A 101,447-nucleotide genomic window follows, 5' to 3' on the forward strand; every position below is an offset into this window, starting at 1 on the left:
TGAGGTGAGAACCATTGGGTGGTTTTAACAGGCTGGAGAGGCATTCTTCAGGAACAATGATGGCTCTCTTCTGGCCTGTGGGGTCCAAACACTCTCATTGAAAGGTGGAACGATGTTGTGAACACCAGACCTAGCAGGACTTCAGCAGCCTTGCATAAATGCCAACACCTTTCACGATGCAGTGATGGTCTCAAATTAACTGTGAAAGCATCTGGAGATAAGACCATCCACAATGTTCATTTGTGTTAATTACAGACAGCATGGGCAAGTGGCCAGGTAACATGACAAAGGTGTCCTGTGTCTGGTGAAGCTTGTGCTACCTTGTCAATTGCACTGCAAGTTCTAAGTATCACTCAGCATAAAACAAAAAAAAAAGTAGGTAATAAGGTAAGGCTAAATAAAACAGTAAGGTGTAGGGAAATGGAAAAGGGTGCAGAAGATCAGCTCAGAGGCAGGAAAACTATGATTACAATGGACCTGTTGATAGCTATTGTGAAATAAATGCTGTCCTGATTGACGGACCTGTCACTAAACTGGTTGTTTTGTGTTTTTGTCATGAAGGCTGGTCATCTCTTGTTGTATTTTCTTGAAACCAGTTCTTATTTGTTGTTAGACTAACAGACTGTTATACAGAGCTCACAATTAAGATTTTGTGGTTTTATCCCTTTCACCAACGAGGAAGAAATCGATGAATCTAGCAGGTTGGGCAGGAACAACCAATAATAATAAACCTAATCTAAGTGAACTGAGGGGTCTTGATCAGTGGCTTTTGGTTGTGAATGGATTCAAACACAACTGGCACCTTAGCAGCTTCAAAATCAAACTGCTACAACTTTTCTTTAATCTCAGGTTGGAGTTCAGGCATGTTGTAAGAAGAGCTCATAGGATTAGGAGGGTGGTAGATGGTTTCTTTAAAAGTTATGAAAAAAAGTCTGTGGTTGCACCTCTAAATGACTGCTTCTTCATAGTCAATGATACAGTTTAAGTGAAGCAGCAACCCAAACATGAACAATTCCAAATTCAAACTAAGACAATAATCCACTTGTGACAACCCGGTCTCCACAAAATTAGGTTTCCATGCAACTAAACTGCATTCCTATACACATTTTGAAGGGAACCTAATTTTATCAAATGAAAACAATCACACCAGACCACACTTTGACCCAGAACACCAGAGTTTGCGTCCTGTAATGAACAAGAGTCTGCCGCTCTCAGAATTAAGTTTTGTTTCCAGTTGTTTACTAGAATCTTTCACTCACTTTGTGGTTTGTTTTGGGGAAAGTATAACTATTTTAGACGTGGATCCATGTTAGATTCTTGGTTTGGAAGCAAAATGAATTGGTTAGTTTGAAAAAAATATCATGGCTTCAGTTAAAATACGACTCTAGCACTACAAGTATTGGGTGACAGGTCCATTAGATATGTGATTGCTGAAAATGGGCAAAATGCATTGGTAATACGTTGCAAACACAATTCAGTGTTTTCTTTAAAAAAAAAACAAATTTGAGATTGCAGGAACCTAACCCATAATTTGTGGAGACTTGGTTGCTTGTTAAGTTTTTATCTGATTGGTTTTAATGGTGTAAATTGAACAAAGAGCTGCAAACTGTTATGAAGAAAGTCTACGGTTACACCTGTAAGTTTCTACTTCTTCATAGCAACAGCTGAGCATCATGTGTATGCTAGTATGTGTAACGCCATCTGCTACCCAAACTATGACGGTGAGAAAATACTGCCAGAAGCTACTATATTGGGGTTTTCTGGCTCCAGTAACTGAGATGTAACCACCCAAACAAATACAAATGCTCTGGAATATACTCATGATGTGTTTTCTTAGACATGTGAGCATCTGAGAAGATTAACATGATGAAGTAGATTCCTTCAGATCAAATCAGAGCAGATGTTGTAAAAATAGTAGTGAAACCCGGCTGAGACTCGTCTGGTCGGCAGCTCAAATCGACCTGCAGCAGTTTTCTGTCATCGGCAGAGGATTCGGTTACAGATGAGGGGATCTCCTGCTGCTCCGTGACCTCACCGAAAACTGACCCGTAAACAGCAGCAGTGTCGGCTCTGCCGCTTCTGTCCGTACGTAGAGTTCAGTAAGCCAGAGTTTACTCTGTAACGATGTGTAGGAAGCATGAATTGCATTATTTATAACTGCTGAAGGACGACTGAGAAGTTTATTCTGTTGAGTCATGGTGCATGTTCTGGAGTCTTGTGGTTTTATTTATCATCTACATTGGTCTTCAAATATAAATAGTTGTTTACAAGCATTATTAGTCCAGAATACACCTGGAAGTAACACGATCACATCACTAAAAAGATGTCAGACAGGACTGTAAACACCCAGATTATGTAAACTATCAAACCTGGGTGTCAAACTGAATATGAGGAGGATGGAAAAGGCTGATATTAGAGGTAGCCAACATGCTAAATATTTCAGATATTCCATTTTTGTGTGCAGAAGAACATTGTGAATCCAACACTCTATGGGTCTAAAACTGCAGAACATCCAGGAGTCCATGAGGGAAGCTGGGGAAAAAAAAATCTACATGGATGAAGCACCATCTTGTAACCCCATCAGTTCAGTTTCTTGTATCATCTACAGAAAGAGCAAGTTTCCTTCATTAGCTGAGCAGATGAACACATCCAGACTGCGTACACTGTAAAGTCTAGTTGAACTGTAGTACGTAAAGTGTTTTTTGTTTTTTTATGGAATCCCATTTGACTTTCTGATTATATCAACTTTAAATTACACTGTATCCCTTTTCAAGAGTGGTCCTAATTTAGGTGAAAGTGGGAAACTTAGCCCCCAAGAGGGCGTACCTAAAGGTTCAGATCCTCAGCTATAGGCAAACCTGTAGTCTGAAGAATTAATGAATCTTGACAACGATAATAAAAACTGTAGGGGAAAGTGGGATAAGATGAGCCCCCCCTCCCCCCTTGTTTCTAGAAAACCACATATGAAATTGGTCCAAAAATCTTTGAAGCAGTATCTATTGTGGATAGGAAGAAGTTAGCACAATTTAGTTAAAACCACTATCAGTGTCAGGATTAAGTTTTGTTTTCAGCCGTTTACTTCTGTTTTGCACTCGCTTTCTGGTCTTTCATGTTTTTAGACGCTTTTCCATGCTAGCTTCTTGGTTCGAAATAAAAATGTATTAGCTAGTTTGGAAAAATATCACGATTTGAGGTAAAGTTTGACTCTTACTACATGTTTGAAATATTTCCTCCATTTTCTGAGGTGACAAGTCCATCCAATATATGATTAGTTGGCTGAAAATGGGCGAAACGCATTTGTGTTTTGACATAATCCATTTAAAAAAAAATACATTTGAGAATGTAGGAACAAAATTTTGTGGAGCCTTGGTTGCTTGTTAAGTTTTCATCTGATGGTTTTAATGATGTGAATTCAAAGCGTTCAAACTCTGTAAGATCCATTCTCTCCTTCCAGTTATTTTCTTAAACAGCTGTGCAGATGTTTTTACATCCATCGGTCAGACAGCGTGACAATAAACTCACGTTTGTAATTCTATACCGAGGTGCTTCCCGGTCTTTGCATTATTTGGCCGACTGCCCGTCAGTGAGACTCGTGTCTGAAGGTGGAGCTTCCACTTGTTTAATGTATGTTTCAAGCTGCAGAAGGACTCAACACAGCGACCTGTAAGCTGGTTGTTTAGTGGTTGGCTCATGTGTTTACAGCCGTCCTATCTGTTGGTGCTGCTGCACCTGTTGAATGAGGATTAATTTCCCTTGAGTATTTTCACAATTCACTTCTTCTTCTGTGCATTTCCAGGCCGCCCTCTTCGTGTTTGCTTCTGCCTCACCCCCAGACTAAAATTAGAGCTGCAGCTCTGGATCTCCTAACGTGATGATGTAAAAATAGCAAAGGAGGAAAGCTGGCTGGTGGCTTAGCAGATATACAGGACACGCTGGGTGTAAGGTGGTGAAAGTTAACTGCAGAAACAGACTGAAGACAGACAAAGAAAGATAGGAAGGCTAGCTAGTAAAGGACAAACTTATGGTAGTTTACCTTTTTGTTTACTGTCTGTTACAACAAGGAATATAAACTAAAAGACAGACTGTGAGAGAAACACCAGGTAAGTCAGGATTAGTTCATTGTTTCTTTTAATTCACTGGAAAAAAAATCTGGTTGAAAGCATTAACAGTATTGAAGGCTGGGTTACATAGCTTTATGCTAAGCTAATGCTAGGCTAAATAACACGGAAGCTCTGGATCACGTGACCGGTGAAGACATCGATGGAGAGTAAACCAAGGATCTGTGAAAGTGCTGAAAACTGATTTAGAGATGAGACATTTGAAGGAAAGATGCTCAAACGGTGCATGAATCAAAGTGTTCCTGCTTTAAGTTTTGTCTTAACACAGTGGTGGAGTCAGATATTTATTATATTAGGAGCCAGGCTGAGACCATTACTCATGTTGGAGTGCCAAAATATAATATCTCATTTATCGCAAATTGTTGTCTGCTGAAAAGTAATTTTTTTTGGTCAGTTACTCCTTATAATTTGCTTCTGAAAGTTATACTGATATGTAGAAACTACATATCAAAAGATAGGGTTAAGGTTGGGTTAGGGCCAATTCTGACCAATTCTTTAGTTTTGGTTGATATATGTGTTCATCTGTCCATCGTTTGTCCATAACACTGTCTGTTTCTTTAAACTTTTTAACCACCTTCTCCGCTGTGGAAAAGTCAAGTGGAATCTTTCTTGGATGATAAAATTCATCTGCTGTCTTTTGATATGTCCATCCTTCACGTCCACTGAGAAGTACCAGTTCTACTCTTTCTTCTTTCGAGAAAGCCATATTTAGTCTGTGGATCCAAAACAATTATAATCAATGAGATTTCCTATGTGTCCCAACTTTAGAAACACCCTGTACTGGTAAAAAGCACCTGTATGGGATGAACATCTGTAAAGATATGGTTCCACAAAGAAGTTCTGCCAGAAAACCTTTAATTACTGGATGCAGCTCTTCTTCTATGATTATATCCTTCTAAGATGCTCAACTATTGGTTGTGTACCACCACTGCATTAGTGTTTTAGCAGTTTTTTATGCCTTCTTTTTCTAGTATTATGCTTTAAATTGGATTGACATCAAGAAAATAAAATGTTGGGGAGGCTTTAGAAATATGGAGCTTCCACTGGTTAACGATTCCTTTTATACAGAGTAAAACCAGAACATATTGGTGTCCTGTAAACAGTTCAGACATCTCTTTTTGTCGTGGTCTTTGCTTCTGTCCTTAATTTATTCACTATTTTACTTACAAAAAAACTTCATTCTCATGTGTCTGTAATTGTTTTACTCCCTTTGTTTGTTTTCCCTCCTCTTTTGATCACTCTCACTAGTTTCACATCCATCTCACATGTTACCTTTATTTTGTGTCTCTAATCATTTCTTCTTTGTGTTTAAATAATCTTTTGTTTCATTCTTTCCTTGCTGGTTTGTCTGACTACGTTGTCTCCAAATGCCTGAATCCTTCCTTAAGTTTGTTGTCTGATTCTGGTTTGGACATTTACTTTTTTAAATCCTGTTCGTCTGCTTCTTTTCCCTCGTGCTCTTGTTTGTTTGGTTTTTGTTGGTGACATTCTGTTTTCTCTGGACTAGTTTGTTAAAGTTTTCTTTTTGCTACAGAAAACTGCCTCTTTTTCCTGAGTTTCTGCGAACACCTAACTCCTTCTTAACACTTTTGTAATTGAGACTTTTTTGGACTGTAAGTTTTAGATTAAAATAGGCTACTTTAAATGAGCACTGGGACGCACTGTAGAGATACTTACTGTAGGGTTTTTTGGGTACTGTATTGACAAAATGCAATTTGTCCGCCATGCAGTGTGTATATATGTCAGGGTAGAGACTGCGATTTGGTAGAATTGGAGTTTCTACCAGTAGAGTTTGCGATTGTAATATCTACCAGTAGAAACTCCAATCCTACCAGTAGAGATGGAACTTTAAATCTGACCCCTGCCCTGACCCCTGACCCTAACCTTAAAAGTCTAACCTTAGCCCTGACAAATCTCTACTGGTAGGATTGGAGTTTCTACTGGTAGAGACTCCAATCGCAATCTCTACCGGTAGAAACTCCAATTCTACCAAATCGCAATCTCTACCCTGACATATATAATGCTTTTAGTTATCAGAATTTACTTTCCTCTGTAGAAATCAGTCCAGACAGTATATAGGCGTGATGGTGGCTATAAATTGTTTCCTGGTGCACACTGGTTCAGCTACAACTATAGACTCACTGCAAAATGGAAAGGTCTGACACCATAGGGCCACTTATTCTTAGAGCAAACTGTTTTAAAGGAGGCAGGATTGTAGTGGGAGCAGCAGGGTGTCAGGTGTAACAGCGCTAATGCAAATGGTTTAAATGGTTGCATGCTGGGTAGGAGAATTATGCTTTGGGCCCCAGAGAGGTCAGGACCAGCTCTGACAGTTATCCAGCCCTTTTAAAGGCTGACTAGTGGTGATTTTAGCTTTTACTGAGTCTAAATAGAAGCAGTGTGTGGACAAGAGTGGAGGGGGTGGAGCAAATTGTTGACCATAACTCAACTAAACCTCAGCCTAAGGTTGACAGTTAGGTTCCTATACAACTAAACTGCACACACTAGTGGCATTGCTGGTGGTGGATAAATCATCAGAAAATGCCATGAAATAATAAAAGCTCATCAGTGAGGAGTTTGTTCAGAAGAAGAACTTAATTTATTAGATTTTTGTGTTTGACGTTTACGAGACTTTCGACCTTGAGCTGCCCTGGCATGACGGTTAAACAGTTTGTCAAGTGGAATTAGAACAATATCTGTCATTTGTAGTCTAATTCAAAACCTCTGTAATGACATTTTGACAGGCAGAATGATGCTGTAGATATCCTGGAATGGCATTCTGATGAGTTCAAACTGAATTCAAGATTCACTATTGTTCAAAAGTTTGGGGTCACTAAGACATATCCTTATTTTTGAAAAAATAAAAAGCTTTTTTCAATGAAGATGACAATAAATGAATCATAAATCCAGTCTAGAGATTGTTAATGTGGTAAATGACTATTCTAGCTGAAAACAGCTGATTTTTAATGAATATCTCCATAGGGGTACAGAGGAACATTTCCAGCAACCATCACTCCTGTGTTCTAATGCTACATTGTGTTAGCTAATGGTGCTGAAAGGCTCATTGATGGTTAGAAAACCCTTGTGCAGTTATGTTAGCACATGGATAAAAGTATGGGAAGTCATGGAAAACATGGAATTGTCTGGGTGACCCCAAATTTTTGAACGGTAGTGTATGTAAAAAGGCTATGCAGATATCTGGAGTTGAGCCAAATTAAAGACATCTTGAGCTAGAGGTTTGATGAATGAGACTAGAACTTTGAAAGTGGAATTGCTAGTTGTAGATATCTTCAAGAATGGCAATATGCTCTTGGAAAAAAAGGAAAACACAACATGCTTAACACAGTGAATATACTTTTAGAGTAGAACTTTCGTGAACTTCTTGAACCATCCAAACTACTGGTTGGGTCTCAACATACTGAGTCTGACTTGATGTTTGCATGTTTAATCCTTTAATTATTCACATTTCAGGTGTTGACATTACTGTTATTTGATTCTCTATAGCTTCCATTGGGGACATTTAAAAATTCCAAACTGTGTAGAGAGGAGATGGAGAAGGTCTGAGCTCATTTCTTAACTTTACGTCACCATTTGTTGGTAAAGTCGGACTCATTTATCATCCGAGACGCTGTTAAGACGCCGGGTTCATCCTCCAGACAGATGAGGATTAAAGCCTCTGACTCACTCTGGTGCTTTATTCTAGCAGCTATTTAAAGAAACTACATCAACAGGGATAAAATACCAACCTTCACATGATTTTATTTATTACATTATTTGGAAAAACACAACTTAAAAACATTACAGACTGCTACTACATTTGCCGGCAGGAGTTATTCTGTTGTCGTGGTCAAAAGTGTTGTGAACTTACCAAATGCACATTATCAATATTATGTTCGAATATAAAGTGAACTCTGAATATTATCTCCATTTGTAAACTGATTTCAGGCTTGTGTTCTTGTTGTTGTTGCTTTTAGAAGCTGGTTTAATTATAGAGCGACACTGGTTGTCTCATGTCGCAGTCGGTCTTCAGGAAGACACTGAACGGAAAACTGGAGTAAAACTGGAATAATAGTCTTTAACTGTCTTGTGCTGTTGGTATGTAGGAATATAAATGAACAGAGAAGCTTAAAAATGCTGTATATATCTGTTTAATGTTTTGCATAACTGAAAACGACCAGGAAAATAATATTTAGTCCTCTCATAGTTCTTCCAGACAGTCAGAGGAGTGTTTCTAAATTAAAATCCTTAATATTAACAATGTGTAAGACATGCAAGCAAGTTGTTTGTGTCCTGTTGGTCATTGGCAGTCTGTGGAAGAATCTCACAAATTCACAACACGTGACTTTGTTTGCTTCCCTATTTTTGAAATTCTAACAGTGCAGCTTTTAAACATAAATATGAGATCAATGAATCAATCAACTTAAAGCTTAGTGCAATTCAAACTGATAATACAGCAGTTTAGATGTGAAACCAAAAGTTTGAAGCTGTGAGAAAGTAACAGTAAAAAGTACAATACTGAATGACAAAATAGATGATTAAAATAAGAGAAATATAGTAAGCATCAATACTATAAATAATTAAATAAAACACATACAAGCTTCTAATCGAAGACCCGTCGACTGTTTCAGAAGCAAACTGTAGATCTTTTTTGGTTTTATTATTTTGGAACAAAAACAAAAAAAGAAAAAAAGAAAAGTTCAATAATTGGAAGCATGTTGGACAAGTACGTTGGTGTAAGTTCATCCAGTGATTTAAAGAGAAGAACTTGAATACACCATTAAAAAAAGTCATATTTCCAACACCAGACTTTCCCTGGTGTTTAAAACCCTTTAAGGAACTCAGATGAACCAGATTTCCTTCTATTGATGACATAGATGGTCAAATAAACAATTTACAACTACCAGTTTTAAAGCTTGCTCTAGCTGCAAACAAGGACACTCAGTTTTTCTTCATTGTTCTTTAAGCTACAAAAGATATTCCAAAATATATGAACAGACGACAAAGTCCAGAAGTTGTTGAACACGGTTGAGTCTCCACAAAATTACGTTCCTTTTGCAACTAAAGTACATTCTCAACAACATTTAGAAAGAAACATGCTGAATATTTTGTTGGATTTTGTTCGTAAAGCATCACAAACACGTTTCTAATCAGCGTACCTTTGCTGTATAGTTTGGTGTGTAGCCAAGTCTCCAACAAGTAAAGGTGTCCAAAGTGTGATATTTCTTTAATCTAACCATTCTTGGTGCAGAAACCAAACCACAAAGTAAAAACCAGAAGTAAACAACAAGTTTTCTGGGTGAAAGTTCAGTTTTACAACCTCAACCGTTACTCCTGCCTTCTAATAATCACTTTTTCAAACTGACCAACTTTTTCCGATCTCGTCACACCTCACAAATTGTGTTCATAAATGTACTTGAGAATGCAGTATAGTTATGTAGAAAAGGGATTTGTAGACATTTTCTTCATGTGCACAAAAATGAGGCATTACATCTTGAAATCATGAGCACCTGAATTCACCTGATCATCATGGGAGTGTAGACTGTGGTGGGAAAGTAGATAAAGAGCTGAAAGAACCCTTAGTTCGCTGGAAAACTTAAAGTTCTGAGGACTGGATATATACTGGACAAATGTGACCCCTTTGTTGTCGTTACTGTTGTTTCTTGTCTTTTAGGCAACAAGATGCTTTCAAAGAAGGAGGAGACGAGGACTTTTGGTAACTGTCGTCTGAGAGACCAATGGGAACAAAGAGCTCAGAGCATCGCCGACCAGAACAAACAGCAGGCTGACTGGGACAAGAAGAGCTCCCTCAAAGTGTGAGGATGAAGGACGTTTGTTGTACCACTGCAGTATCACAATGAAACACTTTCTGAACACCAAAGTGTTTACTGTAGGGACTGACTGGATGTTTCCTTTTGTTTTTCAATCTGCAGCCTTTTCTCAAAATGGACCTACCACCATACGATCGTTTCCAATGGCGACCTTACCAAAGGTGACATATCTGAGTTCAGGAAGGTCACCAGGGGATTGGATGAGCAGAACAAGCCCAAAATTAAGTTCAAAGTAGTCCCTCCACCTCCGAAAGCCAAAGCTGAACCTCTACCACCTCCTACTCCTCCTCCCAGAAGGTCGGCTTCACCCAAACCCAAAAGGCCGAAGCGCAAAGTGGAGGTGGACATGTTCCGGTTGTGTTGGAAAGATTCCTGGATGAGCCTGAAGCCACCGAAGTACCTGTTCCTGAAAGCCAAGGAGTTGAAAACCAGAATCGCAGGTTTCACGACCATCGAGCTGACAAATGACAGGAAGTACAAAGCAGAGGGGGACGGATCGGAACCCCAATGGACATCTTCTGTTGAGAAATGGAGTCAGTCCTGGAAACAGGTAGAAGCTACTTTAAATTATACCAAAATCCACAGTTTGAAAGAGGTTTTAGCAAGGTTTTGGGTAAAGTCCTGGTTTGGTTTGACGAGACAGTAGGAGAATTTAGGTTCACTACAAAAGAATGTGGACACAGTGACAAGACATTCTTGTCTAATTTTGTATATCCTGCAAGATTAGACAACTCTGGGCTACTACAAAGTGATAAATTTACATTTTGTCTTCACTGCTCTTGGTTCCAGGTGAAGAGTCCAGCCCAATCGGAGCATATTGAGGTGGAACCTTTCCAGTGGGATGTTCTGTTTGAAAAACGGAAGGTTTTCAATATTAAAGTCGGAGAATACACTCTTCCTCGCTGGGCCGGAACCTGGAAGATCATGAACTTTGCCTTCAGGCAGCAGAAGAAGGACTGGGATCACCTCTGGGTGGATTATGAGCAAAACGTCAGCAACAAGTTGGAGGAACTGCAGCAGCTGGAGGAGCAGGTGGGGATCTTTACAGTTCCTGTATTTTTTCTTTCCAGATGCTAAGTGTCCACTGAACCTCAAGAACAAACATTTATATTATTATTACTATTATTACCATCAAACAGGATGAGCTCTTTGACTGGGAGGATTCATGGAAACTGTCTGAGGTAGAACTTGAAACTGAAGATGACGTAGACTACGAGACTCAAACCGAAGAATCAGATGATGAAGCACTCAGTGAATTCAGTGAATACACCGAAGACGATGAGTCAGAAAGCTGCTCTGGAATCAATGCTGAAACAGACAGTGAACTCATAATGAGGATAAATGACTTTTGGATGCCTGGATGGAGCAAATCCTGGCTGATCTCTGCGGCTCCTCCAGAGGAAAACGAAGAACGCCGGGAAAGCTGGAACTCCTGTTGGGGATACAAGCAGCAGATCAGGTGGGTTGGAACTGTTTGTCCGATGAATGATGCTAAATTCAAAGTTTTTTTTTTTTTTTGCGGCATGTTCTTGAATGACAAGACTGCTGATATTTAATATTTCCCCCCCTTTCCATGGCATAAACAGTGTGCAAAATTACTTAAATGTGCAATAACTTTCAATAAAGATGCTGCGAACACCGAACAACCAACACTGTCAAGATGTAGTGAAAATTAACAATCACATGTTACACATGACCAACTTATTGTGAAAGTTCAGTGAGGTCTAGAGAGGATAAGGAGGCAGACACAGAGAGACAAACTGGACACTCAGGTGACTTAGGTTGTGAGTAAAGTTTACTGATGTCAGGAGAAGTGACACCAATAGAGCAGCAGTTCATGCAAGCAATGCCAGCATCAGTTCTGAGGGTTCTCTCTGATCTTTAGGTTTATATTGTAGTTGGGAGGTCAGATTTAGATTCCAGAGTGATATGGAGAAAACTTGTCTGCTTAGTCACGTCAGAATAGAAAACATCTGCAATGCCTTAGGAAAGGGGGAAAGAATATTTTTTCCTTCATACAGCCCATAATATAACATACCAAACTGCAAATTCTGGGAATGACACAGCCACTTCACTAAACACTTCAGCCTAAAGCCAGCAAGAGGCTGAGGTCCCACAGTGCAATTAGAAAATGACAATAAAAACGTACTGTTATTATACACATTATGATAGTATGAAACTAGCTCTAAACATGTCTTTGCAATTCCTGCACTGCACTTAAACACCAAATTATCAAATTAAACAACAGAAAGTAGTTTGTTCCACGTTTCTTGTAATTTATCTTACTGCTGCAACTTTTAATTGAAAAGTAGTTCATGAGAGTGAAAAACTGTCTTCAAATTTGGATACATTCAAGGCCCCGCTACATTTCTTAGTCTTCACCAATGACGTCTTGAATCAGGAGGTTCTGATGAAGGTATAGACATGAAAGCTCAACACCCAGACTAAAAGAAATGCAAAACAATGACAAAAGACTCATTTTTGTGGTGGTTTTCCCACCCAAAAAATGACTGTTTTGCATCTCTTTAGGAGTCTTTAGGATCTAGAGTGAATCTGGTCGATGTGCTACATTTTCTTGCTCAATTTCACTTTTAATCATCAAACTGATCTGACTGATCTAAACCCAAACTACTGTTACATCTACAGGTGGCGCGAGGGTTCACTGAGGTCCCATCATCAACATGCGGACTTCCTGACAAAAAGACGTGAAACCACAAACCTTCTCCTCATGTCAGACCTGGATGAGGAGGAGATCGCTGATGCCACAGAGTGGATGGAGGCCTGGAAGGCTCCTAAAGGATGGGTCACCCTAGAGGAGGACGAAGAGGAGGAAGAGGAAGAGGAGGAGGAAGATGAAGAGATGATGGATGATACAAAGGAAGAGGAGGATGAAGGAGTAGATGATGATGAGGAGGAGGATGAGGGAGTGGAGGAGGAGGAAGCTGCTAACGAAAATGAAGAGGACAACGAAGTCTTTAGTAAGAAGACTGAGGAGGAGGAGGATGATGAAGGAGTAGATGAGGAGGAAGAGGAGGACAAAGAAATAAACAAGAAGGAAAAAGAAAAAGACAGCAAAAATGAAGATGAGGACAAAGATCGAGACGAGAATGAGGAGGAAGAGGAGGAGGAGGAGACTGATGAAGATGAAGAAGAGGAGAAGGACAAAGATGCACTTCAGGGAAAGGAAGAAAAAGACAATGAAGAAAAGGAGGACAATGAAGTAGAGGAAGAGGAGGAGGAAGAGGAAAAGGAGGAACAGGAAAAAGATGACATGAATGAAAATGAACATAAAACAAAGGAGGAGGAAGAAGAGGACAACAAATCAGATGAGAAGGATGAAGAAGAAGAAGAGGAGGAGGAGGAGGAGGAGGAAGAAAAAGAGATGAAGAAAGCAAACAAAGAGAAAGAAAACACAACAAGGAAGAAGAAGCAGATGCAGAAAATGAGGAAGAAGAAGAGGAGGAGGATGAAGACGATGAAGACGAAGAGGAAAACGAAAAAGATCTGGATAAGGAGCATGATGAAAAAGTAGGCAAGAGAGGAGAAAGGTTAAACAAAAAACTGAAAGAGGAGGAGGAAGAAGAGGAAGATGAAGAAGAAGAGGAGGAGGAGGATAAATGGGAAGATGCAAGAGAGCACACTGATGTGAAACATAAAGTAGATGAAAAGGACAAAAATGAGGAGGAGGAGGAGGAGGAGGAAGAGGAAGAGGAAGAGGAAGATGAAGCCAACAAAGAGAAAGAAGACGATGTTGAAGAAGCAGAGGAAGATGAGGAGAAAGATAAGGATGAGGATTCTAAAATAGACAATAAGGACAAAGAAGAAGACAGTAAAGAGAAGAAAAAGGTTGAAGATAAAAAGAAGAAGAAGAAGAAGAAGATGATGATGATGAAGATGTGGATGAGGAGGAAGAAGAAGAAGATGACAAAGTGGATGATGAAGAAGATAAAGAAAAATGGAAGAGCATAAAGAGGAAGACAAAGAAATAGATGACGATGAGGAGGAGGAGAATGAAGAAGAGGAAGAAGTAGACACAGACCAAAAGAAAGATAAAGATGGTGAGGAAGAAGAAGATGAGAATGAAGATGAGGAGGATGATGATGGAATACAAACAAAAGACAAAGAGGAAGATGATAAGAAGGACGACAAAAATGGTGGCGAGGAGGAAGAGGATGCTGAAGAAGAAGAAGCAGAAGAGGAGAAAGAGGCGACTGATGAAGACAAAAACAACACAAAGAAGATGACAGAAAACATGCGAGAAGAAGAAGAAGAACCAAAGACGGTAAAGAAGTTCCGAAAACGAGTGAAACGCAGACCGGACGCTCCGCTTCATCTGCAGTTCCACAAACTGAACTCATCCTTCGCTTCCTGGAAACAGGCGTGGAAGGTCACCGTGCCCCACCGGCTCGGAGACGTGTACGAGGATGACGAGGAGGACGGTGACGAGGTGGAGGAGTGGAGGGCCTGGAGGGAGTCATGGAGGATCTGTCGTGTGAAGAAGGTGGATGAAGACGGAGTGGTTTGTTTCTCTGACGAACACCGAAGTCAGAGATCCACGGGACTGAAGCACGAAGACGACGGGATGCCGGAGGACGAGTGGCGTCTGAGCTGGAAGATGAACAAGACAGAGGATGAGGAAGAAGAAGAAGAAGACGACGAGGAGGAGGAGGAGGACGACGATGATGAAGAAGATGATGATGATGAAGAGGAAAGTTGAAATCTTCCAATAGAAGTTCAGAAGGACACTTCAGATTGTTGGGGAAGGTCAAAGGGTATCATACTACTTACATGATACAAAAGCTACCATCAGTTTGTTTACACTGTGAGTAGATTTTTTAAAAAAAACAAACAAACTCAGATCCACTGTCTACCTGTGTTTACACCTGACTTTACTTTTATTATTGACAGAAATGCTATTTATTGGCAACGTAAACCAGCTTCTTTGTAATTAAAGGTCAACTTGTTACCCGAGTCACTAGAACTTTAGCACTACTGGCTAACTTTGGTGCCAAAACTTTGGCGAACATGGAAGAAATGCCAGAATCTCACTGGATGTTTTCCACCAGTAACCAACATTGGTGAACTTGCAGTAAAAATTTTTGGCAATCTAATGACAAATGTTTGCTGAAAATCAGACTCAAACCTGCTGCAAACACTTTGCCTGCCCCTCCAGCAGCTAGCTTAGCTATAGCATCCTACAGTTTTAAAGTGCATTAGCCAACATTGACGAACTTGCACCAACACTTTTTGTCAATTAAATGTCCAGTCTTTGCAGCAGGTTTGTGGTTAATTTGCAGCAAACACTTGACTTACTGACCTTTTAGCAGCTAGCTTAGGTTTGGCATTCTCCAATTCTAAACTAACGTGCAGACTCCTGAATGTAACTGTGGCTAATGCTAGCAAGCTAGCTAAGAACTTACAACATGTGTATCAGCAAATTGTGGTGCCAACCCTTCGATGAACATGGAAGAGTGGCAAACTCCAGCAGCTAGCTTAGCTTTAGCATACTTCAGCCTGCAATTCTAAACTAATGTGCAAACTCCTGAATGTAGACATCATTGTTGCAGCTTTAGCAAGCTGGCTAAGAACATGCAACTTGTGAACTGGCAAATTGTGGTGCCAACTCTTCGGTGAACATGGAAGAGTATCAAAGTTCTCAAAATTGCCAAGATCTTACAGGACATTTTACACCAGTAGCCAATTTTTGTAAACTTGCAGCAACATTTTTGGCAATCCAGTGTCAAATGTTTTCTGAAAATCAGCCACAAACCTGCTGCAAACACTTAATGACCATCCAGCAGCTAGCTTAGCTTTAGCATCCTACAACCTCCAACTCTAAACTAATGTGCAGACTCCTGAATGTAGATGTAACTGTAGCTAATGTTAGCAAGCCCAATAAGAACATACAACATGTGAAGTGAACTATCCTCAAACTAAAACTTCTGCACCAAATCAACACATAGCAGAACACTGTGACACATGCAACTTCATTTTTACCTTCAGTAACATAATATAATGAACTAGCTAAGTCAATTACTGAATTTACAGTAGTAATTACTTTTGCTACACATTAGCTTGAGGAGAATTAATAAGTACAATATCTATCTAGCGATGAAACACAAGTGGAAAAATATTCACACAATTTCACAGGGGTTTGATGGAGGTAGCAAAGCTAGCAATACTGCTAACAAGCTAATCTGCTGGGTTGTTTGTTGCCCCTAATGCGTGTTTATCCAGCTTGCAATTGCTTTGGTGACTACAGTTTATGGGACTGATGGAAGGAGTGAGTTATTTTGAGTTATTTCTTAAAGTCAGTAAGCATTGTGTTGGTACAAAAATGTTCATGCTAACGAAACATAGCCGTAGAAGTTTAGCATTTTTAACACCTGCACTGAAAAGCAGCAAACCCCAAATCTCAAGTGAAAATTTTTTATTTTTTATGTTTAAATGTTCAACTTTATGAGGTGAAACAGGAATACTTACAGGAATATTTCATTAACTGTGTAAAATAATAAATCAACAAGCTAATAGGACTGATTTATATATTTAAAAAAACAACTGCTAACACACAACAAGGTGTCCTGATGTCAGAATATGTTGTCATGTGTTTATGTTTTGTAGTAGACACTACAAAATGCTAATGTTAGCTAGCTACCTTTAGTTGCTAGAGTGAAACACATTGCATGTTTCTGAAGTTGAGAAATATCACCATCCAAGTAAAGCTGGACAATTTAGCTCACAGTTTTGTGTAATTTTTTGGAAAATATCAAGAAACTTTAGCCAAACCATGAGCTATAAACAACAAATATGAGCACAAAGGATCGACAGCCTGAAAATGCAAAGCACTTTAAGATATTACAGATGTAAATGAAGATTTTGTGACACTCTACTGAACGTGTATAGTATGAAAATGTTGTCTCTGGTGGTTTAAATGAGAAGGACGATGCAGGGATAAGTCTAAAAGTAGTAGTAAAATGAAATGTGTCTTTACTGCAATGTTTAACACATAAAGTGAAGAAATGTTAACTTTTATTAAATAAATTTGTCAAACAAAATGGTCTGTGTTTTATTTTGACACAAGGTGTGTATATTAGATGTAGTTTCATGTCACAGTACCAATTAAATGTATTTCAGTCAGTTTGATGTTGAATGTTTCATTAAACCACCACCAGATGGAGCCATTCTACCAGGTTAATGTTCTCAAGTCTTTTCTTTTCTCTTTTTGTTTCTCTCATTTAAAGTTCATAATAATATTTTACATACTCGTAGATAGAATTAAAGAGAAAATAATATTTTTTGTCTCCCATTCTAATCCAGAATCTCACTTCAGTGTTATTTGCATCCATCAATCCTTCCAGTTTTAAATATTTATACAGGTTATACTGTTTACTGTAATAGCGTTTTAGACCCAGCAGGGGGCGTTCATACCATGTTATACTCACACTAATCTCAGTTTGACAATAAAGAAATTAAACAAGTAAAATATGTTAAACTCTCCCTCTTTGGATATGATCACATAAATTCTGCTGATTTTTGAAGATGCTGGTTTTTAATAACTCAGAAGAAATAATCCTAAACAGCTGGAAGCGACGAACTAAACTGTGACTCTGTGACATTTAGGCTGACACAGTGCGACCTGCATGACCCGGATTGATCTGCTCTTCATGCTTTCTTGTTTAATTTCTTATTTTCTATATTTATTAGCAGAACTTCTTCAATTATTTCTGCTAGTTATGTCGGTTTGGATGTTTTTGTGTCTATTATCCATCATAATTTTGATCAGTTAGTGATTAATGAAAGTTACTGATTTTGAATGTATATCTAAACAACTTAATGTATGTATTTACTTGAACTTAAGCTTGTTTTTATTATTTGAGATGATTTTTATAGTCTTTTTCGTAATAAACTCAGAGAAAATAATCCTAAACAGCTCCTGTTAACGTCTTGTGAGATTTAAAATCTCTAATTGCATTCACAATTGGTGAATATTATCAATCCTATCTTGGCATAATTTCATTTTGTAGCCAAATAGATTTAAAATTGTAGTGCAATGTGAGTAATAAAGGGTTGATTTTGGCACAGAAACTCTGCATGAAGCGCTTGATGATGCACTGATGTTTTTGGATGATTATTGGTGCTGAAATGTGGAAACATTCGTCTTTGAATCACTTCACACAACTTTCTGTTAATGGAATATTGCAGCTCAGACTTGTGAAGTGTTGAAAGAGATGCAGGAATTATACACAGTGGAAAAGTTATAAAATGATAGAATAAGATTGAAGGTTAAATGACAGAAATTAAAAATCAAAAAAAGATTAGAGAATTCAAAATAAAAGGAACTGGAACTATAACTTCAAAAAAACATTCTTTGCACTGACAGATTGTCATTTAACCCTTTTAGATCTACCACTGTGCACCAGGACAGTTTCTTACATTTCTACATACTGTAGTACAATTTCTTTGGAGTATTTTTGTTTGAATCCATTCGATTCATTGTATCTGGTTTCAGATCTCCCACCAGTCACAAATGAATATGTGATTATAGCACCGGAGCTACACTGGGCACTATAGGGTTAATGAATTAAGGAAGTGAATATTTTAGGACAATTCCATCTTTTTCTCAAAAATCACAAGAGGAAAAATATCTAACAGTAATCTATAAATCAGTGGAGGTTGTAAGATCTCTGCTTACACTTTTATTCTCTACAGCAGAGGCCTGAACCAGTGGAGCTGCATTTCAGAAAAGCCCTCATTCAGAAGCTCAGTCTTCATTTAATCACAGACCTGCTTCCCCTCTGAGTCTTCCTGCAGAATCTGAGCTTTGACATGCAGATTTAGCTGCTGTGTTCAGACCCAGCCTCTCCCTCCTGCAGGTCAGACTCCATTGTTATGCAGCACAGATTAAAAAACACCCATTTCCACCTTCTGATTGTCCCCCAAAGCCCAGGCAGATTAACTGGAGGTGGCGGGTCGGGGGAGAGGTTCTGGTCGAGGGAGGGGACAAGATAAGATAAGACAGAACTTTTTCTTCAGCCAGATGATGCCCAGACGACAAAATAGGAAGTATATTTTAGAGCATGATGGAGTAAACACACTAATGCTGCATTTAAAATAGGATAAGATGATGATGGGAAACTTACAGGTTCATCGTGCACATTCAGCATCAGATTGATCAACATTCTCTCTGTTTAATGACAAAAAGAGAATGCAAACGGCAAGAAATATAGGATAGAACTACAACACTGTAGATAAAAACCAGCATTTGTGTTTGCTGAAAGTGTGTTTTTCTGTAAAATGCATGAAAAGGCTGAAGTTCCTGGTTGTTGTTCTGGAAGTTTCCTGTCAGCAGCAGCTTCATTAACATGAGAAGGTGAGACTGAAGTGAATTAACATGAGGGAGACGGAGGAGGGAGAAAGTGGAAGGAAGGAAGAAAGAAAGGAAGGAAGGAAGGAAGGAAGGAAGGAAGGAAGAAAGAAGAAAGAAAGAAAGAAAAGAAAGAAAGAAAGAAAGAAAGAAAGAAAGAAAGGAAGGAAGGAAGACAGAGAGAAAGAAAGGAAGGAAGGAAGGAAGACAGAGAGAAAGAAAGAAAGAAAGAAAGAAAGAAAGAAAGAAAGAAAGGAAGGAAGGAAGAAAGAAAGAAAGAAAGAAAGAAAGGAAGGAAGGAAGGAAGAAAGAAAGAAAGAAAGAAAGAAAGAAAGAAAGAAAGAAAGGAAGGAAGGAAGGAAGACAGAGAGAAAGAAAGAAAGAAAGAAAGAAAGAAAGAAAGAAAGAAAGAAAGAAAGAAAGAAAGAAAGAAAGGAAGGAAGGAAGGAAGGAAGGAAGACAGAGAGAAAGAAAGAAAGGAAGGAAGGAAGGAAGGAAGACAGAGAGAAAGAAAGAAAGAAAGAAAGAAAGAAAGAAAGAAAGAAAGGAAGGAAGGAAGGAAGACAGAGAGAAAGAAAGGAAGGAAGGAAGGAAGGAAGACAGAGAGAAAGAAAGAAAGAAAGAAAGAAAGAAAGAAAGAAAGAAAGAAAGAAAGAAAGAAAGGAAGGAAGGAAGGAAGGAAGGAAGACAGAGAGAAAGAAAGAAAGGAAGGAAGGAAGGAAGGAAGGAAGACAGAGAGAAAGAAAGAAAGAAAGAAAGAAAGAAAGAAAGAAAGAAAGGAAGGAAGGAAGGAAGGAAGGAAGACAGAGAGAAAGAAAGGAAGGAAGGAAGGAAGGAAGGAAGACAGAGAGAAAGAAAGAAAGAAAGAAAGAAAGAAAGAAAGAAAGAAAGAAAGGAAGGAAGGAAGGAAGGAAGGAAGGAAAGAAAGACAGAAAGAAAGAAAGAAAGAAAGAAAGAAAGAAAGAAAGAAAGAAAGGAAAGAAGGAAGGAAGGAAGGAAGGAAGGAAGGAAAGAAGGGAGGAAGGAAGGAAGGAAGGAAAGAAAGAAAGAAAGGAAGGAAGGAAGGAAGGAAGGAAGGAAAGAAAGAAAGAAAGAAAGAAAGAAAGAAAGGAAAGAAGGGAGGAAGGAAGGAAGGAAGGAAGACAGAGAGAAAGAAAGAAAGAAAGAAAGAAAGAAAGAAAGAAAGGAAGGAAGGAAGGAAGGAAAGAAAGACAGAAAGAAAGAAAGAAAGAAAGGAAAGAAGGAAGGAAGGAAGGAAGGAAGGAAGGAAGGAAAGAAGGGAGGAAGGAAGGAAGGAAGACAGAAAGAAAGGAAGGAAGGAAGGAAGGAAGGAAGGAAGACAGAGAGAAAGAAAGAAAGAAAGAAAGAAAGGAAAGAAGGAAAGAAGGAAGGAAGGAAGGAAGGAAAGAAGGGAGGAAGGAAGGAAGGAAGACAGAAAGAAAGAAAGGAAGGAAGGAAGGAAGGAAGGAAGGAAGGAAGGAAAGAAAGACAGAAAGAAAGAAAGAAAGAAAGAAAGGAAAGAAGGAAAGAAGGAAGGAAGGAAGGAAGGAAGGAAGGAAGAAAGGAAGGAAGCTTTTTTCCCATTTTTATGAGCAAATATTTCTTATTAAATGTATTTATTTTTTTAATTGTTAAAGCAAATATTACAATACATTTAAATCTGCTAAAAAAAATAACTTAAGTTCAATTTTCTCTGCAGAACATCTCAAGATATTTAGTCATTGAGTTTAAATTCTCTAAATGAAATTATTTAATTCTAAATTAATGTCTTCATTATTGTACTAAATGATTATTTAGTATTTTTATCTTTATTTTATTATAATTTCTTACTCGGCTACTGTGTAAATGAGGCCTTTATACCAGAATTGACTTTAAATACAAGTTAAATAAATGAAATCATCCAAAAACAGCAACTGTTTTACAAAATAAATTACATTTTTTGTCTCATTATTTCACAGAAAATGCACCTCAGTAAACCTAATAGACCAAAAAACATCTTGAAAAAGGAGAAAATCCTCTTTAAACTTGTTTATTTGTACATTTTTCTTCATGTCACATTCATTTATTGAAATCATTCGAGGAATCTGAGTACGTTTCTTTAGTTTTGTATTCCTGTGACCTGCAGCTACATGTGGTTCAGAAAATATCACGAGTTGACTTCTGGATTTTTAATATGAACCATAAAGAACTTTTTAATTATTTTTTTTTTATATCTGACCACTCGTCCAATATTACAGACGGTTACAGTCCAACGCTTTGTTGACCTCCTCCCTACACATTTTTTGTTTTAATTTCAGCTACTCCATAATCAGAGATTTTTTTGATCTTCTTGTCCAATATTACAGATTTTAAATCAATGACATGATGAGAAATAACAGAGAAAATGTCAGGCTTTTATCTTTAATAGTTCCTCAGGTGTTGTTGATCAAACAGATTCAAAATTTACGTGAGAAAAAATGTATTTTAAAAAAATAATAACTATATCTCTGAAAATACTTGATAAATGAAGCTAGAATTTCACAGATACCATCTTAAATATCCAAAGATTATGATAAAAAATGTCAGAAAATCACAGATGATCGAGCAGAAAAAAAGATTTAATGCTAAAGAACATTTTCAAAACTTAAAAACTTGAAATATGGCACCATTTATTTTTAACATGAGGTTTCTTTCAGGCTATTTCTTGGTAAATGAATCTTTTTTGAACTGTAAAATAGTCCGAAAACATCAAGATCTGCAGCCTTTAAACAGAGAAAGAAAATCCCATTTATTCATCTTGAAATATACCCTTTTGTTTAAATTCAGTGTTTATTTAAAAAAAAATTAAAGACTTTCTTCTCCTTTACAGGCGCCTGGATTGAAATATTTTCTTGCTTTTTATTTGAAAAAATAAATCCAGCAGTGTTGCACCTTCTATTTTTGCACAGTTTATCCAAACTTCACAGGGTTTCCATCCAGTTTCTGTTTTTAGCTGAACTTCCTCCAAGACAGACAGAGTGACGTCAGTGGGCGTGGCCTCTGGAAGCCCCGCGTCCTGAAAGGGTCTCACCTGGAGGTGAAGGAGAAAGTTTCAGATCAATGAGAGCAGAGCAGCAGCGGGAGAAGGAAGAAGAGGAGGAGGAGGAGAAGATTTACCGGTTTTATGAGGATTTTATCAAGTACCTGCTCAGAGAAGAACGTTTTTATTTCACTAAACTGCTGCTGGTGGGAAGACAAAAGGAGTTTAACTTTTTTCTGGAGAGTTTTGGGGATATTTTGTGTTTTCTGTTACTATTTTTTTTTATCAAGACTGTGAAGAAAACTCCAGGAGTTGTTTGAAATTTTTAGTTTTTATTTTAAAAGTTCCCCTCTCTGGTAAAATGAGCTGGAAGCAGCTGATCAGGTGAGTCCGTAGACCAAATTAATCCAAGAAACTGAGACTTCTTTATTCATTTTATGTGATGTAACTGCATGTTTAACTGGTTTTTGTGGCTGTTTGCAGGATTGTGCTGTGTTTGCTGAGTCTGCAGGCTGCTGGTACTCTGCCTGCTTCAGGTCGGTTCCACTTTTTCTGCTTTTTTTTAGTCACATTTAATGTCTAAAATGAGCAAAATATACGATGAAATGAATGTGGAAAAGGTCACAGTTCATTTTTAGAGCCTGCAAAGACAACATTTATTTTAAATAGTGCAACTAAAGCTTAAGTGATTTGCTAAAATTTAAATATAATGTGATAAACTACAAACATGGAGATTATTTGTAGGAGTTTGGCTTCCAGTGCACAAAAAACAAGCAGAACCCAAACAGGAGGTAAAAGTTTAGAGGTTTTTGCTGTTTTATCCCTTTAAGTCTTTATTCTGATGGAATTGTTTCAGCAAACAGACTTTCTGGTGTTTGTTTCTGACTTATTTTCATGCATGATTGTAGAAATCAGTGAGAAACTTCATTAAATTTAATATTTATTGACCATTTTTACTCTTAGAGAAATCATCAGCACCATTTGCAGTATTAGTTGTGTTTTTTTGAATACTGGTCGGCTCACTCCCCATATGCTTCGGTTACTTACCTATAGCTAGCTGACATCCATGGATGATATCCTTCTACACTGAAAGCTGAAATACGTCTGTGTTTCCATTGGCATGCAAAAAGCGAAATCGGCAAATATTTGAGGTAAACTGCTGGGCCCCTTAAGGCCTAAATCTTAAACAGTAGAAGGCTCCTTAGCTCACTTACATCCTCAATAAATGTCACTCCAGTTAACACACGTCACTGTTGGCAGTTAACATTTCAGTTAACACTAGCAAACCCAGGTTTTTTTGGCTATAAGGAAAACCCAGAAGGTGGTCAGAAAACCCCAATACCAACCTGACGACTCTGGATAGCTAGTTAGCATCTGAATATTTGCAAATGTGGCTGCAGGGCTGCTTTGTCAAACAATAGAGCACTCAAACACCCTCCCTCAAACACATCGGGGCCCAGCTTGAATCTCTATAAACTGATTAGTGTGCTGCATAAAGAAGCACAGACTGTCACTGCAAATGCAACCTGTTTGTATGAACAAACTGACAAGGATGATACAGGGCAAATACTTCAAGTTGTGGCAGCGCTACACGGAAATAACAGCAGGACAACTTCTGACAGAATGTGCAAGATTGAATAGCTCAGATCCAAATGATTGAGACTGACATTCAATGAAACATTAAAATACTGACAGTCAATGATAATATACTGTTAACATGCAAATGTCCTGGGAAAGCTGAATATTTAAATACAAAATCTGAAACTTCAAAACTGTTGTTACATCTTATGCCAATTGAATGTAATTCTATATATTATATAATCATAGTTCTATATATATATTCTGTATTATTTTATATATATATATATATATATATATATATATATATATGAGAGAGAGAGAGAGAGAGATTGGATTATATGGGGAGTGAGTTCACCAGGTACCATTAGTTGTGGGGTTTTTTGCTACAAAAAAAGAGTGAAATCTAAAGTAGTACTGCTTTAGGTGTTTAAGGGAAGCTAAGTTTGAGTTTTATTTTCACACAATGATGTATTTTTGCTTCAGTTTTGTAGATTTGTGTTAGAAGTTCACATCTGGGCAACATTCAGCCTGCAGTTTTTAGATAAAATGGTCAAAACGTGCCGCAAAATGTATCTATAAATCATAATAAACTGCAGAATAAATCGCATCGCAGCAATTTTATCATCCTTTTTATGTGATATAACATGTTTTTATTGATGACACAGTGGGGAAATCTGAAGGAAAGAGGAAAAATGAATAAATATTTATGGAATATCAGGAGAAAAATAAGCCAAAAACATGCATAAATAGTAGTTCAGATAGTCTAAATGTGGAAATAAACAGATCAGATTCATGTGTAGAAATATTTGCACAGGAATATGTATGCAGATACATTTTGAATTTTTAAATTTGCAAAATATTCAGAACTGACAGCTTTGAGTGTGTTCATGTTGCACCAAAAACAAGAAAACTGGTTTCAGTCAAATACAAACATCCAGAAATCACTGTTTCCACTAAAACTGAGGCTCGTATCAACATATCTGTCCAAAAAATGCAAAAATACAAGCAGTTTGTTGGAATTTCTGAGTTAAAATGTGACTTTTGTTTTTACAGACTGTAAAGGAGACGAGTGCAGCAGAAACCAGACCTCCTCTTCTTCTTCTTCTTCTTCTTCTTCATCTGTGTCTCCTCCTCCTTCTTCTTCTTCTCCTTCTTCTTCTTCTTCTTTGTCTGTGTCTTCTTCTTCTTCTTCTTCTTCTTCTTTGTCTGGTAAATCCTTGTTGAATCGGTTCATCCAGGTGAATTCTTCAAAAGGCGGCGAGCGAAAACACCGAGGCGCCTTCATTCCCTTCGTCGGCCTCACAGGCCGTAAGTTCTCACCAAACACCAACGAAGAAGAGAATTCAGTAGTTTACCTCCAGTAGACGTTGGAAGTTTCACACGGTGGAGATAAAAAAAAAAAACAACTCTGAGGTTTTAAACTCAAATTTCAGACAAAAAAATAAAATAAATACAACAAATTTAGCATTCAGATAGATTTGTCATCATGTAGAGAATTGTTTTTGAATAAATGAGGAAATTTTATTAAATTAACCAGAATTGTTTGTGAATTAAACCTTTTTTTGGTGAAAATTTTGTCAAACTTCAGCGACTAAATGATAGAAATAGCATCTCATCATCTGCAAACTCTAGTTAAATCTCCATTTATCTTAAAAAGTGTTTTGCAAAATTAAAACTTAACTAAATTATAGAATTAACTTGTAAATATCAAACTGTTTCTTGCGGGAGAGCACAAGTTTAATTCCTAGTTTCTGTTTTATGTTCTTATAGTGTTTAATTGAACCCTTTGCGCTTCAGTGCGTCGTAGGTGTACCGCCGGCGGTACACCTACTAATTTGCATAGGAATTTCAAGAATGTCCGACGGCTGCAAACCCGATTATACAAACACTATACGCCGATGGAAAGCTTAGATTCTCATGAATCCGCCGGTATAAACCACTTTCAGATGCGATTACTACAGCGGGTGAGAAAAACACATTTGTCCGACAAAAACAAATATTCATCCATCCGCTCTCTATACACGGCTTCAACGCACACAGCGCGACTCACATTTCCGGGTTCATTATTACACACAGAAAAAAAATATTCCACAAAAAACGGCCATAATCCAACCTTTTACATCCAGATGACACAAGCCAGTAAACTATTTTGTCCAAAACATGTCCTGAAGTCGGTATAAAATCCACGAATCGGTCATTTTCAAGGAAATGCACCTCGTGATGCCCGTCCAATATTCCCTGTATTTTTTGTAATTTTTTTATTTAAAAATAGAATATGAGCGATTTTTTTTTTTTTTGTACTGAAAATGGCTGGAATTGACTGAAGCTTAAAGGGTTAAGAATATAGAGTTAAATGAAGTGAGAAAACTTAATTTAATTATAGAAATTTGACGGTTTGTTTTGCTCAGACAGAAACTTGAGTATTAACCAGAAGAGCTTTTAGACATAAATCACAATTTTTACAACTGAAAAAACCTGAATTGCTCGAATTATTTCAATAAATGAATCTTACACGAAGAAAAATGTACAAAAAAACAAGTTTTTGCAGGATTTTGTGACGCTACAAAATGCTTTAACCTCTGTGATGTTTGCTGAGCTTCATGTTTCTGAAAGAATGAAACAAAAACTTCATTTAAATTTTACATTTTTTAAAAAAAGTTTGTGATTTCATGTATTTAACCTTTAAAGTCCTCACTTACACTGTATCCGAGTGAGAAAATACAGTAAAGATAAAAAATAAGTTAATACAGTAATAAAAAATGCTAATTTAAAAATTAAGTGGTTTACGTTAGAAAACAGACTAAATATCTTGAGATGTTCTGCAGACAAAAACTTCTTAAGCCAATTTTCAAGTGGATTATTATGTTTTATATGTATGTTTGCTTTAACGATTAGAAAGTAAAACACTTTTTAATTAATCTTGTAAAAATGCAGCAAATTTGATGATTCCTGAAAAACTGGAGCCTAAAGTTATTCAGATATAATAGATAGGTTTCACTGACGTCACACTTCGGGGTCAGGAAGTAGCTCAGCGCCATGTTGAGTGTTCAGCTTTGTTGAGTCCGTGACTGGAGTTTATCTTTTAGCCTAATATTTGTTGGCTATGGCTGCCACTCAGCTGATAAAGTATATTGACACACTTGATAGCACTTCAAAAGACCGATATCAGAGGAAGTTGGAGTTAATTGATGGAATCGATCCTTATCAAGTTACACAGAAGGACTGGGAACCCACAACAGCCTGCCTGAAGTGAAGTAATCTGAGTAAGTTTCCGCTCATAATATGAGGAAGAAGCACTTCAGACACAGATTTTTTAACCGAGATTTTGAACACAGTTTGGTGTAGAATTCGTCTGAAAACAGCATTAATTCAGGTCGCCGATTTAACTAACAATGATGGTGTCCTGTTGGGGCAACGCAAATCCTCGCTTTGAGAAGCAGCTATTTTGAAAAGATCTTTAGGTCAAAGCACATAAAACACCTAATTTCCACAATTGTCTAAGTTATACATTTGTTATCTTTCATTCGGCATACATTAAAACTCCCGAAATGTTTTTTTTTTTCAATAAAATAATCAAATTTGAGTAGGACCTTTGGCTGTTGGCGAGATTTCAATTGTGTTTTCAAAGCACTTCATGCACTAAAAGTTTATTTTACCACAATAAAGTGTATTTATGGAAGACGAATTGAATGATAGAATACAAAGTAAAAGTGAAAATGACAATTTCTTAATAATACAGGTTAAAAAACATGCTAACTGCCAAGTGTGGTGCCTCAGCCGGCTGAGTTTCCTTGTCTGTTCACCCTCAGCTCCGTTTAACTGGGCCTTCAGCCCTGTTGTGGCAGCCGTGGACACAACAGACGTGAACCATTCTTGTCCCCAGTCACTATATTTATCTTGTTCAACACTTATCTTGCTCGCTGACTCCTGACCACAACAATTTCAACACTGACCACACAATATGGCGGACCTGGAAGTGTGACGTCATGTGAAACCTATCTATTAAATCAAGAAACTGGATAAAAAAAACTATAAAACCAGTGTGTAAAATCTTTTTTCAAAATTAAAGCGCCAGTAAATGTGTTTTATTCCCTGTTTTTGTCGCCATATTAAGACTCCCGAAGTCTCTGTTTGCTGTCGGTTTGGTTTTAGTGTTTTTCTGCTACTTTCAGTCGTTTGCTGAGACTCTCAGAAGAACTGCAGGAATGTTTCCAGATGGAGACTCTGGTTTGTCTCACAGATCCAGAGGCTCAACCTGAGGTCTGAGGACCCTGCAGAGGTCCCAGCAGCCCCTAAAGAAGCACATAGAACGTAGGGTAGCAAAAGTAAACTGAAGTTTCAAGTCGTTTAATGACCAGTTTTGAGACAATCTGGGGATATTTTGACTACTTCTGGACAAATTTAAAGTCACGTTGAGTCGTCTTTGCAAGTTTCAAGACATTTGAAAGAATCTTCATGTAGTTTTGACACAGTTTTAGTCATTTGAACACATTTAATTTGAGTCGTCTTTGATGGGTTTTGAGTCATTTTGGACAAATTTGGAGGAATCTTAGACACGTTTTAGATGTGTTAGACAAGTATTGAGTAATATTTGACATGTTTTAGGTTATTTTTGGTAATCTTGGACAAATTTTGAAGACCATGGATCACTTTTCAAGTAGTTTTGGACAAAATTTAAGACATTTTGGACACATTTTTAGTCATTTTGGACAAGTTTAATGTAATTTTGGGAAGTCTTGGATGAGTTTTGACTCATTTTGGACAAAGAGTAATTCTGGACGCATTTCCAGTAGTTTGTGACAGGTTTTAAGAATGTCTTGGACAGGTTTTGAGCTATTTACCATCAAATTTCATGTAATTTTGACAGGAATTGATGCTTTGAGTCATTTAGAACATCTTTCAAGTATATCTTTGTATGTTTTGAGACATTTTGGACACGTACTGTTTATTTTTGGGGGTTTTTTGTTTGTTGTTTTGGCCCAGTTTGAAGTCGTTTTGATTTGCCATGGATGAATTTTGAATTATTTTGGAGGAATTTGAAGCAATCTATGTTTGAAGTAATTTTTGACAAGTTTTGAGTAAGTTTGGAGATGTTTTTAAGGTAATTGTGGGCAAATTTGAAGTCCTCTTGAGCAGTCTTTGAGAAGTTTTTGAATCATTTTAAACAAATTATTGCATAATTTTGAACAATCTTCAACAGGTATTATAAATAGATACTCAAAGTAATTCCACTTTTTAAAGTTTTCTGTCATTTTATCTGTCAGAATAGAAATTTGAGACCAATTTTAAGTCATTTTGGCAGGTTTGAAGACACTTGGGTCATAGTTTGAGTAATTCTGTTCATGTTTTAGGTCATTTTTGCAAGCTTCACAAAAAGAAAAGAACAATGCTAGGACAGAGAATCAGAATAAATAAGTTGATAAGAATGTCTTTTCTTTAAGGTTCAGAACAGAGTCGGAACTGCTGTAAAAATGGAGGAACTTGCATCCTGGGAACCTTCTGCGCTTGTCCTCCTTCTTTTACCGGCAGGAACTGTGAATACGACCAACGCATCAGGTAAAGACAAGAAAACCATCAGCTGCTGCCTCATCTGCTGTTACTTTCATTTTCCAAAGTGGTTGTCTGGTTCAAAGGTACCATTAAGTCCAGGTTTTATCCTCAAAATGCTGTTTAGAGTGACTCGGGGCTTTTTATTTGTCAGTAGGGTGATATTTTGGTAGTTTATGTTTCAAAACTCCTGATTTATCTTTTCAGAGTCACAGCACTGTCAAATAAGAAATTACTGACATTATACTTTGACTTTTGGAATCAATACAACTTACTGTTACCTTAAAATCACCCTCTGTAGACTCCCTTTTCCAATATCAAACTTAATCTACCAAAATATTAATAAATATAAGCTGCTAAAATGATGCTAGTCCGATCAACATGGTTCTTACACCACCTGACCAAAAGTATGTGGACAGCTGAAGGTTTCTCTTCATTGTAATTAATATAAAACTGAAACCAAGGTGTCCACATACTTATGGCACTTGTTCTTTTAACCTTTTAGTTAGATTAAATATACATTATGACAAAAAGTTTTTAATTAGCGTCCTTTAATCCCATCTGTCTGCAGGACCTGTGGTTTGATTCCTCACGGTGAATGGGTTCAGAAAGGCTGCTCCTACTGCCGCTGTGGTTATGGCGTCCTGCGCTGTTTCCCCAACGTCTTCCATAAAGACTGTGGTAAGAAACAGTTTTCAAACACTAGACATCATCCTCCATTTAAACCCTCCAGTGTGTTCTGATCCTGGTTCATACTGGAGGCATCTTGTGGTAACAGGAAATGTACCAGACCTACAAAGGTGTTGACGCCCAGCAGAAGACTCAAAAACCGAGTCGTTCACACCTTTTATCTTTGAGGCTAAAAGAAGCCCCTCTGAGTGTGAATGCACCTTTGATAGACCCCACCCCACCGACTCATTTACACTTTTAAACACATTTAACTCCTGCACAAACAGTCTCACAGCAATCCATTTAATTAGGAAGTCTCCACTAAAAAGATGTCTTCCAAAATAACCTCTAAAAGTGAAAAACTTTTGCCATATTTATTCAAGTTTTTGCCCCAGTTTTTTGATGTCAGGATAAGTTTCAGTAACTTGCGTGAAACTTCATTTCCTTCCTTGTAATTTGCATCTGAAATGGCTGACAGCCCAGCTTTGAAAATTCAAATGAGAAAAAAAGACATTCTTCCTTTGAAGCTTTAAATTCATGGTTTCCACATAAAACGTTCTCTTCTGCTGACTTCTGTCCATTTGAAGGCCAGAATTACTGACTGCATGTCCTTTATTTATTGGTTTATTGACTATATATAGTTTTTTTTTGTGGACTTCACAGCAGAAACAAATGTTTGTGGCCTTTTTGCCCTGGGTCTTGTCTCTCAGGTTACAGACGGACTCTATGCAGCTTGACAGGAAGTTTTGCAACCAATAATCAAAGCTGAAAACAAATATGGACATTAGCAAATCACCAAGTATTTTAAACTGTGTTATAAAGCAACATTTATCACGTGTTACTTACTGATTTCATAGAAATAACCTTGCAATGGATACTGCCTTTATAACTTGATACTACATATTGTTTTCCCCTGGTCATTTCCCAGTTCAAACTGTTTCTCACAAGGGACTAAAAAGTTGCAATAAGAGAAGATAAACCTGTAAAGTCGTGGAAGTACAAGAGCTGAGAAGGAACCGGTTAGGGTTCTTTAACCATTTTGAGCTCCAAATGGTCATTAATGTGAGAATTATGAGTTTTATTTTTAAGAGCTTCGGTAAAATGGAACTGGACTTCTCCTTTGGGATCTTGAAGATGTTTCAACTCTGATCCAAGATGCTTCTTCACACTAATTGGCTTATTGTCTACCATTATAGTGACTTTTTTTATGTTTTATACCCAAAACTTAAGCAAAATATGAATATATTTCTTTACATTTATGCAAATAAGGACGTTGGAAGTAATGTCAAGAGTCATTTGCACACAAATCTGTGTTGGCAGGAAGTCAGACAAGATCCCAATCTGCCCAAATGACCAAAAATGACTTTTTAAATGGGATTTGGGGATATCTCTAGTATTGTTCAAACAAGTTCTACATTTCAGTGCCTACGAGCTGTAACCTATAATCATTGTTTTAGTATATTTTTAATCCATAGCGATGAAAAACTAAAATAAAACAAAATAATACTATCGGCCATGTTATTCCTTTATCAAATAATGAACCAAAGTGATTATGTGATGTACATATTGATATATTTTAATGTACACAATTACAATAAAATAATAAAATAAATTAGACAAAGTGTAAAATGTCCGTTAGGTGGACACAAAACTCGACCAAAGGAAACTCCAAAAAGTCCTTTGACTTAATACAAATTCCTCCAGAACCCCACAAGCAAACAAGGTTCCTTCAACATTTCTGGAGTTTCTTAAGATTTAAGTTGTAGAAGAGTAGAGGAAAAGGAAAGTGGCATTACAGCAAAGGGAAATACAAGACAACGGCTTTAAAAAACACAATACTGCTGACTTTACACTTAATAGTATACTGAAAAATAAGGGGTGCTAACTGCTAAATAAGAATAAGAATTTTAATGTGTTGAGCTGGTAAAATGGTGCTTGAGTTCTGCTTGAAATGATGAAATCAGTTTTTTTCTCTTTCTCTACCTTCCAGATGACTCTGAGGAGGTTCGTTGGTATCGTTCATCAGCTGTCAACGTGATTCCAACCAGCTGCTTTCTGTTCCTGCTGCTTCCTCTGCTCCACTTCCTCTGAAAGATCTTAGAAAAAAAAAAGGATTTATGTGAAACACTGAGCTGTGGACTCCAAAAAATCTGTTTCTAAATTCATTCTCAGCCTGAATATTGTTGGGAAACTTGAAATCAGGAGTTTGTAAATGCAGCTTTTCTGAATATGTGGTTTATGGGGACCTTTAGTAAATTGCCCATGAGGACCTTAACTGAAGTTATGGTTTATGGGGACCTTGTGTTCTCTGCACAAAACTGAGTTATTTATAGCTGCTTTCCATTTGAAGCTGAAGTTTGTTTATTCAGCGCTGTATGATGCAAAAAAACAGACAACAAATAGCTTATTTCTGTGAAAATTCTGGAGGAAGCAAACCCAACCTGTGATAGTTTTTCACAAGATGGTATTATTATAATTTTGCCAGTTTGTATCCTGTCATTCCAGTCTCATAATTTGTGGTTTAGCAGTGACAGAAGTTCTTCTTGTTTAAACTGTGTGAGCCTGTTTGTCTGTGATGTGTCTGAAGGAAACTGTACATAAGATTTTTTTTTTTTCACGGTGAATGTTTTTTTTTCATCCGTAACTGAATACCAGCTGTTTTTTTTTCTTTGTGAAAGAAGACGCAGAGTTTTAAACTTTGCTGCTTCTGTCTGTTTGCACAAACTGAGCTGATGTGACTTTCTGTCCCTAAATGTAAACAAGTATGTCTTTATTAAAGATTTATGGTGCTGCTGAACTGTTTTCCTCTTTGGATAAATGGAATTTACTTTGCCTTTAGATAAATATCACAACAAAAAAGTCTAAATCTGGATGTAACAGCTAGAATGGTTTAGATTTGAGCACACCCACCAAACTCTGATTATTTGACTGTAGCTCTACTTGTCTTCCAACACTGACTCTGTTATCTGGAGGTATTTTCAGTGGGAGCTGCTCTCTCCTGGTCTGTTATCTCCAGACTTTATTGATGAGGCCTGAATTGATTATCTGCTGCTGTCTTATCTTAAACAAACACATCAGCTGTTGTTCTGCAGTCTGTCGCAGCTCTAAAATTAACAAGCAGAGTAAATGATATGTAAAGTTTAAATAACTTCAGTGAGATAGTTCAAGTTTTTTTTTTTGTCTCATCTTTGTATTTTGTGCAGTATTTTTGTTATTAACTATGGAATGAATCTAGAACCTAAAATTAAGTCTTACAGGTGGAGAAACACAAGCATTCAGATGGAAAAAAAACCAAGCTTTTGTTGGCAGATTTAGTGGAGATAATGAATAGTTCTGTGACAAACTGCAGTTATTAAGCCTCTCCCTAAAAACATACAAACAAAAACCGTATTGACAGGAAGTAAAAGAAACGGAAAACGTAGTCTACAAGATATTGAGTAATTTGTTGGTTCCTTGGATGAGTTTCGATCTGGATTTTGGTTCAACTTGGATTTCACATATCACTGCCATTTAATTAATCGCAAAACTTCTAAATAGTTGTGAAAAGGTTGTATTTTTAACCAGAACCTAGTTTCCTAAACCTAACCAAGTTGGTGTTTGAATTTAACCAAGCTTTGAATAAGGTGTTATGAAAATGGTGACCAAAGCATGATATTTTCTGAAACCCAACCAAACGATGAACAAAAATTTAAAATAAGTGAAAATAAAACTGAAGCCCAAGAATTAAGGCTCCATATTGGACGTGAACATCATTTCTTGTGTTGCTCTTTCAAAGAGAATGTCTTTCATATGATACCAGGGTCTTATATTTCAGTGAGTTATTTCAAAACAAAACATCTTTTGTAACTGTAAATGATCATAAAGTTTAGTCATTCATGAACAGACAGAAGAACTGGTTGGATTCTTGGATGTTGTGCAAAAGTGGTTCAAACCACAAATTTTGTTTACAGTACTTTACAAAAGATGAATATTGTTGACTGTTGGAGTACTGTTTCTCCTAGCATAATGTATACAGCCAAAATCATATGGAAATCCTTTGGGGACATTGTCATATCAATCATGTATTACCCTACGGTTTAGTTGTCCACATACGTTTCTGTGCAGCTTTCATGAGGCTTTGGACAACTGTGGAAATACAGAAGACGAAGAGCTGAAGGAACATTTGTTTTCCTGGAACTAAAAGTTTGGGGGACTTTTGGTGGAAACAGTTTGCAGTTTGGTGTTGGGGACCTCCAAGGCTCATTGAACTTCTATTTAACAAACAAACAAAATCATCAATCCAAGTTTACTTTGTTCTGTCACCAGATGACTACAGTCCCACTGATTCTCTCTGCAGAAAAAGTAAGACATTGGATCTGAAAGAAGTGTGTCTGTCTTCATCTTGACTTGACTCTCTCTGAAAGCCAGGAATAAAGTCCAACATCTTGCAATAATCTTGGACCTGGAGTTAAACTTTAACAGCTGCATAAAACCAGTTTCCATCTGGATCCTACATCTTAAAAATGTATCACAAGGTGAACTAATTTATGTCCGTTTATGCAGTAGGTCAATAAAAGTGATAATGTTAGTTTCTCACTGTTATACTGGGAGATCTTGACCTTAATATGTCATAGTTTGGCAAATAAGAACAAAAATAGCATTCATTTTAGTTAATTTCCAGTTTAACTAACAGCAACACAATACAAGAAGTGGCAAAAGGAAGAAGAGGAGGATGGTTGTCAGGTCTCTCTTAAAGAAGCTGTAGGAAGTTTTATAGTTTAATCCCAAAGTAATCTGAGTGTAATCTCTGCTTCTTATCCATTCAACTCAATACAGCAACTTGTTTAAAGTGAATCCTGTGACTGGACTGAAAACGTGCATAAAGGAGAACCAGAAAATGTGATTAAACCTCAGATCCTGTCCGAATTTGCTGCAGATCTCCACTAAAGGATGCCTTTCTCTGCAAGCTGAGACAATTAACGTTAACTTTATGTTTGTTGAAATCTCTGAATAGGAGGATAAAGGGATTGGAGGAGGTTTAAGGAAGTGGAGATGAATCTAAACAGGAGGAGCAGCAGGAGAGGATTCAGTTAAAGAAGACGTGAATGAGAAGAGGAATGACTTCATTCCTCATTTCCAGATCCAACTGTGACTTCAGTGACAAATTCCACCTCATATGCAAACAGCAAGACGTCTAAACTGCAGAGGAGTTCCTAGAGTTTATTTTCAGTGTTGAGTAAACTGCCAGAGAGAGTGTGAAGAGATAAATATAATGAGGAGGAAGCTGTGCTTGCTTCTTATCTCCTCAAACAGCAGCTTCATTTGCTGATAGCTGAAAGTCACTGTGGATATCTGACATAGTTTCTGTTTGTAGAGACTCTTGGCAACATTCTCAAACTTTAATCACAAACACAAAGGATTGTTTTATATGTTTGCTGTGTCAATAATGTAGAAACATGCAGAATAGAGAAGTTCTCTGCTGACACCTACAGGCAGAAACACAAACCTTCAGTGTGGAATCAAAATCAGATTGATTGATCAACATGGAACAAATCTGACTCCAGTCTCTAGTCTAGATTCTAGATCGGCAGCAGAACTGGTAAAAGACAAGCAAACCAAAACATATAGTGACTTTTCAAAGATATAAACAGATGCTTTAGTGTCAAGAATCTTTTAGGGTTCTTCATCATTTCTGCTTATCCTAAATACAACAAAGAGACTTGTTATTTTTGACCCTTTGAAAGTCAGACAAGATCCAATTTTGCCCAAGTATGCAAACCCAATCTCTACAACTTGCCTTTAGTGACATCTTCAATACAATAATGCCTCAGTATGTCTTTAAATGTTAGTGGATTATGCAAAACATTTCTTTAAAACATTTGACGATACACATGAATCTTTGTCACAACAAAACAATCATGAATTTAGGTTCTATCATAAATTTATGATACTGCCACCTCCATGCTTGACAGTATGTTTAGTGTTCTTGGGGTTAAAGGCCTCACTTGGGTCAAAAATATACAACAGTACTGCACGGTGGTGGCAGTATCATGCTCTGGGTACATATTTTTTGTGAATATTTGGTTAAATTTGGCGATTTTCACCTCATTTCAGCCCTTCTGATTTTAATCTTCTGATTTGTCTTTGATACCTCTGGACAGAATTGGTTCAGTCCAGCTAAATTCTTTCTGTCTCAGACTTGTTTCTTCATCAGTCCACAGGATCTTGATGGGTTTAAGTCAGGACTTTGGGGAGACCAGTCTAGAACTTTCATTTCAGCCTGATGGAACCATTTCTTTACCACGTCTGATGTGTGTTTGGGATCATTGTCTTGAAACATCCAACTGTGTCCAACATCAACCTTGTGCTGATGGTTTTAGGTTTTCCTGCAGAATGTGGAGGTAATCCTCCTCTATCATTGTTGCATTTACTTTGTGTAAAGCTCCAGTTCCACAGAGCATGATACTGCCACCACCATGCTTGGTGGTAGGTTTGGTGTTCTTGGGGTTAAAAAAAGAAGTCCCATCTTAAACTAGTCCTTGAAAGGTCTAAAACCAGGATCAAAATCAAACCTAAACCAGTCCAACAAATGTTCAGAACCAGTCAGAATACAGTCTAAAAAAAGTCCTAAAAAATATTTAAAAAAACAGTACAAAATCGGGACCAAAACCAAACCCAAACTACTCCTAAAATAGTGCAAGACAATCTGAAACCAGTCCTAAAATTTTAAAACCAGGACCAAAATCAAACTTAAACCAGACCAAAAAAAGTTCAGAACTAGTTAGAATAAAGTCTGAAACCAGTCCAAAACTGAAAGTGAAACCAGATTTTTGAAACAATATAAAAACAGTCTGAAAGAAAATCTTAAAACCAGTACAAAATAGGAACCAAACCAAACCAAAACTGCTCTGAAAAAAAAATCAAGACCCGCCCAAGAGAGTCCTAAACCAGTCCTCATCCAGGACCAGATCCAGAGTAAAATAAATCCTAAACCAACTTTAAATCACATCCAAAACCAGGAGAACCAAGACTGAAACCAAACATGAACCAACGGAGTCCAAAACCAGTCCAACATACAGTCTGAAACCAGTCCAGAGGCACTTCTAGAAAGCCCCAGAGCATGATACCGCCACCACCATGCTTGATGGTAGGTTTGGTGTTCTTGGGGTTAAACGCCTCACCTTCTCTCCTTCCATCTTTTGTCACTTGTTTCTGTCATTTCCAGTCAGAAGAAATCAGTTAATCAAATAAAAATTGACTATACAGCAAAATGTGGCATGACTGAATACGTTTGGGCTTTATGTGTTTAAAAACTCGTTTCTCCTGTCTGAAACCATGTTTTTATTGAAATCTGACATGATTCCACATTCTCAGGGGTTCTGATGTCATGAAACTCATAAAACCAGTGGAACGTTCCGTTAAGAACGTCCAGTTTTATTAAGTCACACATGCAGACGTGCTACCGTCAGCTGTTTTAATCCCAGCAGCCGATCTGACCCATGATCAGCTGTTTGGATGGATTTGAATGAAAGTCACTGGTGTGTGTCTGTGTGACATAATATTAAAGTTTTGTAATGCCTTCCATGTGACTCACCTGGTGACTGATCTAGTCAGCAGCAACAAGAGGCTTCACACACAGCAGATAGATAAAAAAAAAGGTCTAAGGGGTGAAAGAAAAGTATCAAGTAAGCAAAAGTCTAACATAATATCATGCATTTTTAAATAGTTTTGTTTCTTGTGACACTTTAAAGGACTAATCAGTAGTGGTTTGACCCCAAACTGGAGAAATACTTTAAGTTAAAATACAGGAAGGTGTATTGTTAAGTAGATTTTTGTTTGATGTTCCACAGAAGACATCAATTTTCTGTTCAATTTAATGTGTTATATCGGCATAACAGATTGAGATGATGATAAAACAATGTTTAAAAAGAGGTGTTTAGGTGGAATAAAGAAAATGAACAACATAGTGGTTAACAATGGTGGAGAACACTAAATATGTGTTTGTGCTGCATGTGATTTTTTAAAAATAAATGAACTAATGAAAAATTCCCCAAAACAAGATAGTATTTAATTTCAGTAATATGTCTTGTTTATGATAAGATACCATCTAAATTTTTATTTTGACTCTTTAAAATCAAAGTTTTTCTAAGCTTTAAGGATATTTCTAACATAACACTTGCCTGAAATTTCATTGTATATGAAAGTGTGCAATGACAAATAAAGTACCTGTGATCTGTGAACAGCATTGTAAAGTCTGCAGAATAATCCAAATTATGAATTATTCTTTGATTTTATTAGATTTCCTGATCACACATACCCTCAAACAGGTGTATTTGTAGTGTTTAAATGCAAATTAAACCACACTGATCTCCTGGAAACTCACTCTAACCTAAACCTAAATCTACATTTACCCAAGTTTACCGAAGTATGAACCTAACTCAGTAAAACTGAATATTTACATAACAAGGACTCTAGTTTTGTACCTAAAAGGAGGCAGATAAATTCACGATAGTGGATCACGTGTCCATCATGTCATTGTTTTGACATTAAACTGCTGTTAGACTATATTAGCAGCTCGGGGAACACTAACACTTGGTGCTTTTCATTATCATTGGATTAGCATCCGGCTAAAGTCCAACAGCTGTGGTGTTAATAAGAGTGGAGGACTGTCTTTATGAGGACCGTGGTGAGTTTAAAAACTTGGCAGTGACTGTTTCAGGGCTCAGATTTAGTTCAACCATCTCTGATTTGCTTAACGTTTCATAGCATAAAATACAGATGTTAGTAAAGATATGTGTGAAATATTACCTTTACATAACAACATACAAACAACATATTATCCCTATTCTTTAGCTTTGTCTTTCCATCTTTCATCCTAGTTTTCTTCTTTGTGAAAAACAGCAACAACCTCCGAGCAGCATCCTACCACGCTGAAAGTTTTGCTGACGATTTCGATCATGCATTCAGGCGGTCATGCTAGTTTTTTGTGCTGAATTATCCATTTTAAAGACGCCATTGGTCTCCCTGCATGGAAATCTTTCACTATTTTGAGCAAACATTGAAATATTCCTCACTCAGCTTCACTCTTATTGACTCTGATTGGTTAAAAGAAATACAAGCAAGACAGAGTGTTTGTTTTCCCTTTACAGCACAATAATAGTTTGGTGCAGTCAGACCATTCTACACTTCCCAATATTTGTTTAATATGCTGCAGGTGTAGCCACTAAAAGTACTAATCTGCTCCTCAAATAGTCCATGTATGTGACAGGGTGAGTGCATCTGGTCAAAGGCACATTGTATATTGTTGGGAGTTGCAACCTTTAGCCAAAAATACGAGAACCGCTCATCCAAATGGCTTCAAACTTAACACTGTGCTGCGTCAGATCTCCAACACTGAAAACCCGCCAGGTGTTTATTGACGGGTTGTCAATACAGGCAAAAGAGCAGACACATAAACACACACGTATACATGCACAAACACACACTGTGCTGCACTGGGAGTGTAAAGGCAGATAAGCTGTGGGTAAGATCCTGGTGCCTTTTGTTTAAGCCGTATGACATCTGTGACTGGATGTACAGTGATGTGTGCAGGTGTCAGTATGTATAGTGTGATAACACGACTGTGAACAGATGACAAGGACAAGAGAACGCCCATCCGGACAATCAAAACCTGGAAATACGTCTGTGAAGCCAAAACGAACGACCTTTGGAGGAGAGACACATTTAAAATCCAATAAGATGAGAGGAAAATGTGACAGTTTTCCTTCTACCAAAGTAAAACTGAGCATTATAAACACCAATATCACCAAAGCCTGTAGTAAAAACTCAGCAACATCCACTTTAGTCATCATAGCAACAAGTGGTGTCTTCACCAAACGTACCAGGAAATTGTAACCCCTAAAAATGGTATCTGGTTGTGGCTTGATAACAAAAAGACTACATTTCTCATCAGATGCTGCACTAGGAGTTGATGCCCCAAGCAAAGGAGTTGAAGTATCTCAGGATCTCGTTCGTATAAATGATGATTCGGATGACTTCTGCATATCTTGCTTTGGAGATTTTCTGGACAACTGATAGGAGACTATAAGGTAGACCTGGACCTATACAACCTTTGAATAAGAGACACATGAGAGACTTTTAAAATCCAATAAGTACAAGCAAGATCTGGAAAGTGTCTACAAAAGTTGATAGCTTTACTTCAACCAAAGCTAAACCAAGCTTCATAAGCACTAATACCACCAAAACCTGTAGTAAAAACTCAACAACATCCATTTTAATCTTGGTAGCAACAGGTGACGTCTCCATCGAATGTACCAGGAACTGCTATCTTTGAAAAATGGTATCTGGTTGAGAATTTCTGTATTTCTAGTTTGATGCTGCACTATGAGTTGATGTCTCAAGCAAAGAAGTGGAAGTTTCTCTGTATCTTGTTCACAATTTGGACAATTTCTGCACATCTTGCAGCTGGTATGAGACGATGAGGTAGACCTGGACTATAGATTTCAATTTGCTCAATAAAACTCAACTTTATTGCAGAGAAAAGGCTAACTCCCTTGATTCAGTGTAGTTTGTTGGTTGTTATAGCCCAAAAAGACTCATGTATCGGTGCATTATGTAGAGTAACTGTTCCTTTAATATACAATACATGATGATGACCAGCAGAGGTCGCCCTACTTTCATTTAGCAGAAAAGGAACACAAAAGAGAAAGTGGTAGAAGTGAAGAAAATGCAACATTAGATGATACAGTAGGATTTGAATTTACAAAGAAACTGGTGAAAAATAACAAAAAAATAAGATGTGAAAGGAATAAAGGCAGAAAAATGAAGAGAGGAAGATAGAGAGAGGAAGAAACAGAGATGGAAAAGAGGGGAGGAGTTAAAAGAGGAGATAAAGAGGATGGGAAAAGAGAAAGAAGAGGACAAGAGTGGGAACACAAAGAGATGTGAAAGAAAGAAAGAAAGAAATGATGAGGAATCAGTGATTAGAGAAGCAGACAGTAAAGAAAACAAGGAAGAAGAGAAACAGTAGTAAGTAAAAACCAGAAAAACTTTCCTCATCTTTTTTTTGGATGATATTCCTGCATCTAAGTCGTTCTTTTGTTGTTATTGATTATTACAGGAGATGAGCGCAGCTCGGATTTACGACAAACAGAAGCTGAAGACGTTTTGGGAGCAGAAGATCGTTGAACACAGCGAGCAGATGGATGAAGAGGAGGCTCGGAAAAGGAGCAGCGCTTTGGCTCGGTAGGAAAACAGAAACATCGGAGTTTAACTAGTAAGTCTGGAAGGTTGCTGCTGGAGGTTTGTAGTTTTATAGAGAAAAAAAACTCAAATTTATGAGATCAGAAACATGCAGAGCTGCAAACAAACTACAGTAAAGAGAAAACTGGTAAGTTGTATAGCATCAAAACTAAAGGATAGTTGGGATCTCCTGAGCAGCTTCAATGATACATTTTGGAAAAGTTTTAAGCCTGATAGCTTATTTCTGTTTCGGATTTTACAGGAAAGATGCAATAGAAAATGTTTTACAGCTGCTAAAGAGAAGCTAAAATGGGAGAAATATGGTTTCTCCTGCCACTCTTATTGATTACAATCACAGCTAAGAAGAAAATTAGTTTTCTGACGTCTAGAAGCAGATTTCCGCTTCAGGGTTTGATGTCAACTTTGGTAAAATACGAATGGCCCAGCGTTACAGATTACAACACATCGATGTTCTAAGGGAAGAGTCGGTTTGGAAGTGGTGGTGCTTTGGACAACAACCTGAAACCGAAAATGCTGTGAAGCGAGAAGAATCAGTGTTTTTAGTGTCGTTAAGGAGGATCTCTTTTAACCTGCTAGATCACCATGGTAACTGATGCTGCATGGCTAGATCACTGTAATAACTGACACTGAACAACTAACCTGAACAATATTTGGATTAAAGTCGGCTGCAAGAAGCGTCTCTTTTTCGATTTCCAGCTAATTTTCTGACTGTTCAGATTCAAACCTGTTGATCTGTATGCTAACAAAACCACTGAATGAAGCCGTGTAGTTACGACATTTGGTGATCAACCAAATACTAAGATTATTCATAATTTTAAGTTTTCACCAAATTGTCAAAATTGATCTGATTTGTTCTAAAACTTTTGTTGAATTTGAAATAAACAGAAGAATCTTTATTAGTAATTTCAGACATTTAGACTCAACTGTTGGAATAGATTTTGAGTTTTCTACTCATTTACCCAAAAGTGTATTAACAACAGAGCAGAATTTTGAGTTTTAGTTTCTTCAGGAGCTTTGACTGATAGAAGACTGTGATTCAATTAATGGAAAACTTGTGCAAAAATAGTTCTTTTCATCACAATAATTCAAACAGACAGAAGTTGTTACCCAATTTGGGTGTAACGTTTGCTGCATTCCAAGTCAACACTAGTTAATTTTAGACACTTCATGAGTTTCTCAACTATCAGAAGTTCGCCCACAAGGTCTTGACTCTGTTCCTACAGTTCAAAAACAACATTTTCATCTTTTTGAAACATAAAAAACATGCAGAGTTCACTTGAAAGTAAAGATGACTGTAGTTTCAGTTTGGCTTTAAGGTAAAAGAACAATGATATATGGATTAATCAAACTTGACGTAATCAAAGCTGTTGAAGCTGTGAGAACTGAGCTTCTGTGTTTTTGGAAAGTACTCTTTCTTGTTTTATGCATCATCTTGGAAACATTTATTCAAATTCAGGGTGACATTCAGATTCTGTGAGCTCTAATGAAATTCTAAGCAAAGTTTGTTCTTTGAGGAAACTTTTGATAAACAGTTTATGAAGACGGATGAAGGGTAAAAAGAAAAGAACATTAGGGACGAACTTCATTACCGTCCGTCTCTCTGCGTCGTAACTCGATTAGTTGGGAAAATGCCGGAGTCGTGTTTGCAGCTCGTCCGTCTGTCAGCACGTAGTAGCCTGAGAATGTTGATTAGAGCAGCTCGGCTTCACGTCTGAATCCCGGAGATCAGCGCGAATATCCGAGGACGGACAGGCAGATTAACGGACAGAACGTGCTGACAGACGGGCGCGAGCTAACACAGACACAACAACTTTAATCTTGCAGTTGAAACACTCTCACACAAACACACAACGTTCGACTTTTTCCGTAACATGATTATCCTCGACAATGACTGAAGATCGAGTTTCTCTGGATGTCTGCACGATTCATTTAAGCCCGGGAGTTCTGGTGTCGGGGGAAACACCGGCCTCAGAAACACTCTCAATGGTCTCTAAACGTCTTTAACTTTGTGCTTTAAACTAATACAGAGGTTTGTCTGCTGTAGTAGATGTACCAGGGAACGATGAGATATGCCCTACAGGAAAGTCTTTCTGCATCACCAGGTTTAGATCTGCTGCGAAACTGTTGTGCTTTAATGGGAATGAAAAGACTGTAATTTCCCTCCTGGGGCAAATGTTGTTGGCTTAAACGGTGCTTTAAATGTTTAATGAAAAATCTTTTAGCTCGTGTGAATCATTGTTTTGCAGCTATAAAATATCCATATTACTGTCTAAAGCAACTCCCAACTGCACCAAAATGTTCAAAAGCTCCATGTAAACTAAAGTCTAAAGAACATGTGGGGGTTCACATATGTTCATTTTCATATTGTAGCCTTTGACACTAACCAGATTTTACACATGTAACCCAACTAAAATGGGACACTGAAATAATTTTGTTGGCCATCAAGCTGTCAGTCAAAGTGAGCAAGCCAATGGCAGCACACCTTGGCCCCGCCCTTCACCTGTGCAGCTGAGCTGATGCATGCAGTCAGTCAGACCAAACCCTGGAGGAGCACATGGCCAAGCTGAAGCTCGCAGCAAACATTGTGTTTTCAGACCTGGAAAAGACTGGAACCTGGACTGACTGACAGACTGACCCCACTCAGGATGGGCTGCTCGGCCTTTTTTGAGGCTTGATGACGGTGAGCTACCAAACCCTGCAAATCCTGCTTGGTGCAGGCCTCAAAGCCTGGCTGCATGACTGCTTGGGTGGTAGGAACATACTGTGCCAACAGTTTGCCCTCTTTATTCTTTTTTTCCTTGAGATTTAGAGAATCTTCAATGGACTTAGTAATGTGAACTTTATGCATGGTCTGATTATTTTGTGAACTTAAAGGGTTGAAATGTGTTTGCGTAAAGCGGATACTTTCTGTTTTATTTTTATTCTCTAATCTTTTCGTTTAATTGACTGTATTTGCTGTTTTCCTTGATTTACGTCAAGTGTTTTTGTTGAGTAAAAAAAAAGAAATGTGTTGTTTCATTGGTTTTCCTCCAGTTCCAGAAGCCGTATCTAAGCAAACAAGTCCTGCTCTTAAAATGATTTATTGTGTTATGGGATAGTTGTATTAGCATATATGTAATGTACATTTTTGTTCTTAATTTTCATTATTAATTATTGAATCATACGTGTTACACAAACTATGCTGCTAAATCAAGAGTTTGAGCTCGATGTCTTTTCATACTTCATAAGTCAAACTTCGTCAATGAGTCAGTCGCCCTCAGATACCAGTGATCTGTTGTTTCTTCATTTGTGCTACTTTTCTCTTTAAAATACCCCAAACATGTTCTACTGGGTTCTGTTGGACTGGTGTGTTGTGGTTCTCATGCTCTGCTTCATCTTGTTGGCCAGTATTTTGGTTTATCCTCAGACATTCATCTATAAATATCATTTTTTGCACTCATTCAGCTCCGTATCATCACACTTTCACCTCTGTTCTTCACTGTCAGGTTTATGCATTCACTGTGGCAGTCCTAACCATGTTTATATCAAACATGCTGGACTTTATGATCAAATTAATTTCTGTCTCATTTGCCCCAGTTTTCCTGTTATTTAACAACTTTTCATCTTTTAGTTTTGTTCTGAAAACCAAGCAGGACTATTTTTCTTGGATGTTGCTCATAAAAGTTGATGTTCTGAAGTGTCCTACACACTTCTTTTTTCTCTCAAAAGAAACTCAGATTTCCACTGATAACCTCTATTTCAGTTCTCATACATCTGACGTCTGTTTTCCACAGCTAGATTGTGCAAATATGACAGTTTCCTGAGTCATTCTAGGAGGATGATCACTGTACTACAGCTCCTTCTATGCCTCCTGATTACTGCTGACGCTGTGGTTCACTGAGGTTTTACTTGATCTTCCTGTGTCGTTTGCACTGGCTTAAACTCGCTGTTGAGCGAACTTTGAAAGACCAGTTCATACAAAAGTGGTACAAAAGTGGTTCAGTGAATGTCAAACTATGTCTTCCTGTGATGTGTATGCGTCTTTCAAAACAGTGTTTAAGTTGGAGAAATATCTACTGTGTGAGAACGGACACTACAGGCAAGCCATTTACAAATTAAGAATCGGTAACAACAGACTTCAAAAAATTGTTGGACGTTATAAAGGAATAGATAAAAAATTTCGTTTGTGCAACCTTTGCGATGAAAGAAAATTTGGAGATGAATTTCATTTACTGTTTGAATGTGTGAACCCCGATGTTGTGCGTTACAGGACACAATACCTACCTAATTTTTATGTAAGGCATCCTTCTATGTTTAAATTTATATATTTAATGCAGAACGAAAATACAAATATTATCTGTAGGCTCGGTGCCTTTTTGAAAAATGTCCTACCTCTGTTAAAGTAATATACTTTGCCATGTTTTGTTTTGTTTTATGTAAATGTTTGTGCTCCAAACCAAAAATGGTCGTGAGCCTGAAATTAATAAATGAAATGAAATGAAATGCATCTTTGCGAAACCTCACAATCTGATTTTTCACTTGCTTTAGCAATTATTATATGGAGCCATGATGCGGACAAAGACAGACATGGTCCAAATGTCCAAAATGGAGAAAATTCTGGTGTTTATACGTCAGTTTATAGGAGTTTTCATTGCAGTTAGGTTGATTGGAAATCACAGTTGTACCTCATTTAGTTAATTTTCTGACTTTTGTTTCAGGGATTACATGTGTATTTTGTGGCATTGGGGGAAAATGGTCAATATAGTCTTTCTAAAGTATTTGTTTTTGATTCTTTCTAAGAGGAAATACTCCAGTGTTCTACTTAGAAGTGTAGAAGTGATATAAAATGATTGAATCATTGGACATTCACTCTGTTGCATACAGTTTGTAAATTATGCCAGTTCAGTTGGTTCCATATTTTGAGCATTTTACTCTCTTTTCTAAGTATTATCACTGTTCTACTTGGGTTGGCATTTTCCCCAAAGCTTTCTTTGGATTCCTACTTTGCATCAACATAACTCTGTAGTTGTGATTGTCTTGACAGAATCTTTTCTTATTGTATCATAAATCACAGTGTTGTGTTGCTAACCCTTGTTTATCTTTTTAGAGGGCTGTCTTCGTCCTGAAAAACACCTCCTAATTCTTTACCTCCCTCCTGTTTGTCTGTTTGTGCAGACTGAGGCAGCAGTGGGTGGTCCAGTTGGATCAGAGGAACCAGCACCAGCAGAGTTTCTTTGAGGAACGAATGAGACGAGCGCAGAAAACCCAGCAGAGCCTCAGAAAACTGGATTCAGTCTGAAATCGACGAGGAGAAGGTCACGAAAACCGACTTTCCCGCTCACCAGCCTGCAGGCGAAGTCAGTATAAGGTTAAAGAAAGATGTAAGGTCAAAGAAAATGTACAACTCTTGGATAAAATTGAGGAAACAGTGAAGTATCGAAGGTGAAAAAACATGTTGAAGAGGAGTAATGCTGCACTTCATTCCTGCCTGGTGCTGTTGTGTAATCAGTACTGCATGGTTTGTGTTGTTGTTAATTCTTACCATGTAATCAGTGATCTTTAGTAAATAATTTCTCCTTCAGATTTGGTGATATACATGCTGTTTTTGACATTTTAAAGAAATTCTGTCAAACTCAATTGATTGTGAAAACGGCTCTTTATTATTCTGTTAATGGTGGCCGCAGACCCACCTAGACGCCAATAATCATCCTCTACATCAAAGTTGGAACATTTAGTTGTTTTTTCTCTGTGAAAGTTTGAGATGCATGGAGAAATCACAATAGAGCACCATCTAGGAGATGTGAAATATAATATATGAAATTATATGCGATTTGATTGTGAAAATGTCTGTTTCTTCTGTTGGTCCTAGCAGCAGACCCACCTCTGGTTACCATGAGAATCCTCCAGATGAAACTTGGATTGTTTCATTGTTTTTTCTCTGTGAAAGTTTGAGATGCTTGGAGAAATCACAAAGGAGAATCTGCTAGTGGATGCAAAATATAGTATAAAAATCCCATGCAAGTTGATTGTGAAAACGGCTGTTTCTTCTGTTGATGGTGCAGACCCAAATCCAAAATGGAAGTTGGATTATTTAGTTGTTCTGTGCTTGTGAAAGTTTGAGACGCATAGAAAAATCAGAAAGGAGCACCTGCTAGTGGATGCGAAATATAATCTATAAAATCATATTCGATTTGACTGTGAAACGGCTGTTTCTTCTGTTGACGGTACTTGCACACACACCTCTTGTTACCATGAGGATCCTCCACATGAAAGTTGGATTGTTTGGTTGTTTTTGTTGTCTGTGAGAGTTTGAGATGCATGGAGAAATCACAAGGGAGCACTAGCTAGTAGATTTGAAGTACAATATTGAAAATCTCCTATTTTTTGACTGTAAAAACGGCTTTCTCTTGTTGATGGTAACTGCAGACCCACTTCTTGTTACCATGAGGATCCTCTACATCAAGGCTGGATTATTCAGTTGTTCTTTGTTCCCTGTGAAACTTTGAAACACTTGGAGAAATCACAAAGGAGCGCTGGCAAGTGGGCACAAAATATAATATATAAAGTCACGCATGATTTGATTGTGAAAACTGTTGTTTGTTCTTCTGATGGTAGCTGCTGACCCATCTTTTGTTACCAACGATGCTCCTTTACATAAAAGCTTGATTATTTATTTTGCTTTTTGCTCTCTGAAAGTTTCAAATGCATAGAAAAATCAGAAAGGAACAAATGCTAATGGATGAAAATGTAATGTGGAAAATCACGCACAATTTGATTTGACAATTGTTGTTTCTTCTGCTGATGGTAGCTGCATCCACTTCTTGTTACCATGAGGATCCTCCACATGAAAGTTGGATTTTTTTGGTTGTTTTTGTTGTCTGTGAGAGTTTGAGATGCATGGAGAAATCACAAGGGAGCACCTGCTAGTAGATTCAAAATATAACATTGAAAATCTCAAGCTTTTTGACTGTGAAAATGACTGTTTCTCCTGTTCATGGTACTTGCAGACCCACCTGGTTTCCATGATGAGGCTCAGCATAAAAGTGGATTATTTTGTTGTTTTTTTGTTCTCTGTGAAAGTTTGAGATGCATAGAAAATAATTAGAAAATATATAAAATCACACACGATTTGACTGAAAACGACTGTTTCTTCTGCTGATTGTAGCTCTAGACCTAAATCCAAAATGAAAGTTTGATTATTTAGTTGTTTTTTGCTCTGTGTGAAAGTTTAAGATGCATGAAGAAATCGCAATGGAGCATCTGCTAATAGATGTAAAATACGATGTATAAAATCACACACGATTTAAGTGTGAGAACGGCCGTTTCTTCTTTTGATTGTAGCTGCACATCCACTTCTTGTTACCATGAGGATCCTCTACATGAAGGCTGGATTATTCAGTTGTTTTTTGTTCCCTGTCAAAGTTTAAAACACTTGGAGAAATCACAAAGGAGCGCTGGCAAGTGGACGTGATTTGATTGCGAGGTCAATAAATTAATTAAAAGTCTGTAAAACCTTAATTAAAAAGAAAACAGCCTTATATTTTTAACATTTTCCAGGTTTGCCTGTGTTTTCGACAACAGATTGAATCTCGTCATATATGATTAGATAAGATGAAGTTTATTAATCCTGAATTTGTCAGATATTGCTCAGAAAACAAGATTCCAAGTCCGATACATGACTGCAAATAAAGATAGATAAGCTAAAATAGGACTTGAACAGAAACGTAAGAAATAATACTGGAAAGGATTCAGAGGAGGTAAACTAATGGTACACATTTTTATAAAATATTGTGTAAGAAATTGAAATATTACTGAAACTTGCTGCCCAGACTGTTGAGAAAAGTAATGTTGCTGTTCAGTTTTAAACGTTCGATGTTTCCGCTTTGATTCCTGCAGAAAGAACAGATAAAAACCAAGTGTTACAAATCTGCTCTGTCTTTCTTCACTCAGTTCTTTTCAATTTGCTGGAAGGGTTTTGTTCCACCTGAAAACACTCCACAGGTATTCTGTTGGATTAAAGCCAGGGGACATACTTGGCCGGATCGTGTTTTCTTTCTTCTATTTTTCTCTTCTTTAGAAACTGGTGTGACAGTTGGATTGTGTTTGGATTGGTGGAAAATTTCTCTCCTGCCAAACTTTTTTTGACATCTATTCATTCAATATTTGGGTAGAAAACCTTGCATTCATGGTGCATCTAAAAATGCCATCTGCCTGAACTCATTTATTTTGGATTCTTCTGACCGAACAATGTGCTATCAATATTTGTCAGGCTTCTTTTCATGCGCTTCGGTAAAGTCTAATCTTGCAGAGGTTGACTGTACACAGACTACAGCACCAGTTTCCACAGATAATCCTCGTGTCAAGTCAGATGCACATATTGTTTTTCCGGTGCAGAATTGAGTAAACAGTGAATTATTCATGGTGTCATTTTCATGGATGACCTCCGCACCTCCTGTTATTGGTAGCGCAGTTCCTCCTGCACCTCCTCACCACTGCAGCAGCTGTGCTTCAGCTCATGTTTACCCTCTATCAACCTGGTTTCTTACAGGGTGTTATCACACTGGGAGCAGAACACAACCAGATAGAACTGAGGTGTTCACAGGTTCTCTTAGGACCTTCTGCATTGCACAGCTGAACTGACTTTTGTTGCATTACGGTTGTACTTTGGGATCTATGCATATACTATACCACTGTACAATGTATATACTATACTATACTATACATAGTATTCTTTACTGTACTATACAATTCGATATTATGCTGTGCTATACTATGCTACGCTATGCTATATTATGCTATGCTATATTATGCTATACCATGCTATATTATGCTATACTATGCTATATTATGCTATGCTATATTATGCTATGCTATATTACGATATACTATGCTATATTATGCTATGCTATATTATGCTATACTTTGCTATATTATGCTATACTATGCTATGCTATGCTATATTACACTATACTATGCTATATTATGCTGTGCTATACTATGCTATATTATGCTATGCTATATTACACTATACTATGCTGTATTATGCTATGCTATATTACGCTATACTATGCTATATTATGTTACATTATGCTATGCTATATTATGCTATATTACGCGATGCTATACTATATTACGCTCTACTATGCTATATTACGCTATGCTATACTATGCTATGCTATATTATGCTATGCTATGCTATACTATGCTATATTACACTATGCTATGCTATACTATACTGTACTATTTGATATTATACTGCACTACGATCTACTATATTACACAATATATTATACATAGTATTATATCCTATACTATGCTGTACTATTCTCTACTATACTATATTATATGTATTATTCTATACTATACTATTTGATATTATACTACACTATGATCTACTATACTTTACAATATTATATTATTATACTATTTTATATTATACATAGTATTATATCCTATACTGTGCTCTGCTGTTCTATACTATATTATATGTAGTATTCTATACTATACTTTATGAGGAACCGCATTACAGATTGCTTTTCAATAAAACATCCTGACAACATTCCTTGATAATACAGAAAGAATGTTCTCAAACCAACTTTTGCACAACTTCCTCAGACTATATTTAGAATTTAAAAAATCCTAGCATAGGTACTGTGCAATTAAAAAAAAAAATGAGTCAATGTGATTTGGAGTCACTCAACATTTGAGTGACATTTCTACTATTTTATTTGTTTTACTGACATTTTCTCTGTTCTAAAGCCTGTTAATAACATGTTTGCAGCTCTATGTGGATGTATTTTTACCCAGAACAAAGACACTCTGCAGTTCAGTTGGAGAACATATCACCTCCCACACAACCACACCACCAATATGTGCTCTAACATCAGACATATGGCTGGTGAGTGTAACCTTAAGACCAGAGTCAAACACTGAACTGCTCTTTTGTCCTCCATCAGTGAACTCGCTGCTGCTGCATAACTGTGTGAAACTCCAGGAAGCTCGAATCCGGCACATTATTTGTTTATTTGTGTGTGAAACTGAAGGAACAGTGTCTCCTGCAGGGCTGTGACAGTCTGTTCTTGGCAAAAAAAAAACTGCCCACACACCAAGAAAAAAAAACAGAAATGTGTTCAGCAATAGTCCAAAGCAGGCAGCATGTGCCAATAAGCAGCCACACTTCACTCCCACGGACATGTTGTTGTTAGCTGGTTTGAGGTCAGTGCATTAGTGGACTGTGGAGTGTGTCTGTTGTATTAATACCAGTTAGGAGTACTTTGTGGTGCATCCACACAGTATGCAGTGCTGGAGAACAGTGTGCGACTGAACTGATTGTCAACATTCATGAAGCCTCAAGAAAAGTAAGAGAAAAATAATGCACCCAACAAAGAAAGATGCACACTACTGTTGAAAAGTTTAGGGTCTCCCAGGCAATTCCATGTTTTCCATGAAAACTCACATTTTTATCCATCTGCTAACAGAACTGCACAAGGGTTTTCTAACCATCAATGAGCCTTTCAACACCATTAGCTAACACAATGTAGCATTAGAACACAGGAGTGATGGTTGCTGGAAATGTTCCTCTGTACCCCTATGGAGATATTCCATTAAAAATCAGCTGTTTCCAGCTACAGTAGTCATTTAGCACATTAACAATATCTACACTGGATTTCTGATACATTTAATGTTATCTTAAATGAAAAAAATGCTTTTCTGTCAAAAATAAGGACATTTTTAGTGACCCCAAAATTTGGAACGGTAGTGTAAATTTCCTTAAGAACAGGACAGATGGTTTATATACATGTATATCTTTGTATATATAAGCAGTGTAGTCTCGAAAGCAAGACTGTAAACAGGAATATTTACAGTGTTCTTGGAGTAGTCTGAAGTGTTGTCAATTAAGTTTCCCAACATAACGAGTTTTCAGATATTTGCTTTTCTTCTTTCACAGAGAAGTGACAAAAATGATAACACAACTGCAAAAGCTATTTTAGAGATCAGTACATTGTGAGTAAAATGGGGTCTACAGTTCATACCATGTCTGTAGATACTATGAATGGTATGAATTTTAGTGGATCTAGGTTTGTGTTTTATTTCAATGCTTTTCAACCCGATGTGACGCACAGTGGCAATATCCCAATGTGAAGCATGGTGGTGGCAGTATCATGATGTGGAATTGCCAAATTGACCCACAACATAAACAGAAGGTGGAATTTTTTTCAAAAAATGGTTCTGCATTTTCGGTAACTCTAGGTTTTGTTTTCTAGTGTGATAAAATTCTCTTTTCCCTTGATGTCTGATCTGTTATTCCCAGATTATACTACGAAACAATACAGGAAAGCACGGATGTAGTCAAAAATGTTGTCTTCTATAATATTAATTTAATATTTACATGCATTGCTGTTCATGTTGGAGATTATGGCTATGATAATGTGATATTTCTCCACAAACCGACCATAAATACTTGTGTCCGTCATTGGAGTAGCAGTACTTTTACTTGAGTATAGTTTGTGGATTCTCTAAAGATTAATGAGGAATTATCTGCATATAAATTAAAGCAACAAACACTCATATATGCATACACAATGTTTAATGACAGTTGATAATGAATGATTGGAATGTATTAGGTGGTTAACTTGCTGTTTGAGATGTTTCCTGAACATTACGTGGAAGATTGATTAGTCCACAGTGTGCTGATGTTGCTGCAGTTCTTCCAGTGACAACCAGAGAGCAGCAAGGCACAGTCAAATACTCACCCAGCAGCTGAGAAACACCAGTTTTGTGATACTACAGTCAAGAGTATATTTTGTGTTCTCACATTAATCCCTCATATCCATCTTAATACTGCAGATACACAGCAATAGTTTTGACGACATTGTTGCTTCGAATACTGAGATTATTGTGTTTTCTTTCTGCAGTCCATGCGCAAAGCAACTTCTATAAAGAAAACAATGTATTTTTCTCCTTTGGTGTGGAAGAACTGCACAGATCTCTGACTTTTACCGCATCCAGAACCTCTGAGATGAACTGAAGCCCTGAAGAGCTCCTCAACCATGGTTGATGCTGCAGCATCAGCGTTGGACTTGATTTAAAAACATGAGTCCAAATGGGAGCAAATTTCTGTTAGAAAAACGTTAGGACCATTTTCCTTTCTCAGACTTTAAAAAAGTTGAGCAGGGTTGACATAAGGTGACTACTGAGGAAAATCCATGATGCTGCCACCACCGTGCTTCACATCATGATGCTGCCAACACCATGCTTCACGTCATGATGCTGCCCGAGAGAGAAAACTCAGGAAAGAGGTGGAGAGAGAATACCAAGAGAATATTTTTCGGAATCAGCAGCTGTTGAAGGAATACAAAGACTTTTGGGGAAACACTAAGCCACGATCAGGCAAGAGGACGACATTTCTCCAAGGGCCGGGGAAGATGGTCATGGTTGCTATTTGCATCAACGGGTTGAATTTCTTCTTTAAGCTTCTGGCTTGGGTCTACACTGGATCAGCCAGCATGTTCTCTGAAGCCATCCACTCTCTGGCTGACACCTGCAACCAGGCCCTGCTCGCTCTGGGAATCAGCCAGTCGGTCCGCAACCCCGACGCCGTGCACCTGTACGGCTTTTCCAACATGCGCTACATCGCCTCTCTGATCAGCGGGGTGGGCATTTTTATGATGGGAGCGGGCCTCTCTTGGTACCATGGCATTATGGGATTGCTTCACCCGCAGCCAATTGAATCTTTGTTATGAGCTTACTGTATTTTAGCAGGCTCTCTGGTGTCTGAAGGAGCCACACTACTAGTTGCCATCAATGAGATAAAGAAGAGCGCCCATCAGAATGGACTGTCTTTTTATGAATATGTAATCACCACCATGCTTCACATCATGATGCTGCCACCACTATGCTGCACGTCATGATGCTGCCACCATCGTGCTGCACGTCATGATGCTGCCACCATCGTGCTGCACGTCATGATGCTGCCACCACCGTGCTGCACGTCATGATGCTGCCACCACTATGCTTATCATCATGATGCTGCCACCACCATGCTTATCATCATGATGCTGCCAGGTCAACATACTGTATGTTCGTCAGTCATCCTTAAACCTATGATCAAGTAGAGATTGTTTTTAGAAAATTTTATTCCTCATATATAAGAAACTACCTTTAAAACTTTTAAAAAGTTTCTTTTAAACTAATATTAATATCATTAATTTTAATATTTGCTGAATAAATTAAAAGCAAAGTCAATAATTGTTTGACTCTAATTATGTAAACGGCAAACTCAGTCTGAGAGAATATCTAAAGTCTGTCATATTTCACATCATTAATTAGACAGTTTGAGGGTTTAGAAGCACAAAACATTCTCATGTGTAAAATAAAGAAGAAATATTTCTGATTCTGCCTGTGATCATGTTAGCTCCTTTGTATTAAGGTCAGTTTTTCTTGAGTTGTCTTCTGTTGAAGCAGCGTTCAGATGACAGCCGGTCACCATAAGAAACGTGGCATCAGAACTACGTGAAAGAGTCAGAAGTCAGATTATTATTCTGAACAATAATAAGGTTTTCTCAGCACCAAGTCATGGCTGGAGTGAAAGATTTAAGGAGGTAGTGTATGGAGCTCTAAAGCACTTTGTGGATCAATTATATCCAAAGAGGATCAGCAACCAAAAGTGAGCACAACATCAGAAGATCAATACATCCAACTCTGTCCATTGAGAGAGAGAAAATAAAAGCTAGACTCCAATTAGAAGAAGTTCTGTCCAAAGAAGGCTGTCTAGTGGCATCTCAGAGGATGAGGAGCTTCTCTAAACTGCTTCTCAAGATGACAAACAAGGACAAACACTTGAAGTAGACTAATATATAGCGCATTTACTCCACTGTGACCAAGGAGAAGCAAAACTTCATTCTTCAGAAACATATTCCAGATTCTGGTGTGCATCTTTGTGGAGAAAGATTCATTCTGGAGCAGATAATGAGTCCAAACACCCCAATGCTTGAATAAGAAGACCAAATGAGTCCCAGAAAGTTCTGCAAAGTACTACCAATGTTTTCAGTACTTCTAAAAGACAGGATAACAAAGGAAATGATATATTTGTTAGACTTTTATGTTTAATGTTCTCAAAACTAAATCTTTATCATGGAACATTGTGGGAATGTTTTATTCCATTATTCTACTGTCATGTGTTACCTTAATGACGTCCCCAAAACATCCTCAGAACATTGCAGTCTGAATGTTCCACCTTTGTTAATATATCGCAGTCCAAGAACGCATTTTAAAGAACGTTCTGTCATTTGGGGTCTCAGTAACACCCTGAAAACATTTTGTGAATGTTCTATTAAGAACATATTTAGTTTATCAGTGTGGAAACATTTTATGCACTGTTCTATAATGTGTTCTCAAAAACATTAGTATATATCACTTTACAGAAACAGTTCTATAAAAAACATTCTGTCGTCTGAGGCCTCGATAACACCTGAGGTTTGAGAACATCTAGAAAACATTTTTTGAATGCTGGTTTGATACCGTTCTTTCTTTGGTATGACAGAACATTATGTGAATGTTTTATAGAACATTCTATAATGTGTTCTCTCAACAAAAGAACCCAAACATCTGTAGAACACTGGAGGCAGAATGTTCCATCATTACAGGAACATTTTGTTTAAAAAAATCATCAGAGGCCTTGTGGACATCTGAAAAATATTTTTTGTATGTGAGCTTGAGAACGTTCCTCCTTTGTTATCATGGAACACTGTCAGAATGTTTTACAGAAGAATATTCTCTAATGCGTTCCCTCAACAACCTTCCCAAGAATGTTCCACTTTTGTTTGTTCAAGACATTACAGGAACATTTTATAAAATTAATCTGATGCCTTGAGAAAACCTGGAAAACATTTTTAGAATGTTGGTTTGAGAACGTTCTTTATTCCTCTGAATGTTGCTGTTACATCATTTTATTAACTGATGTTTTTTTTGACATTTGATTAGACATATCTTTAAAATACATTATTAAAACTTGTAGGTAATGTTATTTAATGTTGAGGGAACGTTCCCTGCCAGCTGGGAAGCTAACTGCAGCGTTTAGTGAGGAACCTGAAGCCTGAGAAACATTTCTGGCATCATTGCAAGACGATCTTAGGAATACTGGGAGAACATGGCTTGTTAAACCTGAACAAACTGGTGGAGTCCATTCAACCTGAGTTCTAATAATAAAGTTAAAGTTGGTCCAGATTCATCAGTGAACGGATCAGCTGATGGCCTCCGATGCGTCCTTGAAGCTGCTGGGGTTTGGTGTCGCTGGAAGGAACTGATGTGTTCGTCTCTGAGCAACCTGCAGGTTCTAAAGGACTCGGTGACTCGATGTGACTGGACGCGACATGCTAAATATAAACCCAGACAACAACCTGAGTCACAGCGAGAGCAGGAACGGACAGAAATGTTGTGAGATGAGAAGTAGTAATGATAACAGAGGTGACGGGGTGATGATGTTTTTGTCCTGCTGCCGGCGAGACCCCAGGCCTGTTCCGGTCTCAGGCTCAACTTTGAGTCAACAAACCCTGACAATAGAAAATGTGAAAACACTTCACCATGGCAACAGGTAGATAAAACGGTGGACCACATCCACTTTAACCCAGTGGATCTGTAGAAAATAGTCATGTGTGAGTAGGAGTGGAAATATTGTCAAGAAGTTCAGTCAAAAGAAGTTTTATTTTGTTCCACAGAGTAGGATTTTGTAAACACACTGAATAACAAAAAACCACATTGATTCAGTGTTCAGTATTCATCCCACTTGGAATTGTTCCCTTTATATTAAGAATTTACAAAAATAAAAAAAACCCTAAGACTCCATGTCAAACTGAAGACAGATTTCAACAGATTTAATTCAGCTGCAGCCAGCTGGTTCTAGAAGTCAACAGTCAGTAAATCTGAGGTCAGTGAATGTGTCTCAGTGATTGTAGGATAATGACTCCTGGATCTGGAAGGTCCAGTCTCTGGTGGATCAGAACTCCTGAATAGAACTACACCATGAAGACTAAAGAACCAAGAAACTCTGAGAAAAAGTTGTCTAAAAGCATCAGTCAGGACGATACAAGAACATTTCCAAGTTCCTGAAGATCTCTTGGAGTCCAGTTAAATCCATCCTTAAGAAATGGAAGGAAGATGGAACATGAATAAATCTGACTAGAGCAGGACGTCCTCAAGACCTGAGAGACCGAGAAGAAAGAAACTAGAGAGGGAGGCCACCAAGACTCCGATGATTCCTCTGAAGGAGTTCCAGCTTCAGCAGCTGAGATGTTAGAGACTGTTCATCCAACAACTGTTGTCTGTTCTTCACCAGTCAAAGCTTCATGGAGACAAAGAGAAAGACTCTGATGGAAAAAGCTCCAATTAAATCTGGACTAGAGTTCACCAGAAGACATGTGGAGACTCTGAAGACACCTGGAAGAAGGTTCTTTGGTCTGAGGAGACCAGGATGGAGCTTTGTGTCCATTAGACTAGACGCCAAGCACTGAAGATCATCACAAACACCATCCCTACTGTGAAGCATGGTGGTGGTAGCATCATGATGTGGAGATGCTTTGTATGATGATGTTCAGTGTTTTGATGACATGAAATTAACAAAAATGGCAAAAATGTTCGTTAAAAGATAAACTTTCAATTATCTTTACCTACTCCTCCATTTTCAGGGAGAGAAGTCCGACCCCATCTAGTATGTGATTGGTTGGCGTAAAGCGAGCAAAATGAAGCTGTAAAATGTATAGAAACAATACGCTGATTAGAAATGAATTTATGATACTATTTCCCTCAAAACATAGCTGCACTTTTCTCGTGTAAGAAGGTAATTGTGTGGGATAGTTTATTGCAGTGAATGGGAAGAATCTGAGTGAGGTTTACTGTAGAGTGTTTGGGGATTGGAGGTGAGTGGAGGTGCAGGAATCGGCAGAAGGTCGAGGAGTGAATGTGGCTGCTGTGAGAGTGACAGGGAAGCTGATTGCTGGCAGAGCAGCTGAGGATGGAGGGAAGCTCTGGAGATTTACTGGAGGTAGATGAGCTGGCAGGCAAGCAGAAGGAGCGATGGACCGGAGGCACCCGGAGAACGGGGTTAATCCGAGAGTCGAAAAGCATTGGTCGGATCAGAGGGTGAAACGGGAAGGCCAGAGAGCACAGCGACCGCAGAGCAGAAACATGCAGGGTTTAAGTGCTGCAGTGTGATGAGATAACGAGATGCAATCAGGAGGCTGAGAGGAGGTGATGAGGAACCCGCCCACAAACAAACAAACAAACAAACAGAAGGTGCATTCCAGCACACATACATCATAATGTAAAATACAGCAGAAAAAAATCTAGCAAGTCAGAATTATTTAGTAAAAACATTCAGAAAATGGCTCTTTAGGATCTTGTCCAAGTCTACAAACTGGACTTAAAGTCTTGCAAGGATCCCAAAGAAGCTGCTAGAGTCGTACGATTCAATGCATTAGAAGGTCAAACCTAGCATATCTAAGGTAAGGTAATATATCTAATATAATATATAATTATGTATCTCTATAATTGTGGGTTGTAGGTTTTCTTTACGTTCTGCTAATGCTACAATGTTGAAATTTCCTGGAAAAGTTCTAGTAATGTCCACAGCAGGAAGTCTTCCTGTAGTTCCCTGTCCTTTTAAAGGCAGGATGAATTCTAAAAATGTTGTGAAATCATTGTTGTCTTAAGAAGATTCTCCTTTGTTGTTATGCAACATTGTAGGAATGTTTTCTAGAAGAAAGTTTAACAATGTCTTACCTTCACAACATACCCAAAAAATCCTCAGACTACTGGGGACAAAACGTTCAAACTTTAATTCATCACATGATAGGAATGTTTGTTCTGTCCTCTAAGACCTCGTGAACATCTGGAAAACATTTTTTGTATGTTGCTTTTTTCTGTTTTTGTTATCATGGACCAAACAATCTCCAAATGTTCTCTGAATAGTAAAAAGTTCCTCCTGGAAGTCTGTCTTTTCTTTCTACGTTTTTTTGGCATGAACAAAGTTAAAAAATCAATTATTCCCATGACCTTTCTTTAACCTTAATCTGATAGAGCCAGGTGGGGTGGATGGACGGGTCAGTAAAACATTGGATTTTCTTCCCTTTCTATTTGTGTTTGTTTTGTTTGCTTTTTTTGCTTGTTTTCTGTCTCCGACTGCATTTATAAAGAACAAATGCCCTTTAACCTAAACCATGACCGTTATTTCAGGCCAATCTGATCGAACCAGATGGGGTGGATGGACGGGTCAGTAAAAAATTGGACTTTCATATATAAAATGGGGAAGACTCACAGCTGGTGGAGCAGGAATCTACAGATTAAAAAGTTTCATTAATTAACCACACCTGATGAACATCAGCGGGGTTATTGCATTCGGTGCGGTATCTGACTGGCTGGGTAAGTACGTATGTATGTATGTATGTGGCTATGTCCGTTCCGATATCTCTGCAAGTGCTGAAGTCAGGATAATCAAACTTGGGACTGAAGATCAGTCTAAGGTCCCCTGCTCAGTTGTGGAGTTACAGGTCAGCAGATCAAGTAGCAAGGGAGATACGTAGGATGATCAAAATTGATACATGTTGCATCAGTTGTATAGGGAGGATAGGGTTTTCGCCAGTAGAGGGCGTGGTTCTGCCCTCTACTGGCCCTCTGTATTGAGTCTAACTTGTCCTAATACCAAAATAACATGAATCTGCTAGGACGAACTAGTAAAGTTTCAATATGTGATTACACTCGTGTATCCCTCTCGATGATGTTGTTTATCAAACTTAGTGCATTTACGCGTGTATATGTGTTACATTGCTTATTTATTTCTATCTAGAGTTCAGAATTGCATGACTCCTCTGACGAAGAGTATGTCCCAGACGCCCCAACATCTTCCTCCAGAGGTCGGGCATCTAAACGAAGCCGTCAGGCGGGCTATGGAGGCCGTGGTCGGGGAGCGACGCGAGCACCCCGAGCCAAAAAACGTCCTGCAGTCTCTTGGCCTGACAAGCCGTGGGATTGGTAACTTTTCTGGAAGTTGCTGATCCCTGATGCTCTCTCCTCCACAAGCAAAACAAATGTGCGCGCGGTTGCGTAGTGCGTAGCTCGCCCACCTCTGCTTGGGCTTGCTTGCTGTGCGCGTAACCGTTGATTGACAGCATGACAAAGCTGAAGCTCGAACTTGATTGGTCGGCAGCGACCGGCGCTTTTTGGAATAACATGGGGGTCTATGAGAGGAAGGCGGAGCTCAGGAATAAATTTTCATATCGCGTCATACTAACATTATATTATAGTATCGAACTAGACTAACACATTTAAGCTTTGTTAAAAAATGATACATAGATTGAAAACAAACGGAAACTCCAGACACGAGCTTTAAGTTTACAGCATTATTATTCACAAGTACTTCTCTTTTTATTCAAACATGACAGGATCTTTGAGCATAGCCGCTGAAATCTTCCAACGTTTAAACATTCACTACATCCTCCATTTATCTCGTTTTAGTACGTACAGGTTACTTCAGTGATGTGAGCCTTAAAGTGGGTAAATGCTTCCTGCTCGGTGCCACAGTATGAGAAAAATAGTTCCACCTGCAAGAAAAATCTCTCTTCTGCCTGAGAGTAAATTCAGTGTGTAGTAAATAAATGTGAGACAGAAAAGAGATCATGAAAGCAGAAATCTTCACAATCATCATCCTTGACAAGGTCAGGCTCTTCAGCGTTTACAACCGGCACGCTTTCACTCAATTAAATCCATTTTTTCTTACATAACGCCGACTTGCAACACAAGCAGCCTCTTCACACAGTGATGCCAAGACCTCTCGGTATTATGTTGCAGAAAAGTCCTTCTGAGCAGCACTTATTGACAGCAGGGAGGAAAAAAACTATTTTTTTGACTGAAAGAAACCTGCAGAGAAACAGATTTGATTAGCTGCGGAGAGAGAAAAAATACAAGAAACTACAAGTTGAAGAAATAATTAGCAATTATGTAACAAAGAGGACCAAAGAAAAAGAACAAGCTACCTGAGAGAGAAGACCAGAAGATAATGACATATACTAGTGGCATATGAAGGCGTGGAAAGTGAAAGAGATGAGCTCAAACTATGAGATTTGTCAAAAAGAAAAGTTTTAAATCTTTAAACTAGACGAAGGCCTGTCTCCTGAACCGATTTCACAACGTAGGAGCTGATAATTGAAGGTTCTGCCTCCAATTCTGCTTCTGGAAACTCTAAAAATCACAACAAAACCTTCAGTTTTAGTGCTTTGTTGGGTCAACGTGGTATAAAACGGTTTTTTAAAATGAGATGGAGCTTCATCATTTTGGGGTTTTTCCATCTCAGATCATCAGGGGTCTTTGTTCAACCATTATCGGTTGGCCTGAAACTGACATTTCTGAAAGTTTATATTGACAGATCAGTTAGTGTCTATTATAATATTCCTTTCTGCATGCTTTTTTTGGTACAATACTGATGGTAACAGTTCTCTCTGTTCAAAGGTAATGTCCGAAACTCTTAAATCATTTGCCTGTTTTTTTTAATCCAGAACTCTATTTGGATCAGACTATCTACTAATATTTAGTTTTTGTGTTACAGCTTGTCAAACCTGCTCAGTCAGTTATGAAAGATAAACAAAAATAACTTTCATTTCTACTTCTGTGATCAAATATTTCTATATGTTGAGATTTGTACTATTGGTTCAAAAAATATTTCTACTGAACTTATTCAGTATCAGCTGCTTTCACTGATGTGTCGCGGGTCTTTTTACTCCCTTCCTTTGACTGTTTTCCCTCCTCTTTTGATCGCCTCATTCTTTTCACATCTCTTGTCTTGTTTTTTTATGCATTTCTACATCTTCCCTGTTCTGTTGCCAGTTTGTTCTGTTTACAACCCTGAAATAGCTGCATGTTTTCCACCTGTTTGCTGTCTGTATGTGTGCCTGCCTGCTTTTCTTTGTGTTACTCATTGGATTCTCTTTTTTTAGGTTTTAAAACGCATTCATCTCTCCGTTTACCTTCCTGCCAGCCCTCGTGTTTTCATGTTTCCACTGCTGTGTCCTTCTCGGTTTATTTTGAACTCATCTTTTCTTGTGTGTCGCTTGCATTTTAACTTCTGCCTTTTGTCCATTTTCCCTCCTCTTTGATCGCCTCATTGTTTTCACGCGTCTCATTTTTATATATTTCTGTCTTCAACTTTTTTTGCAGGTTGTTCTGTTTCCATCCCTGAAATACCTGCATATTTTCCACCTGTTTGCTCTCCTTATGTTTATCTGCATGATTTTCTTTGTTACTAATCGGATTCGATGATTCGATATTGGTTTTTTTTCTTCAAGTTCGACTCACATTTATCTCTGTTTACCTTCCTGCCAACCTTCATGCCTTCAACCTACTACACGCCATGTTCTTTGGGTTTTGTTTGTTAGATAAACCTGCTGTAAGACGAAGGCAACAGAACAATCTGCCATATGGTTGGACAGTTTGACACTGCTTTTGGAATTAGATAGTCAGTGTCCAATCAGATTCGGTTGTAAAAATAGTCAGTTTTCAATATTGCAACTTGGGAACTTTTTCTCAAAGTTTTCGTTTTTGTCATAATGTTTTTGTGCATCATTATTTATTTACAGTTTTGCTCATGCAGTCATATGTTCAACGCATACAAAAACTTAAAATACAGAATATTATAGGTTTTCCAAAGTTGATCTGCGACTACAAATGTCAGAATTTTTTTTGAACGTAGTTTTGCAAGTTCGAAATCTTAAAATCCTCTAAATTGGACCACTTAAAAGTCATTTCTGGAGGTAAAGATTCAGACAGTTGCAGTCAGAGCTGATCATCAGGATGCAGCAGTGTTAGCGGCGGTCAGCAGGGGGCAGCGGTGATATCTGGATTCTCAGAGAGAGACACCACCGGCTCTTCACATTATCTGCTGTAATCTGTATCAGTGCTGAATTTAACTGGAGGACTCCCCTCCATGATGACTGTTTGCTCTGTGATTTTCAGGACCGAAGCTCCCAGCAGCTCATTATGATGCCCGTTCACACACTAAAGCCCTCACACAGGAAAGCTCATTTGGTTAAAGTGCTCAGCAGTGACCCCAAATCCCCCACAATTTCCCCTCCAGCACACTGTTGGTACTTAGAAACTCGACACGTCCACAGCTGAGCAATAAAGCTCAGGCGGTCGGACAGTTTCAGGGGTGTTTGCTCTGTTTAAGCAGTGATACAACAGCGGTGACGTCAGCAGAAGCAAACAGAGAGAAGGCAGCAAATACAAGGACAAAGGCAGCGACACTGGAGGGGAAAAGCAAAAAGAGGACGAAACAAAAAGCAACTACCAGCACTGCAATTTACACGATTCAGCCGAAACAGTACAACAACACCAATATTGTTGTCCTGGACCTAGAGCAACATTTATGTGGGTGGAACCATAGACTGTATAAACAAGATGAATGTCAAGATGTGGAAGAACCTTACGATTCAGTAGCACTGAACCCTCAAGGCAGTATGTCCAGCAGATTCACATTCACTTCTACCCTTTGTCTGTTTTCCCTCCTCTTTTGTAAAATCCTTATTAACATCCCACTCGACAAAATTACATTTTCTACAACTAACCTAACACTAAACACAAATTATACACCACTGAACAAAATTAGGACACGGCAAGCAGCATTTTTTGGACACATCTTAAGGAAGGAGACCCTGGAATATATCGTCACAACTGGAAAAATTAACTGGAAGAGAGAACGAGGCAGACAGAATGAAAATGACAGATGGACTTACATCGTGGCTACACGTGGAACGAATTCAAAGATCAAAAGATCGGAGGAGCTGGAGAGAAATGATTGCCTTTGCCGAATGGCATGGAACTTGATTGATTGACAACTAACCTGCATTCTCACACTTTGCTGGTTTGTATCCTTCATTTTATTGTTGCTCCTTTTCAGCCAACCAGTTATACATTAGATGGACTTATCACCATGGTAACGCAGAAATCGGATGAGATGCTTCAAACATGTATTGAAAGAGTCGTATTTAACTCAAATCGTGATGTTTTTCGGAACTCTGAGTAATGTTGGTGTCTAAGCTTCTGATGTGTAGTTTTGGCGCCTAAACCAAACCAGAAAGGAGTGAAAAGTTAAACTAAACACCAAGAGAAAACAAAGCTTCAACTATAATTTAATAGCACTGAGCCCTGCAAGGCAGTGGTTCCAGTAGATTCACATTCACTTCTACCCCCTGTCTGTTTTCCGCCTTCTTTTAAAGAATAAAACATCCCACTTTCCGCAAAATTACATTTCATACAACTTACCTGCTTTCTCACTTATACTTTGCTAGTTTGCATCTTTTACTTTACTGTTTTACTGTTGCTCCTTTTCAGCCAACCAATTATGTATTAGATGGAGTTATCACCATGGTAACGCAGAAAATAGTAGAGAATCTACTTGTGTCAAGAGTCGTATTTTAACCCAAACCCTGATGTTTATTGGAAATCTAATCGAGTAATGTTGGCGTCTAAACTTAGCCAAGCTTGTAATGTGTAGTTTTGATGCTTAAAGTGAACCAGAAAGGGAATGAAAAGTGAAAGTAAACAAGAGAAAACAAAGCTTAATTCCGATGCCATTGTGGAAACCAAACTCTGGTCTTCTGGGTGATTTTTATTGGTTCCTGGTTCATGCTACCAACCAACCCTCCAGCCTTGGGCTTTGTCGATCTCTCAAACTCACCACGTTTCCTAACACCTGACAGGTCACAAATTAGTTTATTTCAACAGAAATGGCATATTTTAGAGTAGATATTGGTTGTTTCAGAACATATTCTGATGAAGATTGGGTTGGATCAAAAACTAAGTCAATAAATTTTAACCACAAGCCATTATTGTTAGTCTTTGTAGGTCAGTTCTATTGGGTGTTTTGTCATAATTAAATGAAAATAAGGCCTTGAAGTTTGTTGTCATGACTGACCCAATTGCAGCATCTAGTCAAATCTGCCTTCCTTTTCAAATAAAGTCTCTTTTGGCTCCATAAAAGATCAAAAGGGTGACCAGGGAGCTTCCAAACAGTGGTCCACAAACCAGTAGGTACATCCATCCCTTCTATACAGGCTGTGGAAGGCACATTTCAAAGTAATGTCCATATAAATAACAGGATTCATAGTTTTGCTGCAGAACTTTAGTGGCTTTATTGTTGTATTTTCTTTATTACTGTCTATAAATTACATGAAACCCCAACCCTACTGTTTCCTTCTGAAGATATAAATGTCAAAGAATGCCTCAGATATATACAATGTAACCTTAGTGAATAATTCCCCCCAAAAAAGCTGGGTGCTGTGGTTTCTATCAGGCGAAACTGGAGGAAACAGTCCATTTGTCTGGAACTATTTTCAGCTGTGGATGAATACGTATGACTCTGATGATGGAAAGATAAACCTGCACTTCCGACATCTCAAAAATCAGACAAAACACAGTGAGCATTTACCAATTTATGTGAATTGTAGACATTTTCATCAACAAATCAAGCTGCTTTTGGTGTTTTTCTTGTGATCGGGATGGAAATTATATGACAGTCACTCCTGTGTCTGCGGCCATTACTGAAAATAATGCATGAATGTAGTCATTTTATAGCAAGTTTTAATCTTGTGTTTTTAGTTTTTCTGCATCTCAGAGGCTGCTTCTGAATCCAGTCCTGTCTTTTCTCCTTCTACATCTCCTTCTTTAATTCCCAAATGACTTGCACTTTCTGTATTTTCATTTGGTTTCTGTCTCCAGTGTTGCAGTCTGAGTTTTTCTCTGCAGGGTGCGTTTGTTTTAACTCCCTCATAGCGCAGGTGGGTGGTCTGTTGATGCTGCTTCGTTTTAATAGAGTATAAAACTGATCACATGACGAGGCTGGAAATAAAAATACACATTTGCAGAAGTAACTGCTGTGCAAAGTGATGGGAAGTGTCCGTAAAGATGTTTTTTGAACGTAAAAACCTTGACAAACAGTGTTTTCGTGCCGCTACGACGCAGAATTTCGATGCAAACAGCACTTGTTAGAAGGATAATTTAAATACCAGCATGAGGCATTTCAAGGGATTAGAAATACAAAGAACTTAATCAGATTTATATTAGCTCTGAGTCTTACACCACCTCGAGGTCTCCCAGAATTCATTCAGGCAGACTATCTGTAGAAAAGAAAACAGACTTGAGGTGTGGAAACCTGCTTTTTGTCCTGAGTGAAATGCAAGTCATTCTGCAGCCCACACTGAAGGATTTTTTCTGTTCAAACAGAAGCTGAAATCTGATTTAGATCCACATGAAGTGGATAAATACATCACCGTGAGGAGGCGGCGTGTCGGACAGAACATCTGGCCCACTGGAGCACCCCTAATCAGTTTATTAGCGGATTCGTTCAGGTTTGTGGACCCAAGAGCAGAACTCAAAGGGGAAAAGTTTCAGGGCTTCATTAAGTGTTGGGCTGAAGGAGGCAGCAGAGGGAGATCTTCACAGAGGACAGAGGTGGAAAGTACACGGAAATTTAGAGTTGAAGCTGCGGTGATTGGACCAGGAAGGTTTCTGCTAAAAACCCGCATCATATGACCGTTACTCTGTAGAGCTGACATTTAGTTCACAGATTTATCCTTTTACCTCAGCTACAACCTCTGAGTGGCTACCTACACACTGAAAGGTTTTTTTTCTAATTTTGCTGTTTCTATCGACTGTTTCTGATGCAGTTCTTCAAGTTGTGCGTAAAAATAAGTTGTAAATGTGGCTGTAGTCGACTAAATGGTTTTCTCTGACATTTTGTGTTGTTTTCAGTCTACGTTGCACATTTCTTTTCAGTTACTTCCTGTATTTTTTCTTTTCTAAAATGTCTTTCCTGTTTGTTGTTTGTGTTTTTTACTTACTCCTGCCGTTTGTCTGTTTTCCCTCCTCTTTTGAGATTTCCGTTCTTTGTAAACAGAGTTCTGTGTTGCCAGTTCTTCCCAGGAGACTCTAGGAACTTGTTTCCAGTCATCATAAATTAATTTTCTCTGTGTAATGAAAACATGTTGCGTGAAGTTCTAGAAACTATTGTAGGTTAAACTTGACAAACTTAACACTTTTAATGCTGACATAAGAATGGAATAAAAACACTTGGTAGCCAAGGAAACACGGAATGTTCCTCCAACATTGGCTGACATTATCTTTGACAACACTTACAAATGTCCCTTTTTTTTTTTTAAAGAGGAGCATTTTTTTCAACTATATGGAGCAACTTTAAGTAACAATATCAATTTTAGCTAATATAGATCATCTTTAACTAATATGGAGCATCTTTAACTCGTCTACACTACCGTTCAAAGTTTGGGCTCACTTAGAAATGTCCTTATTTTTGAAAGAAAAGCATTTTTTTCTCAATGGAGATGCCATTAAATGAATAATAAATACAGTCTAGACATTGTTAGTGTGGTAAATGACTATTCTAGCTGGAAATGTTTAATGGAATATCTCCATAGGGGTACAGAGGAACATTTCCAGCAACCATCACTCCTGTGTTCTAATGCTACATTGTGTTAGCTAATGGTGCTGAAAGGGTAAGTGATGGTTAGGAAGAACATTCTCAAAACAACATTCAAAAGGGTTTTCCAGATTTTACTGAAGCCTCAGACGACAGAACGTTTTAGAACATTCCTGTAATGTGATGCATTAAAATTACAACATTTTGCCTTTCTGTTGAGGGAACACATTACAGACGTTTTCACATTAATAACAAAGGTTCCAAAAAGGTTTTCAAGATGACAGAATGTTCTTTCTAAGACGCTCCTGTACTGTGATTTATTAACAAACGTGAAACATTCTGCCTGCAATGCTCTGAGGATGTTTTTAGGATGTTGTCGAGTGTCTTTACAGGAAGTTATCCTGCTTTTAAGAAGAAGATTCTTGGGGGGAAACGAAAACTTTCCGCTTTAAACAATGCAAGAACTTCGCACAACGTTCCAGGTGGAACAACCTTAAGAAAGCAAACAACCCATAAAGCAAGACTCTGAACTGTTTTTTTTACCATTCAAATAGGATTAAAAATCTGATTTCAAGAAAAACACATCTTGCAATGAGATCAATATGATAAGTTTCATATTTCCTGAATGGTTTAACTCTAGGAGCTTCTTCAGGATCATTGCAAGAGTCTGGATGAACTTTGTAGGCTTGGAAAAGTCTCCAAAGAGCCCATGATGGATATGTTCTTTATCATACAACAGCATAAAATGACAGATGTGGCAGATCGGGTCCCTCGTACTGATAGACATACCAAAAGAGAAAAAAGTTCAATCGATTAGAAAGCAGGGTTTTCCACGTTGTTCTGTTTGTAGCGTTAGCAGGAAGAAAGACAGTCGGGACGGCAGCGACAGCACAAACACAGAGCTACAAGCTGTTTGTCAGGCTGAGCAGATAGGGACAGTAGAGCGTGATAGACGTACAGTCGGCCTGTTTGTGGCACAGATGGAAGCTCATAAATTCAGCTGCCGACAGCACAGTTATTGATCAGCGTCTGTCGGAGGACGCTGCCTTCACCACCTGCTGTCTGAAGCATCAACATGTTACCTGCTGGGTGAAACACTGGCTGGCGTCGGCACTACCGGACTGTCAATAAATGCAGCATCCAAGGACGAAGCACAGCCGAGAGAGAAACTAGCTCCAGTTACAGAGAAGCTGCAGATATTAAAGCACAGACAAGAAGGAAATCACTACTGTGAAGCAAATCTTTACTTTTAAACCTTAAATGTTCTCATGACAAACCCAATCCTGCCTCAGCATGAAGGACACCGGCGTTGTTCTTTACTTTGGGGTTAAGTTTCTCTACACTTCATATCCAAATAAGTGTTTTATTGGATTCAAGTCAGGCCACATACTTGTCCAGCTCATATTTGTTCTACTGTGTGGATTTGTGCTTTCAATGGTTCTCATGCTGGAATATTCCTCTTCTTCAGAGTGTTTTGTTTTATCCTCAGAGATTCATCTGTAAATTTAACCTCTGCAACACCTTTTGCACTCATGCAGCCCCATATCATCACATTCCCACCTCCATGCTTCACTGTCAGGACCATGCATCCACTGTGGTCGTCATCAGGACGTTTGGTTCTGAGCAGCAGCAAGGTTTTTTATCCTTGTCCTCCATCCGTAGAGGTTTCGTGCTGTGTGTGAAATGGAAATCCATGCCTCAGCGTCAAGCAGCAATGATGGAATATTTCAGTGTCAGCGTCTCTTCTGTTCCTCTTTGACTGAACCAAAGAGACGTTCCCCCCACTTCCTCACTCACCACATACATTTACCAGCATCCCTTCCTCAGTGCACAACGTTACCAACAGCCCTGCAGCATGGAGCAGCTCAACTCCACCGTGGTTGAATCGGCCGCCTCCTCGTCTCCTGCGTTTCCACCTGATGTGGTCCCCGCCGTGCTGCTGTCCATCTTCTTCGTGCTGGGAGTTCCTGGAAACATCGCCGTGGTTCTTCTCAGACACAAATGGCAGCACCTGTCCGGAATGAGCCACACTTTGATGCTGAACCTGGCTTTTTCAGACCTGCTCTGCCTGCTCACCCTCCCGCCGTGGATTTACAGTTTGCTCAACAGCTGGATCTTCGGCCTGGAAGCCTGTAAGACGGTCAGTTTCCTCTCCTACTGCAGCGTTTACGGCAGCCAGCTGACTGTGACGACGGTGAGCGTCCAGCGCCTCCTGATGGTTGTGAGCCCGACGAAGTGCCGATATCTGGGAGGGAAGAGGGTGCTGGTTGTGGTGTGGGTGGTTGCAGTGGTGCTGTCCATCCCTTCGTATGTGTTTCAGCAGCTGTACAAGAATGAGAACTGGTCAGACTGTACGCGTCTCTACTCTCCCGATGCCCACACTATGGCTGCACTGCTGACTGAATCCGTGGTGGGATTCATTTTACTTTTTGTCATGGCGTTCGCTTACATCCACATCTGCAGAAAGGTGAAGCGCCAGACAAACCGACTGCTTACCAGCATCTTCGTCACCTCTTTTGTCCTGTGGGTGCCGTATCACACCCTGAATGTACTCGGCGTCGCTGCTGTTTCTCTCGGCCGCTGGGGTTTGTGGAACTTTTTCCACAAAACCTATGGAATTACCGTCGCTGTAACGTTTGTGAACAGCTGCCTGAATCCGCTCCTGTACGCGTTTGCTTCTTACAACATGCGCCAAAGAACCGCGGCAGATAATCCAGCCGCCGTCACCACGGTGGAAGAGCTGAAAGAGTGACATTACTGACATGAAACCATCAACAATTTCTGCTTGACTCTCTCTGCTTTGCCTCATTTTCTCATTAAAGAAACCATAAATATATTCAATTGCATTTGTGAAATTTCAGCTTGATGTATCAAATACTTTCCAAGGGGACATTTCAACAAATTGTGGAATAATTTCAGTTTATGCTTGAACAGCAATATCTCAGAAATGATTAAAGATAAAAGCCTGAAAGTCTTCCACTGTTATTTTTCTTCATTTCACTGATTCAGAATTGAAACACGACTGCAGTACTGGACAAGGAGATCAAATCATCTGATTATGGGTGAGCTGAAACGTGAACAAAGTGAAGTCATGAAAACATACTTTTTTCTGTTACTAACACATAAATGTAGAGGTTTTTTTCTGTGATTTTATTAAATATTATCTAGAAAATCCAGTAAAATCGTAGTTTTAACGTTTTGTTGACATTTGATTGAGCAGATTTGACAGGTTCTAAGTCTAAAACTGAAACATTGGTAGACAGTCTGATCCAGTTCTGGAGTTTCAAAGTGATTCTGCAAACATAACTAAAAAAAAATACTTTGGGCGAAGATGAATTGTTCCAGGGAACCTAAAAGAGGAACCGAGGGAGGCTGTTTATTAAAAACATTTCATTTCTGGTCAGACACCGGGATGTGAAACTTTCTTTTAGGCTGAGCTGCGGTTTTTCTGAGGAACTCCTCTCCGTTCATCTGAGTTTGTCAAAAAGAAATCAAGCAAAGAGTAAAAAGATCCCGAATCAATTTACAAACTGTGTTTCTGACTTTTATGTTACAATATAATCTCCGTAAATCACTTTTTCTCCCACAAATGTACATGAATTAAAGTCGCTCTAAAATGACTTAAAGTTGATCTAAAATTAGTTAAAGTTGCTTTAAAATGACTTAAAGATGCTCTTAATGAGTTAAATTTGCTCCATAGTAGTTAAAGTTAAGTTAAAATGGCTCAATATTAGTTAAATTGATATTGTTGGATAAAGTTGCTCTAAAATGTCTTAAAGTTGCTCAGTTGTTCATGTTGGTTAAAGTTAATATTTTTTTGTTAAAGTTGCTCTAAAATGAGTTCAAGTTTCTCTAAAATGACTTAAAGTTGCTCTAAAATGAGTTAAAGCTGCTCTGAAATGACTTAAAATTGCTCTAAAATGAGTTATGTTTGCTTCATATTATTTAAAACTGCTTTAAAGGAGTTAAAGTTGCTCAAAAATGAGTTAAATGTGCTCTATATTTGTTAAAGTTGCTCTAAAATAATTAAAAATTGCTATTAAAGTTGTACCATGTTGGTTAAAGTTCATATTTTTAGCTAAAGTTGCTCTGTATTCGTTAAAGCTGACCTTCTGTAGTGTAGGTTTTATTGGTAAACCAGTTGTCAATAATTTCGCTGCAGCGTCAGCAAACAAAAACACTGTATGAATCATGTTGCCATGGAAACACACATGAATGAAAAAACAAACAGATGAGGATGTTTTTATGCTTGGTTCTGCTTTGCAGCTAATAGAAGGTAGATCAGAAAACCCATCAGTCTGTTGGTATTTATTGAAAACAATATTCAATCAATAACATTAATTTCACTTTGATTTGGACAGAAACTGATTTGCTTCCTAATGGGACAGTGGCAGACCCAAAAGCATTTCTTTAACATGTTGTTTAAATGAAGATCACACACCGCTGTCATGTTAGAAATAAACAGCAGCACTGATGTTTTTCTATTCTCTTCTGTCTTCCTCATAGCTCTGTTTTAATGTTTATCAGTTTGTGCTGAAGAAGTCATGTGATATTTTTAAAAAAGCCTTTTATTTCACCCAAAGAAGCATTTTTTCCACTGATAACCCCTGTGCCAAGTCCAAACCACCTGCTATCTGTTTTTCACAACTAGATTGTGAAAGTAGTTCACTGTTCATGGCATCATTTTAGGAGGACGACCACTGCAGCCCTGATTAGTGGAACTATGGCTCCATCTATACCTCCACATTTCTACTGCAACTCTGTGTTGCAGTAGAAATGTGCATCCACTGTGTTCGTTCTGGTCACGATCACACAAACATGCTGGACTCCATCTGGTTAGAACAAACTTATTTTGGTCTCACTTGACCAAAGAATGTCCTCCCAGCATTCATCAGGCGTCTTTAGCAAAATCTCATCTAGAAGTTTTGTCAAGGATTTTTAATTTCTTCTTTCATCCACAGTGACTGATGTTCTGAAGTGTCTTTCACACTGTCTGGGCTTCACACAAACTCTGATTTCCACTGATAGCCTCTATTCCAAATCTGAAGCAGCTGCTAGATTGTGTAAATAGTAGGGGTGTAACGAAATGTCGTGCCACGAAATAAAAAATGACGAAATAAAATTCAAAGACGCATGAAATAAAAACATGGATTAAAAAAGTGAAGGGGCGCCGCACACCACTGAGACTGATGCTTTTTGACCCTCCTCGCCTACCGTAGCAAAACACTCGCTTCAAAACGGAGGAAGACGAGGTTGAGGAATTAGCTGACGCTCCTTCGTCAAATAAATCGATTGTGGCTTCCTATGCAAACGACGAAAAAACAAAAACCGTGTGCAAAATATGCCGCTACAGTTCGCCGTATGCTGCAGTGAGTACAACTAGTTCACAGTTCAGACATTTTTAGGTCCAGACTGCAGCTCCTTGGACTGATGTTTGTTTTCCTCTTCATTCAAGAATGTAGTTATCCTGATTGTTACAATAACAAAGCACTTTTTAATTGAGATTTTATGTTTGTATTTGCACTGTAGTCTAAATAAGGGAAAAAACTACAATTTAGTTTTTTTAAAGAGTATTTATTTTGTCCTGATGCAGCATTATGTTTTGTATGTCTGCATAAGGAAGAACATAAAGAAAATGAGATTTTTGCATAACTTCCTACTGTTGGGGATTTTCTTTAATCTTTATTTCATATGGTGAGTTTTTCGTATCGTGAGCCCTGTTTCGTGTTTCGTATCGTTTTGTGAGTTGACCATTTCGTTACAGCCCTAGTAAATAGTACAGTTTACCGAGTCATTCTACCACTGCAGCCATGATTTGTGGTACTACGGCTCCTTCCATACCTCCTGATTACTGCTGTTCACTGATTTATTATGTGCTCTTCCTGAATCTTTTCCATCTTTGTGAAGTCTTTGTCAGATTCTTCAGTTCCTCTGTTCAATTCTTTTCCATGTGGAGCCATGACGTAGACGTAGACGCAGCCGACAGATCCAAAACTGAGAAAGTTCTTTATGTAGTTGTTTTTGGCTGTTCATAAGAGGAAAAACTCTACTTTTCAACTTAGAAATAATGCAGTTAACGTTTAAGTTCATGTCTTCTGTATACTGTATGATAAGATAATCTTTTAGTGGCACATTATTGAGGTGTTTTGCTGTTTTTTCTGTGCTTTTTTTAACTTGACAAACCTAATTTAGTATCATAGTTCCTGATATGTACATTCCAGCCATTATTTCCCATATTTCAGTGATCTGTTCATTATATCGTCACTGGTTAAGCGTCCTAATTTGTCAGTTTCAATACGAGTGCTGTGAACGAATCGCTGATTATTAATGATGATTGAGATTCTGCCGTGATGACGGTCTACCGGCGACGTAAACGGCCACATGGTGGGGGGTTGGCGTGCTCGCAGACAGCTGTTCTTGCTGATGCGACACAGTTGGTTGAGCTTTGTCGTTGCTATTCTTCTCACTCTGTGGTCTAACGAGTGCTGGAGCAGGTCTCGGCTGCAAACAGATGTTAATGGGTGTTTCTTCTTGGTTGGGGTGGAAATGAGGCTCATGCACGTACACAGTGATTGAAATTTATGAAAGAGGACCAGGTGTACATGCTGATTTAGAAATCTGGCCCAGAAATGTTCACAGAGAGTAGGACCAGCAGATACGTGGATCTCAGCTACTCTGTCAAATCAAAGCCGTCAGTAGCATCTTGGACTATGTCTGATGTTCACATTCGTTAAACAGCACTTTCAGTTTTGCACATACATGTAGTTTTGGAGGTCATATCTGTGTGTTTCTTTTTCTGTAGCCCTTTAAGACCAGTGACAGTCTGCCAGGACATATTCTTACATTTTTACATACTGTAGTGCAATTTATTGGTGTATTTTATTTGCTTTATGTCAATATAACCCTTATATCCCAAATATTAATAACATGTATTGACTTATGTCTTAACTGTTACAATAAATTGCTTAAAAGTGCAATAAACCTAAAAAGAAGACAACTGTTTTTCTCACATATATTTAAAAATACAGAAATTGCATAGCTGCATCCTTCAAATTTGTAAATGTAAAAAAGTTGCACAATATCTCGTTTAAAAAGATTGCTACTATGCGCGCTTGTGTATTTTTTACAAACCAGTCACTGCAACCAAAAAGCACTGTGGTGACTGCGTGAAAAGTTAGTGGAACGCCCCAGATTTTATCTGCATAAAGAATGATCAATCTGTCTGGTTTCAAAACTACCACCGATCAGAAATGAATATACAATCGTAGCGACGGCGCTACACTGGGATCTATAGGGTTAGCACATCGGCGGTGAATTCAGAAACTGTTTAGAATTTTCCTGTTCTCTTAAGAGCCGTTGGGTTTTCTAATATCCCCAACACAATCTGTTCTCATTCCTATGAATTTCTGTGTTTTTTATTGCATTGGAATAATTAAAGTAAACTAATCTTTGTGTTTTCTGCAGAGATGCCATGAAAATTCTTAAACTCCATTTCTACAATAGGTGTTGAAATGTGTTTTGTTTGGGTTTTTTTGTATGTTGATATTAGCATGTGAGCCTGTACATGAAAGATGGACGTAGACAATGTAGCTTCAAGGTGAGAGATTGATCTAAGAAGTTGTTATAGTATGCCATAATAATCTGGTTATCTCAATGTAGCCCCACCTTAAAACACAGTCTGCTTTAACGTTCATTTTCCTCTAAATGTGACCATAATCCACTAAATGGACACCAGGAGACATAAAACTAGCGATTCAGATCATAAACTCATTAGGATTTTTTTTTTTTTTTACTGAGGTAACAAATCAAAGGAGAATTAGTGTAAATTTTTTTTAAACAATCAGGCTCCTGTTTGCAGAGAGCAGTCGCCCCCTACTGGCTGTTAGAAAGAATGCAGGTTTAATGCACTTTGGCATTGGCTTTACTTTTCTGGACCTGGAGGCAACATTCAACTTTGATGTAAAGTTTACATCCAATGAATCTGATACTGGCTGATCCTTACATGTTAGCTTCTTCTGTGGTTGGTCAGTTGTCAGTAGTAGCTCTGTATTACATCCTGATACGTGAGAGAAAACTTTACAGTATGGTGAAATCACATAAAGTTAGCTCATCTTCTCTGCTATCCACTGGTTCTTCACACCTCAAATTCATTTTTAGATTTCTTGGTCTCTGTGACAGTGTATAAAAACAAAAATGTGACTTCCGCACCTGTAAAAGTGAAGTAAATACAGAAGTTCCTTAAACCTGCATTCTTTCTAATAACCAGCAGTGGGCGCCTCCACTGGGTGCAAAAAGAAGTCAGATTATAAAGATGTCTATGAGAAAATGGCCCGACTTCACACTTGATTTATCATCTCTCTAAACATTTTTCCAATGAGCTGATGGTCTCAGCTCACAGTTTCAAGACTTTTTAAATACAGCATGATGTTTGTTTTTTTTTTTTTTATAAATTTTGACTTCCTCAGTGTCAAAACCAGTGTTAAAATCCATTTTTGTTATTGTTAAACTGAATCGAGGTTGGCTGCTCTCCATTTTCTGATGTCACAACCAATTTGCATTTTTTTTAGGTTGACATAAAACCTTCCCAGACTAGTCAAAATAATACCATAGTGCCCTTTTGACATATTTTTTCCTGATATTTTAACTCTGTGAAGTCTCAAACCTGTAATTTCTCTTTAATAGATATTTTTATTGTATATTTAAGTACAGAAACTTTCTTCTCTTCAAAATTTCCCAATTCGAAAAAACTTTTGCATCAGTGATTAGCTTTAAAGTAAGTTAACCCGAGTTTTAGCTTGTTGAGCTTTGTGACTAGCACATAAGTAAGAGTAGAGTGCTAAAATACTTCTTAAAATAATTCATAAAAACAGAATCTATGTGATGAGAATGTGAACTTTCTGTACTTACCTTAAATAACGATATGCAGTTTTGGCTAGCTAACCTGCTAGCCCTTTCTTCTTGCCATTAAAACCAATGGTGAACACTAAATAACTGAAACATTAATGCAACATGCACAACATTTCAGGCTTTGCATTTAGTTAATAAAAACCAGTGAATAAACTGACCTTTCTGTCAGTCTATGTTGAAAGTAATTTATTTTAATGAGTTTGAATGTGGTTTTGTGACACTGAAGGACTGACTGTTAAGAGTCAGAGATAGTATGTGTCTGGGCATCTCAAGCATTTTTATATTTCGAGCATTTTTCCTTTTACATTTCTTTCTTCTTTGTCCACTGGGGCCACCATAACAGACCCGGCCTTGGACAATAATGACCTGAAGAATGAATACAGCACAAACGCTCTCAGAGGAGAGAGCAGGAAGAAAAACTGCGGTGAAGACGTTCTTTAATATTCTGCTGCTGTGGCTGTGATAAACAGAGAGGGACTCTGCTGTCTGTGTGGCAGCTAATTAGCATTTTATCAGGCAGGAAATTAATCTGACGGTCTGTCCACATATCACATCATCGATGACACGCTTCCACTGGCAGATTTCATTCAGTCCACTCTGGATGGAGGCTAAACACTGGAACAGAGCAGCTCTTCAATTACCGTCCACACACCACTGCTTCATCTGACACCCGACTTTGACTTAGTTTAGTGTTTGGACGAAAAACTTTGTTATTTAAACTAAAGGAACTTTTAGCTTGTCTTCATCTGTCATATTTCGGTTTCGTCGTGTGTTTTCATGCATTTTTGAAGCTACAGCTGTCAGAGTTTGTGCAGCTGTCTAACCTGGTTGTCACTTCAACCAAATTAGTTCCATGTATCCATCAGCTCAAGTATCTCACTGAGAAAATGGATTGACTTTACGTTGCTGGTAATTGGACTGGACGCTCTTTTCCCAATGCTTGAACTCAAACAGTTTCCTTTTAATCAAAACTAATGCTGAAAGTATGTTGCTATAGGTGGTGATGACGCATGTTTACTGCGTAAATACTGTCTTTTCCTGCATGTTGTGGTTGTTGGTAGCAACAACAGCTGAGTATTTACCTTCAAAGTACCTGAACAAGGTCGCTGGATGTAATCCTGTAGATATGTACGACTGATGAAGGGCTTTTGCCAATTACACAGCAGAAATGCATGATAATAGAGGCAAAATTGATGCATTAGCTGGTCCATCATTATGTCCAGGTAATGTGATATCTGCCATAATTTGATGCAGTAAATGTACACACTACCGTTGAAAAGTTTGGAGTCACCCAGACAGATATATTTTCCATGAAAACTCACATTTTTATTCATGAGCAAACATAATTACACAAGGGTTTTCTAATCATCAATGAGCCTTTCAACACAATGTAGCATTAGAACACAGGAGTGATGGTTGCTGGAAATGTTCCTCTGTACCCCTATGGAGATATTCCATTAAAATCAGCTGTTTCCAGATAGAATAGTCATTTACCACATTAACATTTATTTATGATTAATTTAATATTATCTTCATTGAAAAAAATGCTTTTCTTTCAAAAATAAGGACATTTCGAAGTGACCCCAAACTTTTGAATGATCACGTAAATAAATGCATTCACATAATTTTATAGTTTTTTCATCTTTAACTTCATTGTGTCCTCCTGACTTCCTTTAATTTCTTGTTAATTTTTAATAGCAATACTACTACTTACAAAGCATTTAAAAAAAACTATTTACAATGACCTAAAAAGTTATATAAAATTCATTTAATTGCCATGGAACGTGTAAAAGCCTCCATTAGGGCTTGTAAGGAATTAGCATATTGGATATGTAACCAGGAGCAAACCTCAAGCGTGCCTTAAAGGTAATCATTAAAAATATAAAATCAGTTGTAGAACACACAGCAGGCAGTGAGGGGATCATAAAATAGGCATTATGTACTTTGTTTTACTGGATTTACAGAGTAGTTTTGCTGCTGTATTCTTGACGAGTCATGAATACAGGATTCTAACCAGCCCAAAATTCCAATTTTTAAATTACTAGAAAGGTGCAAGAAGCAAGATTCAACAACGGACATCACCTAAACCTTTTTGTACCATCTGTGTGTGAGGATTATATTTACTGTTAACCATATGATGGATTACTGCTGAAAGATTACACATAATATTTAAACAGAGAATAGCAAAGGGCCAAGGACTGAGCCTTGAGACGCTCCATAAGGGAACTGGAAAGCAGAGAGACAGCAGTAAGACCAGTCTAAAATAATGTTCAGTTAAATATGTTTGGAGGAGAGAAGGTGACACCAAGAACACCAAATCTACCATCAAGGATGGAGGTGGCAGTATCATGCTCTGAGGCTTTCTAGAAGAGCTTTTGGACTATTTTCAGACTGTATATTGGACTGGTTTTGTACTTTCTTGGTTTATGTTTGGTTTCAGTCTTGGTTTTCCTGGTTCTGGATGTAATTTAAAGTTGGTTTAGGATTTATTCTACTCTGGATCTAGTCCTGGATGAGGACTGGTTTCAGACTGACTTGGACTTTTTTGAGGAGTAGTTTAGGTTTGGTTTTGGTCCCAATTTTGTACCATTTTTTTCTTTACTTTGTTTAGGACTGGTTTCAGACTGTTTTCTGATTGATTCAGATTTCTTTTTGACTGGTTTAGGTTTGATTTTGGTCTTGGTTTTAGGCCTTTTTAGGACTGGTTTCAGACTGGTTTCAGACTGTCTTTTTTAAACCTCAAGAACACCAAACCCACCATTAAGCATGGTGGTGGCAGTATCATGCTCTGTGGAACAAGAACTTTCCACAAAGTAAATGGAAAAATGAAGATGGAGGATTACCTCCTCATTCTTCAGGAAAACCTAAAACCATTAGCAGAGGGTTGATCCTGGACACAGCTGGGTATTTCAACAAGACAATGAGTCCAAACTCACATCAGACGTGGTAAAGAAATGGTTCCATCAGGCTGGAATGAAGGTTCTTGACTGGTCTCCCCAAATTCCTGACTTAAACCCATCAAGAACCAGAAGAACCAAGTCAGAAAGATGACAAATTTATTTGAACTGCACCAATTCTGTCAAGAAGAGGATCAAAGATAAACCAGAAGATTGAAACCAGAAGAACCAAACTGAGGTAAAAATTGACAAATTTCACCAAATATTAGCAAAATACTAACCTAGAGTACAATACTACCACCACCATGTATTTCTGTATGTATATTTTTGACCCAAGCGAGGCCTTTAACCCCAGGAACACCAAACCTACCATCAAGCATGGTGGTGGAAGTATCATATTCTGTGGGAATGAGCATGATACTGACACCACTGTGCATTACAGTATGTATATTTTTGACCCAGCAGAATTAATCATGTTTCCAAAAGACCTATAGGAGTCATAGGGAGCTCCAGACTTCCATAACATACTGTACATGTACTTTAAGTGTTTGTACATTTTTGTACATGACCATTTTGGCAATAGTTGACTGTTGCATATCTATAAGAACTACTGTCTTGGTATTAATTCATACCCTAAAATGTAACTCAAATCTAAAGAGCCCGTTGACTTCCAGGGATTTTGGCCAAGAAGGGAAGTTGGAGGATGGAAGAGGATTTCACTTTTGCAATAATCTAGGTGCTACCTTTCTTTAAAACCCCAAGTTTTGCCCTTTAAATCCAGCTACACCAACATCTGTAACCGGCAGGTAGGAACACCTGTCCAGTTATTTTAAATTCCCACATTAATTTTCAAATCTATTTTTCCTTCAGCTTTCCCCTGAATCATGCCGGATTAGAGCATCAGCTGTGTATGTTGTTTCCTCCCCGCTGCAGTACGAACATGCTGCCTGCTAATCTCCCTAGAATGAGTAGGAAGTGGATTTGACAGCTCTCTGTTCGCTAACTGACAGCCAATTAGCCCAGTTTCCACACGGAAATTAAACAGACACTATTCTTGGATTGTGAATCGATGTCACACGTTTCACTGTCGCACAGCATAGAGAAGTGCTCAGTTTTATTTTAATTGCACTGCAAAAAAATAAATAAAAAAATGCAGAAGAATTCCAATTAGAGCACAGACAAGGAGAGTTTCTGCTGTACGATTTGTTAACATGAACAAAATCTAGTTTTATGACAGCAGCATGTGGAGTGATCGTGTTTGGTGGTGATTTGTTGGAAATGTTTGCCTTCAGAAATGATTGTGATGACAAAAACTCTTCCTGCTTCTGTAGTTCTGAGTCTGTGACATGTTTTAATCGAGAATCACTGTACAGCTGAGGTGGCAACAACAAGTCAGCTCCAAATCCAATGTCAAAACAGATTAATTACAAGTCACAATGGGCAAGTTCAGATACAATTAAGCTCTAACTCAAGAACAGTAAGTCCCAAGTCAAGGCCAACAAGTCCTGAGTCAATTCTAATCAGTCAAGTCAGGCAGGGCAAGTCTCATGACGTTCCCACATAGATTTAAATAACTCCTGAGTCAGATCCTTAATCAAGACCAAAAAGTTCCAAGTCAAGCCCTGAATGGAAACCAGCAACTCCGATGTCAAGTTCAACTTTTAAACCAACAAGTCTAAGTCCCAAATCAAGACAGGCAAGCCCAGAGTCAATTGTCATGTCAGCACCAACAAGTCTCGATTCCAGTCTCATGACAAAACTGACAAGTCCCATGTCAAGTCTCACATCAAACCAGCAAGTTTTGTGTAAAGACCACAAGTACCACCAACAAATACTGTGTTACGTTCTTTACCAACACTAAAAAAATCTCAAATCAAGGAAGGCGCGTCCAGAGTCAAGTACGAGTCAGGAACAAAAATCCGAAGACAAAGACAGGCAAATCTATGGTCAAGTCCTAAATCAAGACCAACAAGTCCCTAGTCATGTCCTGCATCAAGAAAAACTATTCTAGAACCAAGTTTCCTGTCAAGATCAAGAAATCTTGAGTTGAATCTCATGTCAGGACCAAGAATTTCCAAGTCAAGAGAGACAGGTCCAGAGACAAGTTGCAGAGTCAAGTCGAATTCAAGACCAACAAGACCCTTGTCAAGTTCTATGTACAAACTTACAAATTCCAAATCAGGTCCAAGTCCCATGTGCAGACTGACAAGTATTGAGTTACATGTCAAATCAAGTCAGGTGTCCAGTCCAACTCAAGAATAATGAGTCACCTACCAAGTTGAACATCCAAACCAACAAGTTTTGAGTCAAATATTATGTTGATATCATCAAGTCCTACATCAAATCTCATGTCTAGACCAAGAAGTGCCAGTCCTGTGCCAAAGTCAACAAGTCCAGTGTCAGGTTTCATGTTTGGATTAATTAATCTAAAGTCAGGTCCTACATCCAGATCAGGTGATGTCAAGATCAAGAAATTTTGACTTCAGTCCCATGTCAGGACCAAGTATTCCCAAGTCAAGACAGGCAAGTCCATAGAAAAGTCCAGGTCGACAAGTCCAGTGCCAAGTTCCAGAGTCAGGTCTAAGGGGTCAAGTCTAAGACAAGACCAATAAGTCCTGTGTGAAGTTCTATTTTCAAACTTATCCCAAATCAGGACCCACATCAAGACCAACAAGTAGTAAGTCAAGTCCCATGTGAAGATCAACAAGTATTGATTGTTGTGTCAAATCAAGTCAGGTGTCCAGTCTAAATCAAGATGAATCATGTATCAAGGCGAACATCCAAAGCAATAACTCTTGACTCAAGTACACACGTGGACAAAATTGTTGGTACCCCTCAGTTAAAGAAAGAAAAACCCACAATTCTCACTGAAATCACTTGAAACTCACAAAAGTAACAATAAATAAAAATTTATTGAAAATTAAATAATCAAAAACAGCCATTACTTTTGAATTGTTGATTGACATAATTATTTTAAAAAACAAACTAATGAAACAGGCCTGGACAAAAATGATGGTACCTCTATAAAAGATTGAAAACTATTTGACCAGAGTGACATGATTAACTCAGGTGTGTCATTTAATTGACATCACAGGTGTTTCCAAACTCATAATCAGTCAGTCTGCCTATTTAAAGGGAGACAAGTAGTCACCCTGCTGTTTGGTGAAAAGGTGTGTACCACACTGAACATGGACAACAGAAAGCGAAGGAGAGAATTGTCCCAGGACATCCGAAAAAAAATTATAGACAAACATCTTAAAGGTAAAGGCTATAAGACCATCTCTAAACAGCTTGAAGTTCCTGTGACAACAGTGGCTCATATTATTCAGAAGTTCAAGACCCACGGGACAGTAGCCAACCTCCCTGGACGTGGCCGCAAGAGGAAAATTGATGACAAATTGAAGAGACGGATCTTTGGAATTGTATCCAAAGAGCCCAGAGCAACCTCCAAAGAAATTAAAGGTGAACTCCAAGGCCAAGGTACATCAGTGTCAGATCGCACCATTCGTCGTTGTTTGAGCCAAAGTGGACTTCATGGGAGACGACCAAGGAGGACACCACTGCTGAAAAAAACTCATAAAAAAGCCAGACTGGAATTTGCAAAAATGCATGTTGACAAGCCACAAAGCTTCTGGGAGAATGTCCTTTGGACAGATGAGACCAAACTGGAGCTTTTTGGTAAGGCACATCAACTCTATGTTCATAGACTCAAAAACCAAGCATACGAAGAAAAGAACACTGTCCCTACGGTGAAACATGGAGGAGGCTCAGTAATGTTTTGGGGCTGCTTTGCTGCATCTGGCACAGGGTGTCTTGAAAGTGTGCAAGGTACGATGAAATCTGAAGACTATCAAGGCATTCTGGAGAGAAATGTGCTGCCTAGTGTCAGAAAGCTTGGTCTCAGTCGCAGGTCATGGGTCTTCCAACAGGACAACGATCCAAAACACACAGCCAAAAACACCCAAGAATGGCTGAGAGAAAAGCGTTGGACTATTCTAAAGTGGCCTTCTATGAGCCCAGATCTGAATCCCATTGAACATATGTGGAAGGAGCTGAAACATGCCATTTGGAGAAGACACCCATCAAACCTGAGACAACTGGAGCTGTTTGCTCATGAGGAGTGGGCCAAAATACCTGTTGACAGCTGCAGAACACTCATTGACAAATACAGAAGTCGTTTAATTGCAGTGATTGCCTCAAAAGGTTGTGCAACAAAATATTAAGTTATGGGTACCATCATTTTTGTCCAGCCCTATTTCATTAGTTTGTTTTTTTAAATAATTATGTTAATCAACAATTCAAAAGTGATGGCTGATTTTGATTATTTAATTTTCAATAAATTTTTATTTATTGTTACTTTTGTGAGTTTCAAGTGATTTCAGTGAGAATTGTGGGTTTTTCCTTCTTTAACTGAGGGGTACCAACAATTTTGTCCACGTGTGTATTATGCCGATATCATCAAGTCTCATGTCTACAGCCATGGCCATAAGTTTGGACACAAGTACCATGACGCTTGTGAATCTTAGAAAATACCACAAAATTGTCACTTACAATATAAATACCAGTCATAGCCATCAACCAAAATGAAATATATTTCATGGCTGTATATCAAAAACTCTTGAGTAAAGTTCCAAGTCAAAAGGTCAAGTCAGGAGTTAAAGTTGAGGATAATGAGTCAAGTCTCATGTCCAAACCAACATGTTTTGAGTCAAGTCTCTTTTGTACACCAAAAATTCTTGAGTCAAATCCAAATTCAGGGCGAACAAGTCTCTTCTGCACCAGCAGAATCCCGAGAACAACAGTTTTCCATGATTCTCTGGAGGAATAATTTGGTTCTAGTGTGACTGAGACAGTAGAAGTCAGCATCAATCCTGAAATACTGTTATTCCGTTAATCACTGTGATGTTTTCACATTACTCTGGCACCATCTAACAGGTATCCTTCATGCATTAACCAGCAATGTAATTGTAATGAGGTGGGGGGAAGAACTTTGTGTATTTCATCTTTGTTTATTTTCACTTGTTTCAATCAAGACGCCATCATTTGCATGTTGGCATGGCGGATAAATGAATGTCCTCCAATATAAAGTCATTTCACACCTCAATACACTGATCTAACACCCAGGAAATAATGTGTGTGTGTGTGTGTGTGAGAGAGAGAGAGAATGTTGTGTGTCTTCACCTCACACTGCTGATAACACAGGTGCAAATAGCTTGTGGCTGGAAGTGGTTCAGACTGTAAACAGCGAGTCTAAGAAGTCGGATGTTGTTTCACAGCAAACTGGAGGGAATCAGTGACGGGAGGTGAAACAGGTCAAACACACCTTCCACGTCATATGTGTCATAACGCGGGTAATTACGGCGACATTTCACCAAAAATAAACAGGAAACAACGCAAATAAAACCTAACACTGACTCGCTGATCTTTGTCAAAAACGAGAGAAAACCAGGAAAACCCAGGAGAAGGTAGAAGACAAAGAAAGTGTTGGAAAGAGAGCGAGGAGATTCAGCAGAGAACCGATGAGGAGGAGGAAGCTCATATAATTTGCCTGTCAGAATTCATTAAGGTTAAACTGGTGAAACGCACACACCATCACAACACAACACACCATAACACACACACACACACACCTACACACACACACACACACACACACACACACACACACACACACACACACACACACACACACACACACACACACTGGCTGGTTTTAATTCCAGAATCTCATTTCAGATCTGATTAATTACTCTCTCACGCTTGACGAAGAAAATCAGCAGCAAAACTGAAGGGATTAACACACACACGTACACACAGATGGCGGATGAATTATTCATCCGACTCGCCCGGTTTTGTTTTTGTTTTAAATTGAAAATGCAACACAACAGCAACACAATTATAGCGGCAAAACAATGGGCCCTGTAAACTGTGTGTGTGTGTGTGTGTGTGTGTGTGTGTGTGTGTGTGTGTGTGTGTGTGTGTGTGTGTGTGTGTAGGTGTGTGTGTGTGTGTTAATGAGCTCAGCGGATAGACGTCCAGACTCTAATGAAAACTAAAGTCGCACATTTTCGGTGGCGCCGACGACCGCACAAACACAAGTAGTTACAGAACTGCAGTTTAAACTTGAACGCTGCTGTCTGGAGCTAAATCCAAACCTCTGCTGTCCCTGAAATAACTGAGAAACATGAAACCTCGGCTGCAAGTTTGACAAAACAAACACACAACTACGAAGGTATTTTTGGAATGAAAAGTAAATATCGTGCTGCAGATATCCCTTCACCTAATCTCCCTCCATATTCGTCCACACATGGTGGATTCAGATCTGCAAAATGGACGTTCCAGGTGGCAGATTTCTGTGTTTACCTCCAGTCAGTCTGGAAAACAAATGTTGTAAATTATTTATTTAAAGGTCTGGTTTGTAGAAAGCTGCAGGGATTTCTGGCTTCTTGTTGTTGCTGATAAATGCTATTTTATGCGACTCTTCCTTCACCTGAAATTCAAAGGACACTGACATTATATTTACATTTATGTTGCAACTACAGTCTAGTCAAATGGTTTTTACCTATTTTGTCGTTAGAAACAAGTGGAATGGTGGTTTTACAGTCAAGAATTTAACATGTATACTGCTAAAATTTGAAAAAAAAACTTTTGCTGATACCTACTACATATTTATACTGGGTTTCTGTTATTTTCCTGATATTTTGTGAAATGTTGTTGTCTTTGTGTGTATTTTTGCCAGTTTTCTGTGCATTTTTCCTGATTTTCTATGCATTTTTACTACATTCCTGTGTAGTTTTACTAGCTGTTTGCGTATTCTTTTTAGTTTTCTGTGCATTTTCCTGGTTTTCAGTGCATTTTTCAGTCTTGTTGTGTATTTTTATAATTTTTTTTGTGTGTTTTTCCATGTACTTTCACAGGTTTTTTGTGTAATGTCCTGCTTTTCTGTGTATTTTCCCTGGTATTATATGTGTTGTTACTGCTTTTCTGTGTATGTTTCCTAGTTTTCTCTGTTTTTTTCTAGATTTTCGTGTATTTTTTCTAGTTTTCCCATGCATTTTTCCTCCTTTTTTGTGTATGTATTTCTACTGCTTTTCTGTTTATTTTTCCTAGTTTTCTGTGTGTTTCTACTGTTTTTCTGTGTATATTTCCTACTTTTCCATGTGTTTTGACTGGTTTTCTGGGCATCTTTTCTTAGTTTTCTGTGTATTTTTCCGAGTTTTCTGTGTATTTTTACCAGAGCTTGTGACATCATTTTATCTGAATATTAACCCAAGAAAAACTATAAAAACATCTGTTATTCCAGCAGGTTATCCAAAAAGACATGTTTTAGATTATGTGTGGACTTCATAATTCCAACTTTTATTGAATTTAGTTCTATAAAGTCACAACTAAAGTCTAGTTAAATGTTTTTGGTCACGTCCCACATCAAGACCAACAATTCAAGAACTAAGTCTCATGCCAAAACCAAAATAATCTTGCTTTGAGTCCCTTGTCAAGACCAAAAGTCTCAAGTCAAGATGGGCAAGTCCAGAGCCAAGTCCAGTCAAGACCAATAAGTCCTGCCAAGTCCTGTCAACATCCATGTTTAGGCAAACAAATCCCAAGTGAAGTTCCACATCAAGACCAACAAATCTACAACAGTCTCATGTCAAGATCAAAAAGTCTCAAGTCAAGATAGTCAAGTCCAAGTTAAGTCAAACAGTTTCTGCGTCAAGACTAATTAGTCCCACAACAAGACCAACAATTTTAGAACCAAGTCTCGTGTCACAACCAGAAAATCTCAAGTCGAGTCTCACATCACGACCAACAAGTCTCGAGTCAAGATATACAAGTTCCACAGTAAAGTCCAACTCAACAAATCCAGTGTCAAGATCCAGAGATGAGGCAAATCAAGAAAAACAAGTCCTATGTCTAGACCAATCAGTGCCAAGTCAAATCTCACATCATGACCAACCAAATCTCATGTCAAAACAAAAAAAAATCTTGATTTGAGTCCCTTGTCAAGACCAAAAAGTGTCACGTCAAGACAGGCAAGTCAAGAGTCAAGTCCAGTCAAGACCAACAAGTCCTGCCAAGTCCTGTCAACATCCATGTTCAGGTTAACAAATCCCAAGTCAAGTCTCACAATGATTGTAGAAAGGAGTTTCAAGTCAAGATCAACAAGTCTTAAGTCAAAACAAGAGTCAAGTCAAAGTCAACAAGTCCAGTCAAGTTCTATGTTTGGACTAACAAATCCCAAAATTAAGTCCCCCATCAAGCTAGTAAGTCCTACATTGGAACCATACTGATGACTAATGTTGTTTTTTTGGTGAAGAAATCTAAATTCCTCGAGTGTTGTCAGGAGGAATGAGAAGGAGGAAGCTGCCATGTGAGAATATCATTCAAATGTGACTTCAGACCCTCAGAAGTGAAGGATTTATTCAAGATGGTGGAAATGCATAAACCCTTGAGGAGGAGTGTGGCTCTTTGAAGGATCCTCAGGTGTTTGTTTGCTGCTCAGGCTTCCTGGGTAAAAATACATCGGCTGTATTAACTTTCCTCACACAGCTCGGTGGCCTCACTCTGCCAGTCTCATTAAACACTTACAGCCTCAGTCTGAGCGTGTCTGAAGGAGCCATCATAATCCATTACCACGGCGGCCGTCATAAACACTCCGTGGAAATGAATTCTAACTGGTTTCAGGCTTGATTATGAACCTGCGACCTCCAACTGAACGACATTCATCTGTCAGTTCCGGAAAAAGATTATTAAGTAGAAACCGACATTGCAAAGATTGTCACATGCAAACAAAAGTGAAGACATTAAAGATATTTATGTCTATAGCGTCGCAAAAATCATAATAAACCCAATAGAGTGACTCTGGGGTTTATCCAGCAGGACCAGATCCCCGATGGCACAGAGAGAACAAAAAGAAATGAGAAATAAGAGGACAAACTTAGAGGGAGTAAAAGTATATCACACAGAGTGGGAGGCACAAAGAAAAACGCTGCAGGGTTTCATAAAATGAAAAATAATCTGAAGAAAAACAACAGAAGAAGTAGATGACAGACAGAAAAACTGACGGGGGGTGGCGAGAAACCGGACGAAAACTCAAATGACGGATTTAGTGGGAAGAGTGTCAAGAAATTCTCATTTTATTTATGCAGATTAAAGCAGGATTTAAGTGAAACATTGCAGATTTAATGGCAAAATCCTGTCATTACATAAAGTCTGGACACGGTACAGTGTTCTTGGTTATTATTGTTACATCCTCTGCTATCTTCACTGACTGTAATTCATTCACTCAGTATTGGAACTACTTTAAAAAGAAAGCAATAGTGTTTTCAAGAAAAAAAACACATACTATTACACGTGTAATAATGTAAAATTGAAAGAAAAAAACTAATATTTTGAGAGAAAGTACCACTTTTACAAGAATATTACTTTTTCTTTCTACCACTACTTACCTGTTTTGTGACACTATCATCACAGTAAGCGATAAAGTGTAATATTAGCAAAAAAAATTGTAATATTACAGGAAAAAGCAACAGAATTCTAACAAAATTACTTTATTTTGAGAAAAAAGCTGTATTTTATGAGGACAAAGTTGTAATAAATGGAAGGAATATGGTTCATGTGTAAATCTGCATGGAGCAGGACGTCCTGAAAAACTTTTATCACAGCTTGAGGCAAATTTTTGTCAAAAAATAAAATAAAATTCAACATGAGTCAAAATTATAGAGCCTTAAAAAACAAGTGACTATGCAAAAAGAGACCAGTGAGGGAGGCCGCCAAGACACCTATGGCTTTTCTTAGCTAATACTGACCATACTTTTCAGTGGTACTGCTGTGTTTGTGACGATGCACAATGCTTATTCCAGTACAAAAGACAAATTAAACTGATCTTGATTCAACTTTGAAAAGCATTGAAAGGAAAAAAACATCCAAGGAAGGAGAATTCTTCCAGGTCTGTCAGCGTTCAGATGATACTCAGCTGGATTTGATGGACTCATCAGAGGCTTTTTCAGCTAAATCAGCCTGCAGACAGCGTTCACCTGTTAGAAATACAACAGCAGCTCTGTGATAGCGGGACTCTGAACGAGGTGAAAGTGTCAGAAATCAGACTGTTATTCTGAGCAAAGAGGAGCTTTCTGAGCATCAGGTCATGGCTGGACTGAATGTTTTCTTAAGGAGGGGGAGAACGTGGAGCTGCAGAAGGCTTTGTGGAGACTGGATCAGTTCATCCAGAGAGGATCAGGGAGGCTAAAAGTGAACGCACCATCAGAAGATCGATATGTTTGTTCACCGAGGGACAGAGAAACAGCTTCAGCACAGATACAGAATTTACTAAAATAAGAACACTGTTAGAAGGAGCCATCTGGGGTCGGAGTAGCTTCTCTAAACCACTTCTCAGGAGGGAAAACAAGGACAATCTGTTGGAGTGGAAATAAAAACTGCAGCGTCTTTAAGTGGGCGACTGTTTGACAGGTTTAATTTACTCATCAGTGTGATGAAGCAGATTCATTTAAATGTTATGGTGTTAACATTTGCTTTAGATATCTAGTTTCGATTTTGTGTTCATGTTTCAAAAACAGTATCCAGCAATAAATGTACATATCTGTATGCGTGTTTAAGAATAAACTAAAGTTATTGGGTTAGACGACACATGTAGTTATTGTCAAGTATGGAGTCCTTGGTGGTTCAATTCCAGCCAGTCCGGACCTTTACTGAAGTAATTTTCATGCTATCTTTGGATGTTTCTGTCTACTGTAACTATCAAATCAAGGTGAAAATGCCAAATAAGCAATCTTTGCCACATTAACCGAGGCTACTAAGTAGTCAAAGTGGTGGAAAACAAATACAAGGACTTTGGGATGGGTCAAGGTGATTCCTTCTGTTCCATCTGATCTTTTATTAAAGTTATCTGAAATTTTCACACCTGAAAACCAAATCAAATCAACCAGTCTCCATAAGATTACATTCCTATACATTTCCAGTATGTTTTAAAGGAATTTTGTTTTAACTAGTTGACTGACCGGTGGTTAGACTTTCACCCAGATGACCAAAGCTTCCATTGCATGATGGAAAAGAGGCCATCAGTCACAGAATTAAGTTTGGTTTACTTTCGGATTCACTTGATTTTTGGTTCAGTTTTAGGCACAAAACCGTGACTAGATTTAAGAACATATAACACATGTTTAGGAACTTTTATGTGTTAAATTCGTAGTTAAGGTTCTACATCAAAATTACTTAGCTTGAGTTTGGAAGAATGTCCTGATTTTGGTTGAAATAAGACTCTTTCACTACATGTTTAAAGTGTCTTCTCCATATTGTAGGTTTCTGGGAAAGAGACTAGTGAGGATGGCCACCAAGACAGCTATGACTCCCTCATGAAGTAGGTGCAAGCTAGTGAATGCTAGCTAATGAACACTAGCTTGTACCAACTTCAGGATGGAGTCATAGCTGTCTTGGTGGCCATCCTCACTAGTCTCTTTCCCAGAGACTAATGAGGACGGCCACTAAGTAGTTACAAGCTCGTGAAGACTAGCTGACTAGTCTCTTTCTTGTAATTCCTTCAGAGGACTCATAGGAGTCTTGGTTTCCTCCCTCTCTAGTCTCTTTCTTCTCGGTCTCTCAGATCTTAAGGACGTCCTGCTCTAGTTAGATTTATTCATGTTCCATCTTCCTTCCATTTCTTAATGGTGGTTTTAACTGGACTCCTAGAGATCTTCAGGAACTTAGAAATGTTCTTGTATCGTCCTGACTTTTCTCAGATCCAGGAGTGTTTATACTACCATCACTGAGACACATTCACTCACCTCAGCTCATCCATTTACTGACTGTTGGCTAATGTCTTGTCAAAAAAGCTAAATCATTTTGACCAAGATGTTTATTTTCTCATGTGTGTTAAAAACCTTCTCTCTCTGTGAAATTCCCTTTCTCACCACTTTCCCCACATTATGTACAGAGTCCTGACTGGTTGAAAGGAAATGGATTAGTCCAAGGCTGCTTTGCTTCCAGGGAAATGTAAAGCAAGAGAGCAAAGCAGAGGAGAGGAAAAAAGCTGAAGAGAAAACTGAACAATGAAGGACAGAAAAGGACACAGGGCAGGCATAATACTGTCTTCTTCTGGCTTCTCCGGTGATGAAAGTGCAGCTCAGGCCAGACGAGGTGAGGTCACGGAAACTTTTCAAGAAGTTTGAGAAAAACAAGAATGAAATATTGAAAGTTGTGTAGGTTTATCTCTCTGATTTTTCCTCCAGAGTACAGGAAACCTTCTTGCCTTTTGATCCTCGGTCCAAACTCCAAAAAAGTGCTGAAAACTTGGAAACTAAACAGGAGATTAAAGCGGAAAAAACCCCACAGACTTCAGTGGTCATCACAGCAGCTATATGAAAGTGTTGGACGGAACAAACGTCCTCATGATTAAGCTGGTTTTGCTCCTCGCCACCAGTGGGAGCGATGGCTAGATCGAAATCTCTTCAAAGTAACGGTACTTGTTGCATTTCCAAGCAGCATCCATTGTCTCCAACATAAACCTACAGCAGCCTTACATGTATTTTCTACTCCCAGCTGGATCGCTACCAAGGTAAAATCTTTGTACTAACAGCTGGAAAATCTGCTATTGTGCCGTTTTTCAGTCCGTTTTCTGCGACCTTTCATTCACCAATGGTGGTTCAGATTTCTCCAGATCCATCTCTCCCCACACCCCACATTCCCCCTCTGTCCTCCAGCAGCCTTTTTCAGAAGCTATTTACATAAAAAAATATGCATAATTCATGAAGAAATACTCAGAGGCGGCAGATGATGACGAGGAATTTGTTTTTGTGCCGGATAGCTGGCTGGTTAGCATGAATACTACATGGACGCTAACGCCCAAAGCAGCCAGTCCCCAGATCAGCTCCTGGCTGGACCTTCCTTTGTTGCATCTCCTGTCTGTCTGTAAAATAAAGGCCTAAAGATGCCCCAAAACAAGCTCTGTGAAAGAAAAAAGAAGAACTTGCTTATAATGGAAGGATTATTGTACCACTGTAACAAATTTCAGTCACTCTTGACATAAACATTCATCCTCTAGAAGTCTGTTTCAAGACATATTAGTTGAACAACCAGCAACACCTTAAATATTCTGCTATTACAGAATTCACCCAAACAGACGTGAGCTTACGCTAAAGTTTACAAGCATGTTTGTTTCTATACTTTTAATGTTATAGTCTACACAGAGTTTATTTCCTGTACAACTACAAGATATATTTTCATGAAAATACATTTTCTGCTGGATTACGTTTACTCTGAAGGACTCTGTAGAAAGAGACTAGTGAGGGAGGCCACTAAGACACCTATGACTCCTCTGAAGGAGTTTAAGTTTGTGAGGACAAAATCCAATTATCAGGTATCCTAAACTCTAAAATGTAGTGTTGATAAAAAGCATTCTTTCCTGCATGAGCCAGGCCTGCTGCCAAGAAACATCCCCACATCATGATGATACCGCCACCATGCTTCACAGTGATCATGGTGTGTTTGTGATGATGGTACAGTGTTTGGTGTCCAACAAACATGGCCTCGAGTCTGAATTCTGGTCTCCTCACACAAAAGAACCTTCTTCCAGGTGTCTTCTGGTGAACTCTAGTCCAGATTTAATTGGAGCTTTTTCCATCAGAGTCTTTCTCTTTGTCTCCATAAAGCTTTGACTGGTGAAGAACAGACAACAGTTGTTGGATGAACAGTCTCTAACATCTCAAATGTTGAAGATGGAGCTCCTTCAGACGAGTCATAGGTGTCTTGGTGGCCTCCCTCACTAGCCTCTTTATTGCTCAGTAATTCAGTTTTTGAAAAGTGGATGTCCAGGTTTTACTGGTATGAACTTTGCTCTTCAGTGCATCTTGATGGTTTCTTGGATCAGAAATAGACTTTAAAGCATCTTTTTTTTTTCACTCCAGTCATCAGAGCTGAGCAGTTTGAAAATCATTTTTATATTTTTCTTTTTTAGGACTGGCCACTGATAAAGGACAGATACTTCAGCCTCCACTCTGCTGCAACCTTGAAGGCATTTTGTCTGAAATAGCGGTAAAATAGTTTCATCCTTCTTGAACAACAGGAAGTTCTCATCAACAGTTTTTTCAAGAGTCTTCTTGTATAAGATTTTCTCATAGATGCAGCGTTGCACATTATACCGATACTCAAAAAGTATTGCAATACCATGCAATCAGACATAATACTAAATCTGTACCTAGAACATATCAGAAAATAGCTCAATCTTAATTCTGTTCTCAATTAGCTTCAGTTTTTCTCTTTAAAAAGAAATACAATTTCCGTTAAGTGTGCTGTTACATGTTAAATGGTGTGGTTTGAGTAAATGATGACGGGTGAATAAGTTACTTCATAGATTAAAGGTTTTCATTTTTAATAGTCAAATCAGAGAGGCTTTATGAACACAATAGGAGAAGGAATGTTCACCCTCTAGGAAAAGAAAGAGTCTAGTCAGTGGAACGCTTCTTGACCACAGATTGTAATCTCTCAGGTTTTAGTTGAAAAGCTTTTCAGCCACAATGAACATTAAATGTGTTCATAAAACGATGAGAAGTTCTTTCGCTTTAATTTTTTCCTTTCCACAGTTGAACCGGCGATGCTTAGCGTCATGCATGCTTCATGTGTGAAGGCGCTTCTTTGATGTCGGAGGCTTGTAATGTAGAATTCTGATTGCCGCACTGTGTGTTTTATGAATGAGCGGCTCGCAGCAGGACGGAGGGAACTTCACAGAAAACATCCAGCCGGTAGATTTGTCCTGTTTCAGGAAACATGATACGGCAGACAAGGATACTGATTTGCCTTGAGACTCTACAGAACCGTTCTGTGTTCATGTATTCACCATGTGACATATTTAAATGTGATATTTATTGAAGCAAGTCATCACATCTGGGCTGTACATCTTCTTTTCAAGTCAGATCAGAGCAAGCTTGATAAAAACTGACCTTCTGATCAGGTCACGCAATTCACTCAAATAAAAACTAGAATTTATTTGTATTTTTAACGTTCTGACAACATTTAGCAAAATTCTAGTGATGTTTTTTGTAGGAAGTTCTCCTTTAATTACCAAAATCTTAGCGAGCAATCTTAACTGCTAGACATACTTCCAGTTAACAAATTCAACTCTTCATATCCAGTTTAGGCGACCTATTTTCACTCTTGATTCACCTCCAGATAACAATCTTAACAGTTTATTGCAAATTTTAGCTCATTTGAACTGTTTATTCATTGTCTTTTGCTCGCAATTTATTTCCATCAGTCCAATCCCAGTTTTAGCTAGCTCGTGTAGCAGTTTATCTACCATTAGCTAAGAATCTCAATTCACTCTGTATCTGGACTTTTAGCTTCTTTTTTTTTAGTAGTTTAGCAGGTTTTAGCACTGATTTTACAGTATTTGCCACTCCACCATACTTCTAGCTAACAATTTTAGCTGTTTAGCCACTTCAAGCTAACAATTTCAACCATCTGTCCTCCCTGCTAGCTAATAACCCAAACTCTCTTCTTTTTGCTAACAGTTTCAACACTTTGCTAATTTCAGTGAATTATTTCAATTTGATTTTTATTGCATTTACTCAGTGATAATTTGTCTGTATAGTAAGCTAGTAATTTAAACTTTTATCAAGAGTATCAACTAACAATCTCAAGTGTTCCATTCTTATCCCAATCTTAGCAAGCTTTTTTAGCTGTTTGTCTGCTATTAGCTAGCAATCTCAACTGCTAGCCATACTTCTAGTTAACAATTTCAGCTGATCATTTCCAGTTTTTGCTAGATATTAATTACTTCTATCAAACATTTTATTACCTTTAGCTGGGTATTTGTTCCTTTTAGCCACCGTTAGCTAATGAAGCAAACAGGTTCCCTGAATGTTGTGTTCAGAACGTTCCCCTGTTGTTGTCATATAACATTGTGAAACTAGCGGAAATGTTTTCCAGAATGCTATGTAATGTCTTCCCTAAACAACTTCCCTAAAACATCATCAGAATGTTGCAGGCGGAATGTTTCACCTTTCTTAATTTATCATATCACGTCATTGTTATTATTTGAAAACCATTAACCGGCACAGAAGTCTTTGTCGTGGTGCCCGTTACTAGCTTAACCTCCAACAATGCTGTCTTTCTGCAAGTATTAACAACAGCAAACAAACTGCGGTCTTGCATTTTGAGAATGTTCTTCCTTTTTTTTTTAAGTCATGAAACGTAATCTGCGGCCTTGACAACATCAGTCAAACATCATCTAAATGTTGCGGCTAAAATATTGTGTGTTAAATAATGTCTAACTTCACAGGAACATTATTTGAAAAGACAAATATTTCTAAAACAATCTTTGAAGATCAGGCTAAAACTTTTTAGGTCATTTGAACTTGTAGGTGATGTTAGGCAACAGTGTATTCTGCTTTCTGGGAAGTTCTCAAGTGGTCATCTATACGTATTTTAGAATTTCAAAAAATCATCTGCTACGACTTTAGATGACTAATTTCTAATGTTAAAGGCTATGCCAGCATTCTGGTTTCTGGGATCACCTGTCTCAAACTTTTGAAGTCTTTAGATGAAAGACGTGGTTCACGAGATTCACCAAGAAAACACTCAAAGGTTGCCGTCATGTTAGCACGTCATTGCTAAAGTAGCAAACATTAGCGTACATGTAGACGAAGTCAGCTTCAGTTCAAAGTAACAGGTCTTGTTTCCAGAAACCCCAGGCATTCCTGATTGAAAAACGAAAATACTGCATTAAACCACAAACTGCACCTTTACAAAAGTTGTAGATTTTTAATGAACCTTTGCCAAAAAATGTTGCCCCAAGTTTGCCAATGTTGGTGCCAACCTTTTAATAACATTCTGGCAGGAATTAAAAGCTACTGGCAGACATATTTGCTGGTATTCTGCCACCACATTTGTCAACATGAACTGTTTCGGGACTTGAAGTGAGGCACACGATGGATGATTCTTAAATTCCAAGAGATTCATCCTCAGACATATTTGGCAGAAATATTGGATTCTTGGCAAACTTGTTGCAAACATTTTTTGTCATGAAAATAATTAAAATTGGCATAAGTTGGCTAGAAGTCCATTGCAAGTTTGCCAGAAGTCTAATTTGCAAGTGAAAATGTGACCCTCGTGGCCACATTATCAAAGGTTAACTACAAACAGAAGCATAAAACTTTTTGAAAGGGGTCAGAGGAGAGATTTTGAAACAAAGTGGATAACGGAATTCTATTAATCAGTTGGACACAAGTACAACACCAATTAAAGGACAATTTATTATGATAAATGATGATGAATGATAATTTGTTTGGTGCCTAAACATCAGCACAATGCTTCATTTCTGTAGGATGTATTGCTTCTTTATCAGAATGTCAACTTTTAAGGTAGAAAAGGCTCGACTTTGTAATAACAGCTGCTTTTAATCGCATTTTAAGGTGTTTTCTAAAACCGATTAATCAATTGGTGGTTAATCATTCAGACACATTTGGTATTTTGGATATTTTGTCATGTACTAATTGAGCCATTTTTATGCATATACACATTAAATTGGCCATTGGGGTCAAAGCATCCTGTTCTGATTAACTTCAGCTGGTTTTTAAGAAGTGAGAACAGATTAGGAGTCATTAACCGAGACAGAAGTCTTTGTCATGGTGCCCATTGCTAGCTGAACCTCCTCAGTGCTATCTGCTCTGCCGTTATAAACTGCCTCCTCAGATAACTACAGTATTAAAAACAGCAAATAAAACTGCAGTTCGTAGCTCAATAGACAGTAATAAGCTCCACCTGGTGGCAGAACTAGGCACTACAGCTAATCTACAATACATTTTCTGACAGGCACATCTTTCATCTCCCACTTTATTAGCTAATATATTTTCAATCAGTTGAATTATTAACAAGAATGAATTGAGCTGCCTGTATTTTCTGGATGATCTTCCTCTTTGAACTGTAGGAACATCTCACCTGCTCAAGTTCTGCCTGGAATCCGTTAGCTTCAGGCTCACCCGGCATCATTACAATGTGCTGACGATGCGTGACATTGTGAGTGTAGATGCCTAATGCATATTTCTGTAGGTTTTCTAAAGCAGGTCAGGGAATATTAAAAAGTCTGAGAGTTTAGTAGGCCAGATTAATGCAGAGGAGTTTACAAAATGATGTCTGGTTTCAGCTCCCATATAATCTGCAAATCATTAGATCACAACTTATCTGCATATGTTTGTGTGTTTGTGTGTGTCGTTGCGTGACTATGTTCAGCTTCTCCTATTCAAATAGATGATTCATCAGTTTGAAAACCAGACTGACGGCTGCAGGCTGCAGACAACCGACCAATACTGGAATCATTTTATTTACATCCTGCTTTTTACTGTGTGTGTGTGTGTGTGTGTGTGTGTATGTGTGTTTGTACATGTGTGTGTGTGTGTGTGTGTGTGTGTTTGCTGTGTGACACTTTCCAGGTCAAGTCGATATGTTTTGTTGGCACCAAACCTCCCTGTAATATTAATGCAAATTATTATAATTAGGAATGTTGCAATCAAATTGTTTGTTTGTTTGTTTTTTCCAAATGATTTGAGTCACTTAGTTGTTCCAATCTGATCTTATTTTCTGAGTACACGCTTCAAGAATTGTAGATTACACTGTTAAAAATAAAATAAAGTGAAAATCTGGTGGTAAAGGTGCAAGAATTTTTTCAGGAAGGTGAAAACTGTAAAGTTATAAACTGTAAAAAAAAAAAAAGAAAAAACTAACTGTGATAATAGGAGAAAATATCTTTAAAATATTTTTAAGTGATATGATTACAGTAAAATGGTGAAATTTTACAGTCCTATATTGTAAAAACAACAACAAAAACAAACAAAATAAACTATTCTACTGCTTATAATAAAATAGTTTTTGATATTTCATTGTTTATTTGTTTGTTTGTACAATCAATATTTGAGTTGTTCCAGAGCTGGAGGATATTTTACCCATCAAATTTCAAATAATCCAAAATATTAAAACATGCAGTAGTCGTGTAAATGTTCTCATCCTGAGAATTTTTTTTTTAAATGTGATGTTTGAAATGTTTTTAAAAATACCAAATAAGGCTGGATTTCCCCCTATAGTGACATTTTTCTCTTGTCCCACCCTCCTGATGACCAAACTGAATCTCAAATAAAACAGTTCAAATGAAATTTAAATCTCCTTTTTTTGGTTTCATTTTTTTATTGATGTCTCTTTTAATTATGGGAAAAAAAATTTTAGTCAACATAATACTCTAAATAATAATTATTATGCATGGAACGTGTGTCCCACAACAACCCTGTTAGCATGACCTTTTTAGCTGGTAGAAGAAGAAAACAGTGAATCTATGGACTGTTTTCCATCAGGCAGTTTGTCCTCTTGGTCAGCAGTAACAGCTAGCTAAATATCTAGCTTCTACATTAGCACGGATTAGCAACCCTGTTACTGTGATTAGAGTAGGGTTAACAAACACATAAAACATGGAATAAAAATGGTTCCACTGATGTGTAAGCTGAGCCAATCAAGGCTTTGACTGTTTAATACCTACTATTGATCAGTATGGAGCAGAAAACTGGAAAAGAGAAGGTTTATTTTTCCAATATATTGAAGACCAAATGTCTTCCAATTCTGGAATGACCCATATAAATGCTGCCCGCTTTCTGTGATTTTAACACACTACCGTTCAAAAGTTTGGCGTCTCCCAGGCAATTTCATGATTTCCATGAAAACTCCCACTTTTATCCATGTGCTAACATAACTGCACAAAGGTTTTCTAATCATCAATGAGCCTTTCAACACCATTAGCTAACACAATGTAGCATTAGAACACAGGAGTGATGGTTGCTGGAAATGTTCCTCTGTACCCCTATGGAGATATTCCATTAAAAATCAGACGTTTAATTAGCATCTAAATTTGTTCACTCGAGCAGACGTCCTATGTACATATCCTATTGATATTAAAATTATATATTTTTAAAGGTGATGGACTTTGTTCTTTACTCTACTACTGGTTCTACTGGTTCTGCTGGTTCCATTTAATCAGAATCCATGCGTCTTCCAGTGCAGGTTTTCTAATTTTTCCTCCCTTCAGGGTCAAACTGTGACAGTCCTGCTCTCTGTTTAAACTCCGATCTGAAGCGACGGTATCGACTCTCTACTTCCTGGCTGCTCCCCACCGCTCCGACCGCCTGCTCAATTTCTGTTCAGAGTTGGAACCCCGCAGTGCATCATGGGAGACGGCGGTGAGTCTGTGTGTAATAACTCAGACTGACTCTGGGGCTGGACCGAGGCGATTTGCACCAGTTCATATCTCAGCGTGACACCCAAAGAAGCCAAACCCGGCGCTCGCTGGCACTCGCACTTTTAGCTCTTTGTCTCTTTATCCGGTAGAAACGGGGACGGCGGCGGCTGCCAGGACCTCGGCCCTCCTCCTGGGCGTCCAGCATGGAGCCAGAGCGACACTAAGTGTGTTCGGTTAAACGGCCTTCTGGTCTCCAGCAGACAGTCAGAGTCCAGCAGCTGGAGGCCGAACTGAGCAGCCCATTGATTAGCTGCAATCCACTGGCCTCAATACTGACCAGACTCCACATTTATCAGAGCATTAGAGCGCATTTTGATTCATATCACCCCTGTCTGTCCAGAAGTTCTATTAAATAATCAACTTTTGAAGAGGCTGACAATAAATTAGCTCAAACATGAAGTGAAACTGTGACTCTGAATCACTGTTTTCGATATTTCTGGTTACTTTTAAAAGATATCCAGCAGTCTTAAGGGTTTTTCCATCTCAAATAATCTCTGATTTACTTTTTATAACAAACTACGGATATTTTGGATTGATATATCAAATAAATAATTCTTCACACCCATTTTAATTTACTTGCTCAGATTTACACTGTTTTTTTTAGCTCTTTTTTTAGAGGTTTTTCATTTTTTACAGTGCATATTTTGGATCATTATCTTCCTTTGTTAACTTAATAAATAGAGGCCGTATATAAATAGTCACCATGAAGCTGAAATTGTGTTTTATTTTCAATTGAATGCACTGCAGAAACAAAATGATAGAAACACACATTAGAAAAGCATATTTTTCTTCATTTACAAACATTTTTAAACAACATAAAGACAGTTTCAGTGGTGAAACTCCACGACAGTACGACGGTTTTTTCTGAGTTCAGGCTGCCTTTTGACAAACATCAGATCTGAAACCTTCCATTTCAGATAAAATAATTGTGTTTCATGTATTTTTTGTATGTTTTTAGATATTTTTAAACAGGACAATCTACACCACGAGTATGCGTACCCTACAAAGTCTACTGGCTACTTCAACAGTCGCACGTTGAAATCTGAGTCTGTTTGAACAGATTCCAAGTCAATGACATGATGAGAAATGACAGAGAAAATTTCAGGTTTTTATTTTTTTATCATTCCTCAGATGTTGTTTAAACATACTCAAATTTCAGTGAAAGAAAAAGAAACTGTAAAACATTAAATTTCAAAAATGTCTATAAATTTCTGTATTTTATGATTCAAATCAGACAAATCAGAGATAAATGACACTAAATCAATAATCAAAATGGCACAAAATTTACCTTAAATCATTCAAAACTGGTCCACAAGGATTCAGTATTGTCTAAAATTAAATGAAACCTGTTTTTCATATTTCAATTCAACCATAATCAGAGATTATCTGATCTTTGTCCAACATTACAGATGGTTCAGTGCAACGTTTAATTGACCCATCCATTCGCCCTGACCTCCTCCCTACGCAATTCTGGCGTTAATTTCAACCCCCTCACAATCAGAGATTATTTGATCTATTTGTCCAATATTACAGATTATGAATTAATGATAAGATAAAAAAT

At 38.1% G+C, this 101,447-nt stretch overlaps 4 protein-coding genes and 1 long non-coding RNA gene across 5 annotated transcripts; all 5 read left to right on the forward strand.

Annotated features, from left to right (window-relative positions):
* The first annotated feature begins 9,795 nt into the window (after window positions 1-9,795).
* Window positions 9,796-13,488, forward strand: LOC127534237 (golgin subfamily A member 6-like protein 22). Its single transcript, XM_051948844.1, has 5 exons — window positions 9,796-9,931; window positions 10,049-10,496; window positions 10,736-10,978; window positions 11,086-11,405; window positions 12,593-13,488. Exons 1-5 carry the CDS (start codon window positions 9,798-9,800, stop codon window positions 13,476-13,478), a joined length of 2,031 nt encoding a protein of 676 aa, XP_051804804.1. The 5' UTR covers window positions 9,796-9,797; the 3' UTR covers window positions 13,479-13,488.
* Window positions 13,489-14,198: 710 nt separating this feature from the next.
* On the forward strand, window positions 14,199-32,196 carry tdgf1 (teratocarcinoma-derived growth factor 1). Its single transcript, XM_051948669.1, has 5 exons — window positions 14,199-14,547; window positions 24,943-25,197; window positions 29,331-29,445; window positions 30,008-30,117; window positions 32,096-32,196. The coding sequence occupies exons 1-5, from the start codon at window positions 14,199-14,201 to the stop codon at window positions 32,194-32,196; spliced, it is 930 nt and encodes a 309-aa protein (XP_051804629.1).
* An 8,597-nt stretch (window positions 32,197-40,793) lies between these two features.
* LOC127534243 (uncharacterized) lies at window positions 40,794-48,453 on the forward strand. The gene is made up of 3 exons (XR_007942278.1): window positions 40,794-41,112; window positions 41,204-41,328; window positions 46,501-48,453. It is a non-coding gene; the product is annotated as an uncharacterized LOC127534243 (long non-coding RNA).
* Window positions 48,454-53,585: 5,132 nt separating this feature from the next.
* Window positions 53,586-54,178, forward strand: LOC127534242 (zinc transporter 9-like). Its single transcript, XM_051948860.1, has one exon. It carries the CDS (start codon window positions 53,751-53,753, stop codon window positions 54,066-54,068), a length of 318 nt encoding a protein of 105 aa, XP_051804820.1. The 5' UTR covers window positions 53,586-53,750; the 3' UTR covers window positions 54,069-54,178.
* Window positions 54,179-69,618: 15,440 nt separating this feature from the next.
* On the forward strand, window positions 69,619-70,772 carry LOC110946826 (leukotriene B4 receptor 1-like). Its single transcript, XM_022188331.2, has one exon. It carries the CDS (start codon window positions 69,654-69,656, stop codon window positions 70,548-70,550), a length of 897 nt encoding a protein of 298 aa, XP_022044023.2. The 5' UTR covers window positions 69,619-69,653; the 3' UTR covers window positions 70,551-70,772.
* The last annotated feature ends 30,675 nt before the right edge of the window (window positions 70,773-101,447 follow it).

Source organism: Acanthochromis polyacanthus, chromosome 5 (genome assembly GCF_021347895.1).
Source record: "Acanthochromis polyacanthus isolate Apoly-LR-REF ecotype Palm Island chromosome 5, KAUST_Apoly_ChrSc, whole genome shotgun sequence".
Taxonomy (NCBI): Eukaryota; Metazoa; Chordata; class Actinopteri; family Pomacentridae; genus Acanthochromis; species Acanthochromis polyacanthus.

What these genes read in the sequence shown, in the direction of transcription:
- LOC127534237 (XM_051948844.1), top strand. Translation starts at nt 9,798, where the DNA reads ATGCTTTCAAAGAAGGAGGAGACGAGGACTTTTGGTAACTGTCGTCTG. An exon ending in AAGAAGAGCTCCCTCAAAGT is followed by an intron (nt 9,932 to 10,048) that starts GTGAGGATGAAG and finishes TTCAATCTGCAG; the next exon opens with CCTTTTCTCAAAATGGACCT. An exon ending in GGAGTCAGTCCTGGAAACAG is followed by an intron (nt 10,497 to 10,735) that starts GTAGAAGCTACT and finishes TCTTGGTTCCAG; the next exon opens with GTGAAGAGTCCAGCCCAATC.
- tdgf1 (XM_051948669.1), top strand. Translation starts at nt 14,199, where the DNA reads ATGCGAGAAGAAGAAGAAGAACCAAAGACGGTAAAGAAGTTCCGAAAA. An exon ending in GATGCCGGAGGACGAGTGGC is followed by an intron (nt 14,548 to 24,942) that starts GTCTGAGCTGGA and finishes TTGTTTTTACAG; the next exon opens with ACTGTAAAGGAGACGAGTGC. An exon ending in GAATACGACCAACGCATCAG is followed by an intron (nt 29,446 to 30,007) that starts GTAAAGACAAGA and finishes ATCTGTCTGCAG; the next exon opens with GACCTGTGGTTTGATTCCTC.
- LOC127534242 (XM_051948860.1), top strand. Translation starts at nt 53,751, where the DNA reads ATGGTCATGGTTGCTATTTGCATCAACGGGTTGAATTTCTTCTTTAAG.
- LOC110946826 (XM_022188331.2), top strand. Translation starts at nt 69,654, where the DNA reads ATGGAGCAGCTCAACTCCACCGTGGTTGAATCGGCCGCCTCCTCGTCT.